Consider the following 124,442-nt stretch of genomic DNA (forward strand, 5'->3'; position numbering starts at 1 on the left):
GATGAATAGGACACCTACTCAAGGTTGTACCATGCATGAGTGACGACAGCTAATGTACCATTTTTAACTATTCTCTCATTTCCACCTGTCAGCTTTGCACCTCATGTCACCTTACCCAGACATGTTCTCAAGCCTATTTTTTGTTTGCTTTTGCATATAACTGTTGTCATTACCTATATACCTATACCAGATAATATAGCCCCAGAAATGTGAAAAGAAGGCTGCATACTTATTAGTAGTTTACTATTTTCTATAGAATCCTCAAAAATGGGATTCCTCTCTCTGCCATCAGCCAAGAAATAGCTCTTCTTTAGTGGCAATCGCTCTGTCATCCAAACACCCTATTCTCCATCACTAACCAAGTGATATTCTGAGTCTGACCAGAAAAGCAACTTGATATTTGTACAATCACTCTTTGTTCACAATTTTCTATAGTCAGTCAATATGAAATTGATGGAAGTGTTTCCACTGGGGTATCATCTCAAAACCACATGATCGGCATGCTTTCTGTCTGGTGAATTATAATTTTTTTACATTACATTGTTTCCAAACAATCACAGTTGAGATTAGTGAGATCCATCACGTAAGTAATTCTGATGACTGTCATGAGGAAGTGATGGACAGGAGCCACACCCTCAAAAACAGAGATGCCCAAAATACAGACAGAGAGTGAGAGGGGGCTTCTTTGTCACAGGATAAACCCAGGGTGAGTATTTTGCACTCACAGAGTATACTATTTGATCACTAACACTGACACACAATCAAATAGGAAGATTAGTTAAGTCTTTAGTAAATTCCAATTCAATTCTTGAATTTGAATTGAGGTCAAAAACAGGATCTAGAATTACAATTAAAGGAAGTAGAATTTAAAATTCAGTGAAATTCGAAGAAATGCATGTACATCATTTAATGGTAATGTTTAACAATAAAGCTTCACAGTGTATGTCTGTGATTGCATCAAACACACAACTTATAACCGTAATTACATTTCCAAAGTAACCTTCCCAACACTGAATGTACACTGAAAAAATGAATAGCTGGGTTTTACTTCATTTTATCATGTACATCAGTTGCACATTGATAACCCAATTTGATCGAGTAATTCCAGTGAAATTGAATGGCATGTACAGTTAAGAACAGCATTATTCATACCCCTGGTAAATATTGATTTAATGTTGATTTTCTCTTTATCAATATGTTTGTTCTGACTGAAAATGACACTGTCACATGCCAAAAGGGTGCAAGACAATGTGGGGCAAACGTGGAATAAAAAAAAGAAGCATTTTCATTTTTTCAACATTTTTATAAAAAAAAATGGCATGTCCAAAATTATTCATACCCTTTTTAAATAATCAATGGAAACATCTTTATTTGCATTCACAAACGCTCAAAATGGTTCTTATAATACCTACCAAGCCTAACCATGTCTCCCCAATGATTATAGGCTGCACCCTTTTAACAGCAATCCAGGTTTTGAGTTATGAGTGATTATTTGCCATCACTGTGGCCTTGTGCTTTTATTTAACAGTCTGGGCTTTGTCAGTCATTAGCCTACTAAGGAAGTGTCTGTGGCAGTTTGAGGACAAGAAACGGTGCATCAAAGGGTCAAAATAGTAGTAGCCAAAGGAATTGTTGATAACAGAACAGAACAGAACAATTGACAGTGTAAAATAAAGAAAAAGTCTGGCGGCACGCGATTAATGTGATTTAAAAAAATAACATGTTATGCCTGGTCCTTAATCACATAACTGATAGCTCTAGTTTTGTGGTTTAGTAACTGTGACAAAACCTCTTTTCCTTGTTTTCCCTATATACGCTATGCACAGCTATTTCTGAGAATTCCTGCAGACTGAAGGTTTTAGTGGAGCAGCTGCAAAATGTAACCACCGCCGAAACACTTCAGAGGAGGAAGTGTTGCATCTCTTGTATGCATTATGAGTTGCGCGGCCTTTTAGCCATAGTCACTGGTTTATGTCAGCTGCAGCTGGTTTGACATTTGTATTGTTGACTGTTAACAATGCTTGACTGGTCTTCGTCACTGAAATAGAAAACCATAAACGATAATTATTGCGGAAACATTGGATTGCATTGCATACTCAGAGCTTGAATGGTGGAGCTGCGTTTGGTTTCAGTGTGGCCAGTTTATCAAAACCTTTTCTCCTAGAGCCTTGCAGTGTATCTCATTTATTCAACTCCACCGCTTAACCTATACCTGCCAAATATGTACTGTATTCATGCACAAATGCACTGACTGTAATTAGATCAAATAAATGAAAGCTGTCCTCTGTGAAATATGATGAGGACAGCAGAAGATCTGATATTTGTGTATGGTAATTCCCTCAAACCACTGAGACACTGAGGAGGCCTATCACCATGCTGCACACGAACCAGATTGAGTGCAGAGGGATTGACTAGAATATCAACATTCCTCTTGGCAGACCAGATGCCAACACGAATAACTGCTTTCACACCTAACAATCCCTCACAGTCTCTGCATCGCAGGTGGAGGCTCATTATAAACAGCTCTTCACAGATAGTAAACTCCTGCTGTATTCTCAACACAACAGCCTTGAGCCTTTTTCTATTGCAGCATGACACATCTTCACTCTCCACAAATGCCAGTTATACTGTGACCTGGGATGTAGGGGAACCATGTCAAGCACTCTCTACCTCATGCAAGCACTCTACCTCATGGAAGAAAAAAAACAGGAAAGCTTTTTTGATGTCAGCATCTTCATCTGACATGTAAAGATAATAAATAACATTCCACAAACATATATATGTTGTTGTTTCTTCAAGAGTGTTATGGCTAAGCAGGTTTGCTCCAAATCACAGATAGGCTCTGTGTTTAACATTTTAAACACAGACTTTTTATCACTGCATGGTGATTTTAAATATCAGCAGAAATGCATATGAATTGCAAAAATCCAAGGTTTGGAGAAAATGTGACCTTACTAAATCATGAGGTACCGAACTATTGGTATCTGATATCTCATTGGCACTCACATATCTTGTCTGATTGACTTACTGCATCCATGATCAAATCATCAGATCATCCAAAGACAACAGAATTTATATGAAACCATGAATTTTCCCATGTCACCCTTTTTATGTCAAAAGAAACATAGCCTGTCTGAAACCCCCTTAGACCCCTGGTGAAGCAAACCTTTGACTCTGTACTTTGATATCTGATGGAGGCTTAATGCATCTTCTCAAGTGATTGCTCTGTGCTTTTGTTCTCCTCTTCAGCTCACAAGGGACCTGGACTCTAAATAGGATTTCCCTGAGGGCTGAGGAGAGGAAAAAAATCTCCTCTCCCTCTTGACTGCAGGTCACGGCCAGATGCTGCCCTACAAATCGCTGGACTCACATTCTCTGGATGTGTGCTGCTGGGGACAGCTGTGCACACAAGACATGAATTAACTATCTTTTTATCTTCCTTCTTATAGCGGAGGATTCCAGGTTGCTATTTGGGTATTTAGTTGCCTGTCTTAAGGTAGTAGGGTGCTATTATGTTACATGTAAACAGAAGGATATATTTGCAAAAGATTTAAAAGGTCTCGTTATACTGCAGACAACCGTGGGAACTGCCTTTGTTTACCTGAGATACCTTTTAAGACCTGAATAGAGCACTCCTCAGCCAGCTTGTGTAAATAAGAGCAGAACCGGTTATGTGGTGGGAGACGTAATGGTGATACATTTCCTTCTCATGGGTTTGAAAGTGTGCCGTATTGGGGCTTAATGTTGAGGACTGCGCAATAGAGCAATCTGCTCCAGAGCCAAACCTTAACTAATGAAACAACGCTGAAGCCAGAACTCGCAAGCTGCTTCTGAGGCTGAAATGTTCAGTGAAGTACATGTAAACCTTAAGATTACGCTCATTTGTGTAACTGATGGATGTAGTCTGCCTAATGTGCAAACATGATCAAACACACAGCTGCTCTGCTTTGCTTTATGTGTTAATTGTATGCTCATTGAGCGAAACACAAATAGGATGACAGATCCCAGCAGAAATAAAAACAAATAAGAAACAAATAGGATTACTCATATCCCAGCAGAAGCACAAAAATCATCTTTGCTGTGTAGAAGTCCTTGATTGACAATTTTCTGTTGAGCACTAAGATCTCATTTAATCATTGTGAGGCATATATGCTAGGTGGAAATAGAAGGCTCCTTTGCAGTATCATTCTCTCACATCAGGCTCCTGTTCCAAAACATCCAAGAGTCAAGCTCACAAAAAACAGCAGTTTTTCACATGGGTTCTTTAGTTCAATGTATGGCAAAACATATGCATATAATTTGGATTCTGGGCTTGTCTTGGCATGCATTCTTTTGGACTTTTTAGTGAGAAATACTTACAATACTGATAGCAGCTCTGCAAACAGTTATAATGGAAAGTGCGTTCAGACCAAAAATGCTGGTGACGGCAAGAGCAGAGAATTTCATACCCCAGACTGATCACTTGTTTTGACAAGGCTGCCATTACATTGTTATACATGAATTTTTGAATAGGAATTTAATATAGAAAAAAACACTGAATTAATGATACATGCTGCTGTTACTTAAAAAGAAAACCTCCAAGGCAAGCCATTGACTATCTGGCTGTAGCGTAGTTGGTCTAGTTGGACTAGCTTGGACTAGAGACCGGAGACAGAGGCTTTGAAAGGTCCCTCACTCCCACCTTGTGTATTATTTAAGCCACAAAATGTGTTTGTTGTGTTGGAGTGAGAAAATGCTGAAAAGCAACTCACACAGCCATCTCATGCCAAGCCTGCAATTCACTTGCCAATAGGTCCTGATGACAAGATCTCTGAGGATCTCTCCCCCTAACCACTGAAGTTTAAAACTCTTTATCGTACTGTAGACCACTTTATTAACCCTCAATATTCTAATGCACACTCATGATTATATCGGTTTTGAGCTGTATGTTAACCTCCCCTATTCTATGTGTCTAAAATCTTGCTCATATTTAGAGATACATAGCACAGTCATATATTTGTCCCCTTCAGTCACTATGAATAAAGATAGAAAAAAGGCTGTATCCTTGAAAAGAGTCTGTTTAGGCTGCAGGCCATTTAGCTATTTGTATTATGGTATTATGCACCAGCTCGAATTGTTGGCGGTTTTGCAATGAAATATATGGGACTTTGAATTGTGTCAGGCGACACGACTATGGTCCTGGCAGGATATTTTTGTAAAAGGGCTTTGCAATAGTCCATGTGCACTGGACAAAGCTAATCACTTCTCCACTCAGATTGTAGGTTGCTATGGCATTCGGCAGTGCTGATCGCATAAATACGTGCACACACACACACACACACACACACACACACACACACACACACACACACACACACACACACACACACACACACACACACACACACACACACACACACACACACACACACACACACACACACTCCAGGCTGTCCATGGCCTGTGCACATGAGGATATGATGATGGCACTTACATAATAAGTGTGTCTGTGTTCCTCGATGGAAAGAACAACACCCATAACTGAGCTTCATGTGCTTGTTGGTACCTATGATTTAGACAGTTCAGTTGTCTCTGTGGTCAGTCACTGTGCCAAAGCCAGGGAACTGTCAGCAACCTGCCAGTGTTTCCCTGGCGGATAATTACCCAGTTTGTTCCCTTTTTGTGCTTAACAACTGACAACTCATCTCTGAGCAACACAGATACACAGCTGCGCATGCACACACACACACACACACACACACACACACACACACACACAAACATGCACTGACAGAGATATTTCTTGTCCTGTTTTGGTGCTGTAGGGGCCCATTAGGAGCGTGGACAGGCAGACTGAGCTAAAAGGAAGCAGGCTGAGGATAAGAAACACAGAGTCACGAAAGACAAATAGGGAAACAGAACCCAAATATCTCTCTGCATTGTTTCACTGGGAACATCAGAAATATGACACACGACTAAAAACAAAAGGCTCCTGTGGCCCCCGTGACTCGCCCCTTCGGCTGAAACGCACTCAAGGCCTGAGCTCGGTCTGGCTCCACAGCTCAGGTTCAGAACAACGCCTTCTGCCCATGAACCTGAGCCCATGAATGAATTCCAAGTCAACTCCAAGGCCTTCTGAATTATGGATTGTTTTAGCCGAGAACAATTTGGCACCAAAGCAAAGGTTTTGGCCTTCCCTGCATCTCCAGACACCATAGTGCACCATCCATTATTGATCAACAGCTACCTGCTCCTCCACTTCACTGTCGTTTTTATCATGAAATCAGAGGGACAGAGAGCAAACCATACAGACATGCAGCCGTCACATTTTGTGAGGTACTGTATGCATAAGGCTGATGTGATTGTTTGATTGTTTACAATGCCTTGTAATTGCACATACCCTGAGTTATGCAACACTAAGCTACTCACCTATGTGCATATGCTCTATGTGTGTGCAATGACCTAAATTACAGAGCATTATGTCATTACTCTCACTGTTGCTCTGAGGATGCTACAGTAAATTGTTGGGGAAGCAGCAAGCAAATCCCTACACACAACAATTCATCTCAGCGTGCAGTGGGGAATGGAGCGGTTTGGAGTCCGTCTATCAGCAGCAGCAGAGTGGGGGAGGCATGAGTGTGTGACACTGAACATCACACCTACAATTGGAAGGCCATCCAAGCAGTATAATTACTCTCTCTGTGTGTGTGTGTGTGTGTGTGTGTGTGTGTGTGTGTGTGTGTGTGTGTGTGTGTGTGTGTGTGTGTGTGTGCGCGCGATGGAGCTGTAAAAAGGGTGTGTGTGTGTGTGTGTGTGTGTGTGCGCGCGCGATGGAGCTATAAAAAGGGAGGGACAGAGAAAGACTATCAGGGAGAGACTAAATCGGGAGTGCAAGCACGTTAGCATGGGACAACTTTAGTTGTATCAACAAACATGCACACAGTCACATTTGCATGGGAATTGCAGGCATACAGGTATAAAACAGGCTATTGTTCACTCCAAAGGTGAGGTGTGGAGAATTGAATCCAATTAATTTAAGTCATTTATTTGAGTCAAGCTGCAGGATTATTTCAGGAAGATCTGCCATTTCTGTTGGCACAACATAATCTCCAGAAAACCTGAAGTTGTAGAGTTGTACACCCAAATATAACAACAAACAGCAAGATTCTGACAACAAAAGCTAATGATTGGCAAGAACGGAAGTGCTTGATTTCTTTTGTCATTTCATCTGGTCAGAGTTGTCTTCATGCAAGACTCCCTTGTTGTCAGTAATGGAGTGAATTTTATGAAGAATTCAATAGCCCTAAATGTCTGTCTGTACATCAACCTATATGTGATGTTACTATATTTTATCCATTCTTGTCCCATAGACTTCTATATATTGGAGTTTAAAATAATATGACCACTGCACAATTTATGTATAAGACTTGCAATCAAATAGTTTCTCATAGCAATGCTCTGAGTCTCTGTGTGTGATTCGTCAGCTGATGATGTCATTAGTGTAATATTATGGCAAAACAAAGACAGGATTTAATGCAGACTCGTTAGCGGAATAAGGTCTCTTACATAACTTGTGTTTGACAACATAGATGTGATGCATTCTCTCTATTAGGGAGCGTGGTTCATTTCAGGAGGGCAACGTACTAGACCTGCTATATCAATAGAAAAGCATGCAATGCACTGGAAGAAAAATCGGTCACACATCAAATTTACCTCCAGATGCTGACAGTGTGGTCTGTGTTACGACTTGTCTCGTAAATCCTACAACACTACAGCATTGGTGTAATAAGTCTACCACCCTCATTCGTAAGCTATGATATCTGAATAACCATTAAGAGCCATGAGTTCGCTGAATACTCAAAGCTCTTCGTGCGTAACAGCATTCCGCTTAAATCAACGTCCAACTCTTTCACGGCTCGCGGCACGCACGGAGCACACGGCATTTCATACAGATAGGGTATATTTTTTTTAAAGAGCCCTGCCTCCTCGCACATCGATTGGCCGGGTGGAAAGTCCACTTTCGCCTATGATAGGTTGGAATTAAACTGTGAATACTGTATTTACTGCCGGCTTAGTTGTTGATGGTTTGAAACAGCAAGGACAGCGCAGGTGTCCAACACCTTTTCTACAGTCTTTCATTTTGCCTCATCAGTTTGGGAATGTTACCATGTGGGAGCTGGTTGCATTTAGGACAAGAGTTTTTATTTCAGTATGTATATGTAATCGGTTACCATTTACACGGACAGGATTAATACCCCAAGGATGTTTTGCGCAAAATTAAAGGAACTTAAAATTTCTGGAGAGTGCCCGTTTTCTATGGTCCTTCAAAATGAAGAGCCACGGAATTTTGAGAATTGCTCAAGCGGTCGTTCAACAAACGAATTGCCCATTTCCAAAGATGTGCATGGGCATATACCACTCATGCGTCCTCAACGGAAAACAAGCAAGAGTAAAGTTAATCTGCATACACTCGGAGAAAGCATTCGAAAATTAGTTTGTCCTGAGGTAAATATCAATCCTTTATACTGTACCACTAGCCTAAGAGAACAATTTTTCTTCAGTCTAGAGCTGGCAATATGCATTCTAATCCAGGTTCTGATGGAAGATGATGGCATCATTCTGTATTAGGACACAGTCTGAATTTAAAGCACTCCCTTGAGAATTACTATGACTGACAAAATATTCACACATTATAGTGAATACCTGTCGTTCATACTTAACATGTTCTAATTCTGACATTTACTATTTGCAGTTACAGAGATTACAAAATGCTTTCATGAGTGTGGTGCAGCAGCACAAATCAGATGATCCCTGGTAAGTTATGAAACATTCGTTTTTAATAGCACATTTGATGGGTATTATATGTTATGTCTTACTGATATCATATATTAATAATAGAGTTATGAATACAATGTCTAATTTCAGAAGGAAGATTTCATTCCCTGTATGGGAGCATTATAGTGTTCTGTAGTCAGCTGTGCAGCTGTCAGATATTCCAACTAAATTTGGAATGGGAAATTCAAAGATCAATCCTGTGCAGATATTTTCTCCATTTCCTTGTGTTTAATAAACACTTTAACTACACTGTATGACAAACATTTTTAGAGATAAGGAAACATATCCAGGAGAAAAACAAACAGACACACCCTGGTCAATATGTCCTTTTATGTACAACTCCTGACCTAATGCCAGATTTGTTTAGTTGTCTCCTCGTGCTGCATGGTTGTGTGGTCATTTCTTAATGTGTTGAGAGTCTCGTTTGTGATGTCTTTCTTTGGTCCACACCTCAGAAGTATGTTACACTGATTTTTCTCAAAACAGGAGACTGGAAAAGCCAGAGCACCTAGAGGATATTATGAAGAACTTATGTGTCAAAACAGGTACACTGAAAGCACACATTTTAACATGAGTTTCTGTGATTATTTTGAGAATCACTTTGTATATATATATTGTATATATTATATATTATATATTGTATATATTTTTGTTTTCTTCAAAAATCTCAGGTATTCATATGGATATGTTGAAAATATCCCTGGGCATTGAGGTGTTCAGAACCTGCTATGAGGAGGATGGTCATATTTTAGGAGTAGTGGGGGGAGCCCTGCATGACTTCTTGAACAGCTTCAATGTGCTTTTAAAGCAAAGCTCCCCACCCACCCCAGAGGCTAGGAGACATATCAGCGAAGCGTCCGTTCTCTGCCTGGACAAAGACCCCGGACTGCTTACCGTCTACTACTTCAACCCCCATCCCACCACAGAGCTCTTCTTCCCAGGCATCATCCAGGCGGCGGCCAGGGTGCTCTACCGCCTGGACGTGGAGGTGCGGATGGACCCCGGGGCCAAGGAGAGCGCCCTGGAGGCCAGCCACCAGCCCCACCTGCTCTACTCGGTGCTGATGCGCGACGCCAAGAGCCTGACCCCCAGTCCTATGCGGACGCTGTCCAGCGGAGACATCCCGCTCTCGCTGCTCTACTCCACCTTCCCCTTCCACGTGATGCTGGACCAGGACATGGGTCTGGTCCAGATCGGCGTCGGGCTCCGGCGACGGCTGCCCCGCCGGGACGCCCCGAGAAGGCCGAGGTTCGAGGAGCACTTTGTCATCGTCAGCCCCGAGATCTGCTGCACGTTCCAGGGGATCCTCACCATGCTCAACACCCAGTTTGTCCTGCGGATGAGACCAGGTGTGTGGACCGTGGAGAGCTCTGCCAAGGTATGTGCTGCCGTGTGTGTGCGTGTGTTTTGTCGGTGCTGGCATTTAAGCGATTTGGGGGGGATCAAAGACAGAGAGAGATGAAAGGTTGTCTGGATTTAATGGCAGTTGGTTGCCATGGGAGGTTCTCTGAGAAGCAGCATGTCTTAGTCTTAATCAGAATCCCTGCTAATTAAAGGGATTTCTCTGCCTGCAACCAGTGAGGAGATATGAGGACGAAATGTCACAGGGAAAAAGATCACCCTTTTAAGTCTGCTGTAATGAGTTTGATGTTGACCTATACAATATGGGAAAGATAAAATGATGTACACAAAGCTTACTTACATTAATCTTTGAATTAAGACCAACATTAGTGTTACAATATTATTATTCAAAGAAGACCTGAACATAAACTATACTCAGATTGTGGCAAATATAATGATGAAACAAAACCATTAGACCTGTACATCTCTTTTATGTCACCTTGGGTAATCCATGCTTAACACGGCTTATGGATCATATAATTATGATCTGACAGAGGTAATCAGAGGTGACTATAGAAAGGACCACAAATAATGTGATTATTATTAAGAACATGGACAAAGCAGTGACATGTTGGGATCAACTCCAAATGGAGCAATCATGGAGAAGACATGCCACCATTTAACTTTGCATGGTGGATAAGGCAAACTGCTGTATTTCTATGGGCTTCCCTTCCTAGAGCAGCACTGTTTCATATAAGTAAGATTTGTCAGTCCAGACTTGTCCAGCATTCAGCAGCATAAAGTGATTCTATCATACAATCTACCCTGCTTCTCCTTTCCTGTCTCATTTTCTCCTCTCCCCTGCAGCTGATGGATCTGAAGGGCCAGATGATTTTCATGTCCGAGATGAACGCTATCCTCTTTCTGGGCTCTCCGTGCGTGGACAAGCTGGACGAGTTGATGGGCCGCGGCCTCTACCTGGCGGACATCCCCATCCACAACGCCCTGCGCGACGTGGTGCTGGTCGGCGAGCAGGCCAAGGCCCAGGACGGCCTGAAGAAGCGCCTGGGCAAGGCCAAGGGGGCTCTGGAGCTGGCGCACCAGGCCCTGGAGGAGGAGAAGCGGCGCACCGTGGAGCTGCTCTTCACCATCTTCCCCGGGAACGTGGCCCAGCGGCTATGGCAGGGGCTCCCCGTGCAGGCCAAGAAGTTCGACAACGTCACAATGCTGTTCTCTGACATCGTGGGCTTCACCGCCATCTGTTCACGCTGCACGCCCATGCAGGTGGTCACCATGTTAGGGGAGCTCTACACACGCTTTGACCACCACGTTGGTGAGCTGGATGTATATAAGGTAGGCTCTTGACAGGCACTGGACTTTGGCTGAATGATCACTGACGGGAAAAGATCTGTGCTCTGAGACGCCTACAGATCAATCACGCAGTCATAGCTAGGTGCTTAAAGTTGATTTAATGAAAAATAACTCTTGCATGCATGTTCACTGATTATTCCCTAGAGTGTGTGTGTGTGTGTGTGTGTGTGTGTGTGTGTGTGTGTCCACCAATGGACTTGAAAGTACATAATATGGATGGAAAAAAGGAAATGAGTCACATTAGACTAATCAGCGTAATTTCCTTATTTACAATTACAAGGCTGTCAGGTTAAGTGAAGGATCTTACCAAACACAGATTGAACTGGAAACAAAAACTGAAATTATAAAACTCATTAGAGTTGATCCATGTTGAATTTGAAATGGAAACAAAACTGATGGTCTGTCATCATCACCCAGTGGGTGGTAGCTGCTTGTGATGGAAGCCTCTAATGAATGGTCAGATGAAGGCATTTGAGTTCATGGTGAAGGGGAAAAACACAGTTCCAGAAACTTCCAGTGAAAAAAGACTACAGGTTCCCTTTCCTTTAACTTTATCTTAGCAATTGCGTTAAAAGCTTAGAAGACTATCTATCATTTTCTGTGGATTTTGAGCAAAAGCTGCTTGTGTTCTGCCAGGAGGCTGGCTAATGTAATCACTGTGTCTCCTAAGTGAAACATCCCAAACACATGAGAGCCAAGGGCTCTTGTAAAACATGGTGAAGTCAGAGTTTAGTTTAGGACCCTGCTTTGTGTACATTCTCGAGGACGTCTCTAGCCTAAAATAGATCTCACTTCATCTTAACCAGACAACTGTCAGATGCTCTTCTTAACTCAATGGAAAGTAAATACATCTATAATAAGTGCAAGAGAAATGTGGTCAGCCTTTGGTTAATCATCAGTTTCCTCAGCATGAGGCTTTTTGATAGCTGTCATATCATACTGGCACTCAGCACAGTGTGTCTAATGACTTTTTTAAGAAAGGATTCATTATTACATGTCTAGGTATATGTCAAGGTAAACAAATAGGTAGGTAGGTAGTAGGTTAGGTAGTATAGTAGGTTTATAAGCAACAGTTTAAAGTATGCCTCCACAGAATACATTTATTTTTTTATGATAAACCTGATGATAAATGATAAATCAGAGCACCAGGTTGCCACAAAGGAGTGTGTTGTTTTGTCTCACCCACTGTTTCATTATTAGATGGCCAGAGCATATTGCATGACCACTTCAGAGCTGTGCTGTGTCTCCTGGGGTATTGCAGGTGGAGACCATTGGAGATGCTTACTGCGTGGCTGGTGGTTTGCACAAGGAGAGTGAGAACCACGCTGTGCAGATTGCTCTTATGGCTCTGAAGATGATGGAACTTTCGGATGAAGTCACAACCCCCACCGGAGAGGTCATCAGGGTCAGTAGCGTCCGCAGTAGCCTCTCCGTTCCCTTTTCCCACAGCTGAAAGGGAGGTCCTAAGGTCCTAATCAGAGAGCGAGTCTCATCAATTTAAATATGGACAGGAGTTTGGTAAAAAAAAATTGGTCTTGCCTGTCTGTAGCAACAGTGTACTTGTAAGCTCCTTGGCTGGCCAGTGTTTCTTATGAAGGAGACTGTCTCCAGTTGTAAAGGGAAACCAATGTTAACGTAATGTTTACAGCATCACGGAGTGCATCATCCAGTCCATCAGTCTGCCGTGGAGTCTTCTTACCTAGAGTGCCCAAGAAGGACATCCAGCTGGTGGCATTTAAGATTCCCTATTAACAATGTGGTCAGCCTGGTCAAAAGAGCTCAGATGATGGCATTTGTAATGAGATACACAACAGACTCCACAGAAATGCTACAATCCCAGACTTGGCAGGAACAGCAGGTTCTGAAATGAACAGGCTGTTGTTGCTGATAGCAGGTTCTCGTGGTGTGTTGGGAAAAAGAAAAGGGAGTTATGATATCATTACTAATAAATAATGAATAAATTGTTCTACATTAGTCATGTTTCTCTACTGCGATATCAGATGGCCAAACCAAGGAAAAGACTGAAAAGTGTTTTTGTAAATGTTAATGCAATTTATTAAAAAATATTTTTGAAAATATGTTTTCCTTGGCCAAATTGCTTGAGGAGGATTTGGTGCAAGCTTGTGATAACGTTTATTTTTAACCTTTTTACCATAAAAGAAAAAGACCCACATACTAGTAAGGAAACAGGAACAAATGTTGCTCTAGGGTTATACTGTACTCTACAGCTTGAGGAATGCAAACTTTATGTTTATCCTTTACACACTAAGATAAGTTTAGTCGTCAATGTGATCATTGGAATATCAAGATGTTTTCTGAGAGAGAGGTGTGATCAAAGCTCTGAGCCATGTCTCATGTTTTTCTCATCAGATGCGGATTGGCATCCACTCAGGATCTGTCCTGGCTGGTGTGGTTGGTGTGCAAATGCCTCGGTACTGCCTGTTTGGTAACAACGTGACACTTGCAAACAAATTTGAGTCCTGTAGTCAGCCACGGAAGATAAACGTCAGTCCAACCACATACAGGTGACTATTACAAGTGCCTAATACAGGCCTCTGAATGCACACTGACATGCTGACTGTAAAAATACTTCTGCTGTTGTTCATGTTTGCAATGACTACTTTGTTTATACTAAGCTCTTGGTACTGTATGCCCCTCCATTTCTGAAACTGTAAGACATAGGAACTATGCTTGACCCACAGGAAGATTGTCACCACTTATAGTTTTCATGCCATTGAGGAACACAATATTTCTCTTTTAACTGCACCTAGGTCTGAGAGTGTGCTAAGTTGTTTTAACGCTCTGCACATGTCCTCCTCCTTTCCAGGTTGTTAAAAGATCGGCCAGAGTTCACCTTCATACCGCGGAGCAGAGAGGAGCTTCCGCCTAACTTCCCCTCTGAGATCCCTGGTGTTTGTTACTTCCTTGAGGCTTTCGATCAAAGGAGCAGCAGTGACTCAAACACAGATGGGCCGCTGGCTGGCCATTCAAACACTCCAGTGGAACATACATATACATAAATATCATTGGGACAATGTACACAGAGCACGCCATGCTGATGCCAGAAGTTGTGTATTCACCATTCACATGCCATTGACACATATATAGCAGCCATTCCAGCAATAGGACTAAGATTGTCAAAATCACTTGCTCTTTTTTCACAGTGCACTGTTTGATTTACCTTGTAACTAAATATGTAGTAATAATACTTAGATTGTAGACACTTCTTTTTATAGCACACAGTGGATTAATATGAAGCTTTAGGAGTTACAGCTATAATGCATCTTAGTTAGACCATAATGGATGTGCAAACATTCCAAAATGAAAGCATTCATTACTTTGGCCTTTTGTATTTTAACTGAGCTATAATAAAGATATATGACTACTCAAATGGTGGTGCTTTTTTACCCTTTTTGCATTGTACATTTACGTTCTTCAGGAGAGACCTCTTGATATTGTTTTGTGTTATCGAGGAGTACAACCCGCTATAGGCTACTGCTGCGCAATTAGTAGACTTGCTTGCCTTTAGGGCATTGCCATTCACTGACCTTAAAAGTCATTCATTTTGTTGAAGTTACAGGCCAGGAATGTATGCCAACAACTGACATCAGTAGATGTCCAAAGAGGTAGATAGGGTTCCATAAGTTATCTATCATATTGCCAACAGATTCAGTACTCATATACATTGTAAAATTGCAATTTCAAGTCTGAGATATGTCTGGTGTTTAAATTACTATAAATATTCTTATTGTGGTTAAATTATTATAATACCATAAAGCTGTCTATTTATTTCAGACAATTCACAATGTTACATTTTCTCCAGGACAGGACACAATTTGGGACTGTAGCCTAAGGACCATGTGGATGTAAAGCCCACCTATGAAAAGGGAGCATTAAGATCTGTGTAAGACATTTAGACAGATTATAGTAGCTCATGATGAGACTTTCATTCATTTTAAATAACATATCGGAACTGCCTTCGGGGTGTAGCTGTGGATTTTTTTAGTTTGTGTGCACCACCACCGTCAGACAATCTTATGGAAGAGCTGTATCATCACAACAGTAAAATCAAGTATTTGTCATGTATTGCCATACAGTTGCACTTGATATGAAAAAAAAAATAAACAGCTCATATTTTAATGTAGCCAAGTTGTAAAGCCACCTACTGACATATCTCAACTATATCATTGCAAAAATCCATTGTTTGCATTTTGTCTATTTCAACTTTATAACCTAAAAAAGGAAAATTCTATTAGACCCAACATACCCACTCTTTACTGCTTTTGAGTTGCTATGCAGGTACTGTTACGGTGTTACCCAGCCCTCTCAAGAAAAAGGACAAAACAGTAAAAATACTGTATAATACAAATACAAATATTTTAAAGTGTTTAGTTCCCTAAACAAACTCCTGAGGTCTGAATGGTGATCTTTTCATATTTATATGTATTATACTTATTTTTTGGTCTATATCTATATCTTTTTGTCTATATATATATTGTATTTATCTCCAAACGCACTCAACTAAAGGCCGCTGTGTATCACTATGGTACTGTGGACTGATGTTATATGTGTTGTGATGAGAATGTTGGTGTTGAAGTCGGCCTTTTTTTTTTTAGCCTATTTTCTCCTGGAAATGTGCAATACTCACATTGTGACACGACTGGGGCATATTACACTTATTAAGTGGTCAAGTGTGTTATGTGTTTACTCTGTCTGCATTGTCATGTCAATGAAGACCTGACATGTTTTTACTCACTGAGAAAAGGTTTCCCTACGGGCACAATAAAGTACCTATGCTATATTAATTGTTTAAATGACTGACAACAATAAGAATTTCTTTTTTACTCAATAGGCATATCAAGAACGTGTTTTGTGATTAGGCTATGACTATGTGCTTAAAACCACAACCCAGAATCAAAATAATCCATATGGGCCCAAAATAATACAAGAAAGAAATCTGTAACATTAGCATTTTGACCGAAACAATGATAGCCTATAATTAAGTCAGTTGTTCAAACCAAAAACACATGCAGCATGTCAACACAGAGAAAGATTAGGGATTGTGTTATTTTTTTTTAGATAATAAGGCCACATGCAGTATCACTGAGCATCATTTCAGTCGTGCCGTCCTTTCTCGTCTTCCCAGTGGCTGGCTGTTCGGAACGTTGACATTCTATTGGGCACTTCTGTTGTCAATCTTACGAGAAATATTTTCAGGAATGGTGGTTTCCCACATAACAACCTCTAGTTTTAGCAATAACAGTATTTAGAGCCAAGAATTAATACCGAAGAGCTTCACGGAAAAGAGGAATTTCTCGTTGCTTAATCATGGTATGTATGAATATTGCTTTTAAGAGGCTATTTTCTCATGTACAGATGCAATTTTGTGTTTCTCATAAATGCGGAAGACTAGTCTATTTCGCTTGGGTTACGTTACGTCAGTACAGAAAATAATTCTGCAGAGTGTTAGGGAAAATGCATTCTGTATTAAACGAAGGGTTCGTCAAATATAAGCGTAGGCTATAACGTAATGAGCTGTAAATGTAAGTTGTAATGCAATATCATAGCCAAATATAGGCTACAGCTCAATTAACGATGTGTTTTGGAATCACGAGTAGTCGGATAGCCATGATTCCACATGCACTTGCATTCATTCTTATTGGCTCTTACCTGATTTTATCTATCCAAACGTTTGAGGTGATGATTAATTTAAATAACTTCAATATTCTGCTTCGTTTACAGTACGGTTTTGTCAACCACGCCTTGGAACTTCTGGTACTGAGGAATTATGGGCCAGACGTGTGGGAAGACATCAAGTAAGTTCTAGTAGGCTATCTTAGGAGAAGTTAACATTTATTAATTGCACATTTCTTACTTTTTCATTATTGTGTTAACCAAGATCATTGGAGGTTAAGCAAGATCATTGGAGGTTGGTTCAAATTTGCAATCAATAGATGATCTAATGTGTTAGGCCTTCCCCTTTATGAAATGACCTTTTCAAGAGGAAAAGCTTTAAGTGAATGACATTTATGCCATTTTAACATTGTGATTAAATAACTTTAAATCCTTTGAACTAGATTAGGCTTTTAGTCTTACCTGCTAAATCAGTCCATAAGAGCCTATCTGAGTTGTAACCAATATGCCAACCCTACTGACTGCAAACATTGTATGGGGTGAAATAAATGATAATACTCATGATAACTGAAATCATCAGAGGTGTTTTCATCTTTAGGCTTTAGTCTTTAAATTATTCTGTAAGGACTTCATTTGTGCTTGGATTTCAAGATATCAGGACTCCTATAGTCTACCAAGTGCCACAGTCACAACTATGTATAAACAACTAGGTCACATTCCTTCCCCGAACTCACAAACATAGAGCTGGTGGAGTTTATTTGACTTTTCCTGGTCTCCTGTCTCCCAGACTTGACTCTCATTTCATCTTTTTAAGTCACAGCTGTCTTTATTCAAGCATGTTTTGAAGAGCCAGTGCATTCTCACCTAACCATAACAATTTCTACCTCACATTATCGCAAAAGTTATCTGGAACTTACAGAATGGATGTGATTAATGATGCAATTATTCATGCTGCTTCTATTTTGGGAGTGTTTGGTCCTATTCCTTTCAAGTTTACATTACTTCACGTGATATTTGTTCAGGTGTTGTACGCCGACTGGTATAAATTGCAAGGAGAGAATGTTGCTGAGTGCCAGGATAGCAAATCAAGACTGTTTTCCTATCTTAACCCTGTTGTGTCTACTACAATATATGAGCCGTTACTTTAGCTGTATTGTGGTTGGGAAAAATAGGTATGAGTATGTGTTAGTGAGATGAATGGAGAGTGTTGCCATGTCTATTGTTAGTTGGTGCATTCCAAACAGATCTGCAAGACAAATCCTCCAAGACTTGACCTCTACACTTGCACTTTAGAGACTTCCTGCAGAGAGAGAGATTGCAACACTGATTTGTTACACTGTCCACCTAGTCCTGTGAACCCTCAGTTTGTGTGTGTGTGTGTGTGTGTGTGTGTGTGTGTGTGTGTGTGTGTGTGTGTGTGCGCACCTGTGCGTGTGCATGTGTGTGTGTGTGTGTGTGTGTGTGTGTGTGTGTGTGTGTGTGTGTGCAAAACTCTAAACTTCAACAAAACCTGTTCACTAAATGTGTACTTGGTGCTAAAGATGTGTGTTTATTTAATGGGACAGAGGCCGTAAGTTGAAGGGTCATTGAGGAGACACTGATCAGACCATGCTTTAAGGAACATATTCATCCAAGATCCAGTGTGTTCATTTCCAAACAAGCAAAATTAAAATTGGAACACAGTGAACAGTGAAAAAGCCCATTTTGGATGTTTGCCTTGTCTTATACAACTGCCAGGAGACAGAAGGATAAATGTGAAACTTTAAAGCATGCCATTTCTTCTCCGAGGAAACACTTCACTACTGTAAATATGGTAGTTGAATGCCATACTGTATTTTCTAAAACCATTTTGAAGAAACTGTGTGTGTGGAGAGTCCGATCCAAACTGTAACTCTAGCTAAATTATCGCTGCCGGCATTACAGTAGCAGCTGAAGTTGAAAAGCCCATGAGAGAAAACATACAGGCAGTCAGGGTGCAGGTGTAGTGCCCTGTAGACCTGGATTGTAGTCCAGGAGGGGTGACTGCACTGTCTCTTCACTACATATGTTATGAAGAAGTGGGATGGCTTGCTGTGAGGCCATACGAGACTTGCCCAGAGTATGAGTCTTATGAGGGACCCCCATAGTCTGATCCCTGGCCCCTATGCAATGAATGAAACACTAGTGTGGAGCACCCCAGGAGAGCAGAAGTACAGTAGCGGGATGCTTGGATGAATAATTGTGTGAGAATGCTCTTTTATCAAATGCATTAGCCAACATGAGCCAACAGGGTCATTAGTTTGCCAAATCAAGCTTTTAACCAATTGCGTTTGTGTGAATGTAAATTCACCTAAAAGGTTCTCATTTTCCAATAAATCTTAGAGCCCCCACTTACACATTGCATCTAAGTGTGACTCTAAGTCACATTGCACCTTTAAGACTGACTACTTTGTTATTTATGAGAAATAACAAGAAAAATCCTCACTGCCCCACTTAGCCCTCTACATTACATGCATGGAAATCAGTTAAAAAAACAGGAGGTAGTAAGACCCACTATCCATTACAAAGGCGAATAAAAGTCTTAATTGAAGTTAAGAATCTCGTATTTAGGAAACAATTTCATTATTAGCAACAGACTTATAATATCTGGAAAAAAAATGCAATTGTCACTTGTCACTATAAAATAAGGAAAATGTTATATCCGCCATTTTGAAAAGAAAATTTGTGTGCACTCTTAACCCCACCTACATAAATGTGACAGCCCAGGATGTCCTCTTAAGAGTGTAGTAGGACTCAAATAGATGGCATAAGTTGTGCTAGAATTAAAGGTTTTAGACTCATGTGCCCCACAGAGGACAAAAATGAATTGCCAGGTCTCATTAAAGGAACACTGTCAGTTGCACCACTGTATGCATAATGTCTGTGACTCTACTGTAGGGTGGCCCTTGAATGCTCTGTGACATTTTTCCATGTTGTCTGAATAACTGCCTCAAGGTGGATTATCTGCCCTTTGACGGTAATGCAGTTTTATGTGCCCTGCCATTCTCAGTTGCCTCACTCCCATGACTCCAGTGGCCCCTTACCACTCTCCCTGTCCTGCACCCAGGCTACTGGACATCATACTAGGGATTGTGATGCCTTCCCGTCTCTTTGTACTTGTTTCTACGTGTACTTGCTATTATCACTAATGCAGATAGTGACCTTAGTGGGTAGTGCCCATGGCATAACATAACATAAAGATCATGCCTGGTAAGTTTGTGTACATTTCTATATTAGTGGCTTGTAATATGCTAGTTAAACAATTCCAACCACCATGTACTTGTCAGTGTTTTACTAGCTTAAGACCAAGTGCAGCCAAATAGAATGATTGGACAGAATGGACTATAATGTCGGGTGCCGCTGACTTGGTTCTCAACTCATACTTAGAGTAAATATACAGCCATCAAGAGGAAGACTGGTACTGCCAATCAGGAGAACAACAATCCAAATGTCATCTCTCCTCTTTCTGGTAGTAAATGTGCACCAGTGATGCTAGTCAGTGTGTGGCTGAGTTATCAGACTGGGGCAAAGAGCAGCTGTATTCTGTCACGTAAAAACCTCACACAATGTGGAAACAGACAAACACCTGCATACAGTATGTTATCTTACACATGGTTTAGATGAGATGCAATATGTGCACAGGGAAATCCTACACACAGCACACTCTGTTGTTGATGGAAATTCCTTACAGTGCAAACAAATTAACACCTTTCCTGTTTATGTCTGAAATGACAGTGCTGTTATAATATACTAGCCTGTAGTACAGTATTTTAAAGGGATAGCTAGCCTAATTATTAATACAAGGGGCATGAGCCTAACATGAAATTATCAAAGACAATAGAGTAAAAACATAGCCTATCAGAAAATTTGATCTGGCCAGATTTCAGCAAGACGTAAACTAAATAAAATTGATAGAATATTGAACTTATTGAAATGTTTAAAATGTAGAAACAATGATTAAGAGACAGTGGATAGAAATCTATTGTTTTATCAAAAATGGATAATAGGCTGTAGACTAAACATCAACAATATGCTCTAGGCCAGTGGTTCTCAACCATTTTTGAGCAAACGCCCCCCTGACCTTACTTTGATCCTCACACACACACACACACACATTTCTGTGCTGTTTTGGTTTCTTCTGGAATTATAAGAAAATGTCCCTATTATTAAGCAGATTTAGCCCACTGTTAGAAGCAATAGGAGTCTGGTTGGGTAAAAAAAAAACACTACCACATCAGCATTGGTTGTAATGATTTTTTTTAAAAATCAATAGGAACATTAAATGTAGGCAACAAGACGTGTCTTTTTATCATGGACAAAAATCAAGTGCACATCACGTGAACAACATATGCACATCGCAACAATCCAACCAATCACAAAACAGATTCTGCGCGTGAGGCCTGTTTAGGCCTATATACATTTCATATTTGATTAGCAACGGTCTTTTCGTGGAGACTACGGTCAGAGCAGTTGCAGAACAACAGCGAGCGGGGCTGGGGACGTGAGTCCGGGTATGTGCAGGCCCGAACTGCACTGTATGACCACTGAGCATAGATAAACAGTAAAATGTAGCTGGGACGGTAGAGGGGTTAGAAACCCATGAATGAAAATAGCCTATTTATTTCAGGTAGCCTATTTTTGCACCAAAAATATGTGAAAACCATGGAAGTTTAAACTCTCATGTTCCCAGCTCATGTACCGCCCCCGTTGAGAAACCCTACTCTAGGCCTATTGAAACTTTGTCATAAAATCACACAAAAATATGAAACTGCATCACAAAAACTATTCTACAAAACAAGTCTAGATATAGCTCTGATATTGTTAAAGGTTGCTTGTGGCCCTGGTTAGAAATGGAACCGGAGTGCTGGGGCACTTAGTGCAGTCTTAAGGATTTCATGGGCTCTTAGGAAGTGGGAAGACTCTGGCATAAAAAAACATGAATTTGTGTCCACAGGAGCCCTCAGCAGGCAGGCAGGCATAAAGGCTTGAGAGTTCTGAATGTTTTATTAGAAGAGGTCAGAAGCCATGAAAAGCTTGTACCTGTGTATCACCACAACATGTAAGGAGTCACTTGATTGTGAACATGTGATACATGCCTGTCTTGAGCATATGGACCGCTTTACATACTTCTATCAATATGTCTCTTTGTTTTCACCAAAAGCCACTCCGATCTGTCTACCACCTTGAAATGTTATAGGAGAAAGAGTAACAGTGTTTTGAGTTACTAACGCCAGACAGCTCAGAGACATTGGTGCCTTTGTGGTCCAACAGGGGGTGCTGTGGCGACCCTTAGTCACTGGTCTCAGATTTTTTTGGAACTGCCATGACAATCCCTTGGGTGGTCACCTGGACCAGCTTATGACTCTGCTGAGGGTACTGGAGGTGGCCTGATGGTTGAGCGTTCATATGGATGTATGGGAACACACAAAGTCCTGTGTAACCTGTCAGAAGTACAAGGCAGATAACAACAAGCCGTCCGATCTACTGCAGGGCGCAATAGTGGAAGCTCCAGAGGAGATGCTGGGAGTTGACCTCATGGGTGCATTCCCTTGGAGCAAAAAGGCCAACTATTACCTCCTGATGGTGATCGACTATTATTCCAAGTGGATGGAAATATTCCTTTTCAGGCTGTGTCTACATTAAGGCAAGTAAATAGAAATGTGCAGTAAAATACCTTGTCTGGAGAGACAGCAAAACACCTTGTCTCATCAAGATCCTCATGGAAGTAATCTTCACCTGGTGGGGAGTGTCGCAATATCTGGTGTCAGACAGAGGATCGCCTTTCTGATGGATCTCTACAAGACCTGGGGGGCTGTACCAGTTACCATCCACAAACAGACTTAACATAAAATACAAACTGGTCCTTAAACCATGCTTGGATCATATGTAGGCCAGTGTCTTAACACCTGGAGTTCCGCTTTCTTCTCAGTCAAGCCCAACCAGAGACTATGGGAAAGCCCCTGCTGAACTTAACCTGGGCGGGAAACTCAGAGTTCCACTGAAGAGGCTCATCTACAGACCACCATCTCATACACAGCAAGCTTACTGCACTGAAAGACACAAGATGGAGATTAAGCATCTGACCTAAATTGAGACCCTCTTCTTTAAAATGTTTAGACTTTGGATCTTTGGATCCTTCATTTTTTGTTGCTGGGGTTATTGTTTCATTTATTGAAGACGTTGGTTATGCTTCCTCAGTTGTGGATTATGTGTTTTGCTTGCTTGTGTTTGAGTTGCTTGCTTGCATATATTGAGAGATGTTTGTGCGTGCGTGTGGGGATATTGACTCTAGTCCACATTCATGTGGGACATTAAAACCTGTTTTTTTCTATGGACTGAGTGTGAATGAGAAAGGTTGAATGTATGTTTTTGTGTAGCTTTGTTTGAAAATATGTACGTCTTGAAAAGCCAACCTCATTGCATTATCTGTTCATTGTGTTTTATCTATACATTTTGTTGTTTTTAAAGATATTTGAAAGAAATATATCATTAGATTCCAAAGGGATCATCAGCATTACTGGTGTTTATAATTAATACAATATTCATTAAAGGTACACTATGGTAGATTTTTTTACCTTAATGTAAACTTTACGAAGCCAATTTGATGACCAAACTTGTAATAGAGGAATCGTTCACCTAGCATAGCCGTACAGCACAGCCGTAGCGAGTCGCTAAGGAGAGAACCAGCCATGCGACTTCAAGAATAGCGGCCCGAAGACATCTTGTGAGAATCGCGAAAATTTACCTTGTCAGTAGATATAGCTCTTTGGAGATAGTTTTTGCCAATCTTTGCTTACTAATCCTTCACCTCCACAACAAAAGCATTTTCATTGTGTACAGCGGGAACAAGCCACGACAAGTGTATCTACAAAGGCTGAGTAAAATATAAATATATTGTGACTCTAGGGGAATACCTGAACCTGCATAGTATACCTTTAATATTAATCTAAAAATTACAAAACTGATTGTTCAGCGTGTCTTGATGCCAAACAAGGTTTCAGATGTCAGACAGTCTTTGGGAAAACCTTTGCCTTCCGTTAAAGGCAAATGGATAATTCTCAGTTTTCTTTTTGAGCAGGAGAGAAGCTCAACTTGATGTTGAAGGCCAGTTCCTGGTCAGATTAATTTATGAAGATGCCAAAACCTATGATCTTGTTGCTGCTGCAAGCAAGGTTCTTAGTAAGTGCTGATTTTTTTCAATGCTATTTTTGCCATGATTATATTATGTGGTATTGCTCTCTTGAGAGCTTAGAGACAAACGTTGAATGGTTAGATTAAATAAATGGAGAGGGATGTGATTATGTCAAATGTTGCAAATATAAAAGTTTTGAAATGTTTTTTTCCCTATTCCTTCAGAGATAGATGCTGGTCAAATCCTGCAAATGTTTGGAAAGATGTTTTTTGAGTTCTGCCAAGAATCTGGATATGACACTATACTACGTGTGTTAGGGTCCAATGTTCGCGAATTCTTGCAGGTAAGAGGCTACAACCGTTATTACATACAGTATACAGGTAGAAAAAGTACATGTGAATTCCTTTTCCTTCAGCAATTCCTTTTCCTTCAGTGCCATTGACGTAATAGCATCAGAGCCACTGAAGCAAAGTGGAAAGAAAGTATAAGAGAACAAAACAGCACAATAATGTCATGCTGACCTCTCCTCTCATGGTCGACAGAACCTAGATGCTCTGCACGACCACCTGGGCACCATTTACCCAGGCATGCGGGCACCATCTTTCCGCTGCACTGACGGTGAGAAGGGGACCAACCTGATTCTGCACTACTACTCAGAGCGAGAGGGCCTGCAGGACATCGTCATCGGCATAATCAAGACAGTGGCTCAGCAGATCCATGGCACAGAGATTGAGATGAAGGTTTCTGTCGCTCTGGCTCTCTCTCTAGCTCTCTCTCTCTCTCTCTCTCTCTCTCCCCTCTTCTGTTTCTTTTCTCCTGCTTTGGGCTATCTCCTGTCCTTCAGCCGCATGGCTGGCAGGCGGAGTGTGAAAGGCTATGTTGCACCGGTTTGTTGACCCTCACATGGGACTAATCTGGCTATGTTGCACCGGTTTGTTGACCCTCACATGGGACTAATCTGAAATTGGCCCTGGACGGTTCCTGTGACTCACAAGGTGTATTTTTAGATGTAGGCATGAGATTCGCCTGTCCATTCTATATATCTTTTTTTGGTCAGATGTATCACCTTGGAGGAGAACTGACGTAGGATAATTAACTTGAGTAAAAATATTAGGCAAGTATGATTATATAGTCAAGTCATTAATGCAAAAATGAAAAGTTGGCTTTGAGAGGGAAATAACTTTCCACCACTGGATAAATATTGTAACAATTTTAACAGTGACCTTAATCGTACCCTTCGTAATTTGGAAAAGTGATTATGTAACAATTACTGGAAAAACACAGAATATTTGCTGACCAGAAATGAAATGTGTTCTGTTACCATTTCTTTAAATCCAAGCTGTAGTACGAGTATGCTGCATGTTCAGTGCACAAGTGTCACTGCACTCTGTTTATCTTTTCCTTTAAAGGTGCCTCTACCATCAGGCCCTAACAACACCGGAAGCATCACACTGGATTCATTTTGTATTGTGTTTTTTTATTATTTGTAAGCCTAGTACAAAATGAAGGAGATGAATTGACAGACCTTCCAAATGTGACACCTGATTTCTCGTTGTTAGCTAGCGTTGCCATAGTGACAGCAGGGCGAAGAGACAGTTGGTTGACGTCAGTGCTATGAGCTCAGTAACCAGAAAAAAATACTGCATTTACCAGTCTCATCACGATTCACACTCCAAGCCACTCATTTCGCTGTCTGATAATATTATTTTTGAAGCTGTTATTTCGGCCATCTGAGGGTGAAATAATCAAATCAATTCATCTTACTTAAAATTTGTTTACTATCTATGGCACTGAATACAAATATCACACATGCACATAAATGGTGATTGCTGGTTCTCTGGTTCCACAAAAGTAGCCATTGCATTGAGTTATGCACACAGAAAAAAGCTCACACAACCATGACATACATATACTGTAGTTAGAATCATGCAGTGCAGTACAAAACAGTACAAAATGTAGTAAGTAGCATAGGAACTGTATAATGTGGTTTAGCACAGAGACATCATAGTTCATTCATTTGACTCTTTTGTCTCAGTTGTCCATCAGTTTTCCAGACCATCCCTTGGCTGAGAAGATCCAGTCCACCCATCTGTTTATGTCTCTGTCCATTTAAGAGGCCAGCTTTTATCGGAGTCCTCACTTCTGCCATCCCTCTTCTGCCTTGACAACCAGGTCATTCAGCAAAAGGGCGAGGAGTGTGACCACATCAAGTTCCTGATTGAGGAGAAGGAGTCGGAGGAAGAGGCCTTCTATGAGGACCTGGACGGCTTTGAGGAGAACGGCACGCAGGAGACACGGATCAGTCCCTACACCTTCTGCAAGGCCTTTCCCTTTCACCTGATGTTTGATCAGGACCTCACTCTCACACAGTGTGGCAATGCCATCTTTAGAGTCCTACCACAGGTAATTCCCTCCTGAGCCATCATACATATGGAAATGTGGATATGCTCAGATGTGGTATGCTCAGATGTCTGTGGTTTCTTCAAAGAGATTCTTAGTGAAACCAGTGTGGTGCCTGCATTGGCTTTTTAACAAGATTGGAAGGGGACTTCATTATTCCAGAGTTTATTTATAAACATTGGCCACAGACGGCACAAAGCTGATGTCTTCATTTTGGATCATCCTCTAACTTTTTATCACAGAATTCAGTGTTGCAAGCACAGTAGTTACCACTTTCTTAACACCTAGTTCCACTCAAAAGAACCAATATACTCTATTGGTCAAACAACACTGCCATACAATAGGAAATGTGTGTCCATCTTTCAACTGAAAATGTATCAGATTTTGGCCGTGTGTTTAACTTTGAATGGGACAGAATGCTACACAGTGTGGCCGATGAGGGGAACGAACGGGATGAATTAAAAATATATTCTCCCAAATACACTCTCACCTTGAAGAAGCAAGGATTTAGTCAGGCCTTTCCAAGGGTGTTCTAAAAATAGAGTGTGAATGTATAGCCACTGTCTTGGTAAGATCAGCTCTATTCAGTGTTTCTCTTCCACAGCTCCAGCCTGGTGTGTGCAACCTGTCCTCCGTTTTCTCTCTGGTGCGGCCCCACATTGACTTCGGCTTCCATGGAATCCTTTCCCACATTAACACCGTCTTCGTGCTTCGCAGCAAGGTATGTGTGCCAGAAGGCTGTACTACAAAGACAAGAAAGAAATGCACTACATTTCAGAACAAGGCACCACAGAGAAAAGCAAGCCTGTGAAGAATCCTGAGGAAACAACTGAATGTGTGTATTTTAGCTCAAAAATGGAAAGATTTGTTTTAGAGAATTATTTTGAGTCGGGTGTTATTGAATCGGGTATTATTATATACTTGTGTCAGAGATTTTGATGGTCTGTAGTCCCTGGGCTATAAACTGCAATAACTGAAATGGTAGAATATACTGTTAATCTTCAGAATGCAGCTGACACACTGAACCCTACTAGTAATGACAGTCACTCACTCACCAGAAACTCCTGCAAACTCCTGCGTTTCAGTCAACAAATCATACAATTCTGTGTGTTGCTGGTCCATTAGCACCAATGTTAGCCATATTGGGCAAAAACAAAGTTATAAGTGTATGTGTGTGTGTTGGATGCTACAATTGGTTAGCAGTAGGCAGTAGTAGCGTGGATGTGTGTGTGAGGAACGCTCTGGGTGCAGGAGGGTCTGCTGAACGTGGAGACGGCCGAGAGTGAGGATGAGCTGACGGGCACTGAGAGTAGCTGCCTGCGGCTAAAAGGCCAGATGATCTCCCTCCCTGAGACCGAGAACATCCTCTTCCTCTGCTCCCCGAGGTGAGAATGACCATCATCATCTTCTTTATCATCATCATCCTCATCGTCATTAAGAGGAGGACGGTGATAATTACAGGCATCAAAGTCATCATCTTTATTGCGATTGCTTCCATAATTACTTAATTATTTTATTTGTAGAGTCAGTAGATAAAGGTAATGACTAGATGTACCGCAGAGCGGTACAAAATATGACCGCCGCCCAGTCCAGCACATTTTTTCCACAAAAATAAATCACGCTGAAAGGCAAATATGATTTTAACTGTCTCACTAAATTGCATTATCCACACTCAATTCTCACTGGTATCTGCTAGACAACAAGTACCAAAACATGATTAGTTCATAGATTTCACATGTAAAATTCATTTTATACAATGCCACCCCCATCTTGCCTGTTCATAATTCTGAGAAATTCTTGAAATGTGTGCGTGTACATGTTTATGTTTGTGTGTGTGTGTGTGTGTGTGTGTGTGTGTGTGTGTGTGTGTGTGTGTGTGTGGTGCTTGTGTGTGTGCCTGCGTATGTGCCTGTGTTTGTGCATGTGCATGTATGCGTACATATGTCTACTGTGTGAGTATGTGTCATACGTATGATTACTGTGAATGTATGTGTGTGCGTGTGTATCTGTTTATGCACATGTGTGCATATGGAATGGGTTAACATGACCCCTGGAGGCAAACATACAGAAAAAATTGGTCATCCTAGGCCCTACGGTTCTCAAGATATTCACAGAAAACTCTGTTGGTGTACAGTCACTAAATGTACACATAAAATATTTTATTGTAAGGCCCCCATGAGCGAAAGTTCCGCGAAAACTTGGCATGCATTCGGAGGGTGTCATAATGATCCTACACTTTCAATTTTGTTCAGTTTTGACCATGTCAGCCAGAGATATTGTGATGAAAAAACCTTGCTTTTTAATTTTTAACTAGGTGGCGCTATACATGAAATAAGTGGTAATGGGATGGGTTGACATGGCCCCTTAAGACTACCCTCCTTTCGGGGGGTCCAGTCCAGCGGGGGGGCTACAGATCAAAACGAAAAACGATGGTTCCATGCTATCCATGTGGGGTTACATGCCCACCAAGTTTCGTGTACCCCGGTCTTTCAGTGTCCCGAGAATCCTTGACGGAAATTTGAAAAAAAAAAAAATCTGACTAAACCTATATCGCTTCGCTGCACGGCGGTCATAATAATGCCTGAAGTGCCATGAAAAGAATCACAGGTTTAGCTTACAGAATGAACACAGGCCCCATAATTGAACTTAACTTAATTTATTCCGATAGGGCCAATTAGTTTAGTGCTTGCTGCACAAAATGACTTATTGATTACTGAATGATTACACCCCACTTGGAAAAAAAACAGGTTTTGTGGCGGTTCCTCCGTAATAGATGAGATAATATGAAAATGTAAGCATATGTTACATGTAACATTAACATACCGAGTCAAAATAACTGTCACTGTGATAGGTACCCAGGACAGGTCCCATTTTAAATCATGACATGAGCATGGATGTACTACAGACCAGGGCTTGTGATGAGCACCTCCATTGTTTGTGTCTCTTAAAGCGCTGCATGGATATTGGTCCTCCATACCTGCAGCCTCGCACTCAGGCAGGACAGCCGTGTCTGTGGGCTGACTATGGAATTCTATCAAGTGCTCATTTAAATGAAGGGTTCTCATTTAGTAGCTGCAGGCACATTGGAATAATTCTATAACAAGAGTGTGATCTGGGCTAGTGGCTTCCGTCTCACAGTCAAGCACCAATGCACCACTTGTTTCTCTGCATGGAAAAACAGCAAAGTCAAACCCCCAGCTGGATTTCTGCTGGAGTTTTCCAGACAAAGCAGTCCACTGCATTGCAGCACTATTTGTAAAGGAAAATGTCTTGTCACATTGGAGTGACACGAAATACGTTGTAAGAAAAACAGTGTAATGCATTAGAAACTATCCTTACCTGTTGAAGTACTTCATATGGGATTGTGTGTTCACATTGCATTTACATGTATAGCTTAGTAGAAATGTTATTCAAATCGAAAATATTGCACAGCCTTTTCTGGCTTTTATTATTAGGTCTTCACACATGGCTTGTAAAGATATGAGATATTTCAAGTCATGTAAGGTTGTTTATCTTGTTATTGTCGTGTCCTTCATACTCGCTCCTACTTTCTTGACCAGTGTCATGAACCTTGATGACCTGACGCGGCGGGGTCTGTACCTGAGCGACATCCCGCTGCATGACGCGACGCGGGACCTGGTGCTGCTGGGAGAACAGTTCCGTGAGGAGTACAAGCTGACCCAGGAGCTGGAGATCCTCACTGACCGCCTCCAGCACACACTCCGCGCCCTCGAGGACGAGAAAAAGAAAACAGACAGGTCAGTCCGTTACGCAGCACAGACTCTCTCTGACTCTTTTGTCCCAGCCAGTATAGCCCAACCCCACTCCGTTAAACAGTAGCCTCTTGGCAACCTCGGTTTGGATCAATAGAGTAGATGTTGTGTTTTGATACCTTTGACACAGATATTCTGTTTGTTCTGTTGCTCAGAGGAAAAACTAGATTTGAAGTATGCATCACTTGGAGCATTTTGTTCACAAGATTCAACTGAGATTCTGAAACCCGAGCTGTCAGTTGTGAAGTAGAGTATTGTTGAGCAGTGACGATAAGTTGGACATCTAGTACAGAAAAGGTGATTTATTTTAGGCCACTGGCAGTTTGGACAACACAATACCACACTCAAGATGCTAAATCAGCTGTTAAGTACAGCCAACCTTGCTATCACTGAACATGACTCAGAGGTCCTCTCACCTCAGTGGTAAAGAACAAACTGCCCCTCCCTTGCCAACACGTCAACTCCTCCCTCCAGGAGTCAACCACAGCACACCAATCAATAACAACCCACAGAGTACATTTCCCACAAATCAATGAATGATACCGACAGTCTTTCATTGATAGCAATGAGTTTTATTTGTGATATTAATGTGTTTTACACAGCATTTTTACTGCTGTAAAGCAGCCAAAAAACAACACTCACATCATAATATAGGAAAAGCAGCCTTCTACAAAGCAGTCCACTGTGTGCTGGTGTGTACACTGTACATAAATAAGGATGTAGTCTCAGAAGCACTGCAGTCTGCGAAACACAATGTGACAGCTAAACAATTTCAGGTTTTACGGAATTTATAGAATATCACTAGGTGTGTGCAAAAAGCATGTTGTCTTGTAGCGCTGCAGGCATTGCGTTATTCTAGTGATTCCCCTCACCAACACCTGAAATTTGTTTGTCAAAAAGTCATGTCTGTGTTTGTTCCTTTAAAGGTTCCTTATAGCGAGACTCATTTTCATAAGCTATAAACCAGACATTATCCATTCTTATGTGAAAAGTTAAATTATTCACAGTCCCTTTCATTTATTTAGCTCCAGCTTGATCACAGGCACTACAAATAGTTACCGCATGAATCTCGCTTCACCACATCGGTTATTGCCTGACAGATTACGGACATTTCACCCAGCTGGTTGACTGACCGCCTCTAGTTTCCCCTTCGCGGCGTGCTTTAGAGTCACACAGTGTTAACTGAAGGTGCAGCTCCCTGCATGAAATGGCCACCTCTGCTCCAGCGTTGTAATAATAAACTCTGCAGCCGGCCGCTGCCAGAGGGGAGCTTGTCTGCCTCAGCAGGACATGTTTGTCCGAATCAAAGGCGAGGTCAATATTCCAGCTCCTGGCTCACGTACGTCCAGACAGCACCCCCCCAGCAGCTGTGTGTGAGTGCAGCGAGGGGCGGGGGCTCACGCTGGCGGAGGAGGCCAGGCCGAAGACGCTGGCGGTGGACCGAGCAGTCATGTCTAATTGGACGATCTCTGTGGCAGCGATGGAGAGGAGAGCAAAGACAGCTCATTAATATTTGTGTTATGGGCATTGATGGAGAGTATTGTAAGTCTGTTGTGTATGGAAGAGGGCAGGGGGGAGGCTTCAAAAATAGCACACTAGAATAACTTTAAGTAGAGATAAATGAAGTGATACAGTATACTTATACATAACTTATTTATATTGCAAAATATTTTTCAATGACATTGCACTTAGATGTTTACACCAGTAGATTTGTTAATTCACCAGTTACTGTATGCATTTTTGGCCATGTATGGTACATGTTGTATTTGCTCAGGGATCTTTTCTTGCTTTTGGGTTGTTAATCTGGGCTAAAATTCTCTGGCGTGAAAGAGGAAGATGTGACTGTATGACTGTTATTGTTGTGAGATAAATTGCCCGTGACTTTTCCCCCGCTTTTCACCTAATTTACAAATGCCAGCTGCCACTTCAGCAGAGGATCCTGTTTTCAGCCGAGAACTAATTGGTATTACGCTAGAAGTCACGTCATTAGCAGGCACTGCCATGAAAAACGAGAAGAGAATTTCTTCTGGATTTGCCACAGAGTTTCAGAGGCACTACAACGCACAGATTGAGACCACTGATGACACGACTGCAGTAGACGGCATCAGCTCATCCAGACATCTATTTTGTTTTGCGCCAAGTGGCCCACCATATTAACAGTGGGCACCCTGTTCTCCTGTTAATTGTGCAGATGCCTGTAGATGTGTTATGTCACTCCTTGGAGAGGCTCTTTTGTGTGGCCTTTACCTGCTAGTCGCAGGGTGTATAATGGAATTTCTGCAAGAGCAGCTGTTTGGTCCTGCCGTAGGGTCTGTGTGTGTGTGTGTGTGTGTGTGTGTGTGTGTGTGCATGTCTGTCTGTCTGTCTGTCTGTGTGTGTGTGTGTGTGTGTGTGTGTGTGTGTGTGTGTGTGTGCGCATGTGCGTACACACCCAGCCAGGTCTCTGATCATTAGTCCTTCTGTCAGCCTCCCAACGGCGGTCCGGGAGCGGGCTCGGCCGAGACGACCAACAATCACAACATTTCATGAATATGTAAGTCGTCCCCTCAGCAATTTGGGCTGCGAGCACGATGCGGCGGTGGCCGCGCCACTTCCACACACCTCTGGAGGCTCAGCATCTGATGATAACTTGCTGAGGAAAGTGCACCGGCTGGAACTGGATGAATGGCTTCACACTTATCTGCTCAGCCAGGCCTGTTTTCCTGCGCAGGCTCTCTCCCAGCATATAATTCACAACACTGAAATGTTATTTCCTAGGTCCAAGGCTACGGGAAATTTCCATATAATTTATAAAGGAAGAGGAAAACACTTTCAAGTCACATTTTTTGAAGCAAATGGGGGACATAATCATGGTGACCGTCTGGCCACAGCTTTCATATGTAAACATGTCCGACAGAGGAGGACAGGAGAGCAAGAGCAAAGAGGCGTTTGTGAAGCATTTCAAGGTTCAGATGCAAAGAGACTATACTTCCCGCGCTACACAATGGTCCTGACCCAGACCAATCTGCCCACCACCCCAAATCATAAGCATGTTCCTCTAAAGAACGGAAGGGGAAAGGTTGTCAGCACGTGTTTCACTGTTTCTGTGGAGGTGTGCTCAGGAATTGCAGATAGGGGATATTTTTATACATCTCACGTTGAACCCCATAGTAATACATTGGGTGGTTACCATGACAACATCTCCTGACACTCCCGGGTGCTGCTGTAGGAGATAAGACTCTGAGGAGCATGTCCTTGGGGGCCATGTATTTCACACGGTAAAACTTCCTCCCTCGATCACGAGGAGTGGCACAGCTGAATGTGCTGAACCCATCTGTGGTTCATTTATAATGGAAGAACATTGATTTCTTTTTAAGGGTCAGGTTCATATCCAGAAGTGTCAGCTTGCTAAATCTGTGAAAGTACTGTGTGAAAATACTTAGTAAGTATTAATGTAACAGAAAATATGTACCGAAGAGTGATAAAATGTCACACTTTACTAGTTATCTCTAACACTTACACAGAATGCACTGCATTTCACCTCAGGACTTTACAAACCGACACACATTAGCCTCTTTTTAAGCACTGGGATTGTGTTAAATAGGTCTGTTTCATTGTCTGCTTTGTGTGATTGTGTTCTGCAGACTGTTGTACTCTGTGCTGCCACCATCAGTGGCTAATGAGCTGCGCCACAAGAGGCCTGTACCTGCCAAGCGCTATGACAACGTCACCATTCTCTTCAGCGGCATCATGGGATTCAACACTTTCTGCAGCAAGCACGCCTCAGCCGAGGGAGCCATCAAAATAGTCAACCTGCTCAACGACGTGTACACTAGATTTGACATCCTCACTGACACAAGGAGGAACCCGTATGTCTATAAGGTCAGAGACATTTCCTATTGTGTAAATCACTTCATCATGCATCAATGCCTGCTTGTTGAGTTTTATCATGCATGCCATTTTAGCCTTTACAGTAGCTCCGTTTGAGCTACTGCTGGAAAGGTAGATAAATCATCAAAGAACTCACCCTGTCAGATTTGACCAATACTACACCTTGAAAGTGTAGCCTTTGGGCTTTTAGACAAGAATGCAGTTTAAGAAGCCGTATTAACCAAGCAGGGCAAGAATCTCAATACTGACTAACCAAAGAAAGTAATATTTACTTCTCCCGTTCCAACAGCTAGGTGGTCTCAGAATTTTACAGTCTCTTGTATGGATATGGGTATCTCAGTAGAGACATGGCTGTTTAAGTGTTTTGTCATGTGTTGTATTCACTTGTCCTCAGCTCAACAGGACTCCTGCAAAACCATGGCCAATATTTGCAGTGTGAACCAGTGGCCAAATGGCTTTGGTGCCAAAGCAGAAATTGCACACATACTGTATATGTGACTCCTTTTTTTCACAGGAATAGATCACTTGTGGCTGAGTTCCAAATGTTTGCCACAAATGTTGAAAGAGAGAGGGAGACTAAAATTTGTGGATCATAATATTTCTATGTACACAGTATAGAATCTGTTCAGGTTTTTCAGAGGTATTACTATTATTTCTCATCTCTGGGAAAAAAACAAGATGGAACGTTAAAGGTACACCAGGCAAGATTTTCACCTTTACAAAGCCAATTTGATGGTAAACTCACCTAGCATAGCTATACAGCATAGACGTAGCGAGTTGCTTCCAAGAAAAGACTTCAAGAACAGCGGCCCGACCAATCTCGCGAAAATCGTGAAACATTACCTTGTCAGTAGATATAGCTGACCTCCACAAGAAAAGCATTTCCATTGTACAGGGGCATAAGTCACGAGAAGTTTGCTATTTACAACAGTAGAGTAAAATCTAAATATATTTTAAACTCTAGAGGGAGCTCTACAGTCGCCAAAAGTACCTAAACCTGCATAGTGTACCTCTTCAGGGAGCTGAGGAGCCTCCTGTACCCCATAGCAACCTGCTTTTCTCAGCACTCAAAATGGCCTCCTGTTTTACACAAGCCTGCAAATTAGATGCAGCACCGTTTGAACCTCTTGAGCTCTGAGAGGCCTTTCATGTGTGTGTGTGTGTGTGTGTGTGTGTGTGTGTGTGTGTGTGTGTGTGTGTGTGTGTGTGTGTGTGTGTGTGTGTGTGTGTGTGTGTGTGTGTGTGTGTGTGTGTGTGTGTGTGTGTGTGTGTGTGTGTGTGTGTGTGTGTGTGTGTGTGTGTCTACCTGTGACAGGTGGAGACGGTGGGTGATAAGTATATGACAGTGAGCGGCCTCCCGGAGCCCTGCACCCACCACGCCCAGTCCATCTGCCACCTGGCCCTGGACATGATGGAGATCGCCGGCCAGGTGAAGGTAGATGATGAGCCTGTACAGGTAAGAATTGAGGAAATAGGACTTTTGTGCCTCCCATTTTCTCTTTGATTTTCATTTCCACAGAGGTTTTCAGATATGACAATATAAACTATTTATTCGTTATTACGCACGATGATGTTTTAGCCTTGAACATTTTCAAAATTCAAATACAAAATAATTTTAAAACAAATAGTAAAAAGAGTTTTGAAGAGATCTCTTGGAAGCAAGATGAACAGCTGCTTACTTGTAGGCAAATTTTAGATGCCAACCAAGTGCTAATATGCCCACAAACACGCCACAACCCTCATGTTTTGCCTTGTTTGGGCAGACGCCACCGAGTATGGGGAAAACTCACATGCCACCCACTCCGCTGGAGGGATAATTGCTACTCCATTGCTACTTTTTTTGAGACTCATTCATATTTTCAGTAGGATTCAAAAGCATTTAAATATTATTTCAATATATTATAATGCTTTTTATTCATTTTATGACCTGATGCATACCTGTGTTGCTTGAAATAGGCACTGAGGACATCTCACAGTCTGAACAAGCTGTTGTAAGGGTGATACTCTACAGTTCGTCATTTGTATAAACACACTGGCTGTCTTTGTTATTGTATCAGTGACCCATGAAGATGGGGAATTGGAAAATGGGGGTTGCCTAAATGAAGAGGCTGTTCATTGGTCTAAAAAGACAAATGTACACAAACACACTCTCTCTCTCTCTCTCACACACACACACACACACACACACACACACACACACACACACACACACACACACACACACGTGACACCATTGTCTGGCAAAAGTACAGAAGCCCTTCATACAGTGTAAAAATAAACTTGCATGAAGTTTGTCCTGAACATCTGGTACTGTGACAGAGCTGAAACAGTGCTGTGTTTCCTGAGCTGGAGACTTTGTATCAGTCAGTGGTTACTACATGGTGTAGCCCATGAAGTGTGCCTGAGATGCCAGCATCTTTAAATGTCCTGTTTACTGTGTTTATTCCCCAGAGGTTAAGCACAACATGTAAATGTGAGCTTGCCTTCTCCGAGGGAAGCCTGAGTAGTTTGGGGCAAGTGCCTTGCAACAGTAAACACATGGCTCTGTGTTTGCGTGAACTATTTATAAATATCATGCCACTTGCAAATGACCCTTGGGGACATAATCTGTAATATCTAAGGGTAGACACGCCTCCTAATAAGGGTGTAAAATAACAGTCCCTAAAGAAAAAACAATCTGCCAGATGAAGCAAGTGTAGAAATGTCAACATGCCACTATAACGGTTTTAATAGGGCGCTATTATTTAATTATATCAACAATATTGGTAACTCTGTATGTTTCATTTATAATGTTAAGAGTTTCAGTACTCATTGACTTTCTAAAGACATTCCAAATGCTTTTGAAGTTTTTAAAATAGTTAGTCTCTTTGTAAACATTTAAGTTGAGGCACTGGTAAGCATGAGACCATGTTCTTGAATTTCCTCTTGGGGATCAATAAAGTATCTATCTATCTATCTATCTATCTATCTATCTATCTATCTATCTATCTATCTATCTATCTAGACCTGGACACACGTTTGTCAGATGGACCTGCATAGGATCTACGTGACAGGACTATTCACAGCCATGCTGCCCACAGGATAATTCCGAATAAGCCATGATATATGAACATGACCATGTTTATCTTTCACTCACGTTGAAAATCTCTCTTTCCAGATAACCATAGGCATCCACACAGGAGAGGTGGTCACGGGGGTGATTGGTCAGCGGATGCCCCGTTACTGCCTGTTTGGGAACACTGTTAACCTGACGAGTCGCACTGAGACCACAGGCGAGAAGGGCAAGATCAATGTCTCTGAGTATACTTACAGGTGACTGCTGGCTTACAATAATAATAAATAAATGGACTATCCCCAGTATCTCAAAGATTGACAGGAGAAATACCTAAATGCTTCAGTTTTAGCACGCATTGCATTTGTTGTGTTGTTCAGACCATTTCAATAACTCCAAAGGAAATGATTCTCTAATGAGACTCTACCATGTAAACGCCAATGTGGTTATGTTATTCTTTGTTGCAGTACAAATGTAATAGATTCAGTGCTACTGTTGTGTTGCAGGTGTTTGCAGTCGGCTGAAAATGCAGACCCCCAGTTCCACCTGGAGTATAGAGGGCCGATCACTATGAAGGGCAAAAAGGATCCAATGAAAGTGTGGTTTCTGTCACGGAAGACACCGGAGACAAATGTGTAGTGTCTGTCCTACAGCAACATGCCACTCTCAGTTTCAATATTTCCTACTTGTGCAGACACATCATATTTATCTTGAACACAGTACATTAAAACAAATCACGTGTTATTAACATAACTCATGTATTGTATGTTTTCATGTGTGTTTTTTGTATGAAACCTGTTGTATCTTTATTAGTTAAAACCGTCAATAATATTATAATATAATTAATAATAGCTAGAGCCGTTAATATGCTTACATCACCATCTCCATTGATTCAAACTTGTCTGCTCTTTTGACTCACAACTCAATATTCTGGAGTTCATGGGTGTTATTTATTTTATTGTTCATTATGCTTTGGGATGTCTGCTTTCAAGGTGACGAGGCTCTCCCACATGGTGAGATTACACAGTATTGTTAATGATTTAAAAACTCCAATGATATTCAACTGACATTCACATTTATATGTTTATAAATATGATCATAAGCTTTAAAAAGTAATATATAGTCCTTTTTAAGTGTGCTTTTAAACACAATTCTGTATTTAAACATAGCAGAACATATTTATTTTTTGTATGTATGTACACTTTCCGAAAATGAATAATAATTGCTATCTTAATTTATAGAATGGGCACTATACATAGTCTAAGTCAAGTTTGTATCTAAGTAGCTCTGTTTCTGAAATAGCATTTTGATTCTAATATTTAATTCTAATCCCTGTGTGCTGTGTTTCTACAAAGGTTTAACCATATTAGTTGCTACCACTCTCAGTATCTTGCCTGTACTGTATTTGAGGAGAGTTTTAGCCTGTATGGTTTTAGTCAATTGGCTTACATGTCCTCTTTTGTTTAAAGTGCTTAACTTTACTCGGTCAAATTTAGATGATGTAGTATGTCACATTTTCTGTATTTGTCTTTTTAAAGATGATTTTGGTGCAGAAGAGCAGCCGTAGTGCATGTATCCATGACTGAGAAATGTAGGCTTCATTTTTCTGACATCCTCTAAAATGTAAATCTGTGCCACTTCAAAAATCACAATTGGCAATAGCCATGTAAGTTATTCTTAAGTTATTTATGAACCAAAATGGGGCTGTTGTTGTCATTTCTGTTGATTTGCTACAACGTTATATCCAAGTATCAAAATGTGCCAAGTGCCTCACAATGTATTACCTTCAGATTCCTCTTCCTTTGTAATGAAGTGTCTAAAATAGTAAAGGCCTATTTAGATTCTCTCTGATGTTCAGTAACATTGTCAGGTATACTATGAAGTTATTTTTAGGAGGTTTTGCCATTTACTTGCTTTTCAGGATTGCAGGAAGGCATCTCCTGAGGTGTGAGAGGCTGAATAAGGTATTAAGTTACTGAGCAGGCTGTGAGAAATCCACACTCTCTAATTGCTCACCTTTCATTTTGCGTAGAAGTACTATTAGCAGTTCCTCAGATTAGATTCCTTTTTTTTCCCGATTCTTTAAAGTGTTGAAAATTAAGTGTTACGTTAGTGTGAAAATAAAAATGAATAAAGCAATATGGAACTTCTTTTGACTTCTCTGTCTCTCTCGCTGTCTCTCTCTCTACCCCCCCTTCTCTTACCAGGTAAAATCATTTCAATTGTATCTATATTGTGATTATGTATACATACTCTACATGCATACATATAGTGGTGGCCAAAAGTATTGAGACAAAAGGGAAATTCAATGTTTTAATGACATTTTCAAATTTTTAAAAAATTAACAAGAATATAAAAAATATTTGTTTATTTTATGCAATGTAACAGTCAATCAAGAAAGCGAGTTTTTTCTTGATTGACTGTTACATTGCTCAAAACTAACGCACCTGCACGGCCTTGAGTAATTGACCCTACCTGTCTAATTGAACTTTTATTTTATGCAATGAAATTGCTATACAACAATCAATATGTAGTATGTCCTTTACTCTTCAAAACCTGCTGGATCTGGCTTTGAGTAGAGAGAACAAGACATCTGCAGTACTCTGATGTCTCTTGCTCAGTCCATGCCTGCTTGATTGCTTCCTTCCTGAAGATCATGTACAGTATAGATGGTTTCTTCCCTGCGACTGCATTCTTCACCATTGTCCAACAGCTGTCTTTAGGTCTGGAGAGGACCAATGGCTCAAGCAGCTGAGTGCCATTGTCACATAGCCAGTTTTTCACAGATTTCGCCATTTGGCATGGAGCTCCATCTTGCTGCAAAATGGTCGCTCCATGGAAGTCAAGACACAAGGGGAGAGTTTCCTTGAATATGTCTTTTAAGCATTTGGTAGAATTTAAGGTTTGAGAATTTAAACCACTGTACATACAGTTAAGAACCAAATTATTACTCCTGGCAATTTTGATTTAATGTAGATTTTCTCTTGACCAATATGTTTGTTCTGACTGAAAATGACACTGTCACATGCCAAAAAGTTGTAAGACAATGTGGTAGAAACATAATAAAGAAAAATAAGCGTTTTTATATTTTTTATTTTTATTTATGAAAAATGGCATGTCCAAAATTATTCTACCATTTTTAAAACATCTTTATTTGCCACCAAAGCTCTCAAAATAGTTCTTATAATACCTACCAAGCCTCTCCATGTCTTCACAATGATTGTAGACCGCACTTTTTTAGCAGCAATCCGGGTTTTGAGGCAGGAACGGTTATTTGCCATCTCTCTGGCCTTGTCACTTATTTTACGGATTGAGGTCTGGACTCTGGCTGGGACACGCTAAAATGTTGACATTGTTCTCTGTTAACCATTTCTTGCCTTGTTTGGCTGTATGTTTTGGATCATTGTGTGGTTTAATGGTCCAATGACGCCTATTGGGGCAGGTCTCTGCACACTGCCTTTATGCAAATAAAGATTATTTAAAAAGGGTATGAATAATTTTGGACATGCCATTTTCCATAAAAATGACTTTAAAAAGATGAAAACACTTCTTTTTTATTCCATTGTCTTGCAACCTTTTTTTTGCCATGTGGCAGTGTCATTTTCAGTCAGAACAAACATATTGATAAAGAGAAAATCAACATTAAATCAATATTTGCCAGGGGTATGAATAATTTTGTTCTTAACTGTACATGCATGCAGAATAATGTTAAATTGGTATGCACATGAACTGAAAGGATTCATAGTGAATGTGTAATCTGAAGTGAATGAGTTAGTACTGATTTAGTGCTTGCTTGAGGACAGTATTTACTAAACTAAGCAACAAATCTCATTCTAACAACACAAAGCATTATCTATGGCCAACTGAGTCAGAGTCAACTTTCCAGCACCCTGTGCCAAATCTGTGTGTTGTCCATATAAAGCTACTTTCCTTTATTCCTGATTATGTACTGAGATTACCCTATTGCAGAGCTATGAGGGAACTGTCCTGAATGGAAAACTGGGCATCTTTTGTATTTTGTGTAAGTTGGATGTTCCTTTAAGCATTTTGGTGCTTCCTGCAATACAATATCTAAAAAATGTCATAATTGCATAAAACATGAATAAGGTGTGGGGATGCAAAACTGTCTATAATCATACCTTTCAAAAGTCCATGTAACAAGACTGCCTGCTGATGACGGCCTTAGTGGTGGCATTGTGAAGCAGATGATGAAGTCATAACACTCCACATCCTGCTGTGAAATAGCCATAGTCTGGCCTGAAAAGATCTGAGCAAGTTGAGTGGAGTGGTGTTATATTTTGCATTCAAACCCACCTTACACAATATTACTGTCTTCAGCCACTATTAATGTCTTTGAGTCACAACAGAGAAAGACCAAGTGCTCTTTTTATTCTTACTATGTTCATTCTTACTAACATGATCTCTGACAGCTCAGTTTTATGTTGAACTATCACATCATGTTTTTGTTGGATACACACTTACACACCTTCACATCAGAACTAGTATAAGCTGGTGTCATCATGCTGCTCTTGCAGCTATTTACATGCCTGTTGAACACTGCAGTGATCTTGTCCTCATCTCAAGGATGGTGGGAAGGGACTGATGACTTCACTGAGCATCTGCCTTTTGAGTGGTTGAAAGAATTAAGAATTAAGCTGACTTCTCACAACATCTTTGTCAGCAACATAGTCTTTCACAAGACCTTAAGATCATGACTATATGAACTAAAAGAACGCATTTTAGATAGTGGCAGATGATGAAACTGGCTATATTGCATTGTCGGATGTGCAAAATAACTATGAGAAAAGATAGCCACCCTGTGGTTTAAATGTGTAATGGCAGTATTTGTCACAAGTTTTTAGTTTGGCTGCATTTGAAAACATTATTATCATGTTAAGGTTATCAGGTTAAGTGTGTGATGTCTAATGATGTTACATTAGTGAAACATTAAGCCCATTTGAAAGATAAAAAATTTGTTGTGACCTTGGAGATATGGAGTTGAATGGACTTCATGCGGCAGATACGGCTAGTGAGTGAAGTAGGAATCCCACATACAGAATCAGACTAGTAGAGCAGAGAGATACTGTGATACAAATAAAATTAAAATAAAAAACACGTTTTGTATTTATTATGGCATTGGAAAAGATCATCAGAGTTTTGCACTGGTAGTACCTTTGTTGTCTGCTTGAAAAAAGTTTCAGTCGTACGTGTCATGCTGCTGCCAGCGGTGACTGCTGGCTGACTAATGTACACTTCCACATCTGTAACATTCCATACAGCAACATCAGAGACGACTCCGAGTAGCATACTGCTACCATGGACATATGTTGGGTCATAAAATAAAACAAATTAAAAAGTTCAAATATTATAGAGTGTTGACAATTTAAAATAATCATAATCATAATAATCATTGATTAATTAATTTGTATTATTCGTAGCAGTATTTATTATTATTATTATTATTATTATTATTAGCATGTTTTGTGTATTTTTTTACAATGGCTCCATCTCTGAAGGTTTTTGTCTTCAGTGCTTTGATAAAAGGATCTTCGACTTGTAAATTTCAAAGGTTTCTTTTATTGAGTGTAAGGTTGATGTCGAAATGGAACATATCAGTATCATCACGCAATCTGGATTTGAGGAGTCTCCATACCTAAGGTCACTAGTATGCTCATGTGCAAATCATACTGATAAGTCTTATCTGGACATCTGCAGAGTCCACTCTGGTCATTGTTAGTCAGTGTCTCTGATGAAAGGGTTCTGTTCAGCTCTGCATCTTACACTGTCTACGAAACACCCCTGAGTGACAACACTCCTCATTAAACCCAAGATCTGACGATGTCTGCAGCTCAGGCCTGCGGTACAGCTTTGGGTGAAAGTCCATTACTTGTGGGTGAATGGGTGAAAGTCCATTACTTGCGTTTTTATTCTCCCATACATCTGTGAATATGCACTGGTGTAGCTATTACACCAATAGCCCATATTACACCTGCAATAAAAATGTCAGAGCAATCTGTTTGTAAACCAAAACAGATTTCTATGATCTAATGCATTGACTGACTAATAATTAAATATTGTACAATAAAGGCTCACTGATCTAAAAATAGTGTGTCCTGCAATATGGAGAACAATATATCAGCATGTCTTTTTAATGGCATGAAGGCCAAGCATATGGTTTTCTGGAAACATCACCGGGTGGAGTCGATTATCACTTACATTAAAGAGTTTGACAGATCCTTAGACCTTTCCTCTGTGTCAAGGTTTAGGCCACATACACAAGCATCCTTTCCACATTAGAGAACAATTGCCGGGCAACTTGCCCTGTGAGCGGAGAGGTGAGAGGAGGCTGAGTTCTATTTCTGCAACAGAGGTTTGAAAACCATCTGTGCTGCTCCAAGTCTGTTCACCCATTACACAGTTCCTGGATACATTCTGTCAACAAACTCAACTCGCCCCCTCTGTGTAGGAGTTCACATGTAAAACAAGCCTTTGGAACAAATGCCACTTATTCTACCAACACAGTGCAGTTAGTGCCTGATACTATCTTTAGGGCACTTCTAACCACACTATTGATGGTGTATAGCTTTTATCATTGTAATAGATGATAGATAGATAGATAAATATATACTTTATTGATCCCCAAGGGGAAATTCAGGGAATTCCCGTTTCATTTTACACATTATATTACACATTCACATTATATTTTGACCAGGTTTGATTGTACTAATGCTGATCCACAGAAATGGGGTTGAATTTCATTTAATTTAAATTGAACTGGACAATGTGTTAGAGGAACAATTGCTTTTATTGCACACAGCTGCAAACTTCAGCTAACATCAGGACTATTTACCACCCACCCCCCCAAACCCAACCCCTCTCTCCTGTCTCTCTCTATCTCTCTCTCTCTCTCACACACACACACAGACACACACACACACACACACACACACACACACACACACACACACACACACACACACACACACACACACACACACACACACACACACACACACACACACATCAATGGGGGCAGAGAAATAAATAACAAACATTCATTCTTTAAACACAAGTCAGCATTTGTTTCCCACAGAGTGAACCAATTCAGCTATCTCCTCCACACACTGTAACAGTCGCCGCACTGCATGCTGGGACCTGACATAGTCTTGGAGAGATTTATTCAATGTGAGCTTTAAACGTCCACATCAGCATAATGATAAAGGGGGAGATAAGGAAGTGCGCTCACTCCTGGAACAGTTTAAAAGGGCAGGTTCCGCGCTTCACTCAGTTACTCCCAGAGCGTGCACACAGCAGATACACTCATTTCACCACCTGAACCACAGCAAAGACAGCAAACATGACTTTCAACGGTACCTGGAAAGTAGACCGCAGCGACAACTATGAGAAGTTCATGGAGAAGATGGGTATGGACTTGCTCTGTGTTTGGAGTTTTAATATGAAGAAGATTATATCACTTCAAAATGTGCATTTTCTGGAACCTGGAATTGTGGGCCAGCCACAGCCAGAAGGGGCAGAAACAAAAAGTTTCATTGATTCCAGTTTTCATTGGTCAAAAGATACAAATGTAGTGGATGTGTGTGTGGCATCTAAGTGCATTTTTAAGAGCTCACTGTGGAACAGATGTGGAAGTGTACAGTTAGTCAAAATGTAATAAATACATAACAACTTAATACATGTTACCTGCAAGGATTTGGAGATGCCTAATTCAGGTCCTGACTGTATGTTTTCAACAGTTCTGTTTTCATATGTGTTATTTATCCAGTCTGTAAAAATAGCAATCACAGAATTTCCATTTCCTTCAAATATGGTGTAATAGTGAGTGTAGTCTGACATCGATTTACACAGCAAAACTTCAAGGCAAGTCATGTAGGCACAAAATGGCATGACAAGACAAGTCTTCATTTCTGCATGTTGTACTCAGAGGTGTGACTATTATTCATTCATTTCCCAAGCCTTCGCCAGGGGCTAGAAGTACTTGGGCAATCCAGCTGAGCCATGTTCCTAACGGTAGCCTTTTGCATTGTTGTATCAACAGGCGTCAATATGGTCAAGCGAAAGCTGGCTGCCCACGACAACCTGAAGATCACCATCGAACAGACTGGAGACAAGTTTCACATCAATGAGACCAGTGCCTTCAGGACGCTAGAATTAGACTTCACTCTGGGGGTCACCTTTGAGTATGCCCTGGCCGACGGGACGGAGCTCTCTGTAAGTCTATTAGGTCTTAGTTCGCTTGTGGAATACAATGATTGTGACACTTATTGAAACAAAAATACAGACTGGATACTCTAAACCTGCAGTCAGTTGATGTGATGTCTGTTTTTGGACGTGACATACAGTAGTTATGCCAAAATCATTTGGTGTACCAAAAAGAATGTGGTCCAACAGCATGTACAGAGTTCATGAAGGTCTCTGAGAGTGTTGAACTATTAGTCTGCCAGTGAGACGCCTGTAATGTTCTCTCTTGTGAAGGCCTCGCCCAGTAGGTAAACACTTGAATTGCTGTGATGACTGTACTGAAGAGAGATTGTGTGAGTGCTAATGGCAGGCATGTGTGTGGTAGGGCGCATGGACCATGGAGGGAGACATGATGAAGGGCCTATTCACCAGGAAAGACAACGGCAAAGTCCTGACAACGACGCGAGTCATTGAGGGGGGAGAACTTGTTCAGGTGAGTTAATAAAACATTTACGAGATTTTTTTATCAGTGGTACAAACACCTGCATAACATTCAGTTGGAGAGGTCATTTCTGATTTTAAGCATTCCTTCTGCATTATAGAGCTACAACTACGAGGGTGTGGATGCTAAGAGGATCTTCAAGAGGGGTTAAAGGAAAGCCAGTTCATTCAGTCATCTTTCTGACCCCGAGGAGAACATAGCACCTCGGATGGCCTGGCTCCAGATGGCACTAAGAGAGCTTGTCTAGTCATTCAACCATTTCAAAAAGACTGCAATACTAATACTAATTTTCTGGAACATCAGGCTGTCAGATCTCCTTCATCCAGCTATGCACTGTTCACAACACACAGAATGTAAAACCATCCATGTGCACTGTGTTTTGATATGAAATGAAATAAATGTGATTGGTTAAGTAAATGTGCATTTTTGATATTAAAGGAAATACCTAGAATTGGATGGCTTTTGGTCATTTTTATCGTGTATGTGTGTTGTGTGATGGGATGAGAGGCAATGCGCACAGAAAACTCTTCTGCCCCCAATCAAGATTTCTGGTGACTTTATTTGAGAGTGAAGAGGAATTTTGACTGAAACCACACATTTGTAACAGTGGAGTTGTATTGTAATCCCTGAAGAAATGTGACATTATATAGACTGCCTGTCAGCAAACGAGCAGAGGAAGCCCGCATCCAGTTTTTGCTGATATTGCACAGCGCCTAGTTAAAAGAGCACAGCTCCCACAGACGCATGAGATGAGATGATGAGTAGCAAAGTCAAAGGTGAAAGCGAGTACATAATATGGTAGCATAAGTTCCGCAACTTTCCCAGATGTGGTACATGTGGATCAAAGTATATTGTGTGGCCATAAACAATGGATCCCTCAGGCTTCCACTGGAACCAATCAATCAACCAAACAAACTCTCCCAACCACCTCACAGGTTGTGACAGGAGCTGTTTTTCATATTCTTAGAGCTGGATTGAATCTATTTTCATACATAAAGGCAGACATGAAGGATTAAAACTAAAGTCATTCAACTGCACTAAAGGGATTTCTGGATGAGATTTTCTATTTGTGGTTATGGTATTTAGCAGACGCTTTTGTCCAAAGCTGGTTTACTGTGACTAATTCCACCTATAGAATCTATAGAGTAAGAGTGCAGATATATTTTCAACAATTACAAAATTTGGAGGTATTTTTTTCCCTGTTCTATGTCTCCATTCACATGCGTTGATACTGGTTAGTGCACAACCAGTGTGGAGCAGATGTATTCGTACACAGTGAAAAGAGAAGTTAAGCTCACGTGCTCTGGAACTGTCTGATGACGCTTTTCCCAGTCAGGATTGTGGCACGGGTTGCTCATAAAGATGCAGCTTGCTGTGTGTTGCCTGACCTTTGAGAAATTGTCTCACATAGCACTTGTCACGTTTGAGATTTAAGAGGAATTTGCAAAACCAAAACCACATATCTATAAACCACACATCTACAGTATAACAATAGTTTTACTTTCCATCTGATGAAAGTCAGGTCTTAGGCTTTGTTCCTCATGAGGCACATTATTTTCACGTATGTGGTTCCACATCCTTTTCCTAACTTGCATGAGTGTTGCAAAACAATACAAAAAACAAGTTTATTCTTGTAAATCCATGAAATGACATCAAGTCATACTGGTATTGCGTAAAATACCCTGTATAAAAAGACAATAGAACAAATAAATCATGTTTGAATGAAGTTTATTAAACAAAGAATAAAAATAAATGCATAGGCATCTCCAAAAATATATAAGTGGACATCATTTTACAACATTGTTCATGAATCATGAATCATATCTATTCATGAAAAAACTTGAAAAGGCACTCCATAAATAAACATCTGACAAGTATGTACAAACTCCACATTGAAAGAAAATACAACAAAACAGTAAAGCTTGAGGGAACAAATAATACTAAGACTCATCTTTTAGGCGAGCCTTATGCAAAGGTTTTTCATACATTATTTGTACCACTTGAGTTAAAGCATAGAAATTGGCCAACCATGTTAGCAAGCAAAGAGAATAGTATAGGTGCAAGAAGTAAAGGTGCATACTGACCTCTGGTGGACGTCTGAGGGAATGACCCCACACCAGAGGAGAACAGAGGAGGGATCATTCAGCTTCCACTACATTTATGGCTTACATAGTTTGTTTATATGTACACAATAACCAGGTCTATGATTTGGCAATGTTCCTTTTATCTGAGGTTTTAGGATCTATTTCCCACACGTTTTCTTTGGCATCCATCCATATTAGACCCTGGAGAGATCTCAAGATTCCTCATCCATATTAGACCCTGGAGAGATCTCAAGATTCCCCATCCATATTAGACCCTGGAGAGATCTCAAGATTCCTCATCCATATTAGACCCTGGAGAGAGAAGAGAGAAAAACAAAAACACGCACACACATCACAAGAAGTGGGCTTGAATATGTAACCTCCACACATACAAGTGCAAGTGAAATTTCTTCATACTAAAAGACCAATAAACTTGACAGTGTGTCATCTGTCCCGCCTATATATATTTAGCGCTCATATTATTTTTACTTTTAGACCAACAAGACCACTTACCAATACTGCAACATTCATCACAAAAAGCCATGCTCATCCAGTCCTTTTGGAGTCACTGGGTTCCATTTTGCTGTGGGCTTACTGCTTGCATAGCCTAAAATTGTAAGACACGGCCAAGTCAGAACAGTGATATATCTGCCGCTGTGTCAGCATGGGGCCAATAATATTACACTGCATTTCACTACAAAAGCAACAAGCTGCTAAAGGCAGGACAAGACATAGTCTGAGGAGCAGCTCTGCAGTCCAGCTCCTCTGAGGTTAGGGTCTAGGGGGAGGGACTTGCAGAGGGGGCCGTGTGAGGACACTGGGACACAAGGCCCTTGGTGGACACCTAAGGATAACAGACTACATGTGGGCCTAGGGCTGTCCACAGGGTGGGAGTCTGGTGTGCTGTGAGTGCTCTAACCCAGGTCAGCTCTGCTCCGGCCGTGCTCTGAGGCGCCCTGCGTCTCGCCGGGGAGTCCCACGTCCCGGTGCTCTCCTCCTCCTCCTCCTCCTCCACCTCCTCCTCCTCCTCCTCCTCCTCCTCTCCCGCAAGTCTGGGCTCGGCCACAGAGAGCAGCAGCGGCCTCTGGTGGTGGTACTTGAGCCGGTACGTGTCCGTCATGCAGTTGTCCACCGAGAAGTAGGTGGTGAGCGCGACCCCCAACCCCGACGGTGGGCCGCCCGCACCCCCGCTGCTGCCCGCGCCCGAGCTGCTACTGCTGCGGTCCGAGCCGCGCCGGCCTCTGTCCCCCCCCTCCCCTGCACAGCCGCCGCTGCCGCCAGCACTGCCGCCGTCGCTGCGCTCCTGATCCGAGCCCGACTTGGAGCTGATGTCGGAGGAGGGCGTGCGGACGCCGCTGGGCTCGGCTCTCCAGGCAGAGGAGGCGGACGAGGAGGAGGAGGGGGCAGCGGTGCGGGCGGACGGCCGCGGGCTCGTCTGGGACGGCTCCTGCAGCAGGCGTGGCCGGAACGCGGGCGTGCGTGCGTCCGCTCCCTGGCGGGTGGCGGCCGCTCCGGTGGCCGGTTTGGCACGGGTCGGGGGCGTCTCCGGGGGGGGCTCCTGGCGTGGGGGGGCCGGGAGCTGTGGGGCGCGGGGGGGGGGACTCGGCCGGCGCCGTCTCACTGGTGCTGGAGCGGTACGCGCTGTCCTCCTGCTCCGATAGCGGGTTGGTCAGGTCGTCCGAGCTGTTGCACTCGGAGCTGCTCACTTTACCCAAGTGTCTTGGTGGCGGACTGTCTGAACGGTGGCCCCGGAGGGACAAATCCTCCGGTTCATGCCTAGAGTTGCAGGGCATGGGGTCCCTTTCTGACGTGCTGCCTTTCTTTGAACTGCTGGAAGAATATCTGAGCTTCCTTCTGCATGAGAAAAACACAGAACAGGTTAGGGCAGAGCATCCCTATAGCCACTTCTACAAAACTGAGATATTGATCTGATGTCTATCAATGTGGATTGATAGGCTTCCAAGGTCCCATGTATTACCTGGAACTGGGACTGCATTTCACCAGGTGATCTGAATTCTTTCCCTGAGATTTCAGCAGATGTTTACCTGTGAGAGATCAAATTCAAATATTTAAAATCCTCTCAGAAGTAAGTGCAGAGAAAATACTACACACCATACTTCCAGCTGTTTTTGATTCTGACCTCTGTGCCCTCTATTATCCGATTCCCATCTCAAATTTTCATTTGAGATGATACAGCCTCCATTTTGAAATGTAGCATGTGATAATGTCTGTAATTGTTGTGTCAGCATGTGACCACTGGAGGGCAGTAGAGGGGTTGGGATGGGAGAGCCAGACCCAGGAGGAGGAGGGACTGTAAGCCACTCAGCGTGTTTCACCAGGAGGCTGCATGCAAATTCCGGCACTTTATAAATAGAAAAGTTATTTTCCCTTTCCTGTTGACCCAGAGGTCAAAACACAAGGATAAAAGCCACGAGAGATGATCAGAAACATTAGATCCTGGGCTGTCAGGAGCCTGGAGAATGTTGTCCTACATTCCAGTTTGAAGTTAAAGATGTGGAGACAACATAGAGAGAGAAAGCTAAGGTGGTTTCAAGTTGTTTTTAAAGTGACATGATTCATTGTAAAAAGCAAGCATGAGATTATGTTCTAATGCTTGAGTGCATAGTTTCACCAATAGTTTCACCATTGAAGCTCTAAATGGTTCACCCAAGTACAATCAATGTTACAGCAAATTTATATACAATTTTTTTAATTAATTCCCAATAAATTCAAAATGTCAAATTCCTTAATGATTTCAAGTTTAGTATTCTGTTAGCATCCTGTTACTAATATCACTCGTGTGATTGCATTTACTGTAAATCTCACCCAAAGAGACTCTTTAGTGTCTCCCTTGAAAAGACAATTCCTGTGAAAGAAGACTGACTTCTCAGAAACGCTGTTGGCTTTTAAATAGCAAATGCAGATTAGACTGCGGAGCTCGCTGGGCTTTGTGTATGGCAAGCTCACCGCTCTACTAAAACACCACAGACATGACTGAAGTCTGCTTCCCAGAGCTCCCTTTGCTCCCTGTACACTGGAACATAATCCTCTACTATTTAGAAAGAGGATAAAATGGCCTGGACTTATAATCAGCTTTTCGCCCTTTGAAACCCTCTTCCTCAAAAAAAGAAAGAAACTTAGGTCAAAAGAGAAGGGACAAAAACATTCTATAGTTTGCAGTTTTTTCCTTTGGACAGTTTAATTTGTTAAGCGATAACACAGAGGCAAAGAGACCAAAAAGACATTTAACTTCCCAATTTAAATTCCAGACTATATTTGAGGATCACATCAGAATGACTAGGGAACACAGTCCACCTAAAGGCTATTTTTAAAGCTGTAAGATATCTCTCCTCACAAGAACCCTCATTAATACCTTCTTCTGAACCACTAGCCCAGGTTAAACCTGCTTTAAATCACAATCTCCTGACAATGTTGTCAAACACTTACTGGATGCACCTGACCCATCGAGACCTCCAGGCCAGCTAATTAACCGCCTTACTGTAACATTATAGCAGTACCCATAAAGGCATCAGTGAGGTCTTTCGTAAACACAAACAGGACACAGCCTGACGGTGACTCAGGGCACTCTGTTCAGCTTCCCGGCATCAAACACTGACTCAGACTGACCGAGCACTTACTATGATAGAGTGGAGAGCGAGCGGGGTCATTCTTCACCTCGCCTCTGCTGTGGTGAACCTGACCCCTAGGACAGACAAACAAGAAGGTACTCTTTCTCAGTGAATCGATGCATTTGGTTTCATATTCAATCCTTCGTAAAGAAAGGATTCTCTTTTCAACAAAAGAGCAATCATTCAGTAATCATGGTCATTAATCTCAGTGGACTGGGACTATGTCCAGTGCTGTTCTGGGTGTCTGAGGATGCCACCCTGTTGCCCGGTGACTGGGGGGGCCCACCTGAGCTGAGGCGCGTCCTGCGCCAGCTTCAGCTCCTTCCCAGCGAAGTTCTCCACGCCCGGCGAGTCCGGGTTGGTGGAGCCGCTGCTCAGCCGATCGCTGCTCTCGTAGCCCGACTCCGTGCGCTGGATGGTCCAGTTTTCGGTGCGGAGGGACGCGTTGGCCCCGTCCTTGGAGCGCGTGGCGCGGTGCTGCGAGTCCTGGGAGCTGCGGCTCTCGCTGTCGTGGCGGCCCTCGTCCTCGTAGATGGTCATCAGGCCCTTCGGCTTGCGCTCGGGCGGCGCCGCCCGCTGCTGGGGCAAGGCGCGGGCGCAGCGCGGACTGTCCTGCTGCCGGCGCTCCAGCTCGCTCAGCACGCTGTCCACATTCAAGACCTCGCGCACCGGTCGCCAGGACGAGCTGCGCGCCTTCCCCCCTCCCCCTCCGCTGCCCCCACCACCACTGCCTAGTCCCCCTCCTCCGCGCTCCTGCGGCGGCTCCGTCTCACGGGGCTCTGGGCAGCGAGCGCCAGCGTTGGGAGGGGCGGGGTGGGGTTGAGGCCGCGGCTCCTGGGGGGAGCGCTGGGGGTGGAGGGAGGAGCGGTCCTGCCTCGCGGAGCCCCGGCCTTGAGACGAACGCATCCGCTGTTCTGGGTGAGACCGCAGGCCATTCTCTGGGGGTGACGTGGCCCTAGGATATGTCATATCTGCCAGGGAACAAAAGAAAACATTTGATCAGTTTAGTAGTAACAAAGTTACAAACACTTTTTCAAACATATTATGAAAACTAACATCACCCACAATTTAGTTTGAAATATGCTGACTCTCGCTAAAAGGCCAAATGAGCATTTTTACCTGACATTTTTTGTGGTCCTACTGTGTTGCAAGTGCCACAGTTCCAATACATCATATCTGTGTACATGTCCAAAACTGAGGTCAGTTTTCTGCATAGTGAATAAGCCGAGACGGACATGCTGCTCCGTGTGCCCACTGCGTTGGCAGATCCCACAGTAAATGGGCTAACCCTCGCAAAGTGCAGCACAAGACAATATTTGAAACGCAGAGGCAAAGCCTCTATTTTTGCCTTGTGCCCGCTCGCTCCTGCTTTGGAGGCAGATGGTGCTCTTGGCTTCTGGACACGTGCCAGCGCTGTAACGCATTTCCTGACTACCAGTCGCCCTTACTTTGCCCTTCTGTTAAAGCCAGTGCCCTCTTTTCCCTAAAACGCAAATAAAGGGATAAAATGAAATTGTGACGCATCCAGAATCGCCCACTCATAAGAGAGCGAGTAAACCACCAAGCTGTGTAAGCTGCACAATGCAACATCAAGTGCATTTAGCGAATGCAAATGGTTTTTGTTCAGAGTGATGCCAAAACTCACATAAAATTATACTGTTTTGAAAACATTGGCCAAAATATTTAAGTGTTTTACTTTGTATTCCTGTGACAGATGAACTTGTATAGGTATTAATGGGGAGTTGCAATAATGCTTAAAGATATTTCATGATGTGAAAAAGCTCTGCATAAAGAGTGCTAGAAAATAGGGCATTCAGAATACAATGGTTTTATGGACAGGGATTCAAAACAGTTAACATAATTTCCATTGACAAAACATGTCGAGGAGGCTTTTCATCTTTTGCCCAGAGGCAAAGAATAATAAAGGCATTTTTTCTTTTAGGGGAGTGTCAAGGAAATTGTGTTTACAAACATTCTGTAAGCTGAGGAGTTGCCTCTGGACAAGCCTGAGCTGAGAAGACCATCATGTTTTTATTTTGGGCTCTTTACATGTACAAACTTGGTACACACACATGAAGACGAGTCTAAAATTGAAAACAAAACAAAAAACCAAAAGAGGCAGAACCACCCAAATTTCCCAAATCGGATTATTTTAAGCAGAGCTGGAAATGGTGTGCTGTAGATGTATTCATTCATTAATCCTGTTTTTACCACAGATCAACACGATTTAACAGTATCGCTAGATTCCAAAAGCAAAAAGTGAGCATCTTTCATTTAGCAAAAATTATACTTTGTGCCAGTGTTCAAAAAGAAGAGATTAAAGCCACTCCCACACTGATGATTGAAAAGAAAATTAGTGTAAAGAAAATGCTGGAATTTGGTGACTTCATTGAATTATGCACCGTTAATCAAAGCCTGTCAAATCAATCTTCCACAATGCTTCTACTTATACAATGCAGCTCTATAGCAGGCTGGCTGGGCCAATGTAACCACAGCCATACTGTACATAATCAATGCAGCTCTATAGCAGGCTGGCTGGGCCAATGTAACCACAGCCATACATAATCAATGCAGCTCTATAGCAGGCTGGCTGGGCCAATGTAACCACAGCCATACTGTACATAATCAATGCAGCTCTATAGCAGGCTGGCTGGGCCAATGTAACCACAGCCATACATAATCAATGCAGCTCTATAGCAGGCTGGCTGAGTGCCTGGTCTGGCGGTACCTCGTTTCTGCAGAGAGTCTGGTCGTCGATGGGCCCTCTCCCCCTCCTTCTTCTGCAGCTCCCCTCCCCTCTGGAAACTTTCCCTGGAAGACTCTCGGAATCGGCTCGGACTACCAGGAGCAGTTCTGACTACAGCAAGCAGGAGGAGGACAAAATAAAATGGCAAGGTGGCAAACTCAGACGGGGGAGAAAATATGATGGCAAACTCAGACAGGGGAGAACTGAATCATCAGTATGGAGCATCTACACTGATATAAAACTTTGGTAAAATGTAGGATTAAAATATTCTAAACATGTTATAAAATACTAGTAAATTAATCCCATAAAATATTTTACCCGAAACATAACATATTTAGCAAATCAGTAATCTAAAACATAGATATGTGTATACTTGATTGTTAAGATGATCGTTCCTATTGCAAATGTACAGTACCGCTATATATATATATCTGTAAATGTGTCTGATCTGTGATTAGTTGGATGGTGTCAGTGTTGTAGTCTTTCCTGTTCCTTACGTCTGCTGTAGCCTGAGTTAGATGCGGACTGCTGAGTGGGCTTATGGGAGCTCTGTCCGGAGCGCAGAGGAGCACTGTCCCTTACTCCGTCAAGCTTCTTCGACCCTGAATGAGGACCGTCAGTCACTGTGGAACAATACACACACACACACACACACACACACACACACACAGGTATGACATAACATAATAAATAAATGTGCAGTGTATACAGTATAATATGTCCAATATAGAAGGCAAAGTAGAAGACTTCCACTTGGAAAGCACATTTGGTGAAGTCAGACAGCATTGGCTAGGCCACCCTGACTTCAGTCTCAGTCACAGACAAATCCTGGATTTTTTGTATTTACGGTTAGTGAAATATCATCAGCAAGAGAGTTGGCAAGAATTCCAATAACAATAGGTATTAAGTGTATTTTAGATGAATTCATAGTCTCTGTGGAGCAGCAGTTGTGTATACTTCAGCTATAAGTGAGTGAGCTGTTGTGTGTTTGTTGTGTTGTTAAATCTGTTAAGTCAGTGGGTTGTCATGTGCTTGTTGTGTTGCGTTGTGTTGTAAAATCTGTTAAGTTAGTGGGCTGCTGGTGTGTGTTTGTTGTTTAGCTGTGTTGTGAAATCTGTTAAGTCAGTGGGCTGCTGTGCTGGTGTGTGTTTGTTGTTTAGCTGTGTTGTGAAATCTGTTAAGTCAGTGGGCTGCTGTGCTGGTGTGTGTTTGTTGTTTAGCTTTGTTGGGGAATCTGTTAAGTTAGAGGGCTGCTGGTGTGTGTTTGTTGTTTAGCTGTGTTGTAAAATCTGTTAAGTCAGTGGGCTGCTGGTGTGTGTTGTGCTGAGTTATATAGGGCAGCTGTGGTGCTCGAAGGCCCAGATGCTGAGCAGCATGGGTCAGGCCGAGCTCTGGGAGCTGGAGGGGGATTACAGCCAGAGATGAAAGGGAAAATGATTGTGTGGCATTATCCATCAGGGAAATTATCTGTGGTAATCCAATCCATCGCACTGCTCTCCAAACAGCACACTGGGAGGTGTGTCTCTAACACACACGCAGCTCCCACAACAGATATCCGAGTGAAGCTCGCAAAGGTGAAACTTGCAATGCTTACATCAGCATTTTCTCCAAAACTGTATTAGAGTGACATAATGATTATAGCTCAATGACTGCTTGAAAAGAGCAGACGAATGCACTTTCACCACTGAACAATGGACTGTAGCCAATACCCAACTTCATTGATGGCTAAAAGCAGTGTTTATTACTAAATAATAGTCTATGATTTGTGAGCGGTCTTCTTGCGTTGATGCGATATTTAAAAGGTGCATCAAAAATGCATCTTTGTCATAACCAACACCCCAGTTTGGTGGTACCATTTTTTTATTTAGAGGGCACTTAAGGACGGTGAAAGGGTTGAAACTTCCATAAAATGTTGGCATCCAACACAGCCATTACAGTGCTTCCAAATGGCCAACGCTGTTGTTCTCAGCAAAAGCACTGCCAAGTGAGCGCAAAAGCACTTTACGGAAAAAAAAAACCCACAGTGCTCAGCAAACCATGACTAACAAACTGGCAGCCACTTCAAACTACATACTCCTTCACGGCACTTCAGGAGAGCACCGAGCGCTAAGCCCCTGTGTGCACATTTAAAGGCCAGTTAACTACTACTACTAAACACAGTGGAGTGCCATCGCAAAATAACACTGCTCTTTTGGTGAATGTAGAAAGAGTGCCAGCACTACTTACAGAGATTCATGTGGTGGTCATAATGACTCAGTCCCATTCCACTAAAGGCCCGTGCGTAGGATACTTGAGGAATAATGTCCATGTAAATCCATGAGGCTGAGCAAAGCGGCGCGAGGCTGAGTGGAAGATAAACATGTAGGTAATGTCCAGCATCAGATCGGATCGCCCGGCTGCCCGCACGCACGGATTACAGTGCAGGCAAAGAAACGGAGAGAGAAAGGGGGATAGAGCAAGGGAGAATGAAAGAAAGAGTGAGAGGGAGAGAGAAAAAAAGAGAAAAGGAGAAAGAGAGGCGCGTGGGCGGTAATCTCCATGCGACAGCAGAGTGCCTGTCCTCATCCGAGTTCAGGACTGGTCGGACCGACCGGGCACACTCTCTGGAGCGCTCCGACTGACTGAGGGATTTGCGCCCAAAGCCAGAGGGTTTGTAGCACACAGAGCCATGCTGGGATGACGGCAGACTTTTGATGCTTTTATATAACTCTGCCACTCTGCGGAGCGATGGGCCACCTTTGTGCAATTCCTGGCGTACTATATCGGGATGGCCTTTGTTGTTTCACAGAAATGGGTTTTAAGCGAGGTCAGAATTTAAACAAATGAGTTGTGGATATTAATAAAATGGTACCTGGCGTGTTGGCTAAAATAGTTGTTCTGCGGCAACAGGGTCTTTAAAGAGTATTTTTGGCACACGGATGAAAGAGGTGGATGCTGTGGCTGTCTGCCTCTCTTGTCTTTTCCTGAGTTATGATATTTATAGAAACCGGTGATGGGAATTTTAGAGCAATCACTGCAGTGCACTAATTTTAATCATGTCACTCTTTCAAATCTCTGACAAGAAAAGTTGTTTTTTGTTGCCGTTTTGAAAGTTATTTGGACTGCCAGCAGAGATAGGCTCACCTGAAACTTCCCCGTTGATGGGAGACTTAAAGTGTGACCACATGGTGGTCTGTCTCGGGGCATCCTCATTAGAGACGGCACTCCCATCTGGGTTGGCATAGAACAGCAGGAGGGGCTGGTAATGGCCCCGCATGCACTTGGAAGCTACATCTTTCCACTTCGATCCAATCTGAAAAGTGAAGGCATCTTATAAACACTTAAATGCAAAAACAAAAGCAAAAGAAACCATATCCTTGCTTTATTTTCTCAGCTTTTCTATGGGCTTTTTATACATTAAATGATCCATGTGGTATTCATCTCATTAATAGCAGTATTTCTCCCCTTTAAATACTCAGCAGCAGAAGTATCACAAAACCCAATACAGCCATTCATCTCCAAGTGGACATAACACTACTGAACACCAAACCATCAGGTCAAAGTGTGCATTGAATCTCGACAATGACTCAACAAAAGACTGTATAATGTTCAATACATTTTTCCAAACAGGTATGATTTCATCATCAATAAAACAAAGCAAAGAACAAGTAGGACAACCATAATATATTGTATATATAGATAAAATTTTAAAATATTTTTTACAAACCTCTTTCACTGTAGCATCATCGAAAAATACCCATTTGGAAGACTTGCTGTGATAGGCGAAGGCAGAGTAGTGGCGACTGGAGTAGCAGATCATTCCCACCAGGTGAAGGTCGCACCTTTTCGCATTCTCATCCGTGACCCGGTAGAAAAGCTGAGCCAAAGAGACATGGAATGTACTGTATGAGGAACCAGAAACAAGTCTTTACTCTGTATGGGTGATACAGCATGACATTTGCAGTCTGTTTATTTGTTAATAGAAAAGTTGCACACTTCATTTACTTCGTAACTCTTCCAATCATTTCAAATACCAACAGTTCTCTGAGAGGACAACAGCATCCATGCAAATCACAGCCTGTTGTGTGTGAGCCTGGTGTGTGGGATGTGGCTAGCAGGCTGGCCAGTGTGTGACCCTTACCCCCGAGAGGTTTAGGTGTGGACCCAGTGACCTGATGACATCTTCCGTGAGGTCAGACTGCTCGGCATCCCACACAAACCCGATGGTCACTATTTCTGGGCAGTTCATGAGCACACGGCGGATCTTGATACTTTGGCCACAGTTGCTCTGCACAGAAGGGTGACATTCCCGGCCGTCAGTCATCCAGACATTTCATCCACATCCAGATGCAAACCAGAGAGCTACTGAGAGCAGTGGGTTCAGTTTATCGCTGTGACCTCACATAGCCCCAAACACTGGTTTTGCATACACACACGACATCTTGGACCTAGACAAAAATGATTTACTAATACCATATATCCTTTGAGGACTATATACAAATATTGTGAATAAACTCTGCTTTTTAAAGGGACACCAGGCAACGTTTTCGTGTTAATTAATCATCTTCATAAGTCGGTATATGGTTAAATGACTCATTGCGGGGAAGGCTCTCTCGCCCGCCCCTACTGCCTGTAGGAAGAATATCCCACTTGCAAGTTTCGGTGTATCCCACCCCGGCCGAATCAAGCAAGATCAGTTTACAGCACAGAGGCAGGCTAACGAAACACTAGAGATTGTTGCAAACGTGTGTATAATGGCAGAGCCGGCGAAGAAGCCCCCCCCCAGTGCTCTGGCCAGAAGCCCTCAGTCAGCATATAAACAGGCTTGGATGCATGACCAACAGGCAGGCCCTGCCCTGGTCAACAGACTCCCTGGACCAGGTTCAGTTTGGTGCTTTCCTAATATCCCTCATATCAGAGACATAGGTGCTCACCCAGACTCAATCAACTCCTCAGAGCCGTAGGTATTTCCTTAAATTCCTTAAAGCAGATGCACATACAGTAATGCATCGACATACTGGTGAACTTTGTCATCCTTGTATCAGGACATCCTCATTGGATGATAGTCTTTTAATCGAGATAATATGCTCTTCAAATGTTAAAATGAATTCAATATAAATATAGCATACAATTAATGTGTAATTCTAATATCAACATTATAAATAAGACATTATTTAAGTTAGATTTTACCTATGTTGTTTTTTTAGATTCAAGACCACATTAAAATTTTCTTCCCCAACAGATAGAGGCAAATACAATTAAAATCCCATTTAATCTAACTTAATCTTATTTTCCCTTCTTAAGGAGTCATGGTAACACTGCCATACAATGATGCAACACTCAGATAGAAGGTAGGATAGATAACAATGGAAGACGACACAAACATGCAACCATTTTAAAGGGAACTGTTAAAACTTTCAACATCATTAACAATGCATGCACTATAGATTCCCCAGGGGTCCAGACGCCTCCAACACTGATACAGCCCTTGTGCTGTGAAGTGGTGTGCATCAGGTGCCAATGGCCTAAGAGAGCATCCGTGGATAGGCTTGTCCAGCTATTTACAACCTCTCACACCACGGGCAACGGCGCTAAACCTTCTACTGTCCTCCACCCCAATGTCACAGGACACTCCAGACCAGCCAACATCACCTCACCAACTGGTCCCCAGACTCAAGAGACGTGGAAACAAACCAGGCTGTGACGGCTTTCTTTTTACAGAAATCAGAGTATGGACTCTCACATTGCATCCTGTCATGTAGAAGTGGCATGTGAGCAACGCTACTGAATAATGCCACCGGCAACTTTATCTTGTGACTAACAACACTGTTGCGTCGGCTTTACTCATGGCTTGACCATTTCAGTCCCCAGAAATGCCAAACGTCACAGTGCAGCCTTCTGACACACAAGTTCTTCAGGCCTCAATTAACTCAACCAGCCAGTTCCATTGGGGAACCGCACAGACCGCATAGTTATGAAATAAACCAGGAGTACTTGGCACATGCTCACTCACAGGACAGTTGCGGAGGTCACCCATAGTGTTCGCTGCCTGCAAGAGTTCCCCAAACATGTCTGCTCTCAGTCTGTCACTCTTCTCCAAGATTCTCTCCACCTGTTGGCTGAACCCAAACGGAGATATCACAGGAAAAATTGTGGGCTCGTAACATTGACATACATGCCTTCAAATTTCGTCTGTGAATGACTGTAAATGCTGGTTATAATGTCCAGTAAAATACTGCTTTGTCATAACATTCCCTCACGGGCCGGGAGAGGGCTGTATTGGCAGTAGGAAAAGGAGTTCCACTAACCTGACTCTCGCCAGATGAATTTCGTTCCGCCTAGCTCCACTCATCCATCTGGGATCGATCCATTGGAGTGGTGTTTCAGAAGGCTGGGCCTTATCAAAAATCCTTGCATATGATTGGATAAGCCACTTGTCCGTCATCTATTGACGTGCTACTTCAACCACTCACATCGAAGCCAACCCGTGACGCTGAAAGCAATCTCACAGTCGCTTCAACGCTACGTCACATCTATGAAACTCCCGCCCTACGTCCTGATTGGCTCTACCATAAAATCTGGTGCCGAAACCACTCCCAACGGAAGCGATCCCAGATGGATGTGAGTGGAGCTAGGCGGAGCTAAGCAGAACAAAATGTATCTGGTGAGAGTCAGGTTAGAGTTCCACTGCAACTTATGCAAATTCACAGCTGACAACAGCAAGCACACTTACCAGAGTGCTGTCGTCGAGACATAATGCACCAACTCAGTAAAAGGAAGAGGATCGGAAGAGGCGCCGCAACTTCGACATACAAACTGTGGATGACAAAAATGACACAGATGTCTGACAGCGACTCAGAGAGCTGTTTTTAAAACCATTCTGCCTCTATGGGACTCTTATCCTTAATGGATGATTTTAAAGTCATAAAAAAGAAAAGATGTCAGAGCAGGAAGCTCCAACTCGGAATCTTGTCTAAAATGATGAGCCAAGTGAAGCTCATATGAATACTGAATGAATAAGAACAACGGAGGCACCTGCTCGTACAACGTCATGGCAAACTTCTGATGCGTGATGCAGGACTTGGAAGTGCAGACCTCAGAGGCCGTGTTTGCCACAATGTGAAGATGGATTCGCTCCAGAATGTTTTCCTGTAACCACACAAAATAGAGCCCTCATGAAAATACAATGCAGTGCAGCAATGAAGACTGTTTTCATTCTGTTCCACGCTGGCTTTAATGTTAACGTTAGCTTGTTTTTCATCTTAGCAGAAAAAAGGTTTCCCTATTGTGCACATTAACAAAAAAGGGGGCATGCAGGTTTTGGGGGTAGTCCTTTCCCTCATAACTAAAGCCCAGGGTTAAAAACAATAGCAAGGAGTCACTCCAACTTCACATCCGCCTCAAGATTGTTGTGCTGTGACTTTGCCGACACTCGTCACAGGAAGACACTCGCTGTCCTGTCCTGACCTCGCCCCCTCTCTGCTCCCCCTTCCATGCCCACAGCTTTGTAAATAAACACTGCAATGGGGTCACCACGGAAACGCACAAAGCACTCAGCGGCATCATCCATCAGGCCCAGCTGAAAGCGCTGCTCGTCCTTAAATGTCTCGGCCAGGGCGTGGCGTAGTGTGTCCGACGGCAACGCTCGCTCGCGACTCTGCTGGAACTGACTGAAAATACTCTGTGGTAACAGACAAGGGTGACAGGCTGGTTCATTGTAGTGTGACAGTTCATTATATGTTATCATAAACACTGCATTACAAATAGGACACCAATCCAGCTGCAATTAAAAAAGCAACAATGAAATACAGTACAGTCCATCCCTGTGCTGAACCTCCCCTCCCACATCCCACCAGCATCGCATCCTTTAACTCTCACATGTTATAGAGACGAGTCCAGCTGGCCATGAGAAACCATTAGGATAGTGGAATTAAAGCACTCACCTTAAGAGCACAGAATATACAGGCATCCCCTAGACAGAAATGCCCTGATAGCTGCCTCAGACTTCTCCTGAAGATGTCGAGTTGCCATAACACCTGCAGAGCACAACCATTGGACCACAATCACTGCCTCTGTGGTGATCAATCACCTAATGATGCACTGAACTCTGAGATTATTTTAAATCTACCAAAATACCATACTTGGCATGCATGCTGTATCCTGTCCATTACATGTATTAGTATTTAATGGATCAAACACCAATATTTTCTTTTTATGTTGCAACAAGATCAAACTATCAATCTAACCCTGATTCATTGGTCCTCTTACACCTTCAAAGCATAACACCTAGCATATTTGGTATTTTGCTGAATTTATGGCAGTAATGGATTTTTATCTAACTAACTGTAACTGTATCTATAAATACAGGTTGCAGATTGATATCTCAACCCATACACTTGATATAATGATTCGCCAAGTCATTCGTTGACCTATACAGGCAATAGAAAAGGGCAGCGATGGGCTGAAGTGGAACCAACCTGTACAGCGCTGTTGAGGAAACAGCTGTTCTGTCCGGGCTCGTTGAGTAGGCCCTTGGTGAGGGCGAGGGAGACCATGCTGCCAGGCTGGTAGGTCTTTCCCAGACTGCCACCCTGCTTCTTGAAGAGTTTCACCCATGCCATTGGGTTTGCACCCCGCACCCCGCCAGGAATGAGTCTCAAGAAGAGTTACAGCGAACAGCACTGGTTGGCCTGGCCGTGGTCCATGTGCAGCATGAGGGTCCGCACACTTGGGCCCAGTGGACGGGGGGAAACTCAAGAAATAGAGATCCAGAAAGATCCAGAGGTCCTTAAACGTGCATATATGTTACATGTGCGTCCATATGTGTTACATGAATGTTCACAGCGGAAAGGGGAGAAGAGAACATGGAAAAGAGTGGCAAGCATCACTATGGGTTGGTGGAAGTCCCCATGGAAGTCCTACAGAGTAAGTGCCATTCCCCCCCAAACTGAATGGCTTTGCGTTATCATTCCAGAAGCTTCCGTTTTGATCATCATCCCCCCTCTCCGCTGATCGAGGGCGAACATCAGAGTGGAAAGGCTTTGCCGAGTCTGTGCTACAGTTGGGCAGCTGCAAGATGGATCCATTTCAATTGCTGAGCCCGTCCAAGAGATCAATGGAGGTCCTTCTCAGGATCATCCATAAGGGAGCTGGAGAGTGAGGCACTTAACCATCTGATAACAAAGAGGGATGGCCTGTGGAGAAGGCAGAGGAAAGGGGAAAATAAAGCCAAATCAATCGCGGTGGTACAGAGAGTCAACTTAAATTAGCTAAACCTTGTGAAGTGAAAGGTCTGTGATAGCATTCCTTTGCTTGTGTAGCTCAATAGCGTGTACAGTAGTTATGCTGTGTCTGTGGCTCATGTGAATGGACACAGTAAATCTATTGTCAGGGTATCAAAAGACACAATAAGCCGACCAGTAAGACAGGGCATTCAAGATTAAACATTATCACAATGGTCATATATAAAATTAGCAAACACTAATGTAGATTATAAAATGTACATGTACTGTGTCTGTCTTTCATAGAAAACCCAAATGCACACCCAGTTATAATGGTTTAACACAAATTGCCACAAACTCAAAGTTCTCTAGCAAATCTATCCTGAAGAGCACTTTTAATTTAGCTACACAGGCTGCCGGATCAGGTTTAAGCATTGCATCAGGTTCCGCTTGGAATTACTGGGTTCACCTCAATGTTAATTAGAGATTAAGAGCTGGGCCAAGAAATGATATCATACAAGAGTGCTCATCCTCTTTCCTTGAAGTCATCTTAGGGGGTTGTTTTAACATGAGTAGCTTTGTCTTTGTTTATCAATTGGATCTGTGCAAGGGATATAGTCTGCATTTAGACAAACAAATTATAAAAAGTACCTTAGCTATTTTGTGCAAGGCATCACTATCTCAATAAGCAACCACTGTTGCATAAAGTTTGCACAGCCTGGCCCTGCCATACAGACAAAAACACACTGACAGCAAACCAAACAAACATGGCTTTACCAAGCAGGATATCATCATTGTACAGAAACACATCTTTACGAGCATAAACACTACATATTCGATTCACCTTAAAAGTTGGACAAAATATTTCTGATGTGACACTCTTAAACTAATACCAAACTCAAATACTTTCTCTCAGCCAATGATTTGGAGGTGGTTGTTCATGAACTACCGGTAACCTTATGCTAAAGTAGATACCAACTAGATCAATATAATATGCTCTCTAGGCAGTGGAATACTTTACCGTTCCCCATCACTGCTTCCCCTGCTTCCCCAAACAACTTTAAAGTCAGCTCCCCTCTAATGTATCCAAGTCAGGTGCACGTTTCTGCTGAGATTGCCACAGTCAGTGTAGGGCAACTTCTTATTGTCTTTTGTTTACTGGTATTGAATTTTGTTCATTTCAAATAGATTTATTTTCCTATGAAGAATAAAAATATAATCACTTAAGAAGAATACAATATACATCACCAAAAGCAATTTTCTTCACCATGGCATGTGTAAAACATATTGCTTCTATATTAAAATATGACAATTTAAATATGAAGATTTAGCATAACAAATGTCATTTTAAGTTGACATGACATACTGACATAACCAGATGACTTGCCTGGGATCAACTGATAGAGCAAATATATGTTAAAGTGTAACAGAGGTTAAACAGAAACTCATGAGATACTACAGTACCTAAAACCATACCAATAGACAATTGATTTGATCTAAAGTAAATTCCACAAACTGCAAACCATATGCATATACAAATGCACAGCATGTCTGTCACATAATCATGGGTAGGCTATAATGTGTATACAGTGTGTGGCTCAGGTGAAGTAGGCCTAATCCTCTTTCCATAAGTGAAAGACAGAGAGTGGTAGTATCTCTGCAATTGTGAAGACGGACCCTGGGCTAGTTTCTGAGAAAAACAGAGCGCTGTAACTGGGTTAATAGGTTAGTGTCCACTAAAACCGCTAATCTTTCAAGCCGTTCAGCTCCATATACACGGCTGCCAACTTAGCTAATGAAACAAGTGCAGGTCTATGGCAGAACAGCCGCATGGCAGATCGGAGCTGCAGCTGCCACTGTAAATGTGTAATTGATTCATTGTTTGAGAGACATCGGAAAGCATTTACCAGTTTTCCCAGAAAGGAGTCTTCAACTGACTGGGAGAAGCTTTGGAAAAACAAGTTGGCACAACATGCCAGTAGCCAGAATGTCCCACCAAAGAACCAAAGGATAAAAAAAAAAAAAAAAAAAATCACCAACAAAGCAGCCTTCTGGAGAATTTCACTGGGGGGTTTTAAGCAGGCGCCTTCCCTCCCCAGTGTTTCCCTGAATTAGACCCACAACTCCTCCATAAAGCTCAACAGTGGTGTCTGGCGTCCCACATCCCACACCCCTCCACACTCATGATGAGCTGAGACACATGTCACATCCATGAGACACCAACAAATACCACTACAGACACAAATCAACAACATTTTACATATCTCAGAGTCAACTCAGGCACAGCACAACCCAAGTAGTCTGTGAGCGCCTCAGCCATAGTCATTGGCCTGCCTTTTCCGCAGCCCCACACAGCTCCTTTACAGCTCTTTTCAGTGACCGTCCTCAAAAAAACAAAATCCAACAGTGTTATGGTTGACCTCACTACAAATGAGGTCTATAACTATTTTACTATAACTACAAATGAGGTCTATAACTATTTTACTATTTATTATACAAAATAGTGAATTATTTTATTTTAAAACATAATTAAATGTACCACAATATATTATCGTAGTACCAGCAGTAGTAGTAGTAGAAGCAATAGAAATAGTCATTCCAACCTAAGTGGTGGGCACATCTCACAACAGCTGTTACCAGGTGAGCCAAACCTCTATCCTCACTTTTTACTTCAATATTCCATCCACCTGTCCATCACGGTTAAGATTCACGCTCACACACTCCCCGTCATGTTATAATGCTCCAATTGCCATCGTTATCAATTAGTGGCAGCAGGAGTAACAGTGGTAGAACACAGTGGACATACACCCGCCACACAAATACACAATAAGAAAGAGCATTATAATCTTATTAGCTCTTGTGTACACTTGCCACAGAGTACTTTCCCCTCCTCCTCCCATTCTCCAGGAGCAGCCTTCAGCAGATGGGCAGCCCTTCTGAGCCTGGTTCTGGGCAACCCCCCCCCCACCCCACTGTAAACCAGTCTTTCTGCCACTGCTTCAGACCATTTGTTGTCTTTGTTTTATGTCCAGAGATCTCAGGTATAATGAGCCCTAATTTGGATGATGGGCAAAGTGCAGTCTTAAGTCTAACTAAACTTAATCTACTAACTAGGAAAATCAATTTGCTTGGTCAAATTCTAAGTGCAAATATTGATGAGTATACTCAATACTCGCACATACAACATGATAGCTAGCGTTCATTCACAAGAACTTTGCTTGTTGACAGACTTTGCACTTCTTTGCACCTCTTAAATTAGGGGCCTATGTGTAATATGTGATATGGAATTGGACCGATCCTAATATAGTTGAGTGAATTAATACTACTAGGTATTAACACAGCTGATGCTTCTCTTTTTACAGTAAAAAACACTAATTTCTTATTCCTTATGACCTCTTCTTTTTGCTTAAGAAACATGGAATTAGAATACTGAGATCAGGGCCAGCAAGAAAACCTAACTATATTCAGAAAGGTAGTATAGGTCAGCTTTACTGTAAATCCATGCTATTTTCACAAGGATTGCCATGGCTACGACATGTTGATATTCTGCTCCTACTTTATGTAGGATGCCAAGAGGTATTTAGCTCCTTCCCACATACTCTGTGCAGCAGTCCGCGGCTCCAGAGAGCCAAAGGAATCATATCTGAACAGTGGAAATGGACTGATCTGCATGTCCATAGCTCAATAAAAGTTGAGACCATGTTGAAATCCCGTCACTAAAGACTGAGGCCTGCGTCCTAACGTGGAGTGTCAGGATCCCCTGAGGCTCAGCATTGCCTGACTGATTCAACAGAGCCATCCTGGCAACTTTATTCATGCGTTTGCATAAAAAGTTGTACATTCTTCTTACAAAATGTAAGTACAGCAATCTGTCATCAGTTTATGGTTATATAGCCCATCACAACCCCATTACAACACACAATGTCCTTGTTCTGTGTTATAAATAATAAACATAATATACTCTACTGTATATTCTGCAACCTATAACATACCTTTAGTTGAAGTGATGGAGATTTTGAAATTTAAAAGTTGTTATGGTGCATTAAGGGACGTATAGCCTACTTCATAATGCCCATATAAGATCTCTCGAAGAAATGAAACAAGAAAATGAATGATCAACAGAAGAATAATTTATAAGACAGTGGCAAACTATCTGAAAATGTAGTAAGCAGTAGCCTGCATTTAATCACTTGTCAACACAAGAAAACTGATTTGACTAATTAGGCAACTAGTAGCAGAAGCTATACTGTAATCAGTGTAGGCTATAGGTCTGTCGCAGCAAGATGGGAGTTAACATATCTGCAGTATAAATCTGCAGTAGTAGGACAGATTTGATTTAGACTGTGTGATGTGTACAAGAACCTACTGTATAAGGTAGTAAGTCACTGAGCACGATCGCAGTAACACATAACATACAAGTTTAAATAGCCTATATTTCAGCGGTGGACCTTTACGCAGCTGCATCGATTCTATCTAAACTACAATATTCCCATATGTGTTGATATAAATACTAACCTACTCTAGTCGCTATTGCTACCACTACTTTTTAATGTGTAGGCCTACTGCTTTGTCATACAAAACAGTGATGTTGCAATCAGCATTTATGCGGTATGCTTTGTGTTACACCTGTTAAGACGCATGCGTGGTTCAGTGCGAAAAGGGACCTCTATATTTACCGCAACTCACAGCAATAGCGTAGCCTTCAAGCCTGCAATGTTTTCAAAGCCACGCTGAAAACAGCGCCTGTATCAAAAGGAAGACAACAAAACATGTGTATACACTCACCTTTTGATGGGGAAATATGATGTTATATCCGACACATTTCCAGCTGTCACCGTTGCCCTACTCGATCTTAACTTCTTCGGACGCTTTGAAAATTATATAAGTAAAACTGTAAGACGTCCATAAAGATACCATGTGGATCATCTGCAAATATAGCCTACAAATAAGATGATGGGGTTATTATGAAAACAGAACTTCAACCAAATAAAAAAATGGATCAAAAATTCAACCCGGTTGCTTCGTAACTGCAATCCTTGTTCAGCTATCCCAGACTTGGACGGGGTAGCATTGCCGTATTCTCGCCAGTGCAGTCGTGGGCATTTCCTCCGGGAAGCAATACCAATGAATGATTTGCGCTGCTAGAGAGTCGGCTGGGGATTAGTGATGGTTTGAGAGTTTAGGGGTCAAACTCCGCCCCCAGTGTACACAGCCTGTTAAAATGCCTTGGTACCACGGTATCATGTGTGTCGTTTATTTACCCCGTAAAGCCAATTCAGTAGCGCAATCATAAGTAGGATATCCACAGCGGGAAATAAGCAGTTTTTGGCTGAATAATGTAAATCCCAGTCATATGAAAACAAAGTGGAGCACAAGAACAGACAGCTTTGATGTTTTATAATCATGCGCCATAAAGCAGCATGTGCGTTTGATCTGATGCAGTCTATTAATGTTATTCTTACTGTGGTTATAGTTACGCGGTAGCCTATCTAGCTTTGCGTATAATCGATATGCTACTATGAAAATAATTCACTGCACAGTATTCTGCGTTGACTGAATAAAACACCTATCGCTATGAGTGAAAAATCATACTCTGGACTGCGCAGTAGTAACGCATAGACTTCGTTTTTTGGCTGTGTTTAAATTGAAACCAGCACTCTCGGTTTCATCTGCACTGGTGCCATCATATGGCCTAGCTTTTAAAAGTACAGCAGAACATGTCAGTGTGCTCCAATGACCGTATGATAACCTTTCATTAAGGGGCATATGGGCAAATATTCATTTCAAGGACAGGCCCTAAATATCTAAGCAGGTCATGATCGAGAACATCTCTGTTACTCTATGGAATGTTTTATCCAAGTTTTGTTTAGGTACTAGAGAATTTGTCATGGCATGTCTGCCGTTTTCTACTACAGTAGGCTAGTCTAATACAATTTCCCCCCACCCCCAATCTCTTCCCACTTGTAAGGTGGTTTATAGGTGATGGACTAGGAGCTATACTTTTGTCAGTTAATTACTGCAGACTATAATCAGGAGATAATTGTGGTTTCATTCTAAGCTATTTTTGTTTGTTTGTTATAGAGACTTTTATTTCAGTTGCATTTTTTAAAAGTGCATTAACAAGCCATTATATCAGTTTTAGTCTGTTTTTTTTCTTTCAGAAACAGTATTGTGTCAGTCAATACGGTCATTCCTGATTCAGAGAACTCAAAGAGACAGTGGGGACACAAGCCTATTTTAGGAGTGTTGTGCCCTCTTTGCCATTTGAAGGACAGCATGGCATCATTTCCCCCAACTGCCTGGCCCTTTAAAAAAAATGGCCCAATCCATATTTTGTTTACTATAATTAGCATTTGCTGGTCACTGCTGTGGCTAATCAGGCTGACACAGGGTAGGGGAGCATAGCACCACTGTAAAGTTAAAGCATATTCCAGTGGAGATTTGGGCACTTAATTTAAGATATGCATGGTCACGTCATCGCATACAGATGCCCTTATTGGCTTTTTTTTTACAAAGAAGAAGTAGGCGTTCCATGGGAGCACAAGAGCATGTTCACAAACTTAAAACAGGCCACTGTTAATCCCCAAATCCTATCTGCTGTAGGGGTAACGCGGCAAGTATCAAATTCAGAAAGCAACTTTTAAATATAGTCAGTGTCAATAGGCATGGACAGACGGGGGTGGATCACATAGCCCAGTGTGTAACAGGAGCAGGTGAGATGCACTCTTTGGTTTATGGCTTCCTGGAGCGGTTAAACTGCAGAGGAGAAGGTCCACTTTATGGGATTCCATAGGACGTCTTGATGTTCAGGCTGGGGGAGATGCTGACCACACACCTCATACTGCACTCATTCCAGTCTGCTGTGATTAACATGCTCTTGTCATTCTGAGTACAGAGACACTGTATTGTATTCTGACTGCAAGATACACTGTGATGCAGGTTTACAGCAATGCTATTTGCTATTAATACTTAAAAGGTCACTACAAAGGATCAATAGTAGGAGAGGTTTTAAAACTTAAAACATTGACTGTATCAATGATTAACTGACATCTGGAGTCAAAGTGGTTTGCATCCTGCCCTCTTTATTTCCACATTGTGTTATACTATCTATACACAGGAATAAATACACATTGAATTGCAGTCAAGTTAAAAACTATTCAGAGTGCAGTTTGTATGGATGCTACTTAGAATACCGTGGAACCAAATGCAGCCCACACTGGGTCCTCTACAGATTCTAATTAGTGAAAGGTACTGCTAATTGTACACTTAGTTTCTTCAAGAAACTTACAGAAAGAATTTACTATTTACACTGAAATTTCTGACAGGATATTTAAGAAAGGGAGCAGTTGGCATATACAACAAAATTTAGTCTCTTTAGATAGATATTCTTTTGATTGAGAACACATAAATTTAGGGCCTAATTGTCCACCTCCCTTACATCCTAATGAGAACGTTTTCTCTGCGCAAAGCATAAAGGTTCTTGCTTATGTGGGAGTTTGCTCTCCAGTACTTATCTGAAATCATTTGCCCTCACCCCTAACTGATCCCACACCTGCACTGACAGGGCAACACCCTCCCAACACTGTTGACAGATCATGGACAAGCTCAAGCACAATGTTTTTGTCTGGATGATTTACAGCCCATCTGTTGTCCATCTTAGAGGTCATCGGACTCGGGGATCTCAGGTGGGTCCAGGGGGACAGTGGGCAGCATGAGAGGGTTGCCGTCGGAGATCCATCCCTGAGCCATTCTGTTGAAGCTGGGCCTCTTCACACCAGGCTCCTGCAGCTCAGGGTAGGCAGGGGGGTTCAGATCCAGGGCAGGGACCTTGAAGATGATGCCGGTGGAGCGTGGAGCTTTATCAAAACCCCCATATGGCGTAGCCACCCTGGGTGATGTAAGGTGAAAACAACTGTGAGCACTCGACATCAAGGGAATGGACCCCCAAATACAATTAGGCTATATTTTCACATTGAACAACAGTTCATATTGGTAAAAGGGTGTTCTTTTTGGCAAATCTGTGTAATTATACAGTGTGGTGTTAGATATTTACCTGAAATTATTTCAGCAACTGTCTTGTTCATAATTCTTGAAGCTAAATATAAGGCAACTGAATTTGAGCCTAATGTCCTACTGTTAAAACCACAAAGCTGTTGGTAGCAATGAATGTATCTAGTAATAGTATATGACAGGGTATGTCGAGCGTTTTTTTCTCTGTGTTTCAGAGCATGCTGGAATGAACTACCCCTCCGCTGCCTCTTGAGTGTGCAGTTGTGCAGCTGTCACTTCTCCCCTGAACTAAGATGCTCTGGACTTTACCTGACAATTAATGCATTCACAGTAAATTACTTCATGTGTTTGCATTTGTTGTCAGAATGCTTTGGAACACTGTGAATAACACACATCTATTGTAGCAAATATGCTTTCCACGCTAAGCTGAGGATAAACGTACCAATGATAACTTGGTGGAAGTTACACTTCATGTTACCTGTTGAAGCTCTTGTAGTCAACGTCTTGTTTGGGCTCCGGAGCGGGCATTTTGAGGTTGAGAGTCTCGGCCAGGGCTGGGTCGTTGATGATGGCCTGTTCCCAGGGGGAGTGGTAGGACTTGGGCATGGCGGTGGCATTGAACTTCTCAGGAGGAACATCTTTCAGTGGGGCTCCATAACCTAAGAAATAGATGGGAGACAACAATGGGAAGACAGACTCAAATGTATATTTTTCAAATCAACAAAGCATCTGGACCTTTTTTTTTAATGGATTGGGTCTCAGGATCAAACATGTCCAATATTCTAAAAACGTCTTCCCTGTTCCCTCACTTTTGCACCAGTATTCTGCATTCAGTTGTATTCAAATATCAGATAATCAGTGTAATGTGCACAGGGACTACAGCACACATAAGTGAGGCTCCCCCTGTACCATAGCTATTCTGTTTTGCTCTGCTCATTCTTCACCTGGTCTGTGTGGAATAGCAGGAGAGACAGCGGATGTGCAGAGGTGTCACAACCAGGCTCTGTCTCCCATTTCCACCCAGAGAAGTCTGAGGCGACCTCAGAGCGGTGCAGCAGGCTCGCGCGCCTCATTTCAGCACGATATGGCTGATGTGAAAGAGCAATGAGAAAGGCCCTAATCCCCTCTGACTCAAAGTGGAGCCATTAACGCGTCCCCAGCCAGGGGAGGGAGGGAGGGAGGGAGGGGCAGGCGGGTGGCTTAAAATAGCGCACACACACACACTACACACACACCATGCACCACGCCGCTGTGCCGTGTGTTGATGTGGGATGCCGCTCCTGTGTGGCAGTTTCAGTTCTGAGGGCGGAGGAGGGGTGAGGTGAGGTGGGGTGGGGTGGGGGCTGGGAAGGCCTGGCGTCCCCTGCTGTGGACTCGAGACATCACACACACATACACAAACACACACATACACACACACAGACTCACACACAGACACAATGGCAGACAGAGGGTGCGGACAGGAAGAGCCACACGCGCTCCCTGCCAAAGGCCAAGGCAGGACTGCACCACACCACAGGGCTCTGCGGCTCAGCGGCAGAGATGGTCAGTTTGGCCGGGGGAGACTGGGCTATTTTTACCACCGTGTGATCATGTTATATAACATGGCATACAGTGGAGCATCATGTACCCGCATGGGAAACAGCATCATGTGACGACACCCAGATATGTACCAGCATCAGCAAATATCACCGGCTCCTGTCAAATGGTTGTGGGATAAGATATTGTTTGAATGCTTATTTTGGAGGGTTTCAGCAAGACCTCTGCATCATCATTGACACAGACCTGGTGCTATTCCGTCGGGGCTCATGGCGCTCCTGGGATCCGGGGTGTTTGGGGGTGTTTTTGACGCGTCTCCTTTGCTTTCACTATTTTCCACACCCTCCACTGGGACGTCATTCTGGAGAAACATTTTATGACATGATCAATCACTCATATCGCACGTCATCACACTCAAATACCCACAGCCAAAAACTCCTATCATGGTGTCGAAATGTTCTATATTAAATGTATAAATCTGAACCTTATACAACAGAGGGACTTGATGTAAGCTAATTATCTGTCTGAGTGTCTTTTTTATCCACCTCAAACCATTTTCAGTGAATAGCAAATAAAATCTCACAAATCTCAAGAGTCTGCAAAATTCAAAGCACAACACACAACAGAAACATCCTGGAATAGAATCAATGCAAATTTGAGTTTTTGAGCATTAGGAAATCTATACAGCATCCAAAAGTAACAAACAAGGAGAGCTCCAGCAGACTGTCAGGCATATATATATATATATATATATATATATATATATATATATATATACTCACTCACAAGCACCAGTAACTGATACACAGCCACATACTCACACACTCTCTCTCTCTCTCACACACACACACACACGTTGACTGCAACTGATAAGTAGCGAGGCAGCTCTCAAGAGCAAAGTGGGCTGGCAGCCTCTCTAGAGGCTGTGTGCCCCAGGGGGATGCTGGGAAGGACACAGAGCACATGCCACTTCCTGTCTATCTGTGTGGCAGAGCACATGGCACTTCCTGTCTGTCTGTGTGGCAGCTTGCTTCCTCTCCATCATGCCGTCTGGCAGCTTACTCCTTCAGCACAAATCTCAAGGCCAATATGTCAGGGAAATGTAAGAATTAATTAATCAAGTACAAGTAGATGCAAATGTAGATGGAGACATGGATAATTGTGAATATTACAAATCCACATTTCACCATCTCCAATCCACCATGTTCACACCAAGAAAGCTTTAGTGATATAGTGTTACTTACACTATACGTTGCGTTGGCCTCATTCTGAATGCTCTCAAATGTGTACTTCTCAGATCGTCTCTGTCTCATTTTAAAGAGACGGGAGCCTCTGTTTGACAGCAGAGAGAGCTCCTCCAACATGATGTCTTTTGGTGTGCACAGCTTTTTGCCTAGGTCCATAGTGTCACCTTCAAACACAGTAAACAAGGCATGTCATATTTGGAAACATTCAATCAAAATCTTGGTATCAGACCTTGGAGACATACCATCTTATACTGCATGAAAAAATCAGCTCATCTTTGGTTTATAGGACGACATGTCAATGTATATAATTGCCTGATACTACTGCAATGCATTTGTGAATTGTGAATGGGTATGAAAGCCAGAATGGATCTGAAATTGGTTTCATTGTAACAAACATGTTGAACTTATCAATCAAGTCCTGGTTTGGTAGATAGAAAGATGAGGAACTGATTTTGATCTACACATAACTGGTATGTGACAGTAATACACACAGGGGAGGTTTGCAACACACTATGCATTGATTAGTGGCACTAAAAGAGACAAAATCAGTCTGTCATGCCAACTGTATGTTCTGCTTAACCATAAATACACAGGAGCCGTGTGTTGAGTATTATTTACTGTATTTATCTGTAGATGGAACACATTATATCTGTACTTTTTACACATTAAACATATTATATCTGTACTTTCTGCAATGTTTTTAAAAGGTTTTTTACCTTTTGTTAACTAAAGTTTCCCATTATCTAAGTATTTATTGGTTGCGTATTCTAGGGCCCACAGTGAGCCATTGAGAGCCAAATGGAGCAATCCTTTGTTTAATGTTTCTGCTGGTTCCTTTTGCCTGTAATGTGGGCAGTAAGCGCATGCACCTCATGCCTCTCTCGGACGCCGGGGGAAATGGCTGACCCATGGGGATGTCAAGGCCCAATCAAATGCTGAAAGTTTAGCCAGACGGAATGCTACCCAGCTGTCCAAGATCCTCTCACTGTCCCCAAAGCAGTTTCGCACAGTTGTCCACCCTCCAAAACCCACCCACCCCTCCAACCATCAATGTCCACCCACCAACCCACCCACCCAACCGCTCTACCGTACCATCCTGTCCAGCTCAGAAATAGCCATATCCAAACGCCAGAGACAAAAGGATTAGTTTGCATTGTTAACTTATTTGGGGTGGGGGTGGTGGGGTTTGGGGGGGCGGTAGTAAGAGGAGAAAGAGAGGGGCCAGACAGGGGTGTTCTGAGCCTCTCTCAGAACTGGGCAAGAAACCAGAACCAGATAACACAGGATGGAAAACAGAATACCATTGGCACCACCATGGACCTCTCGGCAAATAGCAGCTGCTTGCATCTTCCTTTCTCTGGGAGACAGTGTGCTGAATTGTGACATTGTGGCTTTCAGACAGGAGGGGTTTAGCAGCAAACGAGTAGTCCCAGAGACTGTAATACATAAAGCAGACATTCATGGCTTTTGCACATTTCCGGAGTCTTCACAGCTCTTCTCTGGATGCGGTCTGTCTTATCGCAGTGTCACATCCTCTCGTGACTGGACAGGGCATGTGTGGTTGAATGTGTGTTTTAAAGGGCAGAGGTAACAGTCACCTTAAAATAACTTGGCTGCAAAATGAATCTTTTGCATAGCAAGATGTCACATGTCCTATGGTGCAGTGATTCATTTTGTTTTGGAGGTCGTGAATGGACATTGTGTTCTGGCTGAAGTGTGGTATTGGGTGCTGAGTGGAACCTGGACTTGCGCCTGCCAACACTGCTGTTCTCCTGATCGCCACATCACAATCAAAACATCGGAGCCAATCATGTTGTCTGCTACAGACCTGCCTCATCTACAACTGACAGTGACATGTCTCAATATGGGTTGATATTGAATGTTGAATACAAATAAATGGTCATACATTTTACCCTTAATATATACTATCAACATATTAAATTGAAATAGACTTTATGTAAATAGAACTAAATAGGTAAAAACAGAATTCACTCAGTCATGTTTCATTAAAATGGTGCACATACGGCATGTATATGTGTGCTGTTTTTCTTATGTTGTCATAACATAATATAAAGTGGGTCTGCCATATGTTACTCAGTTCTAGATTTAGCTTGAAAGAGAGATAGAGAAAAAAGAGAGAACAAACTGTGAGACAGGTGCAAGTGAAATCACTATGCTAATATGCTAACTGTCTCTACAGTGTCCTCACTGCTATTGTGTGTGCTTTTCCAGAGCTCTATTAAGACTTAGCATTTTGTGCATACATTGATAGAACACAAAAATGGATTTACATGGAACATGGAACTATTTCTGGAAATGCTACATATTATATCTATAAATATAGTTAGTGAAGATCTGATTGTCAACTTTTGTCATGTCAATTGTTATCAATTAATAGGGGAAGAGGGTTTGGTTTGAAGGGAAATATGACTTATCTGGTTATCAGAGCTTCATGGTCAAACTCTGTTGGGATGTTGTTTAAATTGTAAAAAGAGGCGTTCAAACAATACTATTTCTTTTGATGGTACTGATTATAAAGTGAGTTTATGACAGATCATTTTACCAAATAGCTTTTGGCGGGTCCTTACCTCTGTGAGAGTTTTTTGGTGTTATTACCGATGAGGTATTTTGTTAAGTGTGTCCGGGACCCTATGGACACAGGTTAAATCTATCTGATATCTGCATGTTGAGGAATGTGTGGTAACAAGCACACCATGTTAGAGGAAATGATAACATGAGTGAGAATAGATAGAGGAGCTATGTCCTTTTGAAGCTTTGTTATGGTTTATGACTTAGTTAGGGACCATTTTGTTGGGTGAGTTAGTGTATGATTTGCAATGCATTGTTATCAAAGCTGACTGCACACACCATCTAATATCATACACACACACAAACCCATCAGCAGAATGGGGAGAGATCCTGTCTTACCTGATCAAGGCCGAGTCTGTGGCCGCTTCTACCTGGACCTTTTGAGTGGAATTGTGGAGAAACTCAGGGGTCACCCTGGGTACTTCGATCCACCCTGATCTATCTGTGTGGTTGCTCCCCCTGAAGGCTCCAGAGCCTGGTAGGCAGTGGGTATGGGGGTAGGGGGTGGGTGACAGTGTGTGTCTGTTGACACTGGAATGCAAGCTTACATCAATAACCTAATTTTAGTTCTGTTCAACACTCTAACCACTCACAATGCCATGGTTGGAGGGGGTGGTGGGGATAGGGATGGATAGGGAGTGTTAAAGGGCGTGTGTGTGTGTGTGTGTGTGTGTGTGTGTGTGTGTGTGTGTGTGTGTGTGTGTGTGTGTGTGCGCGTGTGCACATGCATGCACACATGCGTTTGTGTTGGAGGGGGATGGGGTGTCAAGAGTTGAGGGTCTGTGCCCACCAAGTAAGTTGTCAAATTCTTTATGTTCTATTGTTCTATACCCAGACACTCTGCCACATTGTATTTTCAAGATTTGTTTGACTTACACCAAAGAAATAAATATGTGTGAGATGCTGACAAACCTAGCTGTAAATTAACCTGCTGTTGTCCTGACAAAAAGGCAACCGGGAGAACTTTCCTTTTCAGTATAGATTGAATAGACTAAACTTTTCAGAATGTTAAAACTCACTATACTAAAGACTTAGAGGTCTCCAAGATTGACTTTGAATACCAACTGACCTTTTCACATGATTTGAATAACATGAATTAATTAATTTTTTTTTTTTTACTACGATGAATGATTTAAAATAAACCAAGCAAGACAAAAATGTCTATATACAGCTTTGGTATTCTGAATTGTTCACTGAAATATAACCCACCCATATGCACTAATACATGAATGATACATTCATGCATCTATTCCAATGAGTCACATCATTAAGAGATCAAGACTGAACTGTAGGAGCATCCATGACAATACAAATCCCCTTTGCCCCGCTGAAGGTGCTGAGAATGAGCAAAGCCCGCATTAGAGGTGAGAAGTGTGTATGTGGATCCGGAGAGGGAAGCCTGTCTGGGCAGGGTGTGGGGAAGGTGGGCGCTGGGGCCTGTGTGGCCCACGTGGATGAATATTTTATTTAATCTCACTGGGTTTATTATAGTCCCAAGGTCACCTGCTGGCACGTCCATTCAAAATGACAGCTCCTGTTGTATAAGTGGAAACACAATAGGATCCATTAGCCAGTGGCAGTTAGCTTGTCTTGCGTGCACTGGAAGGGTGGGCTTCTGTAGGGATACAGTAGCCTTAGAGAGCAAAGCCCACAAACACAAACAAAGCCCACAAATGTTTGAACAAAATATATACTCTCTCTCTCTCTCTCTCTCTCTCTCCCCTGCTCTCTCTAGTTGTTTATAAAAATGTTAAGGCTTCCATGTATTCTATAACAATTATGTTGAGGACATCATCTTAAATTGTGCTACTGTCAAGTCCTTAAGGGCCATCTCATTTTCTTGTGTGTACAGAGCAGGGACAAGTGAGCTCACTGCTGTGGCAACAGTACAAACATCTGAATGAGGCAAGTCTATTTATGGTGCTGAAGCGTCCATATATACAAAAGGGTTACATTAATATGCACCCTGCCAGTAGCACTGTCCACCATTCACAGAGCCAGCTAGCATGTGCTAACACTAGTCTGTTGTACTGAGAATCCATTAAGAGCTTCTTTTAAGCTTTTTGTGACTCACAAAAAGGCAGGTCATCCCTGGTTGCCACCAGTTTCCCTCCAATGGCATCATCACCTCCCGGATTATGTAACAGTCGCCTTGGTAACTAGTCCCTGGATGTTCAGCTGGTTATGCTTTGTGACAAGAGTGGCGTGGCATCTGAGTTTAAACAAACTTCTTCTGACATCGTGGAATGTGCACGCTGCTGCAGCAGCGCCATGGTGTTTTATCATATTGCGCCAGCGTTCTGCAGTGTTTAGCTTCCTCTGTGATCCACTGGACGCTGGCCAATTTTTTGTCATGTACTAAACCAGCGCAGAGCGCTGTGGCTGCACATGTGTGGTGGCTCGCAGCAGTGAGCTGTGGGGAGTATGCATGAGTGGCAAAGAGCCTGGAGGCTTATGCAACAGAGGAGCCCGCTCCGCTCCGCAGTCGTCAGAGTGAGGGGGGTGCGGATGCTCATGGGCAGGTTGTGTGGTGCTGCATTTTGTGGTACAATAAAACACTGTTCTAGCCTGTACATTCATGAGCCCAGAGTCTTAAAGACAGCATGGCAAAACTCTCACAGCTACCCGATATGTGATGTTTTTATGAAAATCTGAGGACTTTCATCATCATAACTGAAAGTCAATCTGATTCTGCCTACATGTTCATCAGTTCATTGAGTGATTTTAGGGTTGTTTTGTGGATGATAAAGAGTGAGATAACCACAGCAGTACAGCCGGCGAGGCCTCAGGAAGATGATGCCATGCTGGTATGTGGAGTGTCCTCCGACTACTGAGAAGTAGACAGAACATGTCAGTCGGCCTTGGCACACATTCAGGGAAACATGACCCTGTGCACTGCTTAAGATAGCTCCAACACAAGAGTTTCCTTTCATCCGTCAGTGTTGCACCTCTCTGAACGGGGTTAGACTAGTGAAGGAACCACAGTCATTATCACATAGCCACTACACAAACATTACCTGGGTTTATGGCTGATGTTATGGTAGTTTAATTTTCGAAACCTTTGACATTATGAGCAGACCACACATGATCATATTCATGGAAAAGTTTAATAGTGTTGATTATAATCAATGCGCACATGTGAAATTTTCATACCCAGTAGGCCACATCATTTTGCAATCAACTCTGTAGAACACTTCTAGTTTATAATATATATATATTTTCTCTCTAGCTGCAGTTAGCTCTAGATTTTTGTCCACATGGTGTCCATGTGATGTATTGGTGTGGGAGAGATAACTATGCAGTATAGGCCTAATACCAAACTAACTTACAATGCAAATGAATACAGCTTGCCGTATCAACAACTACACAATGATGTAAAACACATTCACATATCAGCCAAGTGAAAAATACAATATCTGCTCTGATTCTCATACATATAAAACATCAAACAGACAGGGTGGGAATATATGGAAATATGGTGTTAAAAGTGATGACGAGTGAAGCATTTCTAACATGGAGGATAATCTTCTACTCAATTTATCCCTCAACACCAATATTTTTAGCTGATATTTGATTTATGCTAATCGTATTCTTTATCCTTCCTTTTTACTTTACCTGTCATATACTCTGATTCAAAACCAACAGTTTGCATAATCCACAGATATAGCAAATAATCACCAACTTTCAAAAAACTTGCAGGAATATCCCTTTTATTTCTCCTAGCTGCACTGCTTGTTTCATAATTTAGCTTTTTCTTAACCCTTAAACTATTTTATTCTATAGTCCTCGAAAATGTACAATTTCCCATTTTAATATGTTTTGTAACAGCTTCTACTTCCATATATATTTTTTGTATTATATTTCAGCACTTTACATTCAACATTACTCTTTGACTTTCATTCCTTAGTCTTACCTGATACCTGAAACAGTTGTTTCCTGAACCTAATCCTTGCTTGTATCAGTGCGTAACACATGTATAAGGCATCATGCACAATTACCGCCCAACCAGTGTCATTTCAAAAGTTATGCATTAACTTCATACTCAACATCTGTGTCTAATTTTAATTACGACGCCTCATTTTGACTCTAAGTCGTTTTGTTGATGAAGCTGTTGACGTGTGAAGTGGTAGTGATGACAGCTCTGTCTCGGATTTCAGTTGGACTACTGCAAACCAGACAAATGCTTACTACATCAGATCATCGATTACATTACCCTGCTTACTCGCAGAGGCGGCAGAGAGTTTGAATGCCTATTTTTCCTTTGTAGTGAGCCAGTCCCTGGATACCTGGTGTTGGCGGTGAGGGGCTGAGCAGGCCTGAAGGGAGGCCCATAGAAAGCTGGCTTGGATGGGGACACAGGCGCTGCTCTGATGGGGGAAGACACAGGCTGGAAACGAGGCTGGGGAGAGAATGGGGAGACTGGGCTGTGCCCCGCCGGCTCGTACGCAACCCTCTGCTTCCACTCCAGCGGTGGCTCGGGCAGTGACCTGCGGTGCATGGCCGCAGACGCCTGCGGAACGTCCTGGAAGGCGAAGGCCTCGTCCACCAGCCCCAGAGGGCTCTTGGCAGCAGCCTCCCATGGAGAGGGCGGCTTGACGGAGGAGTGCCTCTCCAGTGGGGTCCGCGTTGGCCCAACACCAGGGCTGGCGTATGGGGAGACAGGGGACTGCGGGGACACAGATGACATGGACCTTCTGGGCAGAGAGAGAGAGCGGCTTCTGCCAAGCACCTGAAATAAAATGAGAATTAAAATCACAGTGAATTTTTATGAGATGACAGGGGTTCATACCGACGAAAAGTGTGAAAATGATTTGCTGGTTGAGTATTCTCCCTTCTGGCACAAAGACAACATAAACTTTGCACCACTGCTAACAGAGCAGGATCATGCTATTCTTAGAACCTTATCCAGTTAAGACTTCAGGAAGGACACAGAGCACCACTGAGACAAGTTTTTAACTGTAGTGAAAATGTTAAATAAAAAAAAAACATGTCCTGTCTGATTGGTATTCAAATGTTAAATCGACATCAAAACGGTTTGCAATTCTTTGAGGGTTTTTTTTGGGGGGTTTCTTTCAAATTTTGGGTGGCCTTAATTTCATTTTGAGAGATAATCAACATAAGCACAATATGTACCAACAGAACATATATATATATTTTTTTTTTACATGGGAACAACTGCGGCAGACAATTGGCTAAGCTAACATTACTATTTGGATTCTACTGCCACCATGTGGTCAGAGAGCTTAGAGGGCCTTCAAGTGCTATGGTTGCAATGTGGGAAGGTTTTCACAATAGTTAAGTTAGTTAAAGTTAACACTATTGCTAAACCAAACTTTACTTTCCACCTTTTACCAGTGTGCTGTGTATTGAAATGACAAATGACAAATCAATGACGGGTAATGAACTGCACTGTGTTTGTCACATAGTGATTTATGATGTCCTATTGCAGTGCTAATTTACTTAAGTAAGGGATAATGTATAGAACGCCGGTAATTGTCGGAACATAAGTCCCGACAGGGCGAACAGGACCCGCGCAGCGGAGGGGTCTTGTTTCGTCCTGAAGGGACTTATGTTCCGATAATTACCGGCGTTCTATACATTATCCCGCTTATTACACGGCTACTTGCCAAAACGAAATAATAAACTCCCCACGATATGACTTTAGCCTACATAACCTAGCCTATTTGTTACCGTTCATCGTGGCATTTGCTGAGAAACAAATAGTTCGCAACAACACACGCTGCTGAACTTGAATCAAACATTCTTTAGAACACAGCTGATCAACCGTCTGCTTTCACGTTTGAATGAAGTTCCAGTCCTTGCGTAGTGATATGAAAGACATTAATCAGAAGCACAAAACCCGTTGCCATTGACAGCGGTGATTAAATGCTTTGCCGGTGATTTATGTAGATTTAACATAGGCCCGAACGTTGGGAAGGCCCATTCATGTGAATGGAACTTTCTGCAGCACTCTGAAGAGCCGTGTAATAAGCGTATGTAATACATGGAGCTATCCCTCTGCAAAAAAAATCATCCATCACAATTGTGTACACAGAAAAGCGCTTCAGTCAATATGATGCAATGTTGGAGAACATTACTAAGTAAATGTGCTCATACCCCAAACATATCTCCACTTGATGACATTGCCACACAAGTGTTGTCAGCCCCCTGGTGGGGGGGCATCTCTGCACTTACCTCTATGTGATGGCACTCATGCCACATTCAAGCAAGGGTGGATCCTGCTGGGTTGCTAAGCAGAGGTAGCTTTTTAATAGGGACTGCATGGTCACTATAATAGGCTCTGCCTTATCATTAGCGTCTTGCAAGCTCTAGTGTGGAGTACAAATAGACCACAGTGAAACAGATACTTTACGGTATCCTGTGACCTAAAAACCCTGTGAATAGAGTGCATTTCATTCCTGTGGCTATTGTGTAGATGGTAAGATGGTATAGGCTGGATGATTATTGAAATTCTCATAACTTTTGGATATAAAAAACTGATAAACTTTCAGGCATTTCAGAACACCAGTGAACTCATCTGCAGCTTGTTTCAAACATATGTCAATATCTTTTTGAATGGGTGCAAAAAGGCAAGTGCATCTATTCTTGTCTTGGACACTTCCTGCTAAAGAAACTGCTAAACAACTTTCAAGAGAAACTAAATATCAGTATCTGTGCTGCATGCTGTACTAACAATAGCACCTAACTAGCAGTGGATCTAAAATTGTGTTTACATTGCAACATATTACTTGTCTAGACAGAAAATACAGTATACAACAATAATAGACTGAACATAAATAGAATGCAGGCAAGGTGTGTGCATGTTCAGGCAGCTAAGTGAAAGAACAGGAGAGAGAAAGGACATGTAAAAGTTTCAGGGAGATGTTTAATTGCAGAGGAAGAATTCAGGAAGTGCAATATTTAAAAGAAGACAGAAGAAAAGGACAGGAAAGATTTGTTCAAGTTTCATACAGACAAAGGAACATACAAATGTAACAGCAGCATGGTAAAGCATAAGACTTCCATTATGTAGTGTTGCATGACTGTGTTATTCAGCTCCATATCACTCTGTGTAATATACTTCTGTACTGAGCCATGGAATGCCCCTTTTAACCATTAAACCACTTGGATGGTTCATCCGAATACATTTGGTGACAAACTGAAAGAGGAAAGTTTCCACGGTTACATACAGTGCATAATGGAAGTCCTCAAAAGGGTGTACAGGCGTCAGCAAAAAGACCTACGAACACACAGTGGTGTGCATTAAATTGTGCCAGGATCAGTGAAGGCTTGCATATTACACCACCCAACTGTTTGGAATGAGACTAGCAAAGCAGGAGATTTTACATTCAAAATGATCGCTCCTTTGAAATTAATGTGGCAGGAAATAAGTCTAATTCAAATGAATGTTAGGGGAGTCTATCCTGGAATAGCTTGGTTTTGATAATGTCAACAAACGTGATGTCATAGCTCTCTCTAAAATGCATTTTTCAGTAAATCAAATAGTTAAAAATGTGGGTGGTATTCAGAACACTGGTATACTTGCAACCATCATCTAGTCTTGTTTTGAAACATTATGCCACCAGTCTATTTATAGTTTGTTCAAAATGCTGGCATGTTGTTTTGGGTTCACTTTATTCTTTTGGACTCTCTAAAGCACCCTACCCTAGACGTGTTGAGGAGAAGAGGGGAACTCTGCACTGCACGGCTGAACACATTTGTTTTGCCTGCCTTCATACTGATAAACCTGGCCCTTAAGGACCATCCACGAGATCACATTACAAATATAGGGACAAAGACTTTTAATTTTGTTTGCATTTCCTGAGAATTCTTTGCAAAGTGTCTCTGTTATTACAGACATCAAAGCTATTCATACACTTTTGAGTTTGCACATCTGTGCACCTTCAGCAGCCAAAATGCTGGTCTCTCCTCAGCGTCCATCAGTTATCGGTCATCATGTCTGTTGCTCTTATTTTAGTTTTTTGTATTTCTCTCTCATAGTAACAGAGATATTTTACCAGGACCAGTGGCCTGTGTAGTTTACTGTGATGCTCCTGCAAGACACAGTGCATGCAGTGGTGCAAACATACTCATTTGCAACCACACAAAGTGATGGTTAAAAAGTCTTGGATCAAAACATCCAAAGTCAACATTCATTTTTAATTTCCAATATTCCCAAGGTTATCAAAATAGGGCTAAATAAATATTCAGTGATTAGTTACTTGGAATTTATATATAAGTCAGATAAGCCAATTTTGTCAGTAGTGCGTGCACGATTCTCTAACATCCCCTAGTGTAGCATAACTACAGGTTTCCATTGTTTGGCTGCTACTGCTGGTTTTTTAGCTGAGAATTTAGGTCTTGGGGCCAGTGGTAGAGCACATCTAGAGATTAAATCAGAGGGTAAAGGTGATGAAGTGGGAAGCGCGTAGAAACTGCCTGTGGGTTTGCTGGACGCCATGTGAGGCAAAGTAGATGGGGGACAGAAGTTGGACTGGGCTTGGCTGTCAGGGCGGTCATGCGTGGCAGGTGATGCAGGAAGCTTCTTGTCCAGGGCCTGACCAGCTTGGGCAGACTGCTGAGTGAATGGGTAGGTGACACTTACCGGGGGGTTGGCTTTGGTTGGAGAGTCATGCCTGGGTACCTGATCTGACTCTGGAACAGGAGGGACTGGGGAAGATTTGGGGCTGGGCTCATTTACCTCGGGAACGGAGTTATACATGAAGAGGGAGGTGTCAAGCTGATAGGGCTTATGTTTCATAACATCCAGGGCATTGAGGTGTTTAGGGGCTGGTTTGGGTTTCTCCTTCTTTGCTTTGGGCTTAACCATGGGGCTAGTTGAAGTGGCCTGTTTTGCTGCTCCAGGGGGATAAGAGGGGGAGAGGATGGGGTTGTAAGAGGTGGGAGGTGGCGCGCGAACATTGGACGAGTATTTCCAGGTGCTTGGAAGTGAGGGGGTTGGGGAAGGGGACTTGGCAATGTTGGCCTGCACAGTGTCAGCATCCACCACAAACTTCTCCATGCGGGACTGCCTCCGAGCAAACAGTTCTGCACCTTTACCCTTGGGCTTATCGGATGGGCAAGTGCTTAATTCAGAGACACGTTCCTTTGAAGAAGCAGGTGGTGCCTTGGGTGCATGTGAGTAGGAGGTCCCACGAGGGGCTGGGGGACAAGATGCTATTGAATTCATATCAGTTTGGGGTTTTGTCCAAGGGGTCTTTGGCTGGTTTGAACCAGCCAGTGTTGGGCTAACAGATGGCATACTCACTGGGGCTTGCTGTGGTTGAGGCATCCAGGACTGTTGAGGCTGTGGACTCGCAGGTGCCCAGTGGTTGTTGGGCGCCTGGGGATACTGGGGATACGCTTGAGTTGGAGATGGAGACAGACCCCATGTGTGGCCTGCTGGTTGAAGCTCTTGCTTGGGAGCCCAGTTTGGTTGTGCTGGAGGGTAGCCGTGGCCAGGCATCATGGTGGGCATCCCGGCCGGAACTGGGGAGGATGCAGGCATGGGGCTGCGAGGGACTTGGACAGGCAACTGTGCAGTACTACCAGCAGACCAAGGTGGACAAGCTCTATTTATCGTGGGCTTAGGGGCTACGGGTGGGGGTGCCCCCTTGTGCTTAACCCGTGGGACTTGCATAAAGTTACATGCTTCTGCCCCAAGGCTAAGGTAGTCCTCTTCAGGACCAGACTCAATGAAAGATCTCCGGTCGCCTTTAGTCTGAAGCTGAGAATTCACACCATCATTTGCTTTGTTTGCCCCTCTCCTTCTTGTCTCTGGCAAGATGCCTGTTTTGATGGCCGGAACAGAAATGCGTTCGTCACGAGAAGCGATAATGTCTCCGGTTGGAGACCAAACCTGTGGGGCTGAATTGACAGGAACGGGCACCTTAAAAATGTTGTCCTGTTTCTTTGGAGTTGGACTGGGGACTCCACGCACTGGCAAGAAGGTGGCTGGCGCCCTACTTTGGCCACCCAAAAATGGCTTGGCGGTTCTGTTCGCGACCAGGGCTTTTGCTGCAGATCCAAATTGGAGGGCATCCAGACCGTTCATGCCATTGGGAGAGTAAGGATATTCTGGACTTTGGTATTGCTCCTGCTGCTGATACTGTTGTTGCTGTGGCTGGTATTGTGGTTGCTGCAGCTGTTCTTGATGTTGATAAGTACTGGCATCCATGTAGGTCGGACTGGCATAGCTTTCCTCTGGAGTGAAAGGTTTGGGGGTTTCAGGTTCAGGGTTCCTGACACCTTCCACAGGAATGCCCCTACTCCTCATCTCCTCGTGCTCAGCAGCAATCTCATCCATCCTTTGACGTCGCTGGGCGAACATTAACACTCCCTTTCCTTTCGTCTGTGGAAGCTTCTCCATTTTTCTCCAACTGAATGTGCCTGGTGGGTCGACTTGCCTGCTGCCCCAGCTATAGTTGTAGTTCAAATTAGCGTCTGAGCTTAGTGCATTAATGTAGTACTCTTCCTCAAATTCAGAGTCGCTTGGCGTTGAGAGGGTGATCCGGATACTTTGTCCGTCTTTGTCGTAGTATCTGTAGTCTTCGTACTCAGCGCTGTCCCCCTCGTTCTCAAAGTCCGCCTCTCCTGTACCGTAGCTCACAAGAGTAAACTTCTTAGCCCTTTGGCGACGTTTCTTGAACATTAACACCCCCTTGTTCCGGGGGTTTGGTGCATTGGTGAGGAGCGAAGCAATACGTTTACATTTAGACTTGGCTTCCTTCTGCTGCTTCTCAGATTGGCTCTGGCTCCGTCTCAGCCCTGAAGGGGGAGGGGGTTTTCAAGAAGAAATACAAGGTGGTCAGAGGGAGATTGAAGGGGCACATTAAGATTAACTCAAACTGGATTATTTTACTGATAAACAAGCATGCTGTAATTGTGAAGGTTGTATTTCTGGGGGAAAAGTACTTGTAGATATGAAGATAGGACTGCGTAGTGATTCATTCAGAGGTCCTCGACTAGATGTAAATAGCATAGGGAACTTAAACGTTGGATCATCTTTCATTCTAATATCAAATATGAACTAATACTAATTCATAGGGTAGTACAATTGGTTTAAAATCCCTGCCATATAATTCCTCCCACACATGCTAGTAATCTAGGAAATTGCTGGCCAACATTTAACACATTCTTAGGTGCAATTTTACAGACCCTCATAAAATTATTCCCACAATAAATAAAACATCTACAAATTCCTGCAGTCACAGACACTGTAGCTATTACCTAATAAAGACTACAACAGTTCATTTATCACCTGTTATCATAGAAAATTATGGTTACCAGAACTCTGTGAAGTTATACTAAGTGTATTATACCTTATCTGGAATAGATTATCAATTCATTTCAGAAGTCAACTTGCTGAAGCAGCACCACTAGTTGTTAATAAGTCTTATTTTATAACAAGGTCTACAGCACTTAATGAAGCAGTTAAAATTCCTTGCTTGTATGACATCAGCATTGAGGATGCAATGCAAGCAGCACAGATGAAAAATAAAACACAAGGTATCAATATTATATTATATATTTTGCGCTACACAAAGCCATCACAATACAAACACTTACAGTGCTATCTGTATTTCCAGAGTATTTACCAAGTTTACTTCAGCTGACTAGAAGTTTGAAGGAGAAAGACCTCCACTTGCTGCGCTTCATTCTACTCAAGAGCACCTGCAGCTTCAGCGGTCTTATTTTAGTTACACAACATTACAAGCAGCGAGCAATAAAAAAAATCTCCCCTGGAGAGGGTCTCTCTGCAGATCTAATGCCGTCAGGCAGAGGGGGAAACTGAGGCGCGGCTCACTTTTCCACTGCGCTTTCGGCTAGCCAGGGGATCGGGTGACCCGCCAGCGCTGACACATGTCCGTGTCTGTCAAGCCCCTCTCTCAGCAGGCCACCTCATGATGAGCTGCCGCTCACTTTGGTCAGCCTCAACCAACATGGGATTTGGTGCATGCATGCAGCGTGTCCATTTAATGGAAACAACACAGTTGACACATACCCACTCAAATAACAAGCCAGACACAGTAATAACCAAGCCAGCATGACCTATTTTCTTGTTGTCTGTGTCCTTTTTTGTCCATTGACCATGTATTTAGAGAGTGGACATGGTCAGTTTAGTGGATATCAATCTGAGCTGATGCTACACTGTGTATTTATATGCACATGATGAATAGCTATGAATAAAGAACATGACAGTTCCAGCTAATAATAACATAACAAATCAACAAGTCTACAGTGCTGGATAGGGAGTATGTGGGAAATCGTAACATGTTTCTGATGTACAAAAACATATGCATGTAAGTATAATGCCAGTCATAGAGCTGCACAGCGATGTAATATTAGTTGCATGGCTATATATAGCGGTGCTGAGCAGTGAGCTGTGCGCAGCAGTGAGAGAGGAGGGGACTTACGTGCGTCTCTCGGCCCGTTCCTGCTGGCTCTGTGGAGATCTCTCTCTCCCAGTGAGCCCCAGTCCTCTGCCGCCTCAGCACCCTGCACAGGAATGCCAAAGGAAGCACAAGCAGGAGGTGCCTGCGATTGCCCTCCTCCCTCTCCTTCCTCGTCCTCTGGGCTGCCTCCCACTTCCTCTTCCTCAGGTGAGCTGGTGACGCGGCGGCCTGGGTCAGGCTGGGTCACCACCTGACCCGATGAGGAGGAGTCAGAGTGCCCGGGGCCACGCTGAGGCTGACCCGGAGAGTCACGGTCAGAGAAAGCATCCTGGGCAGGTGAAGGGGTGGCATAGTGCGAATCGGCCTCTGAGCCATGGGAGTACACAGGAGAGTCGCAGCTCCTCTCCCGAGTATGGAGGTCTGATCCAGGGTCTGAGCCCTCATACTGCTCCCTGCCAGGATTGGGCTCATCGGCACTGTAGTCAGAGAAGGAGCGCTGGCGAGGTGGAGAGGAGTCGGAACCACTTGGGTCTTGGTCAAGGTCATCCTGCGGATCCTGCTCAAGGTCATCCAGCTGGTCTTGAGCCAGGTCATTCAGCTGGTCTTGGTCAAGGTCATTCAGCTGGTCTTGATCCAGGTCATGCTGCTGGTCTTGATCCAGGTCATTTAGCTGGTCTTGGTCAAGGTCATGCTGCTGGTCTTGGTCAAGGTCGTTGAGCCCTTTAGGGTCCACTTCACTGTCTGTCTCATCATAATAGTCTTCATCCTGGGAGTCATCAAGCTCGGCGGGGGTGTTGGAGCCTGACCACGCATCGGGGTCAGGGCTTTCTCTGTCCTCAAGCACTGGCTCCATCTACACGGAATGGGCTGATTTGGGCTCTGAATATTGCCAATCCTACACAGACAAAAATCATGACACAACACCACACACATCAGGAGTAGCAGTCTTTCCTGTTTTATGTATTAATTTATTTAATTCATTTGTTAAATCGTTCATTCACCTACAGTATAGGTTATTGTATATATTTCATGTATACTTCACAAACTACACCAATTACCATTACATAAGTAATATTCTTAATTGTAATCCTTATGAACAAATGCAAAAAGCACCATTGGGCACCACTGAAAACATGATCCCACCATTTTGAGAGTGAGGTTTGTCATCTTAATGCTATATGTGTTCTTGGCCATGTTCATCATGTCAAAGAAGCTTGCAGCTTGTTTGTGCAAGTCATTTTTAGAATTCAGAATGGAGAGGAGCACTGCACCAGTTACTAGGAAACCAAAGGAAAACCTGAGCTGGAGATCCACAGAGATGACTCTGCTGGGCTACACACCTATATCAGCCACACAAGACACTATGCAGCGCAGCAACTCTGAACAGGGTGCACACAGAAGACAGCAACCCCATTAAATAAACAAACTCAAGCAGTCGGTGACAGCCATATATAGAAACCAGCCGTCACTAAACAATCTTTAGCCCTCGGCATACTGGTCAAGAAGCAAATTCCAAAACGAATTTAAGATGTTCAAACAGATTTGGGTCATGAGACAAAATTGTGACTAAGGAAGTTAGCATGATGATAAGCAAAGATCTTGACAACGGACTTGAATCTTAGCATTACTTTCTTGATACATATAGGCATTGACGTTGTGAGCCACACTCACAGCCACATTCTACAAAATGTTCCCCAGCGAAGGGGGTGGGGGGCTTTGAATGATTCATCATTCACTGGCCTACTGGTGCAGACAAGTGACATAACATGCCAAACATGTGCTGGACAGACCAGTCAACAATACACTTGTTTTGTGATATTTTGATAGTGGTGCGATATGCATCTAGCTCAAGTCAGAGCATTGCTAGCCTGGGAGGAGAAGCTAAAGTATATCAACTAATCAGTGCTCCTCATTCCTCACCCTCAGTAGGGGACTGCAGCAGCCAACATTAGCCATTTGTCTGGGCCTGCGCTCTCTCTACATGGAATGGTATTCACTGTTTGGTTCTGCCACTAAACAAGCACTGGTTTCCAACGGTCCTGATAAAAACAATTAGGTGGGTGTTTTCCATGGTTGGATTTCAGCATGCTATGGTGTTTTTCCCTCCCCCTTTGTCCTGATGGAGCTGATCCATATCTCAGAGAGGCCTTACTCTGCCCATTGACATTTCCATTTAAGTACTTGCACAGACACAAGTGCTCACATGTACAAGAACTTGCGTATACAAGGAATTTGGTCTTTGCATTTATCCCATTTAGCACACACTAATCCCGGAGCAGTGAGCTGCCTTGCTACAGTGGCGCTCGGGGAGCAGTGAAGGGTTAGGTGCCTTGCTCAAGGGCACTTCAGCCGTTCCTACTGGTCGGGGATCGAACCGGCAACCCTTCAGATACAAGTCCAAAGCCCTAACCAGTAGACCACGACTCTTATCTACACTATACTACACTACACACACACACATACACACAGTCATAAACTAAACATACATACTACACTATACTACACACACACACACACACACACACACACACACACACACACACACACACACACACACACACACACACACACACAAGTTGATCCAGACCACAGACTTAACTGACAAAAGCCCCTCTAAAATACCAAGGTATTTTAACAAACTTTTTGCAGCATGGCATAATTGTTATAGCACAGTTTAAAGTTTGGTTTTCAAATTGTTCTGAACACAAAGTGAAGGCTTTTGTATTGTTTGAGGACAAAGCGCTTTAAAATTGTACTTGTTTTTGTCATGAACAACATTCCATTCCATGACGCAACCATACATTCTCTCAGTGGACAGACAGGTGGACAGGCTCTGGTGCTATGAAACATCTGACCTTCAGATGCCAAGAGCTGCCAGCTTGCCCACTGGAACACTGATGCTGCATCAGATGCTTCCATGGTTTCTTTGATATCTAATTCTCTCTCCGCAGCAGATCAGATATGTCACTCTCATATGGATCAGCTCTCGCACGTCTGGTGACAAATCAGTTATGTGATCTTCAGCGATACAAGCCAACTGGGGACCAGCACATTCATAGCATACTGTAGTAGCATCTTTGCCAATACTCATTGCCTGTGATTGATGATGTTGTGGAAAGTTCTATAAATGTAACATTTCTTGATTCATTTTGTATTATTCTGTAATAAGAATAGGAAACTATTATGTTCAAATATTAAGATTTAAGATATTCCAAGTTTCTTAAAATACAACAGATTATTTTGCTGTTTCCTTACGACATAAGGCTTTGACTAATCTAACAGAATTGTAGTCAATTTTCCTTTTGTGTTTCTGCTGAACACAAATAGTAAACAAATAGTATAACACAAGTAGTAAACATCTCGTCTGTGCACTAAAGGCTCCAAAATACTGTATATGGCCACATCGAATTTACTGTAACATCTAATTTCCTGCACTTCAGCCCCCTCTATCGGTTATCAAAGCTAAAATGCATTGTTAAGACCAAAGCTCTCTCTCTCCCTCTCTCTCTTTCTCTCTCTCGCTGTCTCTCTCACTGGTGAGACAGATGAATATAATTTGCCCTCTCTTTACATACTTTTACTTAGATATGGTGCTTCCTTAATTTCTCTCAGGAAATGGTGAAACCCTGAATTGAATATTTTATGATGGCTTACACGGAAATACAGAAAACTGGATTTCAACATGTTAAGAAATGTAGCCATATTCCTTCTCTGGAATATACTATTAATAGCTGGGAAGGAATATGTGAAAAATCATAAAGATTGGGCACTTCTGGATAAGTTTTTGATTTTTGGCAGGTAGGTATAGGCCTTAGGTTTTCAAAAATCCATGGATACAAGTTGGGGTGGCCCCCCTAGTGGCAGTTATCCATAAAATCCAAAATGGCCCCCGTCGAAAAGAAAAAAGGTTATATCTCAGCTTCCTTTAGTCTTAAATTGTTGTATAATGTATTTTCTCTAATTTGTTTGATACAAGGAATCCAATTTTGATATATTCTTCTTATTTTAAGTCAATTTCCATGTTAAGTCTAGTATTATAGTCATATTTAGCTCATAAACTGTCAATATCTCTGAAAAAGTCACATTGAAATATTACTCAGGTCCCTAGACCCATATTTTACCTCCAAGGTATGCTTTTTCTTTGTTGATTGGACAGGTCACTATCACTATAGTGTAAAAAATCACATGTTATGACCAAAAGGACCATTGTTGAGGCCTTAAATAAACACAAATTCAGAACTATGCCACAGTGAAAAGTTACAGTACATTAGGCTTTTCATCATGTTAAGGATCAATATTACATTTTAGTCAAATAACACAAAATAAAAATCATACTTAAACCAGAGACTTTCTAATGAGGAGACACAGTACTCAAAAAATCCTCAATAGAAATGCATGAGCTTAGTTTGTAACGGCAATATGGCAGTTGTCTACGCAAATCAAACCCCTTCCGCGGCAAAATGTTGACATGTGAATCCATTGAGCCAATCATGTGCTGTGTTGTGAATACATTGAGCCAATAATGTAGTGTGTTGTGAAGACATCGTGCCAATCATGTGTTGTGATCTCACCGCTGGTGCAAGATTGGTGTTGTAAAGCCTTGCGCACGCACATTTCTTTCGAAATGGATGACTGATGAGTGCCCAAAAAGCGGGACTTGCCTAAAAGGACTTTGCTTAAACATCATGTACTTATTAAAATATTTTTTGGTTTCACTCTTCATTATTATTAGTACAGCCTCCCTCACACTTGCACAATGTGGTACAGCAAAGTCCAGCTCGGTGGCACTTACAGTTGCCCATACAGGCAACCACACAGCCACAGTTGAGGAGGAGTGAGCATCACTTGCTGACATCTTCCAGATCTGTCCAATATGGCACCCAGACTTTGGTTCTGTAATTCCATTCCCAACCCCACTCGCTGGGGTCTGGAATCTCTGGAGTTTTGGAGAGGGACTGCTTCCAGACAAAAGCTGCAGTGTGCAGGGCACGCTTTCCATGCTGGAATAAGGCATATGGGTCAGGGGGATTGAATCCAGGGACTTGAGGCCATGAGTGAAAAGAAGCTTCCGGGTTTCATTGACTCACTCGACACCGCAGTTCTTACTATACATGAGTACAGTCCAGCGTCCAGAAAATTATACAACAATTTAAGACTAAGGGAAGCTGAGATATAACCTTTTCTCTTTTTCGGCGGGGACCATTTTGAATTTTATGGATAACTGCCACTAGGGGGGCCACCCCAACTTGTATCCATGGATTTTTGAAAACCTTAGGCCTGTACCTAACACCCTGCCAAAAATCAAAAACGTATCCAGAAGTGCCCAATTTTCATGAATTGCATCATAGCTATAACTACTGTTTGACAGGAATCCTAAGGATTTCCACCATGAACTATTTATCCGTGTACCCATCGATCCAACAATGAGATTGGAATGATCTTTTTAATCCTTTTCTTTTATAGTAAATCTCTTGGATTTCACAGCAGGGTGGGTGGGTGAATTAGCTCTGTCTCCAAGTAAGGAGATGTCGCGCAGTGAGACTGTTCTATCTCTGAGTGGTCATTAGTGTCCATGCTCTGCTGGATGACCCCTAAAGTCTGAGTTCAGGGATTAACATTTTCCATCTTCCCTAATTGCCCCAGTATTATCTCAGTTCTTTATGTTGACATGAAGGTACTGTGACATGTCTGCCACTCTCAGAGCTCCAACAACCCATCGCTTTTGAAACAGTATGTGCATGGCTTCATGCAATTCAAACAGATGGAATCATAACAGGGCCTTTTCATGATTATCTTCTAGAAACTACCCACTAGAAAAGTACATTTTTTTATTCTAACATTTCATTGAGAAAATACAGGCAAGTACAATGTGGCCTCATGTAATGTGCCATATTGACTTGATACACTTTGCTTGTTTTCTGTCACCTCATTGCATTGCTATCCAGAAACACACCAGAGAGGAGGAACAAGAGCTGAATTAGCCATTAATTATTTTCTAAACTACACAGGAAGTTATCATAAAAGGCAGAGGCTGGACTTCTCTACATGTAAACAAAGTGGAAGTTCCTTTCAAGAAAAGTAAACATCAGACCTGAATGCAGAGGCATAATACAATTGCTGTCCTGCAGTGCCCAGGTGTCTGTGTTCAAATGCCAAATTCTGTTGGACAGCATTTTAGTGCCATCTGCCGTGCTGGCCGCAGGCTGACAATTTTGTGCACCACCTAAACTATATTTAAACACAATAAAGCAAAGACAATCATACCTCATAAGCAAAGACAATCATACCTCATAAGCTCCATAATGATGAGTGTGACTTTCTCACTCACAACCACAGATGCATACAGATGCAACAAGCAAAGGTTAATCTCCCTTGTTGAGGCTTCAATGCATTACCTTTAATAACGTCCTTTTGATGTTGCTGCAGATATCCTTCTGGTATCTCCACAGGAACAGGCGTCTCCTCCTGGCCTATCATGCAGAGGTCAGAGCACTGGCTGCCATCAAAAAGCAAAGCCGCCCCATAGTCTGCAGGAGCAGATGGATGCTGTCGGCTGAGGAGGGGAGCTTGCTGTAAGATATAAGTTGGAGACCAGACCTCCAGCCCCCTGCTACTGTATAGAGCACACACGAGGAGGGGGGAGGAGGGTTTAGTGTCTGAAGTATCAACAGTGAGAGGTCTGCTTTTCTAATGTGTCCAGTTATCCAGTTAAGACCTTCACCTTCCCAATGGGGATGATGTAATCCTATTAGCTCATGACTGGCTTTGTCATGCGCTTTTCTGTAATTAAAATGTCCTGATGCGCTGAAGTTCAGTGTAAATATAGACTGAAGTCAAATTCAAACATGTAACCTGGGGTACAATAAAACTTAACGATCCAACAAACTTTTTGCAGTAACACAAAGAGATTCATTTCCTTTCACTCCATCTCACTGAGGATCAGCCAGAGTCAACCTGCTCAAAACTGTCATAGAGCAAAATCACTTATGATTTACATTTCTCAAAAAGTATTTTTTTGCAGCTGTAATGTTGTTACAGAAAATAACATTACATGGACCGCCTAAATCACATCATCAAGCATTGCCATGATTTAATAAATATACTGACCTTCTCTTACACTTCTGGCACTTGTTGCTTTTACAAGCTCACATGTCTTCCTGAGGTCAGACCACAACATTAAGACTTAACCATTATGCCCATACATGGAATCAGTTCCTCTTCCCATCTGGGAACCTCAGAATCAAGTCCAGCTTGATTTTACAGCAGTCATCCCCCCATGAAGGGAGAAACATAAACTCTACTCTGCTGGAGTCGTTAAATTACTCTAAAATTAGCACCCCTGAATCTACTGTAAAATGGTCTCTGATTACTAATAGTCCTAATGAGAGAAGACAAGCCAGTGCTATAGTGAAAATCATTTAGCATTACCAATACCTTAGAGTTATTCAATCACCTACACTCTAAATGTAAACTTTTAAATGTGGGATCATCAAACAGCAAATATAGTTATGCATAGGCATTACAGCCCTGAAGCACTGTCTTCATTGTACGTTTGATTGTGTGTTTTCTACTCTTTTCTGCTAAAAAGGCTACACACAACACCTCAATTCCTTGAACACTGAACATTTATTATGTGTTATTAACTTTTCGTCGTAGTTCTAGTGGCTTACTGTATATTAACGTCCATTCACAAAGAAAATGTTTAATTTGTTTGATGTGGTTTCCTGTATGCTGGTGCATTTTGGGGATGGCCAATACTAAATTCAATTAGATTCATAGCCTACATCCTGATTTTTTGATATTGAGGCAATGATTCCATACAAAGGCTTGGGCTTCAGGGCCCACTGACCCTCTTGGGCCCCTGGGCCTGGTAGGCCTGTGCAGTAATCCATCCCTGTGTATACAGTACTGCATATTGAATGTATGACTCCTAACTGCCGGCCCATCCTAATGTACACATCAACCATGATGCGAATGTGCTATTGTCATGACTTGAGACTCTGATTGTATGAAACTGTGAGTGATTGTGAAATGTCCTTTAATAGATAGATAGATGGATAAATAGATAGATAGATAGATAGATAGATACTTTATTGATCCCCAAGGGGAAATTCAAGTGTCCTTAGAAACAAGAATGTCCAGCATAGAATCCTCAGTCTCTCTTTAGTCTGTCATGTTCTTTGGAAAAAGGACCGATGGTTAAATGTTACAGGGTCCTCTCCTGAGGGTCTGTCATGTAAAATACAAAAAACATATTTCTTTGCAATTAATCCCTATGAATGTATCTTTTGTATCACTTTAAACCAGTGTTTCTCAAAGTGTGGTCCGGGGACCACTGGTGGTCTGCAAGTTATCCCAAGTGGTCCGCAAGCAGACATGGTAAAATATGACATACCGCAGATGAGTTGTTTGCAATATTGAACCAACTTGTATGTAAATCCAAACAGTTCTGCAACACTGCCTATGCAAGCTATGCCAATGTAAATCATATGATCCTCTGACACAGTAAGCAAGGTGCAAAAACAATAAGCAAGGTGGTTCAGTGAGTATTCACCTATTGTGTAATATTCTGTTGAAGTAGATCAACTGGGTTTTTTTTTTTTTTAACTAGGTGGTCCTTGGTCTGAAAAAGTTTGAGAAACACTGCTTTTAACTCAGGCAAAATCCACTCTGAGAATGAATGGACAATGGCATTATTTGCCAAGGTGGCCAAAAGGCAAGTCACACCACAGCTCCCCATCTTAAACTGTTTGCATCCATGGACTGATTAGATCAGGTGCCCTAGGCCTGGCCATAATGCATCTCCTGCATCCTTTTCTCATTTGGTTCAAACTATTTTACACGGACTCAACCCTTCACCAGGGTCACTTAGGCCTTTAACTGGCACACCATGAAAAAAGTATTTCTTTTGTTTTATCTTGTTTTGTATTAGGCTGTAGTATGACAACACCCCCACCACACACACACAAACACAGGTACCCCCAACACACACAGGTACACCCCCACACACACACACACACACACCCATCAGCCTGTAGATGGTGATGTTGAGAAATTAAGGGCTAGTCCACAGTACCAAACCGATCTTTTTTTCCTCCGTTCCTTCCCTGGAACCATATCAAGAATATTTGCGTCCAAACGGATCCATCTTAACACGACTCAACACGTTACTTCATATCCCAGGCCTATAGGTGGCACTGTTTGTTACAGAAATTGACCATTGCGCTCTAGGCTTTACAAACAGACAGAGTAGGCTACGGAAATGGCTAGTGCAAGGAAACCAGAATTGTTGGGACTGATAGTGAACTGTCAACTGTAAAACTAATAAACTTAATTTTTACAGTTTGTGAAGGGTGCAGTCCCGTCCTTTATTTGGCTAACGCAGGTACAAATAATCTCCTTTACTTTTTTTGGTTGTAGGATAGTCCGTTCACATTAGTTTTTGCTATCACTGCAAGTGCATTGGCTACCTAGGCTAGGCTAACGCTAGGCCTACCGAAGTTCTAAGATGTGGCTGTCGAAACATGCCCCCCTCCCACACACACACACCATTACACCCCCCCCCTCCCCCCGCCAAAACATACACCCACACACACGCCATTACACCATACACCCCCTGCTCACACACACACATGCACCCTCCCCCACACACACCATTACCCACCCCCCACACAGACCATTTCCCCACCCACACACACACACACACCATTAGACCATACCCCCCACCCACACACTGGTACCCTCCTCACACACACACACCATTACCCCCCCACCACACACACTGCACACACATTCATGAGCGAGTGCACATGCACACAGAAGCAAACACACACACACACTTACATGAGTTACAAGATTAGGGGATGGAGACAAATTGGCAAGCATGATTTATTTTTGTGGAGAGAATGGGCAGGACTGAGTGACAGTCATATTTTGTACCGCTTTGCAGTACATCTAGTTCACCAAGCATTGCTGTGTGGCATTCAGACATGGCATTTCATATGCTTCCAATACCTACTTTCTTCCTGTTGTTTGCTTCCATGTTATCCTCCAAGCCACCTGACGGCACTTGAATTGCATTGAATAGCATAGCGAGTAAGCATATTTGATATAATTCATGTTTATGCATGGTTTTTATATATATATGCTGTGTTTACAGTAGTAGTATACATTTAAAAACAGTACATGATGATTAATATGATTTCACAAACTTGGTTAGTTTTTTTAGTATTATCTACGGACATGAGTTTTATCCATAAATTGACTTTTCAACTGTTTGGTTGAGCATGTTTTCAAAAACATATTTGACCATGAAAATATGACTTTATTTTGTATGTAGGTGAATTAATGTGTAGCTTCATTTTAACATAATTATGAAGAAAAAAAAGTTTTACCTTTGAAAACTTGATAGATGTGATTTCACAAAATATGGCCGAAATAGTGTATGATCAATTCTTCAAATGGCAGGGGTCACAGGGGTACTGAGCAAATTATTTGTGCTTAACATTTAGTACTCAAGTGGTAGAAATGACTCTCTATGGTTGAATTCATAAAAGTTGGATTTTTGGTAAAAATTGTGTCTTAAAATGTGCTCTACCAAATGAACAGGCAGTTAAAGGGATAAAGAGCTTTGAGATTAATAATGATATTTCAAGTTTGTGCAATTGTACTGTATTAATGAAACATTCATATTTGGTCTTTAATCGATCCTTATTACAGTATGTGCATAGGCAGCAGTCTCGTCATTGTTTCATTACAATCTGAAACATGTCCTATAGTTTTATAGCCCAACTAGTCCCATGTAATCTCTGCTGTGTCTTGATCAACGGGGGTGTAGTGTTATCTTATGTCCTCAAGTGATTGGCAGGAGGCAAATACATAGGGATGGGCTCTGGGGTATAAAGCCCAACACCTGATAGTGTTCAGGTTCTCTTCTTGTCCTGCTCTCCTGAGTGTGGGGGTCCCCTGCTCTCCTGAGTGTGGGGGTCCCCTGCTCCTCTATTCTTTCACTTTCTGTCTTTCCTTCCTTTCCATTTCTCACTCATTCATTCCAGGTTTGGTTTTGTTTTTATCTCATGCCTTCAGGGATTTGTTTTTATGGTGGGGGTTCTGTTTAGATTGTATACAATCAGTTCATTCATTTATTGGTTACAGTTAAACCTTCTGGTTTCATCTCACATGCAGTTTACTGGACATCTGTAACATTTAAGCTACCGTTTATTCATCAACCATTCATATAGCTCCTGGTGTGCGATGCCATTGCATCTAATATTTGGTTTATAAACTGTTTAGTGATATTATAGGTAATTTACTAATTTAATGGAGTCAGATTACTTATATTTTCTGCAATATTCACAAATCTAATGCATCTTAATGTCCCAAGTTCTAACACGCATGAACCTTCTTGTCGGATGTTTTTCATCATTGGTAACATTTTGACAGTTCTTACAAAATCCAGAATAACTGCGCACACGCAGGCGCACACAATATACATTCCAGGAATGTCATATGAGCAAGACAAGAGGACACCTTTTCTTCTTGTGGACAATTTATATGCATCTCATAATCATTAAATACAGTACATTGCATTTGATTCATTTAATAAATAAAGTACATAAATAAAATAGAGAACAGAGTTACAGGAAAATATTTATGTAAGTATCCCTGGTTTCTATCACATACTTGTAGCCCTGTATTTGTTCAGACTTTACTGATAAAGATAACAAAAATAAGGGACCTCTATTCTTGCCTAGAAACCAGAGGCTGAACTGATCAAAACTCACCACCTCTTGAGTGCATGACTAAAAACCTCCAGGTTGTGCAACACACAGGTGAAGATCACCTTCATTTCCTCCCATCACCAACTCTAATAAGAATTTTACGTCGTTTTTTTCATTGTATTAAAAGGCAATGTTTCACATAATTCAAGGGAGAGCCTGCAACTCACCTGTTTTATCTTTAATAGATCCATGTCTGTTCTTCAAGGAACACTTGCAGATAGGATCTCTGTACCTCGCAAAGCAAATGGTCACTTCTCTGTTATTTCTACAGGGACAAGAAGCAGACCCCTTTCTTTTGCCAGAGTTTAGTTGAGGCATAGTCTACGACCCATTGAACCTACACTTTCTCAACGCTTCTGGGAGTGTGAGTGAGTGTGTGTGTGGGGGTGGAGTGCGGTGGGGTGGGGGGTTTGGCTATGTGTGTGTGGATGTGAAGTTAGACTATATCTATGTTAATATGTCTCTGTGTTCGTTGGTGCTAGCTCACCTTCTGTGTTAATGTATGTTTTTTTTTCTAATTTGTGTAACCACACTCTCTCGATTGCCCAAGACAAATTTCTCTAAGAGACATTAAAGGCTCATCTTATCTTCTGTGAGTTCATATTGTAGATGCCAGTTCTCAAAGCTCAAATGCTAGATCCAGTAAGTGATCAGCTCTCACCAGCTCCTTCAGGGTCAGTATTTGCACATACAAAAGACATAGGTGGTAGTGAGGTTTTTGGTCTGTGAGGAGTGTGTTGACACACACACACACACACACACACACATAAACACCACAAAATACACACAAATTCAGCTAATTGTAAGTGCTTCCATTAGTTACTCTCAGGAATCAGAGTAAAGTTCAATGAGGACAAAGAAATGTGGAATCTACCTTGAAATATGAATGCTGAAATGGAACATTCAATGGCAATCACAATTTGAATTCAAATTATTAACAAAGAGTTTGCAACATTACAACATTATCTAAAGCTTTCAAACTTTTTTAATGTTATCTGAAAGTAACATATTTACATCATAGTGTGTTTCTGTTGTAAAGCTAGGCATATAAATTATGCATGTGAGTTATTTCATCCCATGTCCTACATTCCTCAGCTACCATAAATCTCACAGCAACTATGCAAAATCGCAAATAATCATGTCTTGGCTCTCCTGTAAAATATTTTAGTGGCAAACTAAGTGGCCTGTCAAACATAATACAATATTAAAAACATCTTGTTGCACTCTCTTGTAGGACCATGTTTGATATCTTCTTGCTATTACTTTGTGTTTTTATACGCTGGGTAGAATTGTCCTGTGTGTAGAGCTACTTTGTTCTAGTCTATAAATCAGAAAAAAAAATACCTCATTCATCAGATCTAATCTGCTGTTTTCTCTTTTCAAATGGAAGGAAATGTTCTCTCCAGCAGGACTGAAGGCTTGATAAGACACCGATGACCAGGCACTGGGTGAACATGTAGGTCTGTCCATGGATTTGCCTCAGATTGCATTTTCAAAAATGTACATAGATTTGACTATGTTGTCTTCCTATGGGGTAGAGAGGGATTATTTGGATAAGGTAACGCTATATGTCCTGTGATAAATCAATCAGAGTGTGGTAAAATCATGACTAAGGATTTACCTTTTGGCAACATTCAATAAATTCATCAATGGTGATCACACCATTCTGGTTTTTGTCCATTTTCTGGAAAGGCAGAAAAAACAGAAAGAGCAGAGAGAGCTTTAACTTTAACTGCTCCATATGGAATCTGATATCAATATCAGCCATGACATAGGTTCTTCTTTAATGGTTATGGTTATGTGATTTGTCAGACGCTTTTGTCCAAAGCGACTTACAAATAAAAACAATACAATAGTTAAAATGAACAGTGAACAGTTTTAAAATGTTGGTAAGACTACATTAAAGAATAGCAATAATAAACAAAAATGTCAATGCAATCAATAGCCTAATGATGTAAAATAATGATGAATGAAATAAACAAATACTATAATATACAAACCATAACTTATAAGAAATGCTGAACAGATATGCCTTTAGTCCCCTCTTGAAAGACCCAAACCTATCACAGGAACGGAGAGCACTGGGTAACTCATTCCACCAACAAGGAACCATTGAGGAAAAGTCTTGAATTTGACTTTTTAGCGTTTATGGCTGGTCGACACAACAGACGCTCATCAGACCGTAGAGGGTGAATGGGGATGTACAGCTTTATGATATCGATCTGATATTCCTAGTGTTGTGAAGGACAAACCAACTGGATTTTGCAATTGAGGCTACATGCTCAGAGAAGTTAAGTCGGTCATCAATTATGACGCCCAAGTTACACAAGTTACCAAGACCCTACATAGTTACGGTCAGTGAAGATGAGTCAAGCTGAATATTAATCTGTTGGGGAATAGCTGTTTTAGCTGGAAACCCCAAAAGCTCCATTTTTGAGAGATTAAACTGAAGATGCCGATCTTTCATCCAGACTGAAATATCCTTAAAACATGCGGAAAGAAATGCGGCAAGAAATCCGATGGGAAACGGTAGAAGAATGCGGCAAGAAATCCGATGGGAAACGGTAGAATCCTCAGGTGGGAAAGACAGGTAAAGTTGAGTGTCGTCCACATAGCAGTGATAGTCAAATTCATGGGAGCAAATGGTCTCACCCAAGGATATGATGTAAATAGAGAAAAGTAGGGGCCATAATACTGATCCCTGAGGCACACCTGTGGTGAGGTCATGAGACTTTGATACCTGTCCCTGCCAGGGCAAATATTTTAAGATGACATATGTGATTACTTTTTAATCAAATCTATAAAAAGCACTATACATATGTATGTGTATATACTCTTTTGATCCCGTGAGGGAAATTTGGTCTCTGCATTTATCCCAATCCGTGAATTAGTGAAACACACTCAGCACACAGTGAAGTGAAGCACACACTAATCCCGGCGCAGTGAGCTGCCTGCAACAACATTGGCGCTCGGGGAGCAGTGAGGGGTTAGGTGCCTTGCTCAAGGGCACTTCAGCCGTGCCTACTGGTCGGGGTTCGAACCGGCAACCCTCCGGTTACAAGTCCGAAGCGCTAACCAGTAGGCCACATAATTACATCATTTAAGCTCACTATCTCACTCACTCAACTTTCTTCCCACAAAATAAAATGAATAAAATTACATCACCTGAAAGAAAATCTCTGTGTGTTGTCTCGCTGTGTCCTCTGAGAGTCTGGGATTTAGTGACGTTCCCATCATGTCATATATTGCTTTCATGATGTCCAACATTTCCTAAATGTACAACACATCCATTACGTAATGTTAATTCAAAAAGCATATGAAGGTAGCTGGAAAAGAAGCTGCTAGTCATCCAAATACTAAACAGACTTCAAAACAAATTTATTGACAAGGCTAAACGATTTCTAACCTCTTTTGATATGCATCCATCGTTATTAATGTCATATAAGTTGAACACCCACGTAAGCTTTTCTTCCACTGGTCCTCGTAGCAGCGCAGAAAGACCCAAACTGAAGTCCTGCAGTCACACCAGTCACAGAGAAGTGTTTTTGTCCTCCTTATTATTATTAATGGATAAACTCGCACTGAAGACATGCCATTATTTACAGAACACCAGATCCATTAAAGTCAGTTCTAATTTTGCTTGCCCTTGCTGCTCACTTTTGATCGATTAATCCACCGACTCTAGCCTCATTTGTACCACATTTATTGAATAATATGGACAATAATATTTTGACAATTAAAGGATGTAATGACCTGTTGTTATCTTGACATTTCTGTTTGCTATTAAAAACAAACTATAGGCTATAATCTAGCCACCTAGCCGAGTGGCGTTTTAAATAGCAAAGATGCATATCATATGGTTCATGTTACGTTTAACTTAAGGAGAACGAATCATTGAAGACTCACTAATTCGATTCTACGAAGGCAAAGTAAGTATAGGCTAGCACTGTTTGGCCATGCCAACTAGGTGAGTGCAGGGCAGCTGATAACCAACCTGAACTTGTAAATGACGAGAAGAGCATAACTCCACCATCTCTTTGGCATTGTTGCCTTTATGACTTCCTTATAACTTTCTTATACCAAATAGGGAATGCAAACATTGCCCAGCCCTGGAACTCTCTCGTAACGTTCAAGTGAGATCTGTGCATGAAGGAGAGTGAGAGGATGTCTGTGTCCTGCTTGTATGTTTGATAAATAGATCCATCTCATTTCAAGGTTTTAATGCACGATCGGAATACTGTAAACTATAAATACATTCCGCGTTATAGACTTTTTTTTTAAATAAGTGTTGTACCTAATGACGCCACTGGGTTATAGTATATACTCACCTCAAAATTGACAAACCCAGTTTGGTTCCTGTCAAAAGCTCTAAAGAGAAAATGTGCGTAGTTTGATGAATCTGAAACAGTTGGAGAATGAGTCAACTTGTAGACGTGGAAAAATGTAGCAAATCTCAAGAAGATGCAATTATGTTTACAAACCATTAACAGTATTGTAAAAAAAAAATCATGCTAACCTCCATGAGGGAAAAAATTACTATAGATGTTTTTAAAAGTGTCTTCATTAACAAGACCATTTGGACATTCCTATAAAATAACAGAACAGAAAACAGAACAGAAAACAGAACATGTCACTGTAGGCCTACTACTGTTGAAGTGGAAAGCCACTGTACTGATATATTGACACTGATATGTGACACGGTAGAAAACAGACAAAGCAAGGTGGAGATGTGGACAGGAGATAAGGGTGTTTGGCCTACGTTTTTGAATCCTCTATAGAGGATCTGCAGTTCTCTCTTGGTAAAGTGGGTCTGGGCCAGCAGGCAGTCTATGGTCTCAGGTCTATGTCTCTGAGCTGCCTGCTCCTGCTCCTCAGCAACGGTGTCTGGAGCACAGTAAAACACAACATTACCTGCAACTGATGGACCCATGACTGGCCACTCACATTCACAAAATCTGTGCAATCGAAGTTGTAGTTGACCTCATTATGCATTGAAAAATAAATATGTATGTATACACACACACAAAAGTGGTGTGAAGGGAAAAGTATAAGTATACTCTTTTGATCCCGTGAGGGAAATTTGGTCTCTGCATTTATCCCAATCTGTGAATTAGTGAAACAGACACAGCACACAGTGTACACACAGTGAGGTGAAGCACACACTAATCCCAGCGCAGTGAGCTGCCTGCACCAACAGCAGCGCTCGAGGAGCAGTGAGGGGTTAGGTGCCTTGCTCAAGGGCACTTCAGCCGTGCCTACTGGTCAGGGTTCAAACCGGCAACCCTCTGGTTACAGGTCCAAAGTGCTAACCAGTAGGCCACGGCTGCCCCAACAAACACAGCAATAATGGCTCCTGAAGAGTGAAAACGTGGTGTTAAAAATGTCCAAAAGAGGGAGCTATTGAGATCAAAAAGTCAATAGTAAAGTAGAGTAAAGTAATACCAAGGCAATCCATCTGCATCACAATGTCCTTGTCTAATGGAATGAGGGTATAAGGGTACCTGTCAGTCACCTGGGTCCCCTGTGGTCTATATGTGTGTGTGTGTGTGTGTGTTTGTATGCATAGGGGTTGGCAGTATTCTGAGTAAGTCATAAGCTGAGTGGCGTAAGATGCATAGGGGTCGGCAGAAGCAGGTTGGATACACCTTGTTATTTGTTTACTTTACAACGTTCCAAATCCCTGTGAAAACGGATAAATATTTCAATCACATCAGAACCCATACTCCAACTTAACAACACAACAATAAAGTGGAAGGCAAAAGCAAGTTGATTTAGTGCATTTCATACGCAGAGGCAATTAAATGTGCTTTACATAAACGAAAGCTCAACATAACGAACAGCTTAAACAAAAATAGAGAATAGCTTGAGAAATACATCACATTAAAACGAATAACTACAAGAAAAAGAAATAATAGAAACACTAAGAAATTAATAATAAAAACAGTATGGAAGTATCATGATTGTGTGTTTGTATAATTGAAGACCTAAAGGGAAACTGAAACTCCAGTTTAACAGCCCTTCATTGTCATCTATGTATATCTGCACCAAAATATTCTTACTTCACCACTCAGTAAAATTAGGGGTAAAATAAGACATAAATACTCAATAATAAATACATGTGATTATACTGTATAATACATGACCAGTGTCATTTTCATTTTTGGATGACATCGAGTGTAGGCAGGAAAACATCTTATCATGGCGTCCCAAATAACAATGTAAGCCTTGATTCGATGAACTACCCACAACACCACATCCAGAGAAAGTGTGAAGGATTATAACCTGGTAAAGGCACTGGCTTATGGAGCAAGGGAGAGGTGTTTTTCCAGGTGAAAGAGGTCTAACTTCATGGCACAAGGGGATCTTATCTCTCGTTCATTTTAATGAGCTTGTTTAAATATTCACCACCACACCTCTTTTGAGCAGGTAACTGAATCAGTTTCACCAAAGTGCCTCAACTCATGTTAAGCCATTGGCCCACTTTGCAGGGCTCAGTGATGACAAATAATCCCCATCATCCACTGGGGCCTGGGCCACAGAACTCCACTCATGAGGAGACTGTTCACAATGTTTGGCTTGGAGAATGTAGTTCTGTCTGTCAAATAAAAAAGGCTTCATTAACCATTTACTGTGTTTGCTATTGGATGAGCAAATACTCTGAGAAAAAAGAACTGAGGAAAAAATCTCTCACCTACTTCAGTCACCCACACTCAAATCCTTCTCTAGGTGTATGGTGACAAACCAGTGTGCTTTAAATGCCAGAATTCATACATATTAATGCAGCTTACTCAATTTCAGTTTTATGAGGACTCCATCTCCTGAAGCACATATCACTCTGCTCTGGTGACATTTCAAACTGATAGAATATGTAGAAATATGCGTGACAAGATAAGACTGGTTTTATGAAGCCTTCAAAATGTTATTACCTGAATAATTCATGCAGGAATTAAAGGGGAGTGATTCAACTTATGAGGTAGTAATGAAGACTGAAGATTTAATTGTCTGTCAATGCCGCTACATGTGATTAGTGTGTTCGTTGAGATGCAAAGGGAGTCACTTTCCCATAATTTTCGTACCCTAAATCATAACATAATCTTTACAACTGCCGCCTGACTGACCAACTTCGAAACTCACAACACAACTCACAACCAGTGCCATGTAATCGCAAGGTGAAGACAGAGAAAACAGATTTGCTTTCTGAGATGCAAACAAGCAGCTGAGATACCCTGAGAGGTCCAGATCGTATCAGGCTTTGGTCACTCTATCCTACATCAGTAGCAGCCAAAAGGGGCTCAGCCTTTGTCCAGCAGTTGGTTCCAAAGGCCACAGCCTGCGTGTTGTAGGGTATACACAGCTCTGGTTACTTCTCATGTCTGCCCCCACTGGATTCACACACCTAATGAAGGCATAAAGTTTTGTTTGGTACATTTGGGACATTTTTTATAAAACAATGAGTCCCACTGAAGAGTTTGTGTAACTGATTTAAAATTGACCAAATAGGGAAAACATATAGTATAGAATAGTGTTGTGTGTAATGTCAGCCGAGTCCCTTTCATCACCTGTGGTACAGAGTGTAACTCTGTAGCCTTGATGAAAACTGCCCTGTTGAAATCTGTAACATAAGTCAGCCATATGAAACTCTTCAGTGGACTTAGTGTATGATATATCTTATAGTACAGTGGACTTAGTGTATGATATATCTTATAGTACAGGAAAAGTTTCGCTGTTCAGTGTACTGGATGATTTTATATCAGCAATACAGAACAATATTTAATAGATGACTTGTCAATCAAGGGATTTCTTTCCAGTATGCTGAAACATACAGTACTAGTGTGTGTGTGTGTGTGTGTGTGTGTGTGTGTGTGTGTGTGTGTGTGTGTGTGTGTGTGTGTGTGTGTGTGTGTGTGAGAGAGAGAGAGAGAGAGAGAGAGAGAGAGAGAGAGAGAGTGATTAGCTAGCTCAAAGCACAAGACTGCAGTGTTGTGCTTTGCTGTCCCAGACGGCTGGTGCAATACCCATGTTTAGACTACTCATGACAGCCTCTTTTAAGCCAAACCATTATCAAGACAGTCCTACTCAAGCATCAAAGTGTCAACTGTTTAAGATCATCTTATATGTATGACATAGTGTGTACAAATTGCAATGATTCTTCCCCTTGGTCAATAAGCATATTATACATATAGTTTAACTGAAATCGCTTAAGTTCATCTACAGCAGCAGACAGCAGACACATTTGAGCTTCATCTATACGGATAACTCGTTGAAACAATGGGCTGCTGGACTGTGGAACTATTCATAGTGAATGTCTTTCAATTGAGCAGCAGACCTCGCAGCTGTGGTGTATATTGGGAAAGGGCAGAGCCTACGAGACGAATAAATCAAAAATAGTTTACATCATAGAAGCCAAACAGGGGATCATTTGACGAGGAAGAGACACATAATTACATTATTTTAAATAACCGTGTGCCATCAAATACAACTGTCCAATGCAACAAGTAGGCCTATTGATTATACTGCAAAATGACCACAAACTAAGTTTGTGAAATATTAAAATTCCACTCAGAATAAAGAACCAATCCACAGGTGAACATTTCCATTCAGATACAGATTGTGCAATGAGTAAGTGGACTGATTGGTTGTAAATTCTGAAAAAAAACATATAGTATAGAATATATCATAATCAAATTAAACCACCAGCTAATAATAGGCCTGAACTACTGGGACTTAATCATGCCAACTATCGAGGGTATGAGGAGAATGCATGTCATCTAATGATTAGCATTCAAATTACTTAATATAATGACAGTGCCACCAAATACGCCTCGGATATTGCATTCTTAATGAGCTAAGTGGTACTTCTGGCTGGGAGCAGTGCATCTAGGGACTGTCCACAAAATCTTATGTCCATGCAGAAGAAAGCTGTATCATTAAGAGAATGTTTTTGCCTTTTTTTACGTTAAAAGAAAATGTAATTCTTTTTTTGTTTTTGATCTTACTGATAAGTGAAACACAGATGTATAAAAATACAAACAGGACATTTCAGTAATAGAATGAGAAGCCAGAGTGTTACAACATTGAATTCCCATAAAAGTATGATGTACCTATCTCTTTACCACCTCCTCAATAATGCCTTCCTTCCCTGTCCCCACCCCCACCCCTGGGGTCAGCAGTGGACCTTCTTTGAAGCATTGCTGCCCATAGGAGAGTCACCTGAGCTGCTTAGCCTTATTTGTATTTAATGTATGGCCACAGTATAGGTGACAGCATGCCCAACTGTCACAAGGCAAGTAGTAAGCAGTGGCAGGGAAGAATGTATAGAAAAGTATAGCTTACTCCACATTTGTATATGATTTTCTTGATGGTCACAGAGATGGCAGATCTCTCATTAGGCTATGATGTAATGTATAGCCTGTAGGCTACAACATACACAGTTATTCCTAGAACTAAAGTGTTCCAAATTCAAGGTGCAGCCTCATTACAGAACTACAAACCTATACCTGAAAAGGGATGACGCCAGTAATTACAGTAAACTGATATAGTAGACTATATCAGATGATTTGTGCAACCTATCTGATCTTCAATGACCGAATTAATTAATGGCCTGATTAATGTTTGGCTTTGAATCTTTGAGGCTACAAGATGCGCTACTGTCATTCATGAAAACCAACTGTCCAACACAAAACGGATTTAAAATCAGTATGCCATTAAACAGTGATGCTAGACTATTTAAAGGATAACAGACATTAAAAGGCAACCGTCGTGATAACAAGTTAATTTAGCCTACCTGAACTGAGTGTCCCAGTAATAAACCTGACGACGTTCTGACCGAATTTCAGGATCTGGCGTTTGCACTTCTTCCTCCGACTGCTCATCTTTACGGTTCAGTTGTCAAAGATTCACCTGTTGCCAAGAATTTTTTCTTGGATGTTGAATGTTTAACTCTACGTGCCGTTAAACTTTCTGTCAGCTTGTGTGCCCCTACAACACACACTGACACATCACAGACTCAAACCCAGCACGTGTGGCTGTTTCTTTTCCCTCCCCATCTCGAGTAGGCTACAGCGCCAACTCGCCCATGTGGAAGGTGATAAATGAGACAGTCATTATAAAGAACAGCTTAGCTACAATGGCAAACTTGACATATTGGATGCTGTGTGTGATATAACCATAGGATATAACTAATATCCTTGAGAACAAAACGGAATCGATGCCAGAATGAGCTTTCATTTTTGACATTATGCGAAAGTAGGCTAGTTAACTCTTCTGTGCTTTTTGTATTGCACGGCTTCAGAACAACAGGCTAATTTGTTAATTATTTTAGATAATGCTTTATCCTTCACCATCCTAGTGGAACGCTCTGTTAAACAGAGCGACTACAGTAGGCTATCTAGGATGAAGGTTAGCTGAAAGAAGGAAAACTCAAGACAAGTGAGGTAAGCCATCCATCAAGCAGGAGTTTCGGTATTGATCTCATTTAATCACATATCCATTATCATCACAATTTAATGCACAGTGTAGGCTATTTTTAAATCAAACATGAACGTTCTCATCATATTTTCTTTCGATGGCACAAGAAACCACTCTTAAATGAACAGAAATATCTTTTGAAGATGTGTCTCAATTTTCCGTTTTCTAATGAGGCACTGGCACATGTTTTTCACATTCCAAATGAGTTACGTTTGAAGTTGGTAAACTTGGTTATATTTTTATAGCACACAGACAGTAACCATTAGCATATAATAATAATAATAATAATAATAATAATATAAAAAACGTATAGCACTTTTCAATCAAAAGATGACACTAGATAAATAAATGCTATGCTTAAGAGAAAAATACAACCATTGCTGTGTCTAAGGGTGCGTCAAATTCAATCTGACACTCTGGGGACCTCGAATTTACGAAGTGTGCTCGGAGTGGGAATTTAGCATGGCAAGAAGATATTGAATATAATGAGGAGTCGTTAGAAAAACACAGTTGGAGATACTGCAAGTGACTCGGGATAGTAGCCTAACCTATGTTGTGATGATCTGACAAACAAGGTCAAAAACAGTTAACCCAAGCAAACTGTTTTGGTTATTTAGTTAGAGTGGATATATTGCAATAGGCCTATATCCTATTTGTCTTTTCATCTGTACAAATCTAAAGGTAAGAACATGTAAACAAAAATGTGAGTGTTGAAATTGTGACGACCACCAGCGCCCCCTCAGGCCTTCTCCTGTCTGTGCACGCGACGGCTGGGCCTGGTTACCATTATTGCACATGTGGGGGACCGTGGGGCTATAGACCCTTTCAAGAGAGTTTATTTACAAAATTAACAGTTTTTAAAAAGTTAAGCCTGCATTAAAGGAATTATCCGGAGTAAAATGCACTTTAGATCAATTTACGGATGATTGGGAGTAGGCCTACATACGTTGAGTTGACATCAAAATCATGTCATTCGGATATGTTTTGAGAAAGTTCGATTTTACCGTTGTTAGTCAAAACTCGTTAGCGTGGAAGTGAGAAGGGCATATTATTTCGCCACTACAAAACGCTATTTTTATGCCTCTTCTACAGTTCCAAACAACATTACACTTACGTGGCAGTGAGTAGAGGGTCCCTAAAGCCAAACCGAAGTATCCCGAGGTCTTTATGTGGTCGGATAGAGAGTCCAGAATGAATTTCATCAAGCCAGTACCTTTCCGGAAATGTTGCCATCTTTGCTGTCATCTTTAGGGGAAAGTCCGTAGGAGTCGATTGCCAAGTGTGGAGTAACACGCTCTTGAAATTCACAATTTCAGACCGTTTGAGCTATCGACGCGGTTCCAACTCCAAAACTTCAGGCCCAAACCGGTGTAGCTTGCTTGTTACTTTCGTGTCGCTGGCCCTTGTCGTTTTCGCGTTATTCCCGTTTTTCAGCGTTTTTTGGGCCCATTGAAATGAATGGCGGAATGTTCAAGGATTCTAATTTCGATTATGACATCACAGCTCTAATTTTTCACATACCTCCGTGTGTCTTGTCACCGAGGAGGCAGCGAAATTGCTCCTCTTTGCCTGGACAAAACGTATCCAAGCACGGAAATCTTTGTGTTTCTTGTTTGGAAATCGATGGACCCGATGGCCAGACGAGTTGGAGTTGTTGCATCCAAAACAAACACAAGAATTCACCATTGTAACAACTCAAACCTACTCAACTAACAATAACGACAAGCTCTCTTTTCTCTTACCACCTCTCAGACTAGTAAACCCACAATGAGAAAAATAATTCAGTGGAAATGCATGGATTCCAGTTTCTTCCAGTAGCAGCAACTGGAATCCATGCATTTCCACTGAATTATTTTTGGAATCTGATCCCTTTATCATACCTGTTCATTCTTACTGCTGCTCGACTTTATCGCGACTAAATTCAAGATGGCTGCAAACGCTTAAACTTCGTGGAAGATACTGTCTGTATAAATCGTCTTGTAAGTAAACTACCAGTGCTTTTTCAAAGTTCTCAATGTCTTGTTTTAAATGTCAGGGCCCTCGGAAGTCTACCAATGAAGTGTGGAGATACATTGAGCCTTGTAAATGGGTGTAAAACAGTGATTTATTTGCATGGCTAGCCCGATGCCGGAGCACCACTATTGAAAAAGCTGTTGGTAGCATCGGCTAACTAGCGCCAGATTTTGGAGTGCAGGGGACAAGCCGAGATGGGCTATGAGACATACGTTCACACTCGGTATCATGTTTCAATACACTTTAGGTCAATATCACACCGGAATTCTCCTTTAAGCTTGCACCTGGCAGAGTTCTAAGCCATCTGGCAGAGCTCTAATGGGCTGGGCTGGGCTGTCTGTGTATAAGAAGGTGTGTGCATGTAAATTTGACCCGTATGTCCGATTTTCATAAATGAGGTACCGTTGGAATCCTTGGATGAGGCCGAGTTCCATGCCCCTGATCAAACCCACTCTTGCAGTTCCTCGGAACCGCAATTCTAGTTGGTAATAATAACACATTACTATGATTGTTTATGGTTGTTGACAATATGTTTGTTTTATCTCTTCATATGAAGGCATTTTGTATTATATTATTATGTTATTATTGTTGTTGTTATGTCCTGCATTAAATGTGCTATACAAATAAATTGACTTGACTAAAATAAATGTTAAAATCTTGAATGTGTGGATTCTACAGCGCTCCGCTCAAACCAAGGAGAGCACGACAGAGGACCAAGAATGATAGGATCTGTCGCAACTCTCAAGATCAAGCTGGAGAAAGAGAGAAACCTGAAGAAACAACTGTCATCTGGGCTAAACACCAGGTTGACCAAGAGAAACCACTCAGCTAACGTTAAAACTGCTAACACTGCTGAGAGAAGGGTGCAGGAAGAACAAGCTCCTAAAGAGAACTCAAGGAAAGACTGAAGTCTTCTCTGCAGGCTTTTCAAGTGAGGTGCAAGCCACACTGGGTGCTCCAGAAAGGCTGGGGACAAATCAACATGGATGACTCAGGCCGGAGAGAATCTTCGGCTTACTGAACCAGCCAGTGAAAAGGTGAATATGGAGGATACTCTGGCTGAGGAGGATCTTCTGGGAGGATCTTCTGAGGCTGGGTTGTGGCCTATGGCCAGATGTGGTTGGGAATGACCGAGCAAGATGGTCCTGTGCTTTGCAGCAACATGCCCATCATATACTGTAAAAAAGATTGTTATACCAAGTACAACAATATTTTCAATGGTGATTGTCATTGACGTTAAGTTGTCGTGTAGAACAAGGCTCAATCCATGTACAGCAAACCAGCACTTTGGTCATCTTCCATTGTTATTAAATGTCCTTAAATTGCATAAACTGATGCTGATATTGAGAAAATATGTTGAATGTTGCTGCATGTTTGAAGTGTTATTGTTGTTGTTGATGGCACAGCTGGCCCTGACTCCAGTTATCATTTCCCAGCTAAATGGGGCCTTGACCACCTGATTGCTTGGCCTAGCCAATGACCATGGGAACACCTCTAATTATAGTAAGCCTAAGATAATCTTAGTCAAATGTCATCGTTGGGTGACCAACTATACAAATATAAAAACAATTGACAATAACTAAAATAACTAGATGTACCGCATAGCGGTACAAAATATGACCGCCGCTCAGTCCTGTACATCCGTTCCGCGAAAATAAATCACACTTCAATTTGTCTCCATATTTTACTCCATCCCCACTCTTGAAACTTTTGTGTATGCTTGTTTGGCATGCCTGAGTGTGTGTGTATGGGCTGCACAGAAAGTAGCCTACTGGTGCTGAAAAGGTGAATAGATTGTAGAATAGCCAAAGAAGATGTAGCATTGTTATAAAACCTTTAAAATCTCTAAACAATCACAAGTAGGGCAGTTCATCATAGTTCATCCATTGCAACTGGATTGATGAAAGGTCACTTACACCTGTAGGTTACATTGTATTTGGGAAAAGCAAAAGGTATCAGCATAATGTTTATTTATTTATTTATTTATAAACAAAAACATCTCTGTCAGTTCCATGCCGTTTTCAACAGCTATCAAAAACAAAGGTCATTTTTGGATGGATGGATCTTTTGTGAATGTTTCTTCTTCTACATAAAACTGTAACTAACAAACTAGATCCTAATAGAAAGCTGTTAGCTTCCCTAAGCTACAGGTAGGCTTATAAGGTAGGCCTATTTACAACATAAATTGTCAATAGGCTAACCTGGCGACAAATAAAATCTCCTTTGGAAACCAATGGCTTACGCCTTACAGTATCAAGCGGACTTAAACTGCCATATCGTGGCGAAAAGTTGTAATAAAATTCACGCAGCTTCACGAGTCAAGCAAAGCGCGAATGAAGTAGCCACTTCTAAATGGGACCCACTACACAGTAGCTTAAGGTGTGTTGCTAAAGCAGCCATAATGAAATGAAGGTGTCATTGTTTGGATACTTCACACACCAGGGCCGTCACCATAGACATTGAGGGGGACGTGTCCCCCCCAATATTCAAATATGACCAAAATGTCCCCCTCCACCCAATATACGGACATAGAAAAATAAAGACAGAAAAAAACGTTATACTAGGCCTACAGGAAACCAACACGCACCACCATCAAACGTAAATAATGCAAAAATTAGTGACCTAGTGATGGTTCCAGAGTAGCCTACACCCTGAGTGGTTTGTCCTGGTGGTTTTCCGTTTTTCGTTAGTGACGTGCGCTATCAAAAGCTATTTATACCATTTACTGCGGTGAGGTAGGGCTGTCAACAATATCGCAGCTATACTGGTACAATTTTCACAAAACTTGTTGGAAAGGTGTAGCACAGGCTAAGGAAATCCCATACATTTTTGGGGCCGATCAGACTCAAAGGGAACTTTGAAACATTTTCCATATTAAGGTTTTGCACCTACGTCATAATGTCATGTGACCGTTTGTTTACAACTAGAGTGGTAGGCAAGAATGGTAGGCAAGGCACTGCAGAGAGTGGTAGGCAAGCCTACAACAGTCGGGTTGCATAGGCTACACATAGTTATAAATAGCTTCAAAATTGAAATTTTAATATCAAATATTGACCGGGATGCCGACCACTTGTGTAGGCCCTAACAGTTGGTTTTACAATAAGAAGCAAAAGGCGACGAATCGACCGTTTAGCCTACCTATCCCTCGTGGTTGTGGAGGATGATCGTTAGCAGCTGTGAAGTCTTTTATTTTCAAGATAGCCTAATGGTGTAGCCTACTGCCTACGAAGACGTAGGCTAAAATACAACTATCTACAGTCATCCAAAAATGAATTGCCAGAGACAGGCTATGAAGGGAAAAAAGTGCAGCATTTTAAACATGGCAAGATTATTTTTTACCGAACAGTTTGTTCTAATTTGTCTCGTGAAATACGTGCTTGTGGACATCAATCACCTATCTTCTGTCCTTCTATTTCAAGTTATCATGTGTGTCATTTGATTATATAATCACAACAAATGCTAATAAATGAAAACAGAATAGGCTTTTGTGCTATAGGCTAACGTTACAGGTCACTTAGGCTAACTCCCGTATGTCAAAATAAACTGTTTTGATCCTAATAGTTTAGCGATCACACACAACTTAACACAGCAACCTCAAACACCACTGTTGAACCTAGGCTACTGCTTCAGTCATGTAAGAAATAAGCAGTTTATGAATTATCTTTACCCGTTTAATCAAGTCCACATGACCAAAATAACAACATATTTAAAGGCTGAGCTAGCATAACAGCCTAATATAGGCGATGCTGCAATGGATAACTAATAAAAAGTTTCACACAATTAATGAACTTTATCACTCACATTCTGAGTTTTTCTGGGTGGTTATATATCCATGCAGATCGTCTTGGAATAAGCCATCGCTGTTATATGATATAATATCTTACAGGATTCATGACTAACGCCATTAATGTTATGATGCTGACTAACGCTGGCTATACCAGTAGCTTCTAGGCTACCGTTTTAAAGTCTACTGCCTACCAAAACCTGTCGCTGTTCAGTTGAAGTTAAATGATCAAATATTGTTTGATTTTGTGTCAGCTTTCAGAAGGAAGACATGTTCCTTTCTGGTCAAATTTCACAGCTTCTAAGAAAGGCTATCGTCTAAGAAAGGCTATCGTCTTCGTGTAAACCGAGTTTTGAACAGAGAAAAAAAGTTAGGCTACCATTAGGCTACATGCAGGTTCTCCGATACAGATCAATGCACCAAATCAGGGCGATTTTAGCGAAACAACGTTCCTGTGACAGGCTATCAAATATTGAACAATGGGATAACGTTTCATCATCACCTTTATTGATGCCTGAAATGTTGACAATGCTGAAATACAGAGATGTAGCCTACTGAGAGGCAGCTGCAGACAACGATGTTCAATGGGTTCAACTTGTCCCTTGCCTACCAGCTGGATGTAAACAAAGCTATAGAACCTAGAATACGTCACATGAAAAACGTTAATTGTAGCCTATTCTCGCAATGATAGCGAAGTGAAACTACAACAAAGTTGCTAGGATACGGGGACGCTGGCGAGACACGCCGCTCCGTCTGGCATCATGTTTTTGTTTGTTTTTATGTTATGTTCGTAATTTTATGTAATGTCATGTTTATTTTTTGTATTGATTTGTCTAGTTAAATGTTTTCTCTCTTTATTTACGTTATTTTTGATAGTTTTCGTGTTATTCTCTACTGCTTTCAAGTCGGCTGATGTTGTTAACGCTGCTGTCCATCGGGAGCTTGCTATGGCTAGCTTTTGCCCTGGGCCTCTTACATCCTTCAAATCCATCTGTGAGCCGGTACTGCACTTCGCTGTCTGGTCGAGGGGATTTCTCGGGACAGCAGCTGGAGCTACTCTGCGAAAGATCTGCCGAGGCCGCCGAGCTGTTTCTGACCTGTGAGTTGCCATGCCAACTGGAGTCTGGATTGAGCAGACTAACGTTAACGTTGAAGAACTCTGCATTACGGACCACCAAACTGTCGCTGTTATAGCAGCTAAGTCCACCGAGTTGCTGATCTACAAGATCGCTCACGACTTTCGGACTGGTTTGCTTCCAGTGATCTCCAGACTAACAAGGCCTAACGTTCACGTTATCTCCAGACTGCCAGTGAGTGTGAAGAACTTTGTTGGCGTTGCATCGGTTGTGGAGACACAGCTGTGCGCAGTTTCACGGGAGTCATCATTGTCCTTGGACATTTTCAGCCGGTTGGAAATTGGACTAATTTTATTTTTATTTATTCATTTGTTGTCTGTCTTGTATGTCTTGGTGTCACGGGTACGCTGGCGACTACGCCGCTCCGTCCGGCATCTTTTGCGTTTGTTATTTCTTAAATGTAGTTCTATGTCTTGGTGTCACGGGTACGCTGGTGACTACACCGCTCCGTCCGCTATTGTCTTTGTTAGTGTGTGTCAATGACAATGTCTTATATGTGGAGCGCTTTGGGTTGCACTTTGTGCATGTTAAATGCGCTATACAAATAAAACTGACTTGAAACATTTTATTTTAAATGATGAATTTGTGCAAGCCTGAGTCATTCATTTCTTTCACATGTCTTTCAACATAAATAATGCATTCACATGTGTAACAGGGTAATACTTTGGAAGGGCCAAGGGGCCAATCACAGTAGCCTGACTACGCCACCCTGAGGCCTAGTGCATCAGGGAATCTTTAAGAGATCGTACCTCTAAACCGAGACCGCTCTTTCAGGTTCTTAATTACACCATGGAGACATGATTCCAGGAAAACAAAGGATTTATTAATACACAAACGGGTGGGGATCTGAGGGTGGCAACTATGGACGTCCACACAAATATTTTACATGAAAGCATTAAGAAAAGCTCACCTATTACACAGCAAAGGCACACTGCAAAGCGATAAGCAATATACAAAACCACACCACACGTATGCTCAGAGTAGCCCCCCTCAGAGCCACCTCCCTACTAAATAAACATAAAAGTTACAAACAGAAGGACAAGACAGGCAACACAAAAACCAAACATAAAATAACCAAAGCAAAACCAAGACAAGACAAGACAGCAGCACAACCCATGTTCCCCCATCAGCATGACTGTGCTGCCTAAAAGAACAGAACACAGAAGATTAAACAAAGAACACACCACAATATACATAACATAAAACCACAAATGTTTATGGGGAGACAGCATACCTGACGGTAGCAGACAGGGGCTACACCAGTGGAGTCTACATTGCTACTGGCTGCTGCCCCTCTTAAGTAGCACTCCACTGGTGCCAGATTGATCAAATGCCTATGCCCCGCCCCCTTCATTAGTACTTCCAGGTGCTATGGGGAAATAGCAGGCAGAGAAGGTCTACCTGCTACCCATGCTAGTAATGCCAGAAATTGCCGTTTATAGGCCTCTTAGAAATTGTTGTTGTATCTTGCATATTATTTAGATGCGCACTCAGTCACAATCCATGCAGGCAAAACGTAGGAATTAAATGTGGCGACGGCACACAAGTTGGAAAAACCTTTTACAATGCACTGGCTGTAGCCTACAGTTAATGTGAATCGCCAAAGAAAGGAATTTGCACCTCCATTCATCAATTAAACGCTGTAGCAGGCCTAGTGTTTCTACATGTTGGCACAAAACATCATTTCTGTCAGAAGCCAGTCTATAATGCAGGGGGTAACATGAGGTGAGTCAGACAGAAGAGGGGCGCCTCTTAGTAGCCTATTCCTGAATCCTGTCCCTTTCAAACTACGTTAAAATTGTGTGATTAGCCGCCAGCATAATAAAATCTAAATTAAAAGACAAAATCTTATTAGGCTATAGGTCCAAACCTATGAGTCTAAGCCTTAGTTTAAAAAGTGTAAGTAAGTCAAAGAACCACATTCTGTGTAATATAGCGTTTAACAAAGATACTCTAGTTTGTAATTCCTTTTAAAGTATACATTTTGAAGACAAATGGAGTCATAATACAGGTCCAGGGATGGATTACTGAATGGGCTTAGGCTACTGGGCCTTCTCCACCCTTCTCTTTTCACAAAACTCACCAGAAGTCATCATTTAAAGGGTCATTTTTTTAAAAATAAAAAATCTTCCGTGGGAGAATGCCTCAGGACCGGTCTATCTGGAGGAGGGGGGGGGACATCTGTGCCCAGGGGTTCATAATCCATCCATCCATGCCATGCCTATGTCTGTCAAAAGTTTGACCCTAATTGACTTGCGATTTTTAATAATATTTTTTGCATGGTAGGAAATGTAGGCCTATTGAAATTGTGTTCGGGGGTCTCTCAGACCCCACCACAGATTTGGTCCACCCCCAATGTTGACATCATGACTACGGCCTTGTCACACACACGTGCTTTTTAATTTCACAGACTACAACTACAACAGACTACAAAAGCTGGAATCAAAGCACATCGATTCCCCTCTCACACCCTGCACGCACTTAAAACAAAATAAACAGGCGTAAAATAAACAGGCGTCAACCAACGCTAACGGTAACATTACCTAGGTCCTTATTGATATTATAAGATTAACGTACCTGCAGCAAAAACCAAGCATGTCCGATAAACATCCTCAGATTTATTTCGGCTTCAAGAAGAAATGGGAATTACATTTCATGTGACCATCATCTGGTAAACTACAGTCCTTGTAGGAAGCGTCCATTGTTTTTCCAACCCACTTTTAACTTCCAACAAAGTTACGTCTCACTGCAACGATGCGCCATCTAGTGGACAAACGACTACTTATCGCCAATACTGGAAATGCAGCCATGATGATGATGATGAATATTTATTTTGGCTTTCTTTTAATCCTACTGAATTTGTAATTATGTATCGGCCGTTCTAATACCGATAGTATGTGGGTGCCTGTGTGTGTGTGCATGTGTATATGTGTGCAATGCCATCTACAGGCCAATGAGTGTACAGTCACTAAATATACACATAACCTAATTTTTTTAGACCCCCCCCATGGATGAAATTCCACGAAACTTGGCATACCCCCAGAGAATGCCAGGTCAATCATACACATAAAATTTGGTGCAGTTCTGAACATCTTAACTGAAGATAGGGGCGATTAAAGCAGAATAATATTGCATTTTCATATTTTACCGGGGGGGTGCAAATCACAAATGAGTGATTATGGGCCAGATTGATGTGGGCCCTTGAGACCAACATACCATAAAAGATTCTTCATCCTCAGTGCCACGGTTCAGGTAGTTATTTAGGAAAATAACTTTTTTTTTTCGGGGGCCAGCCAGCACGGGAGTAGCCCCGGGACTAAAACAAAATTTTTCCAGAAAGTCTATTGGGGCTACATACCCACCAAATTTCATGTGCCCCGGTGGTTCGGTGTCCCGGGTATCGTTGACCAAAAATTCAGGAAGTAGATGACGGGGGAAAAAAAAAAAACTTTGACAATCCCTATATGTTGTAATGTATATGTAATTATAATCAGAATTACAACCCCAAAACAGAAAAAGTTGGGACATTGTGTAAAATGTGAATAAAAACAAAATGTAACGATCTACGAGTGCTCCAGAGTACTCGTTACCGGCTAAGAGCGTCTTAACAGTACTTCTCACTGAGGTCACCAACAGGACATACAGAGGAATTACAAGTTAGAATACATAATCCAATTTACGTTCCCATTCTTTTTTGTGTTTACCTGTGATGAATCAGATTTTAGCGTGCAAAATAGCCTACATTTAATGGTCATAATAATGTGATGAAAAGCGGACAAAAATGCAATCAAGTTAGGCCCTCAGCTTGTTTAAAATGGACTGAGGTAACATGGAAAAGGTCCTGTGGTTAGACCAATTAAATTTTGCCATTCTTTTTGGAAATCATGGACTCATCTGGGCTAAAGAGGAGAGTGCCTATCCAAGTATCCACCATTTCCAACTTGTTTAGTGCTCAGTTCCAAACCCAACATCTATGACGATGTGGAGGAGCGTTCGTGCCTACAGCATGGGCATCTTGCACATTTGGCAAAGCATAATCAATTCTGAGTGATGTATTCAGGTTTTGAGCAACATATACTGCCATCCAGGCAATGTCTATTCCAAGGAAGACCTTGCACATTTCAGGAAAACAATGCCAAAAATGATTCTGCACATATTTAAATAGTATTTCTACATAGAGGAAGAGTCCAGGTGCTACAATGGCCTGTCTGCAGTCCAGATTTGTCAAATTAGATGCATAATGGAATGAAAAACATGACTAAGAATACCCCATACTGTTGAACAGCTGAAATCCTGTATTGGGGAGTAATGGGTCAACATTTCATTCTCAAAACTCTAGCAAATGGTCTCCTCAGTTCCTAAACATTTACAGAATTTTGTTAAATGAAGAGGTGAAGCAGCACAGTGGTAAACATGCTCCCATCCAAACTTTTTTTTAAACATGTTGCTGGCATCAAATTAAAAATTAACAGATATTTTCCATGAAATTGTCCAAATTTTCATTTTCAACATTGATATGTTATCTATGTCTTTCTTGCTACTAAATATGGGTTTACGAGACTTTATATTATCACATTCTGTTTTTCTTTTTATTATCCCAACTTTTTCTGTTTTGGGGTTGTATAATTACTGTCTTTTTAAATCAATATCTTGTTGATGCCCCAGGGTGGCTGGGCTTTGTGAATGGGCAGGTTGGTAGCATGGGGAGCAGGGCAGGCCTTACATCACTGTGGAGCGCCAAGAGACATCAAGCAGCATCGAACCTACAACTGCCCTCAACTCTTGAGATGCCCTTAAACTGACCTACATGATATTACATCATTATTACATTATTATCATTACCACTGTAATGATGTGTTACATTTATATCTCATTTATATTTTACATCAAATAAATACATTTGCATACAGATTAAACTGTCTTCAAGCGTGGGTGTATGTGTGTGTGTGCTTCTATGAAAGCATAAAATAGAACTAAACTGAGTAGTAGTTACTTCTTTCGATTTAATTTGGTTCTGAAGCTCTAAGTGCTGCTTGCCAAATTCAGGCAATAATAATAATAATAAAGACCAAAACCCTACATATTAGTAGTAGCAATTATAAAGACCAAAACCCTACATATTAGTAGTAGCAATAATAAAGACCAAAACCCTACATATTAGTAGTCAATATGGTGGGCAAGAGATGAATAAGAGAAAATACATTTAAAACTTTCTATGTCACAAGTCTTGCGCCTGTCTGTAATATGTTTAGGAAGTCGGTTTAAATCCTAGGAGACAGATGATGTGTGTTGTTGTGCAGTAAACTGTGTTGTGTGAAATGATTGCGTTGCTATAGTAGGCCGTGTGTTGCATTTCTGGATGCCCATCCTTCCATCTGTTTTTGCAGTGCACCACCATGTGCAGTAACAACAGTGGGGTCTGTGCTCATCGTAAAAATGGTCTCATTGCCAGCCTTTCTGAATTGCATGCAAATTGCAAATTAAACATGTGAATTACAAATATACATTGTATTATTATTTTGCACAATGTTGATCCAAGAAAAATGGTTCATTCTTGAGTTTTATTCCGGTAATTGATCACCTCCAAACAGAAATGACACTATGTATGACATGACTACAGTTGCGTTGTGCAATGGACTGATAAGCAGCTTAGCCTGCAGGTGATTTGTACAGGGGATTGTGAAGTACACTGGAAACAAAGCAGAGCATTGTTTCAG

The 124,442-nt window shown here is 41.9% G+C and overlaps 7 protein-coding genes across 8 annotated transcripts; 3 read left to right on the forward strand and 4 right to left on the reverse strand.

Annotated features, from left to right (window-relative positions):
* The first annotated feature begins 7,985 nt into the window (after positions 1-7,985).
* On the forward strand, positions 7,986-14,911 carry gucy1a1 (guanylate cyclase 1 soluble subunit alpha 1). Its single transcript, XM_048247095.1, has 8 exons — positions 7,986-8,484; positions 8,732-8,793; positions 9,301-9,359; positions 9,486-10,192; positions 11,023-11,508; positions 12,788-12,931; positions 13,897-14,051; positions 14,354-14,911. The coding sequence occupies exons 1-8, from the start codon at positions 8,242-8,244 to the stop codon at positions 14,544-14,546; spliced, it is 2,049 nt and encodes a 682-aa protein (XP_048103052.1). The 5' UTR covers positions 7,986-8,241; the 3' UTR covers positions 14,547-14,911.
* Positions 14,912-16,669: 1,758 nt separating this feature from the next.
* Positions 16,670-39,555, forward strand: gucy1b1 (guanylate cyclase 1 soluble subunit beta 1). The gene is made up of 13 exons (XM_048247102.1): positions 16,670-16,857; positions 17,269-17,342; positions 24,257-24,357; positions 24,535-24,653; positions 24,853-25,050; positions 26,483-26,713; positions 27,315-27,431; positions 27,962-28,095; positions 30,271-30,468; positions 34,107-34,344; positions 35,669-35,809; positions 37,511-37,665; positions 37,912-39,555. The coding sequence occupies exons 1-13, from the start codon at positions 16,855-16,857 to the stop codon at positions 38,042-38,044; spliced, it is 1,842 nt and encodes a 613-aa protein (XP_048103059.1). The 5' UTR covers positions 16,670-16,854; the 3' UTR covers positions 38,045-39,555.
* Positions 39,556-44,682: 5,127 nt separating this feature from the next.
* On the forward strand, positions 44,683-46,557 carry fabp2 (fatty acid binding protein 2, intestinal). Its single transcript, XM_048252400.1, has 4 exons — positions 44,683-44,829; positions 45,462-45,634; positions 45,990-46,097; positions 46,207-46,557. Exons 1-4 carry the CDS (start codon positions 44,763-44,765, stop codon positions 46,255-46,257), a joined length of 399 nt encoding a protein of 132 aa, XP_048108357.1. The 5' UTR covers positions 44,683-44,762; the 3' UTR covers positions 46,258-46,557.
* Positions 46,558-47,817: 1,260 nt separating this feature from the next.
* Positions 47,818-68,927, reverse strand: usp53b (ubiquitin specific peptidase 53b). The gene is given in 20 exon segments (XM_048258415.1): positions 47,818-48,502; positions 48,704-48,797; positions 49,110-49,205; positions 49,208-49,778; positions 49,780-50,044; positions 50,169-50,235; positions 51,829-51,893; positions 52,106-52,790; positions 54,548-54,676; positions 55,063-55,188; positions 57,689-57,857; positions 58,272-58,421; positions 58,686-58,832; positions 60,558-60,663; positions 61,278-61,360; positions 61,580-61,693; positions 62,091-62,225; positions 62,488-62,580; positions 63,022-63,738; positions 68,551-68,927. Coding segments are annotated over 18 exon segments (3,222 nt in total). The 5' UTR covers positions 63,166-63,738; positions 68,551-68,927; the 3' UTR covers positions 47,818-48,502; positions 48,704-48,720.
* A 1,900-nt stretch (positions 68,928-70,827) lies between these two features.
* myoz2b (myozenin 2b) lies at positions 70,828-77,672 on the reverse strand. 2 transcript variants are annotated; one of them, XM_048248701.1, is made up of 6 exons: positions 77,490-77,670; positions 75,863-75,997; positions 74,559-74,725; positions 73,561-73,675; positions 72,254-72,434; positions 70,828-71,653 (listed from the first exon to the last, which is right to left on the reverse strand). In XM_048248701.1, the coding sequence occupies exons 2-6, from the start codon at positions 75,945-75,947 to the stop codon at positions 71,422-71,424; spliced, it is 780 nt and encodes a 259-aa protein (XP_048104658.1). In that variant the 5' UTR covers positions 75,948-75,997; positions 77,490-77,670; the 3' UTR covers positions 70,828-71,421. The 2 variants fall into 2 exon arrangements, with proteins under 2 accessions (XP_048104658.1, XP_048104667.1); XM_048248710.1 differs by lacking the exon at positions 75,863-75,997 and having other exon boundaries at positions 77,490-77,672.
* Positions 77,673-80,238: 2,566 nt separating this feature from the next.
* Positions 80,239-90,398, reverse strand: synpo2b (synaptopodin 2b). Its single transcript, XM_048251044.1, has 3 exons — positions 89,567-90,398; positions 85,450-87,917; positions 80,239-81,879 (listed from the first exon to the last, which is right to left on the reverse strand). The coding sequence occupies exons 1-3, from the start codon at positions 90,396-90,398 to the stop codon at positions 81,355-81,357; spliced, it is 3,825 nt and encodes a 1,274-aa protein (XP_048107001.1). The 3' UTR covers positions 80,239-81,354.
* An 11,957-nt stretch (positions 90,399-102,355) lies between these two features.
* Positions 102,356-111,331, reverse strand: kcnip4b (potassium voltage-gated channel interacting protein 4b). The gene is made up of 8 exons (XM_048252330.1): positions 111,110-111,331; positions 106,085-106,209; positions 105,842-105,911; positions 105,654-105,724; positions 104,732-104,839; positions 104,491-104,595; positions 102,947-103,009; positions 102,356-102,852 (listed from the first exon to the last, which is right to left on the reverse strand). The coding sequence occupies exons 1-8, from the start codon at positions 111,195-111,197 to the stop codon at positions 102,805-102,807; spliced, it is 678 nt and encodes a 225-aa protein (XP_048108287.1). The 5' UTR covers positions 111,198-111,331; the 3' UTR covers positions 102,356-102,804.
* Between the last annotated feature and the right edge of the window lie 13,111 nt (positions 111,332-124,442).

Source organism: Alosa alosa, chromosome 1 (genome assembly GCF_017589495.1).
Source record: "Alosa alosa isolate M-15738 ecotype Scorff River chromosome 1, AALO_Geno_1.1, whole genome shotgun sequence".
Lineage (NCBI taxonomy): Eukaryota > Metazoa > Chordata > Actinopteri > Clupeiformes > Clupeidae > Alosa > Alosa alosa.

What these genes read in the sequence shown, in the direction of transcription:
- gucy1a1 (XM_048247095.1), top strand. Translation starts at nt 8,242, where the DNA reads ATGTTTTGCGCAAAATTAAAGGAACTTAAAATTTCTGGAGAGTGCCCG. An exon ending in GAACTTATGTGTCAAAACAG is followed by an intron (nt 9,360 to 9,485) that starts GTACACTGAAAG and finishes CAAAAATCTCAG; the next exon opens with GTATTCATATGGATATGTTG. An exon ending in CCGTGGAGAGCTCTGCCAAG is followed by an intron (nt 10,193 to 11,022) that starts GTATGTGCTGCC and finishes TCTCCCCTGCAG; the next exon opens with CTGATGGATCTGAAGGGCCA.
- gucy1b1 (XM_048247102.1), top strand. An exon ending in ATGTTCGCGAATTCTTGCAG is followed by an intron (nt 24,654 to 24,852) that starts GTAAGAGGCTAC and finishes CATGGTCGACAG; the next exon opens with AACCTAGATGCTCTGCACGA. An exon ending in GAGAAAAAGAAAACAGACAG is followed by an intron (nt 30,469 to 34,106) that starts GTCAGTCCGTTA and finishes TGTGTTCTGCAG; the next exon opens with ACTGTTGTACTCTGTGCTGC.
- fabp2 (XM_048252400.1), top strand. Translation starts at nt 44,763, where the DNA reads ATGACTTTCAACGGTACCTGGAAAGTAGACCGCAGCGACAACTATGAG. An exon ending in GAAGTTCATGGAGAAGATGG is followed by an intron (nt 44,830 to 45,461) that starts GTATGGACTTGC and finishes TTGTATCAACAG; the next exon opens with GCGTCAATATGGTCAAGCGA. An exon ending in CCGACGGGACGGAGCTCTCT is followed by an intron (nt 45,635 to 45,989) that starts GTAAGTCTATTA and finishes TGTGTGTGGTAG; the next exon opens with GGCGCATGGACCATGGAGGG.
- myoz2b (XM_048248701.1), bottom strand. Translation starts at nt 75,947, where the DNA reads ATGTCACAATTCAGCACACTGTCTCCCAGAGAAAGGAAGATGCAAGCA. An exon ending in AGGCCAACGCAACGTATAGT is followed by an intron (nt 73,676 to 74,558) that starts GTAAGTAACACT and finishes ATGTTTCTCCAG; the next exon opens with AATGACGTCCCAGTGGAGGG. An exon ending in GACTACAAGAGCTTCAACAG is followed by an intron (nt 71,654 to 72,253) that starts GTAACATGAAGT and finishes TACATCACCCAG; the next exon opens with GGTGGCTACGCCATATGGGG.
- synpo2b (XM_048251044.1), bottom strand. Translation starts at nt 90,398, where the DNA reads ATGGAGCCAGTGCTTGAGGACAGAGAAAGCCCTGACCCCGATGCGTGG. An exon ending in GAACGGGCCGAGAGACGCAC is followed by an intron (nt 87,918 to 89,566) that starts GTAAGTCCCCTC and finishes CTCCCCCTTCAG; the next exon opens with GGCTGAGACGGAGCCAGAGC. An exon ending in AATGGAAACCTGTAGTTATG is followed by an intron (nt 81,880 to 85,449) that starts CTACACTAGGGG and finishes ATTTTATTTCAG; the next exon opens with GTGCTTGGCAGAAGCCGCTC.
- kcnip4b (XM_048252330.1), bottom strand. Translation starts at nt 111,197, where the DNA reads ATGAGCAGTCGGAGGAAGAAGTGCAAACGCCAGATCCTGAAATTCGGT. An exon ending in CTGGGTTTGTCAATTTTGAG is followed by an intron (nt 104,840 to 105,653) that starts GTGAGTATATAC and finishes GTGTGACTGCAG; the next exon opens with GACTTCAGTTTGGGTCTTTC. An exon ending in ATGGATGCATATCAAAAGAG is followed by an intron (nt 104,596 to 104,731) that starts GTTAGAAATCGT and finishes TTGTACATTTAG; the next exon opens with GAAATGTTGGACATCATGAA.